At 37.0% G+C, this 144179-nt stretch overlaps 1 protein-coding gene and 3 long non-coding RNA genes across 12 annotated transcripts; 1 reads left to right on the top strand and 3 right to left on the bottom strand.

The window, feature by feature from the left end:
- Window positions 1–30388: 30388 nt before the first annotated feature.
- Window positions 30389–140837, top strand: FUT9 (fucosyltransferase 9). 3 transcript variants are annotated; one of them, XM_010707604.4, is made up of 3 exons: window positions 103865–103999; window positions 127713–127790; window positions 131172–140837. In XM_010707604.4, the coding sequence occupies exon 3, from the start codon at window positions 131180–131182 to the stop codon at window positions 132257–132259; it is 1080 nt and encodes a 359-aa protein (XP_010705906.1). In that variant the 5' UTR covers window positions 103865–103999; window positions 127713–127790; window positions 131172–131179; the 3' UTR covers window positions 132260–140837. The 3 variants fall into 3 exon arrangements, with proteins under 3 accessions (XP_085073747.1, XP_003204387.1, XP_010705906.1); XM_085217621.1 differs by lacking the exons at window positions 103865–103999; window positions 127713–127790 and adding an exon at window positions 30389–30563; XM_003204339.5 differs by lacking the exon at window positions 127713–127790 and having other exon boundaries at window positions 103861–103999.
- Window positions 31950–64712, bottom strand: LOC104909888 (uncharacterized). 6 transcript variants are annotated; one of them, XR_014881480.1, is made up of 6 exons: window positions 64418–64712; window positions 63204–63275; window positions 58152–60337; window positions 35668–35780; window positions 33179–33258; window positions 32003–32413 (listed from the first exon to the last, which is right to left on the bottom strand). It is a non-coding gene; the product is annotated as an uncharacterized LOC104909888 (long non-coding RNA). The 6 variants fall into 6 exon arrangements; XR_014881478.1 differs by having other exon boundaries at window positions 31950–32413; window positions 33179–35780; XR_014881479.1 differs by lacking the exons at window positions 32003–32413; window positions 33179–33258; window positions 35668–35780 and adding an exon at window positions 35796–37947.
- LOC146545024 (uncharacterized) lies at window positions 84848–94642 on the bottom strand. 2 transcript variants are annotated; one of them, XR_014881474.1, is made up of 4 exons: window positions 94505–94642; window positions 88997–89044; window positions 88205–88393; window positions 84848–84976 (listed from the first exon to the last, which is right to left on the bottom strand). It is a non-coding gene; the product is annotated as an uncharacterized LOC146545024 (long non-coding RNA). The 2 variants fall into 2 exon arrangements; XR_014881475.1 differs by lacking the exon at window positions 88997–89044 and having other exon boundaries at window positions 94505–94637.
- On the bottom strand, window positions 95963–102082 carry LOC146545023 (uncharacterized). The gene is made up of 3 exons (XR_014881476.1): window positions 101563–102082; window positions 97113–98219; window positions 95963–96155 (listed from the first exon to the last, which is right to left on the bottom strand). It is a non-coding gene; the product is annotated as an uncharacterized LOC146545023 (long non-coding RNA).
- Window positions 140838–144179: the final 3342 nt, after the last annotated feature.

Raw genomic sequence — 144179 nt, 5'->3', positions numbered from 1 at the left:
GTGGTGGAGTTGCTCGTTATGTGAGAGAGCAACTGGACTGCATTGAGTACTGCCCAGGAGTGGATGAGGAGGGGGTTGAGAGACTGTGGGTGGGAATTAAGGGGCAGGCTGGCATGGGTGGCACTGTTGTGGTGCAGTCTATTCCAGGCCACTGGATCAGAACTAGGAAGCCAATGAGGCCTTCTACAGGCAGCTGATATCAGCCTCACAATTACAGGCCCTGGTTATCATGGGAGATTTTAACTACCCTGATATTTGCCGGAAGGTCTGCTCAGTCAGCCGTCCACAAGCCATCCAAGAGGTTCCTCCAGTGCATTGATGATAACTGCCTGATGCAAATGGTGGATGAGCCAACTAGGAGAGGAGCGCTGCTGGATCTTGTTCTCACTAACAAGGAGGGTCCGGTTGAAGTGGTGGAGGGCAGCGTTGTTGAAGTGACCAGGTTTTGTAAGTCACCAGACCTGTTGGTTAAACTTCTTTGAGTTTAACCTGGCAAGAGGAGTCAGGGACAACAGAAAGGGCTTCTTAAATGCACTGCAGACAAAAGTAACACTAGAGGAAATGTAGGCCCACCAGTGAATTATGTGGGTGTCGTGGTGACAGAAGGTACGGAGAAGGCGGAGTTACTAAATGCCTTCTTTTTCTCTGCCTTCTTTGTCTCTGTCTATAGTGCTGGTGTGTCTCCTGATGAGCCCCATTCCCCTGACGTCCCAGAAGAATTCAGGATAAATGAGGGATTTAGTTCAGTTAATGAGGACTGTGTTAAGGACCAATTAAGCTATCTGGACAGAACGGAAGCTGGAGCATGATAGGGGATATGATAAATCAACTCAATGTCATGATCTTTCACCCAAGTATTTACAAGAGAATTTTTGAAATGAGTCCCATTATCTAACTCAATTCTTTCTGCCGTTCCATGTCACCGTGGGACTTGTTTCTGGAGACCTACTATAGTGTTTTGAGCAGTAGCACAGGGAACAGAATATGTTTCAAGGTAGCCAGTGGTTGCTTCCACCACGGTAAACACATAAAGCTTACCATCACGGTAACCATCGTGGCAAGGTGATATAATCATCCTGCCATACCTCCCCATATTTATACTTTTGCCATTGCTCTTCCCCCCGGAGAGGTTTCATCCTCTGAGCTTGTTTAATTCAGCACATTTCACAGTCATGTATAGCCTGTGCAATAGCAGTCATAGTTAAATTCACCCCTCAGTCTCTATCCCACTTTTATGTTGTATCTCTTCCTTGATGGCCAAAGGTCTCACAGCCCATCAAGAAAGAAATAAATCATCCTGTGTTGCCAATCCAAATCTGCCACCTTAATTTTGGCCACTCAATCTACCCAATGGTTATTTTGTTGTTCTTTAGTAGCCCGACACTTGAGCACGTGAGCATCTACATGACGCACCTTTACAATCATTCTCTTTATTTGGGCAGCAATATCTTTCCACAGTTCAGCAGCCGAAATAGGTTTACCCATTTGTTGCCAGTTGTTTTATTCCCACAGCTGTAACCACCCCCTTAAGGCATTTGCCACCATCCATGAGTCATTATAAAGTTTATAAAGTATTGGCTATCTCTCTCATTCAGCAACATCTAGGGCCAGTTTGAGTGCCTTCACCTCTGCAAATTGGCTTGATTCTCTTTTACCTTTGATGGCCTCTGCAACTTGTCGTGTGGGACTCCACACAGCAGATTTCCATCTGGGATGCTTCCTTACAGTACAACATGATCCATCAGTGAACAGGGCATGTTTCTTTTCATTTTCTGGTAATTCATTGTGTGGTGGGGCTTCTTTAGCAAATGATACCTCTTTTCTTGGTGGCATTTTGAAGCCAAGAAAACTTACAAAGTAACTTGACACACCAATGAGGTATGTCAAGCAGGTATTCCCCTTATTACAGTGCTGGGTGCATGGGGGATGACTCCCACCAAACATGCACACTGAGAGAAGCAGCAACTACATATTTAAAGGCATAGCATATATGTATTCATTATATTCCAAGGACATGGACAGAATTTCCAAGAAATAACTAACATCTCTGGTGGTTGTAGGATGCATTCTCACTGTAAATTTCCAACCTTTTAAGGGGAGGTAGTCCAAACTGGTTCCTACTGATCTTATGTTGAGCTGAGGCACCTGTCTTGCCATTTTCAACAACAGGACATCTATTCTACTTTCTTATCTTCACATGACAACAAGCTTCATGGCCTCCTCCGCATTCTGTTCTTAAACTAACATTTATGCAAGCCTCCATCCTTCAGTTTGTGTCTGCTCAAGTTATTCAAAACTCTGTTCTCACAGTATAGAAAAGCTGTTCTCATGATTCAGTTTCAAACTTTTTACCTTTGACCAGTCCACAATCATCTCTAGGATTCCTGGGCGACTGAGGTTCACCATCTGAGCTCACTGAGTAATCAATGCATTCTACTTACTCTAGTAGCATCAGTGGAATGATGGGTAGAGGGAACCTCTTCTTTAACATCCAGTTCAGCACTGAATGTCAAGGTGCTAAAAGGAGCTGCGTTTCAGTACCAATTACTTCGGACATAGACTGAACCCCCTCATACGCAACTAAGAACTAATTTTCAGTTGGAGAGTAGAACTCTTCAGACCCTCTGTATGCTCAACTCTAGAGTCCAAGGGGTGCGCTTCAGTTGTTCCTCTCGGCAGTATTAAAAGTTGAATTTCTTGACAAATATGAAGTCCTTGCAGGAGCTGATATTAAAGGTAGTCAAGTGAAACCCTTACTGCATTCTCCCTGTGCACAGACAGGGCAAATGATCGTCTTTGCATTTCTTGAAATGACTTTAATTGAATTTTGAGCCAACTCAGGTCTCCTGAATTTAGACTCAGAAGATCCAGTGGAGGAGAAAATAGCAAGCAGCATTTGTAGACTGAATCAATTAGCATCAAAGAGCCTGATTCTGTAAAATGTTTCGTGACTTTGATTTCCATTTAATTCACTATAAGCTGTGATTTTTCAGTGTAATTGGCCCTGTATGTTTGAAGCACAATATTGCCTTTTAGTACGAAATTTTCCCATTCTTGTTAGCACTAATGCAATGCTGGAAAGCTGTGCAACGCCATGATACTTAAAAGCTTTCTTTTATTCACTACTGGGAAAGCTGAATCTTAGAAATTTATAGAGATTCAAGAACCATGGAAAAGAGAACATTTCATATGTATAATATATTTTAGGAAGTATCTATTTTCTGTCTTCTTTCTTCAGGTCAATCTACCAGTACAAATTGCTGTGTCACTAGGTTCAGCCAGTTTAAATGCTGGTCATCAAGAAAAATGCAGGAACAATTGTCCTCACTGACCTCAAAACTGTGATCAAGCAGGAGACATCAAACCTCTGCTTGTACTGACTTGCTCCAAAATATTGTTCAGATTCTGAAATGCCTTATGTAACACTGAAGTATTCTCATGTAGGAACCTGTAAACATAAATATTTCATTTAGCATTCCAAGCGTAAAAATGCTATGATTTCCTCTGGTCAAGTAATGTTTATTTGAAAGTCTGAAGGTCAGTTATTAATGGACAGAGTATCAAAGAACTTACTTGGAAAATTGGGTGTGATTATATGCAGATTTCCTCGAATAATAGGAATAGCAACTTAACCAAAACACAGAAAAAAACCTTTTTCAGATATGTTATAAATCTTGCTGGGCACAAAAGATCACCATAAAGAAAAAAATGTCGTCTTCTATGAGCAAAGCCACTCCTCACTTATTACCTGAGTTCAGATATGAACAGTAAAATGAACAGTCTTTTCTAAGGACAAGTGATGTACTGAAGTCAGTAACAGAACAGGGTGGTATGACAATGGTATGCTTGTTAGGTATTTGTATCCATCACACCTGAGATTTAATTTCTTCAGTTTCAAGATAAAGGAATCTCGCTATCATTGCGAATGAAAAATAGAATAATCCCTATCTGGTGGCAGATCCTCAGCAGATATCTGCTATCATAGCACTCCAGCACTCACTGGGCACATACTCAACTAGAAAATTCTTCTCTTTGTTGCTTTCAGTCTTTCTAGTGGTTGGCGACCCTGCACCTGCAGGGGGGTTGAAACTAATGATCATTGTGGCCCTTTTCAACCCAGGCCATTCTATGATTCTATGATTCTTTTTCTGATTATGCTCTCCCTAGAACTGTATTTTAGTGTAAAGCAAGTACTAAAAGTAATAGAGGTGCACTAGAATGTGTGTAGCTGAGTGTTCAGTATTGCTAACATGATTATGTATGTCCGGTCTCTAAGGCAGCTTGTTTTGTAATCAATTACCCAATACACTGGACATCACTTTGCTTTAGTGCTTCCCATCACAGCTGGGATATGATGACTAGGAATGGAGATATAAGATATGTTTTTTGGCTGCAGTTTTGGATAGAGGTAAGTTAATATGATCTACAAGAAAGGCGGGAAGAAGGATCTGGGGAACTACAAGAATATCAATTTGACCTCTCTACAAGGGTGGTTTATAGAGTAGGTCAGAGGTTATCATGTGATACGCTTCAGGACATTTTTTGTCTCTTTTCTCAGGTGACAAGTGAGGAGACAGTCCCAAGTTTTGCCAGAAGAGATTTAGATTGAATACTTGGAGGGATTTCTTCACAGAGACAGTGGTGAAGCTTTGGAAGAGGCTGCTTGGGCCAATGATAGAATATCCATCTCTGGAGGTATTTAAGAGATGTGTGGTCGTGGCACAAGTGGATGTGGTTTAGTGATGGGACTCAGTAGATCAGGTTGATAGTAGAACTAGATGATCTTCAAGGCCTTTTTCATGATTCTATGACTACAATTCTATGAAAATGCTTCTTTCCAAATTAATACGATACTTCTAACTCTTCAAACAGTATGAACAGCTGCAGCTTTTTCTGGGTTCCTGACATTTCTGTTGTATCCTCCTTTCTTTAAGTACCAGGAGATCTACTAACAGAATATGCTGAAGTTTAGATTAATTTAGATGAAGATTAACACTTAGAAAAACAAAATTATAAAAATACTCGAGAGTGTAGAGCAAACTATTAACATGGCAGTAATTACCTACCTGAACACATTATTGCCTATTCAATGATCTTTATTCTTTTGAAATTCATACTGGTTCATTATCACATCTCTGTTACCATAACAAAACAGTATCATAAGCAATATAATTTTAACATGAGTGTAATTCTGTGTCACAAGGAAAAGAAATCAAATTTGAAAAATATCCTTGTGCCATTTGTCAACTTTCTCTTTGTTCTTTGACAGTAGATTCTCTATTTTTCTACCGCATCATAAATTAACATTTCCACAGGATGCCATCTATGCAAAAATGATTTCTCCTTACGGTGTGGTATATTATAATAGTTAGTTACACTGTAGCATTCAGGGACTATTAGAAAAGACATATGTCCCCCTTATGTCTAATTCAGTGTTCTACTCTTCAAAAGGTGCCAAAAACCTACTTACTTTACATAGTGAAATTATATGAGCTATGCAGAACTGAAACAAAGAAAAGAAATGAAGAAATTTGGACAAAACAGAAAACCAAGTGAACCATAAAAAGGAAATTCTGCATCAGGTTTTCCACACAGTCTAAGCAAGCAGAATATGCCTCATTAAAAGCATCTTATAACAATGACACGTATCAAACAAAGCAAGAATAATGAATACAAACATCTCTAAAAAAGTAACTTAGTATTTGGATCAGAAGATTACATAGTCTATTTTATCAAACATAAAGAATTAATCTGAAAGAAATTGGATGCCAACAAGCTTTCGGTCCAGAAAACAAACAAACAAACAAACAAACAAAAATCAACTACTATCATGAGCAGGGTGGCACTGCATTAAATACTAGATAACTATTTAGTGTGAATCAACAAAAACAGAGTAATAAAAATAACTGTTTCCCAGAAGGTGACAGTGGACTTAATGTAGTGCTCTCTAAGTCAACTCACCATCTTTCTGCAATCTTCATAAAGATTGAAAGATTTTCATGCAGGAAGGCTGATTCCAACTCAATCTAGATGTCAAGATATTAAGGGATTATAGAATTAAATAGGTGCCAACTGAAAAATATCAAGTATCACAAAATGCTGCTTCCTCACTCTGGCAACAGAAGGAGGAGTCTTTTCTCATAAACACTGGGAAAAGAGGTTACCTAATATTATAGAAACTTGGCTAAATTCTCATTGCTCCAGAAGACATACTTCTTGTTTGGCTGCTTAATGGTGCTGAGAGCTTGTTTTTTTTTTTCCTTAGTTAGTCTCTTTAAAATAGTTTCTTAAGAAGCTTTGTGATTCAGAGTTATATTCACATTTTTTTATTTTCAAAATCATAGGTGAAATATTTTTAAAACTGTCAAAGCCTGTTTAATATGGTTAGTGTAGGATATGTGGTGCAGTTCTGAGAAAGCATAGCATGATGGATGGGTCCTACACAGCCTTCCCAGCCATCCTGATTTGTATGCAATGATTCTGTCTTCATTCTGAAACTCTTGCATTATGCCAAGGCTTATGATTGTTCTGAGACTCCTGATCCCTAGGAGAGGCATGCAGAAAAATATCTGAAACTGTTACAGTGAGGCAAAGTTGTAAAGAAACAGCTGGAGGGACCAGACATCAACAACAAAACAAGGATAAGACAGTCCCATAGGCCTTAGGCAGATAATTGAATGACATCCTCTGTCCTCAGCATTCTCAAGATCCTACCATTCCATTCTTTCCTCGTCTATCACTATGTCACTGAAGATAATAACTCTCTTTAATAATACAGAAGAGATGTGTACTTGACTATTACAATGTTTTCTAAATAACTCTACTTTCAATGTTAGTCTACTGCAGCCTTCAAATTACACTGGAAACTGAAATGTTAGTTGACATGCTCTGTTGAAAAGAAAGAAATCTAGTGGGGCTTTTTGTTTGATTATTAGCTTTTCGGGAGGCTTTTTTTGGGGAGGGGGAGTTATTTTTGTTTGGTTTTGGTGTCTTTCTTCTCCATTTTACAGTGTTTGTTTCAGAAAGTGATCTGTATAGCTGCCCAATAAATGAAATTGTTTAAATTTTAAAAGCAATTATCAAATTACTGTTCTGCATTGTATGTATTAGTTCATTAATAATAGATTTCCATGTGATACTTCTTTATTGCTTTTTTGATGAAAGAAATTTAGCCAGTTGCTTTTCTAATTGTGACTTGATTGTATTCCAGTTTTTACAATAGACTTTCATAAGGTGAAATTAAACACAATTTTCTCTCTTCAGTGTCACATGCCCTGAAAATGTGCATCTAACCGGTTCAGCAAGCCTGCTGCTTGTGCATTCAATCAAGAAGCTGAAAGCAGCACAGTAGAAAAATTATGATTTTGGGAGGCTATGTTTATTAGAACTGTATGCTTTAGAAAATAACCAAGCATATAGGCAAAGAATAATGGTTCAATCATAAAATAAGCCAGTAAAAATCCTCTCTTTTCAAGGTGAGAAAAAAGAAAAAAAAAAAAAAGCAAAAAAAAAAAAAAAAGCAAAACAAAAGACACTGTTAGCTTGTCTTCCAGATGAGTCTAAAATTCAGCTGTTAGGAAAAAAGCAAAGGTTAGCTTCAAAGAGATTTCAGATAGTTGCATAGATACATGTATATTCTGACCAAAATTCTCTGGTAACAATATTGAAATTGCAAAGCAGATTATCTCAGAAATTAAACAATGATATAAATAAGGTTTCTTGTAGAAGCCTGTGTATGTATTATTCAAAAGGTTTTCCTGTAGGACCCTTCCTCATGAGCCTTCTCTTCACAGGATAAAGCAGGGATTCAGATAGGGAACACAGTGCCCTCAAACACTTAAAAGAAAAGATTAGCAAGTAACTGCAAAAGGTTGTTATCTTCTGTGTGGGTCACCATGCTGAGAGGGATAGAAAAATGCATTTGGTAGTATGGCAGCAATATCCAGTTGCGTGATCAAAGAGCTGCTCAGCCTCCAAAGGAGAGTGCTTTTGAGCTATTCTTGTCTTGTTTTTTAGCTTCTCCTTGTTCCTCTCCCTTGGCTCTTCTGTTTTTTTTTTTTTCCCATTCTGCTGCTGCTTCTCCTTTCCCTTACAATTTTCTCACCTATCCCATCCCATTCTCTCTGCATCCATTCAATTAAAATTGTTTTCTTCATTTCTTCCTGGCTACTTAGAGCCAGACTTTACACATGAAGTCAGTTACAGACATAAGAACCACAGCAATGCCCAAAAGGCATGAGCAACGGTGGACGGAGGAATATGCTCCGAAACAGGCTGCAACATGCCCAAACATTCAGGACAGAGCCATAACTCAGGAAGCAATTAGGATCAGGCTGAATCCATGGCATGTTCAGCGAACAGAAATTGTGTATTCAAACAATTCATGCATAATTAAATTCATAGTATTTAAAAATCTTACAGCTTGTTCAAATTGGGAAAAGTTTTTATAAGACTGGCAAAAAATTAATATTCTTACTACCTCAGAAATTGTCCTGTCAAATATCAGATTCTTGCTCCATAGCACAGTGACCTAATGAAATACATTTAAGATGATATTTAATGGGAAAAATAGTATTAGTGTTGTCCTCTGAAAATATCTGAACTATTTTAGCTGAAAACCCTAAAAGGCTCTTTAGTAGAGGGCAGTGGTCATGGCCCTAAGCTGCCAGTGTTTAAGGAGCATCTGGACAATGCTCTCAGACGTCTGGTCTGATTTTGGGGTTCCTATGCAGACCCAGGAGTTGGACTCAATGATCCTTATGGGTCCCTTCTCAGCCAGGATACCCTACGATTCTATGAAAATAAAACATATATAAACCAGCCTACCCATAAGGCAAACATAGATATTTAGTTTTACCATATTTTAAGCAGCCAGGAGTACTGAGAAACTTTAATCGTCAGTAAGCTTATAACATTGTCAACAATGTTGCAGATGAAAGTGGGCCCTTTACTGACAAATCCAAAAATTACAGCAGCTCTATCTACAGTATACGTCTGTCCTGCAGATTACGCAAGACAATGCCTACCCTGCACTCTCACCAATAGAAAATATCATTCTATGTTACCTAAGCTGTTTTTAAATATTAATCGATTACAATCCTTCCTGCTGTTGATGGTAACTCGTCAATTAAACTCTGACATTTCCCAGTCTCTAGCATAAAAAGTTGTGGTTGGGCTTTGTATGCTCAAAATGAAAAAACACTGCAAATGGTAAAATATTGCCATATCTTTAAATTGTGTGCTATATTTGCAGACAACACTCATTTTGTGATAAGCATCAAAAAGATGTTACATTTTTCCCACAGAGTTGCCTCATTAACAAGAAAGATATGAATATTACTCAAGAACATGAAAAATATGCTTTGGTTCCTACAAGCAGCTGGGATATCCAAGCAGAGGTCAGTAACACATGTGTTATGGTTTTGATTAGCTATGGACTCATAGCTCTGATCAATACACTAATTGAGCTATGTTAAATTGGTCCTCTGGGCTTTTACTTCGATTAGAAACAATTCAGGCTCAAATTTGGAATAAACGTGTTGAGGAAACAGGAAAGATGATGTCTTCTCTGTGAGTAGCCCAGATATAATAAACAGCTTCTCTCATCTCCCCTCACAGCTCATTCTAGAAGGATAAAGACAGTTTCTTTTCAGAGTTTCAACTGTCCTTATGTTCCTCAAGATCTTACATTGTGGCAGAACACCTCTCTTTCTACCCAGCAACCAGCAGTTTTACATGCTGCTCTAGTCTTATTACTGTTAGTCAACTGCTTTTCCCTGTTCAATCTTTCAATGACTTCACAAAGTTTTTTTTCTCACAGTGTCACATATTTCACTTTCATTTAAGAGGCTTTAAAAAAATCTCAGTCCTCTGTTGCTTTCACTGTGCATTACTGTGTGTGTAAAATTTGAAGGTGAGGATGAATATTTCTTGCATTTTAATAGAAAGGACTACGGGAGACAATCATGTACATAAAATATATGCATGTACTTTTTTTTTCTTTTTCTTTTGCTGTTGGCTTTCGGTAACATTGAGCTATACCAGAACTGCATTTTGAAGATTTTGCATGAGTTTCTGCTCCAGGACTGAGGGGACCTTATCCCTTCTGCTTCTTTACTGTTGACTTAACAGTGTCTTGAGAGGTTTATTTCAAAACAAATTTCAGCAGGCATGCACAGATTGTAAACTTTCAATAACATTAGAAGTAAATGCAACAACTTTAAATGTGCCTCTCAGGGAAGGAGTTGCTATATGCAAGGTTGCACCTTCAGTTAGTTTAGCATCTGTCTAGGTCTTTTTTTCATTCCACATACAGATTCTGCTTACATTATCACTTCTCATAACTATGCAGAGAGAGTTTCTCTGGAGATACACAGTCCTGTGTACACCACTGAAGAGCTCCCTTGAGAACCCAACTAGGCAGAAGTGTTAGGATCTGGGTTTGCACTTTCTTCCTTTGGTTTCCACTCATTACTTTGTTTGGGGAAAGACTTCTGCAGTTTTGCATCTGTTATACGTACATTTTTATTCCAACAAGCTTTGTGCCATAGCACAACAAAGAGATAGGGTCAGATCCTTCTTAAATGATCAAAAATTGATCAGGATTAAAATTACAGTTTAGGAAGTGCTCCATTATGATTTACTCTATTAACATCAGGAGGTTTTCTTCTTATCATTAGCAACACTTTTAAAATATGCTAATTTTAATGATTATTAAGCTACACTACAATTTTTATGCTTTATATACATCATAATGAAGGGAGACATATGTTGTACTGCTGCAAATTGCGCAAACCCATGCGTATGATAAAGTCATTAATGTTTAGAGATATTGGCTTAGGGACAGCAAGTTTCTTTGTGTTTTCAAGGGTTGCTAACATTTGCTGATAAAAATAAACTAATAAAATAAATAACATAAAATAGAATGCTTACATTCCCTTGTAGTAAGAACAGTTCTTCAAATTGTAAATTTGTTTTTGAAAAGGTGTCAGATCTTCTGCACTTTGTACACTTAAGTCATGAATGTACTAGAAATTCCTTTTATGGTCACAGCTGGGAGGTAAAACTATTTTAATGACCACATTTTTCCTCCCAGTTGTGTTTTTCAGGTGAGATATATGCACTATTTAGTAATTGCACCATAGCATTTATTGTCCTGCTCACACTCAGTGTTTCTTTCACTAAAGAGTTAATCAGAGTTTTTATCAAACAGTATTACCACATTTCCCAACGACAAATAGTAGTCTTTAATATACTTTTAGAAGTGATTTAAATCTACCCTAGCTGAAACTCGGACTAGTTCAAGGGCCGATATTGGAAGGCCTTGAGTTATGCTCTAGCAAAAGCACATTCACCATGAATTGAGGGCACAGGAAAAAAATAAAAAAATCAATTAGCTACCATTACTTTTCCAGAAACAATCCATAATTCTTGCAAAGAACAGATGATCTGTCCTGTAATTGACCCAATTGACGGGAAGGGGCTCACAGGATATTTAACAGGAGGGAAGAAAAAAAAAAAAAAAAAAAGCATTGGAATTGACTATCGAGACACGTGAGAGGAAGCAGAAGCAATGAGAAGATGGAAAAAAATTGCTAGGGAAATATTTAAACTTGCGGTAAACCAAAGTGGGTGTGTGCCACTCACAATATTGTGACTGGATTTTTCAGCTACGCTTTTGGTATGCAAGCATTTAGCAAGTATTTGCCAACACTTAGACTTTTTGAGCATCTGGCAGCAGCTGATTAAAATGACTAAAGACCAGCATCTTAAAGTCAAAGTAGCAGGTAACTGCCAAGTAGGACACAAGATTTAGGAATGTATTAACACAACAAAGAAACACGATGCGTCTTTGCCTACACGAACTCAGACAGCCTGCCCATTGCTCTAGTGTGGTCTAGCCTGCTTCTTCCCCTGGGCTGAGAGAGCAAGGATGCTGGCTGGAGATAGCAGCCAGGGAGGATTCAGCTGTGTTTTTGCCATCTTCGTACTAAGGCCAGAAAGTTGTGGCTTAAATGCTGACCACTTATGCCGTCAGCAATCGAAAGAGCAAATGTAATCAACTTTGATGGTCTTCTCTGGATAACTGCATTTCACCTTTCCTGCCACTTCATTTCTTTTTAATTTTAGTTTTAATAATTTCCTAGGCTTCAGGAAAGTTATTACCAAACAGATAACAACTCAGACAGATGATATTTACAAAAAAAATAACACACAACTCCTTCCATTTTCACATTTAGATAAATCATCAGACACTTCCTCGAGCAGAACAGTTGATCATGTAAAGCAAACTGATGTCTTATGCAATACCTACACTAGCTCTACCTAGACAAATCAAGTTCATCTGTCAGTACACATACTACAACGACTTGTAAGTCATCAGATTTACTGTACTACCCTTAGAGCAGTAACGTAAGATCTTGAGCATGTTAAAAAATATATTTTCTTTTTAGCCATAGATCTCACTAGATCTCATTTCAATATTGTAAAATTGAAGCATCATACACTTTCAATTATTTATTAAACACAGAAATCAACTGATAACTACTGTATCAAGGAATTTCTTAGTAGAATGGATATAGAATAATTATTAGAATGGATATAGAATAATTATTAGGGGAATGCAAATATGTTGGACAACTTGAATAACAATATGGTGAAGACATTGTGATTGTTTAATGTCTTTTACTTAAAAAAATCATGCTACATTTTCCTAAGGAACATGATATCTCAGCTTTGATAATAGGGGGTAATTTCTTCCATAAATTTAGGATTAGGATCAATCTCCATTCTTACGTTTAGTAAATCTGTAATCAAAACCTTTGTACCACTCTGCTTGTTAGTCAAGCCATATTCGTACTCTTGTACATATGTTCTTTATTAATGCATCTAAACATTTCCCCTAAAAGACCAGTAATGAACAAACCATTCAAATAAATCAAGCAGCAGAACTCTATGCTAACAATAATAATCAGTACCTGAATTTCCCTCAGGAAGAAATTCAGTCTATAAAGTTATTTGATTTGGGAAGCATTTGGGCAATGGGCATTCTTGTTTCTTCAAACCAATGGCAGGGAATCTGAAGCATACTGTTAACACCCTTTTGAGTATATGTGACTACAGTTTCAATCTATCGAAATACCTGCTGTGTTGCTTTGTGTTTAATCACAATCTTTATTGGTATTTATTCATTATAACCGTACTTTATTCATTTATTCACTTAAATATTTATACCAAACAGAATATATATAACTGTGGCAACATCTTTTATGAGCAACAAATAAAAATTAAGCCTGCTTGCATTGCATGTGCATATCAATTCACCAGATGCCCTGTTATTGTTTGATAGATGTCTGTGCCAGAAATGAGCTAGAAGCATGTTCTGTTTTCCTGAGAAATAATTGGTCCTTAAAAGATTTTCAGTTTTCTGTTTATCAGATACACACACACATCTGCATGTATAAACCCATTTTGGAGTTAAACATGTCATTTTTATTTGCCACATTCAGGATCCTGATTAAAAGGAAGCATGATGGTCAGACTGTTTGACTAGAAGTCAGACTATTTTCACTGCTGTCAGTCATATCAACACAGTAGTGCCAGTGTGTGCTGACTGAGAGTACAGATGGCGTTTCTAGTATTTCTGTCAAAAACTCTAAGTTCTTAATTCTAACTTATTTTTATTTTTTTCTTTGCCAGTCTAGGATTTAGGTTTCCATTTTATGCCAGGGAAGAGAAGGAGAAAAGTTTGAGTCAGCACTTGTATTTATTCTGCATTTGAATTCCTAGGCTTAAGCCTGCGACATTAAAATAAGCCACTGAATGCTACCTCATGGGTCAGTTTCCCAAGTGTGTTCTCTCAAGGAATCAGAGGTCACAGATATATTGTCTCATTTTGAAAATACATGTACACAAGCTGTTAAAACGATGCTTGTTCTCAAGTGAAAGGGGTTTGGCAAAGTATTACTAATATTACTAAACACTCCAAAAAGCCACGACTGGTTTCATTAACAGCAGGACACCTTTTGTTGTTCTAGTCTGTGCTTCAAACTAGCCACTGGAGAGAGAATACACTACATGTCCAGTAATGAGTACCATGAATCACTTCTCTGAACTCATCTCCAGAGCCTTTTCTCTTGCCTTCTCTGCTGGAAGGAAATCTGGGGATTGCTTCTGGTGCAATGCCTATGTGCACCTGCAGCAATCTGGCCCCTCATCAGAACAGAGGTGGAAGAGGTGCAGCCTTTATCTCAAGTTTTAAATACTGAATTTAAAAGAGGATTTTTGACCAAAAGAAAAAATTTAAAAATCAAGAATCAGGACCAGGCTTTTTTGGTCAACAGCTGCCTCTTCAGGCACTTAATTGCAAAAGTCTCATGGGAGTCACTTAAAGACCTTCTTTTCTGTCAGCAAAATCACTCTGGCACTCTGTTACTTAATTCTTATTAGCAATGAACAGTTCAGTTCTCTGTCTGTTTACTTTGTAAAATGCAGTGGAACACACAAACACCTTTACTCTTCCTTAGCTGTGGGGTTCTGATCTAGGGCATATGCTCTAATCAAATGGTATAAACCCACAGGAAGAGATAACTCTGACCATCTGAGAATCAACACATTCACTTTGCATTGACCTTGGGCTAGAGACCGTACGCATGAATTAGTATACAGTAAATTTGAGCACTGGCCTGGAATAAATATTTAAAGGATTTATATGAGTAAGAGTGACATACTCACCATAGACTAATAATTGTACGTCACATCATATTCTATGGTCTGATAGCAAAGTTGGGACAGCAAATGGAGAAAGAAATACCAAAATTCGATATGCCCTATGGGTTTTTTAATCCTTTACAAATTTAAAAAAAAAAAAAAAAAAAAAAAAAAAAAAAAAGGACTGAAGTGACCTGATTTAAATACCTTCAATATCTAGACCCGAAAATAATTTATGAGTGGACAAAGGTGTGGATAACCAGCTTGGACATAGGCATCTATCCCACAAGGAAAAGGGCCTTAAGCCAATTTCTTTCTTTCTACAACTTCTTCTAATTGCCCTTGCAGTTCTGTATCCTGTGTTTGTGAATCCTGGGAGTTCTGGGCCACTCTCCTAGTCATTAAACTATTTCTTTGATCATTGTGGGGAAAATGTACTGACTTTATCCATGGCTGGGGATGCTGGTAAGTAGAGCTGAAAAGGTGGTTTGGCACACTGCTTCACAGAGCCAAAATTCCCAATGTGTGTCTCAATTCTCTGAGATTTTGGTGAAGAGGGAAAAACAGCTCTTCAAAATAGTATTTCATGCAGTAATTTCAGACTTACAGAACTGTTAGAATTATAAACTACTCAAAGTAATGGTGTTAAGAACTTAAGTGGCAACTAACAGAACAAGTTACAGACTCGTATTTTAGGGCCACTAGGGACCATTCATCTCATCTAGTATGATTTGCTGCCTAGGACAGGCCAAATAAATTCATCTAATAATTCCTGTAGTAAAAAGAAATCTTATTACCTACACTGCAAATTAGCACTACTGAGTCCTCTACTTTCTAACTGAGGTAGAATCTAGCAGTTATGAAGACATCCAGTTTTCGACTAAAGACTTTAAGTTTGTATAAACCTTTCTCCAAATACAAAGAAAACCCAACCAGCATTCAAGAAAAATGCAAAGAAAACCATTTCTTCATATTGCTTCTCATTGGAAGTCAAAGAAACAGTAAACAAGCGCTTTTTTGAGTTACAAAACAGTTGCACAAGAAGCTATGAGTCCAGTGTCAACAAAAGATGTACTTCCTTGTTTATTTCCTTAATTCCTCTATATATCACTGAGGTTTTAAGTAGGCTAGTTCTGGAGGCTAAGAGGGTTTTCCTACTGATTTCAGTCAATATAGCATTGGAAATGTTCCAAAACCACTGAAACTAATAGAAATCTTTCATTGTCTTAAACATACTTTGGAGCCAATTCAATGTCTACAACATTCTCTAAAATATTGACCTACACAATAGTCTGTAGAGATGTAGCCTTTGTGACTGATTTCATACTTAGCAATAATTAAGTATCAACCTTAAGCTGCATCTTGGAACTCAATTTAAATCTTACAAAAATAAAGAGAGAAAAAATAAATTTTAGTACATGCTACATAACTGCAAAAAGATCTCTCTTTCTGGTGTTGTTAACGCAGAAGAAAATTATCAAAAGAAAACTCTACAACAATCTAGTACTGATCTGACAATTGATCAAAATCATTTTGTAAATACATATATGCAACACATATATTATCTATATATATTATCTGAATCTGAACTAATAATGGAGCACCTTTTACATTAGCACTTCAGTATCAGTAGATACACTGGATGTGTCTGTCACAAAGAGGCAGTTCCAGGAATGCTTTGGAGGAGAATTTGGTCTATCAAAATGATATTATGTGAGCTTTTATGTCCAAAAGATCAAAAAAGCTGTCAGAGAAAATTGCTGAGGTCATTTAAATCCCTCCTAAAATTCATTCTAACAACAAGGTAAGAATAAATGGAATATCAGAAGATTGGAGATAACCTAGCAAAGTCTGAGTACATGCAATAAACTGTTGATCCATTAGTTATCAAAGCTTAAAGCTCAAATCTCAATTAACATATTGCACCTGTGTGCAGCCTTCCTCATCAATGGTTTGTAGTAGGATAGAGAGAAAATTCTATTGAGTGACTCTTTTCTATCACCAGTCCAGCATAAATAACTCAATATAGAAAGAAAAATAATTGGTATTAGGCACAGGGCCATCTATCACTGATTATTTGTTGTAGGTGGTTTAGGAACCAAGTTACAAATACACGAATCTCATTTTTGGTCTCACTAATCAGTGAAAATTTCACCCATTCCAACACCTTCTCTATCAATAGCTTTGGATATGTCATAATTAGTAACGGTAGCTCAAAGGCTGTCATGTAGTATATTTACAGTAACTTCAAATCAAGCAAAAATATATTTACATGTCTATATCCCTGGTTTGGAGACACCCAAACAGTAGACCCAAAGGGGAGAGCATAACATCTTAGACGAGCTTGAAAATATTTAAGCCTGAAGATATTTTGTATCAGAATGCTTTATGGTTTCTCAGTTTAATAGAATATGGCAGATCTAATTGTTTCACTATGGAGTTGGAAGTAAGATGAACCTTCATTTAATGTTACTGTTCTGTAATAAAATTATGGTTTTCTTTTGAGATAAGGAATTTGATTGGTAACTGAAAACAATACAATGAGCAAAAATATCCAGAGGAGAGCTCATAAAGAATAAATAATGTTAGATGACTTTATATAGCAGCCTACTTCCACACAAACACCTTGGCATGTTTTAATGATGCCACTATCATCAGCCAGGAATCTAGCCTATATTCTTGAGGGTTTCATTTATGGAATGAATATTTTTTGCTAAAATGTGGTAAATTAAGAGAAGAAAATGTTATCTTCAATCTTTAAAAAAAAAAATCAAAGAAAAACCTCAAGCAACAACAACAACAGCAAACAGCAAAAAATACCAGTTTTCTCTGACCCCTTCTAGGTACAGGTTAAAAAGAGGTTTATGAAATAGTCATCTCAGACTTTCAAATCTTTTGTACTCAGTTTTGCAACGTATTCCTAAGTACTGAAATATCAAAACATCACTTTACAGTTACACATCTAATATATGTTATGCATAAATAAAGTACTTTTAAACATTTCTGTACAGCATCTGCAATATCTGTTCAGTACGCAAGAGCTGCACTTATTATATCAATTGTATGCTATTGCAGTTTAAGATGGTTTGCAGCCAATGCCTTGAGCTAGAAACTGTTTGATCCCAGCTCATTGGTTTGCTAGAGATTGTGTGATTCAAAGACTTGCAAGATTTTGAATATGTAGACATTTTACAAAGTGCTTTGTGTGGCCTGCTGAGTGGTTTCCCACTGGTTGCATCAATTCACCATGCTAATCAGATGACAGCAATAAGCAAGAATAATTTAATTACTTTTAAAGACTGCTTTCTGCCTCTGGATATAGATAGGTGACTCCCTGTGTCTTTAAAAGAAGGCACTGATGTGAGCATAGGCCTGGAATCTCATTCTGTGCTACGTAGTTTTACTCTCTTGCTTGAATATTTGGATGGAATTCCAAAGACCTATGTGGTATTTTCAGCATCTTTCTTTGTCTGCAGAAAAACTGCTTTGTCAAAATGCTCCATCAGCATCCTTCTGACCTCATCTCCCAAATACAAACATTTTCCAGAACAGGAGTATGCTCAGCATATTGGAGGTGAACATCAAAAGACAAAATTGTGCCATCCCACATGCAGATAAGACAAAACTACACCAGGAGATTTTGATCCTGAAGATCTTTCAAATCAGAGTATTTGTGATAGAGACACCTCAGGACCCTGCACACGTTGCATAATTTTCACCTTCTAAAATTTCACAGTGCTGACAGAGGTGCATGCCACACTGTTACTATGGTCCATATGGAAACGTGGAGCTAGAATCTGCCCACACCATGTCGAACAGACAACCACATAAAGATACAGGCATGGCTTATACTTCCCACTGTAAATTGTCTAGCAAAGCCTTTCCTCCTCTCAGCCTTGTGGTACAACCTGGAATTATTTATTAATTGTAAGGCTCTGAAGACTTTGACCATCACAAGCCAAGAAATTAGGTCATGTCTTTGAGTAGTGACTTGCAATTGAAAACTTGGGGGAGAAAAGATATCATTGTCTGGTTGGCGAGATATCAATTTTACGCTGCAACTTCTACGGTAGGGATGTAATTCTTGACCATTCACAGACAATTATTCAATATTAAAAATGAAAATGGAATGGAAATCACATTGTTCTTTCAGGATTTCCAGACTAATTGTATTTGATGACTGCTAGAAGCATTCCTGAGATATATACTGCCTATCTTAAAATGTTTACCGTAACTTGGACATACTGAAAACCACACCTTGTTCCTCACCACTAGTAATAGCATGTTTACTACAGCTTAAACCCATATCTTCTAATTTTAGATTTCAAATGAGGTAAAAGGTGTATACTTGTAGCCAAGTAAATACAGTATTACCATGGCTTTTTTTTTTTTTTTTTTTTTTTTTTTACAGTATCACCCAAGCTTTTTAGTAACTGCAAGGCTCAGAACTGGGGCTTGTCAGACTCTTAGACAAGTCTTGTCAGACTTGCCTTTTTTAGTTAAAGGTTTTGCTTAACTTGTTTAGTCAAAACCAGAATTTCCTAATGACTAGATATGTATTTTAGCCCTGCTTAACTTTGTGCTGCTACACCTGCTTCTTCAGTAACATTGATATATTTCCTGTAAGTAACAGATACTGGCTATGGCTATTATTCCGGCAGTTATTCTGTGTAGAAAGGACTACAGGTGATTCCAGAATAACACTGTGGTGCAGTGCAATGCAGATGCTAGCAAAAACCATGGAAATGTGAACAAAGCCCAGAGGCTTCAGAGTTATACACAACTTGCCCATTATCCATTACTGATGTTTAAAGAAGTACATCTTCTGGAATTAGGTGAAATTTGTTTTATGAGTCACAAAAAGAACAAGGAAACAAGTGCCTGGTGTACATAGTACATAACATTTAAAGTAAATTCAGAAGTTAACACTGGAGAACAAAGAAGAAAGAACTAGTTGTTAGGAAAAAAAAACTAGCCCCAGACTTACCCTTGGATGTGGAGGAAGAAACTATGAGTATTACATTCCTCCTATCAAAGGACTTGAGATGTTGAATATGGAAGTAATCCACACACACACGCCCATGTGCACACCCTGACTGAAACCAATGACTTCTGAAGGTGAAGAGAGAGTGGAAATCAGAATATTCTTTGTATTGAATAGATAATTTGGACTATGAATGACATATCACTGTAATTGATCTAATCATAATAACTGCAGGATTTTTACAAGATGATTAAAATTGAAATTAAACAATAGTTTTGTTGTTGTTGTTGTTTAGCACTTAAAATACATTATTTTTTACCCATTTTAAGGTTTTTATAATAATCAACTGCAAGATTGCAGTCAACCTAATTTCTCTCTCTATATATGAGTAATAAGAAATTTTGCCTCCTAAAAGTCCCTTTCTATCATTACTGCTTGCAGATGAATCCTATGTTGATCAGATCCCTATACTATAGGACTTCGTTTAGTGCCTAAATTAGTTGGAATGAATCTTTTCTCCTTCTAATTTCCCATAAGCTTATAATACATCCTGACAGTCTGAGAAAGAGATTGCTTTATCATGTATTCATAGAATCATACAATTATAAAATCACCAGGATTGGAAAAGACCTCTAAGATCATCTAGCCCAACTGTCCTCCTAGCCCCAAAATTGTGCACTAAACCATCTTCCTTATTACAGTATCCACATGTTTCTTGAACACCTCCAGGAATAGTGATTCAACCACCTCCCTGGGCAGCCCATTCCAGTGCCTGCCACTCTTTTGGAGGAGAAGTTTTTCCCAATACCCAGTCCAAACTTCCCCTGGTACAGTTTGAGACCATTCCCTCCAGTGTTAGCTCATGTTACCCTAGAGAAAAGGCCAACACTTATCTTGCCACAACCTCCTTTCAGGTAGTTGTACAGGGCAATAAGGTCTCCTGTAAGTCTCCTCCAGACTAAACCATCCCAGTTTCCTCAGCCTCTCCTTATAAGGCTTGTGCTCCAGATTCCTCACCAGCTTCATTGTCGTTCTCTGGACATGCACTCCAATGCCTTGATGCCTTTCTCATGTGAGGGGCCTAAAACTGAAGTACTTGAAGTACAACCTCACCAGAGCTGAATACAGAGGGACAATCACTTCCCTGCTCCTGCTGGCAACATTATTTCTGATACAGGCCAGATATCCTTGGCCTTTTTAGCCACCTGGGCACACACTGCTGGCTCATGCCACTACTCCTCCTTCCTTGCCTATCCCTTCTAAAGAGTTCATAGCCATCTATTGCAGCACTCCACTTGTGGGCATTATCCTGCCGTGTTTCAATAATGGCAACTAAGTCATAGCTTGCCTGCCGAGTGATGGCTTCTGTTTGTAATCCATGTTGCATGCACTGGAGTACACAGACTTCAGCTGAGCTATTTGCCTCACCCCCAAAATTGTTCACCCAGGTTTGTCTCCAGTGAGCCTGCTTTTATGCCCTACCCCATTAGTTTAAAGCCCTCTCAAAAAGTCCTGCCAACTCCTGGGCTAGGATTCATTTCCCCCTTTGAGACAGGTGAGATACATCTGCAGCCATCAGGCCAGGTGCCAAGTAAACTGCTCCATGGTAAAAATAAAAAAAATTAATAATCTTGCAAGGACAGCAGCTCCTTAGCCACATATTTATGAGATGAATTTTCTTGGTCCTCCCATTTGATAGCCCTCAAGCTTCTCTCAGTGACTTCATTGCCACCACTTTGAACTATTAGAAAAGAGTAATAATCACAGGGTCAAACCAGATCAGGAAGTTTTTTAATAATGGCTCTGACCTGGGTTACAAGGAGGCAGCACATTTCCCTTGGGTAGGATCTGGCTGATATATCAAACCCTCTATTCCTTTCAGAATGGAGTCACCTACAGTGTTTACCCTTCTTTCCTTCCTGGTGGAGGCAGTCTTGAGGTGTGAAGTCAACCACCTTGCCCTAGACAACCTCCTGGGTGGATCTTAGACCACATCCTCACCTGTCCCTTGAGATAAGTCTCAGACCTATTATATAGAACACTTGGGGAATCAAGATAGATAGAGGACTTTTTCCTGCATCACTCATGAGGGAACTTTTCTCATTCCTCCCTATCTCTTAGGGCCCCTCTTTCTGACTAATGGCGACAGGGTAGGGGGTCCACCACTACTTGGGGTGTATCAGCCTAGTGTCTTTCACACAGGTATTGTAAGGAGTTACTCCACCAGTCTATCTCCTGCTCACACTCCCTGACATTTCTTAATCTCTCCATCTCCTCCCTGAGCTCTGCCACCGTGCTCAGCAAATCGTACACCTGCTCACAGCTCACACAAGTGGAATCCTTCTGTCCTTCACAAGAAGCAACAGGCTCATGCACTCTCTACAGCCAGATATCTGAACAGCTGCATTCTTGGGCAGGCACTACATCTGAGCCACCGCATTCTTTTTGGAAGGAAGTTTCTGCCTAGTTGAGACCAGGACTGGATTTGTATTCTGGTAGGCAGTCGATAGATGTGCCAGTCTCTCCACTGGGAAGGGATGGTCTGCCCCCCCTGCTAGGCCCTCCCTGCTCAAATACTCTGCACAAACTCAATTCCTGACTATCTAAATTGCAAGAAGACCTTAGCCCCAATGCATGATGTAGTACACCTGATCATTTATTTTCCAGATAGCTGACCACACTGAGGTGACCTATTGGTTCAAAGCAAAAGTGTGGATAAATGTCGACTAAAGCAAGATCATTCACTTACTTCCAAAATGATGTGTCTTCATTGTGCTGTAAGATAACATAGATTTTGCAGATTACAGAATGAATTTGAAGCTAAAGAGAAAAGAGTGGATAGGGATGAGTGCAAGAGATGCAGGTATGAGAGTTCCTGACCACATTAAGTGGGTGACGGGGGGAATAATGAATGATATAAAGTGTCTGGGGAAATACAACAACAACAGAGGTTAATGAGTGAAAGTAAAGTAAGAAGAAAGAAATTTTGGAAATATTCAACACAAGATATGGGAAAATTTATAAAAGTGCTGAATATTCGCATCTGCAAGCAAAGTATACTTGAATTGTATACTGGATATAGAGCTATAGCAATCACAGTATTCTGAAAACAAAGCCACCAAGGGCCATGTTTTTAAACATTTTAGGCACCAAAAAATTCAAAAATCATTCCTATGAGGATTTGCAAAAGGACCAGAAGATAATACTATTTTATGTCACGGGGCTATCAGGAAGATACACTGAGCTAAACGCTTTGAAACATTACAAAAGAAAGGTGAGAAATATATTCAAACATCTGAAGTGTTGATTATATGTACATTTATCCCACACTGCAGTGTCTGGATAATGTAGACAAAATACCATTCAAGCTACAGCTAGTCAGAAGAATCAGGTATGTGAAGATAATTTTGAGGGGAAAGAGCTGTTCTTTTCTATCATTTTTAGGAACGTGTGGTTGCGATCAATCAATTAAATAAATAAATAAATAAATATAAAGACATCCTTAAGAAGTTTTTCGAAGTATCTGAGCCAAAAATTGACTTTAGTACCACCACAAGACAGAACCATCATGAGACCTACTGTCCTGATCCACAATTTATTTAGTAACTCAAAAAGAAGTTTAAAAGGCAACTTGATTATGATCTCTAAGGACCTGGAAGATTTGTGATATGTGGGACACTTAGTCTGACAGACGATAGCATAACAAGATTCAGTTCTGGATAAGGTGGATATAGAAGAATATGAAATAGGTGGAAGAAAAAAAAAATAGCAATGGAGGTAGTTTATCATTGTTGCAGCTTAGCAAGAGAAGTGGCAAATTTATCGCAAACATAAGTCTTTAATACTTCATTGGCTGCCTTTCCAAAAGGTAGGATACAAACAACAGCTAGATAGCAAAAGCAAAGAATTCTTTCCCACAGAGCAGGCATCAGACTAATTCAATGTTGTCTCATCCGGGCTAAGAACAAATTTTTTACATGGCTGCCTTTCATGATTGGCACATGCCATAAGGTATACAGCATGCATTTACTGAAAATGCAGCAAATATCTTTGGGTTATTATAGTGTGCCTTTTTTCCCCAGGAAAATTAATGATAAGTGATTATTATGTATCATTTTTATAATACTGTATATCTGCATTGCTGCCTAATGAAAATAAATTAAAACACTGGCCTGGATTTCTACTCTATCATAAATCAAATAATAAACAGATCAAAGAAGTAGAAAAGAGCAAACTGCAATTACAGACTGAAAATTGTTTACATTCTGGAATATGCAATGGCATTTCTGTTTTTTGCTTTTTTTGTCATTTGCTTGCATTTGTTTTCAGTGTCATCATTTCAAAACGAATGAAGGTTTCAGATGTTTCAGAGACTATATTCCTCATCAAGAGTAATACGGAGGATAAGATTATATTTTCTAACTTTCTTCCAGCATTAAACAAAAAGAAAAGAATATTTAAATAAATGTCATTAATTTTGAAGAAGTTGTATTCCTTTATATCAATCATGAATTCATATCCTGACTTGCATATTTCTACAACTCAGCACAGCTAAAAAGTCTTGACAGAGAACAAGACACGTTACCTTAGACATGCAGTCTGAGAAATTTGAGCCAATCACGAGTCATTATAGCTGAGACTATAGTAACTTTAAAAGGGGGAAGATACATTTATTGTGCTAGCCACCTAGAAACTTGTGTTCCTAAATAAATAAATATAAATAAATAAATAAATAAATAAATAAATAAATAAACAAAATCACATATTCACAGATTTTCCCTGGAGAAAATTTCAGGGAGGAATTTAGAATTTATATGAATTCAGACAGTAGTATCTAGATCCCGATTTATTTGCAATAGTATATTTAATTAGGCATTTAGAAGGAATATGGTAGGACCTGATCTTGTCATTTGTTATTCATGCTGCAAATAGTCCTGCCACAGTCACATGATTCAAATTAATTAGAGACAGTATGTGCATATACAGTATTATTCAAGTATAGGGGAGCCAACAAACTGCTGTACTACTGTCAGTGCAGGGTTTGGAGCTGACACATTAGCCATTCAGGTGGACCGTGACTTTGTTCTCCTACATACTGTACAGTGTAAGAACAAAAAGATGGTCTACGAGTTCAAAAAACTTATAATTCTTCCAGACAAAAGAATGAAGTCAGGAATGTTACAGAGGAGGTCAGAACAAAGATATAGGTCTATGATTAATCATTCGCAGCTGTAATGTGGTTAGTGAATAAAAACACTCAGAGAGAATAGGATTAACTCTCACTAGGGTAAAAAGACTGTCAAAGCTTAGTATGTCCCTTAAAAGATACTGTATAAAAGGTTACCATGGAGTTGAATGCTTTGCTTGTCTCCATTAGTTCATGATACCATGTTTCAAATAGAAAACTTTCATTTTTTTCAATGCCTAAACTTTGCGCTCACACACTGGACTCTAACACAAAATGGGAACAAGTCGATTCCCCTCAGTGTCAACAGTGAAAACTACCAGACACTTTGAGTTCCCAGGTATTTTCTTCTAAGTATGCACTTAGCATTTCTAGTATTCTGCTGTCTGTGTCAATCTGAAATTAATCTGTGCCTACACTGCAGACTTCTGCTGGCATAGCTTTGTGAGCAGCTGTTATGGCAATGTCTTGGTTCCTGTTACAAACTCACATGCATTAAAAACAAAAACAAACAAACAAACAAAAACTTGTCTATTTGTTTACTTGTTTAGCTTCCTTGACTTGGAGATAATCAGCTTTCACAAGAAAGTATCCTTACAGCTTACACAAGCTGTATCCTTACTAGGAAAGAATTGCTGCTATGGCACAGCAGTACAGGAATACTTCTAAATCACTTCTACTAAAGACATGGTTCTTGGAAAACAACTCTGTTGATACATGAAATAGACTGAAGTCTGCAAAGTAGTTGTATTGATTTGATAGAACTAGCCAATATTAAAAGAAATTGGTGCATTCTTTGTTTCCAAAATCACCAGATTTAATATTGAAAGAAACAAATCTGTTGGTGTTCTTTCTGCATTAAGCTTCATAGTAGTAACCACTGCTGGAATATATATGAAATATCAACAGTATAATACTGGCACACAAGACAGGAGGCAAGGCAGGAGAAATCCATAATTAGATTTTTCTCAGTACATCCATCTTCATTTATCCAGGAGGCTAAAGTCATTATTATTTACTCAAAAATCTCCTTGGAGAGTAGAATTGTAAAGATTTACTGCATATTATGAGAATCTGTAAGTATGAGTTCCCTAGTTCAATTATTTGTCTCATCTACATTGAATTAAAATATGAAGAAAGTTATACCAGCGCTTATATGTTTGGTTTCTGATAATATTTTAAATCTGTCCTTTAATTCAGAAGGTGTAAATAAGTTTCATTTCTCCTTCTTATTTTGTATCTTTTTTCACCAACTGACATAAAGTTACATGTGATGTTCTTTGTTTTTGGTACGAGAATACATTCAAATCTGTTAAAAAAAAAAAAAAGAAAAAAAGTGATGGTATAGAAAATCGTAATTAGAGAAGCTGTATATTTCAAAGCCATCCTTTAACTTCAGTGGAGATCAGGGCCTGGGTGCAACAAAGCAAATCTCTCTTGTAGAAAGTGGTAGCCAAGAACAGTTTGGGTTCCTGAGTTAACCCTTGCAGTGTCCTTGGCCTGTAAAATCAATAAACTTTTTAGAATCAATCCTATAAGCCATAGTGCAAAGGCTTCTAATCCTAAATTGTAAATCTGAATGTCCTGTATTATATCAAACTGCTGTTAAACTGCTGTTAAACAAAGTGTCTTAATAAAAATGGCACTATGCGCACCACTCTCCAGTTTACAATAGATTACTTAATCTCAATTAAACTTCTTTTATTTCTTAATAAACCATACTAAACAAAGAAAATATTCTATCAATAAATCAAAGTTTTAATAAAGCCCACTAGCTAAACTTCCATATAGAAGGTATTTTTTAAAAGTACTTCATTTTGTTCTTTCCACTCTCAGTACCTGCTGTAAGTGTGGCTCAGGCTGGAAACTTATATTACAACTAAATGCATTAAACTTTCCACAGGGAAAAAAAAAAAACAACAACAACCCACAAACAAACAAAAAAAAAACTAAGACCACACAGTTCTTTCTGAGATTCAACTATTGGTAGAATTTCATGTCATTTTTTATCTTAATCATACCTAAAACCTCAGCTTGGTTTAAGGTATGGTGCCTCACTGCACAATGCAGTCCCGTGTCTAGATCCAAGATCCTACTCCTCATCCCACAGCCACACAGTGGGCCACTGCACTCACTGAGGTTAGTAAGGTTCATTGCACAGCTCTGGGTGCTGGCATCAGTCAAAACAGTTGTAGAATCGGGGCCAAGTTTAAGGCAAACCATAACTAATGATCATCATGAGCAGTAAAGCAAAGGATGATTGATTTTTGAATGATGCAGTTAACCCCAATGCCAACAATCAATTACAAATAGGAAAATGCACTCAGGACTCTCATGGGTGTGGGTTCTGGGCCATACAAAGTGAAATTTAGACAGAAAAGGCAACCCTGCCCCGAAGAGTGGTAGGATCAACTTGGTATGGGTACATACAGTACATGTTCTTGTACTGCATATGTGTTCTTAGTAGGACATTGGATGTTTGTTGATGGATGTTCTTTAAAAACATGTCTCAAATAATTATTCAGATCATATTAAGTGAAAAATAAACTCTTTTTCTTTTTTGCCCTCATAATTTTGATAAATATCTACATTTGAGCTTAGGGAGCTGTCTGGGAAAGGGATTGTTTGGGTTTGTTTTATTTTTGAGCATTTTCTGCTTCTTTGAACCCTTAAATATTGAACCCTTAAAATATTCTGCTTAAAACGTTACGTCTGTATCTGCTTTTTTAAATTTTATTTTAAAATTTCTCTTAATATCCACATTTTTGTCCCTTATAGTGAACGAAACCTTTTCTCAAACTGTGCTCTCTGAAAATAATTTTGAATCTTAAGAAAACACAATAGATGTATTTCCAGATGAAAGTAGCAAGCTCAGCAGCCATGTTTTGCAAAGGCAAGTTACAACCTTGTATCTAGGAATAAACCAGCTAACAACAGTGACATTGAAAAGTAAGGGTTAATGTTTGTGTTCTGCTTAGACAAAATGCTGATATAATATGAAACAAACAAAAATCTTACCAAAATCCTTGTTTGGAAAACAGCAGGAATATATGAAGTATATACGAAAAGAACATGCAAGTATCTGCAAGAATCTGAACACAGCTCTGGAACTTTTTGAAAAACTGACAGCTTTCAAAAAAAATTCACATTGGTGAAAAAGAAAAAAAAATCTGTGTGTATATATATCCTCACACTGATGCAGGTTAAATTTGGAGTCAAAGCTAGGGAAGATCTGGAGTTATTCACCCGAGACCTCCATGGTTCATTTCCTATTCTGAATCTCAGAGAAAAAGTCTCCATCCTGTCTCCCATTTCTCAAGAACTGCCCTAACCACCAGTCTCCCGTTACACTACTGCAGCCATTCATCTCTAGCTACACAGCAAAAAGGGACAAAAAAACACAATAAAACCCAGCTATCCTAAAGATTGCATTAAGTATACTTAAAGCCTGTATTAGCTATACTAAAAATATTAACCCAATATCTGTGAGATTACCACTAGATAAGCTTTTATTCAAAAGCGTCATTACATATACAGAGCCCAAATGTTACTCTTTTTCCAGTTTCCCTCCCCTCTTCTGACTCTTTCATTGCTGTCACTTCCTAGAGACCTTACCAGAGAAGGCACAAAGGTGAAGGGGAGAAAATCAGTAGAAGGGAAATAAGAGAAACCTGCAAGCCAAAGGTGCTCAAATCTAATCCCAAGACTGAGACCAAAGAAGAGAAAAACTCTGAAAGATTAATTTGTTGATAACTTACTTCTGAGCAGCAATAAAGCACTGAGTCCTACACTTATGGGCTTTGCAAACATCCAAATTTGGATCTAAGACTTTCACAGTACCCCTTTTCCCCTCTCCTTGCCCACTGTGCCTGATGATTGCAGGGTTGGTCTGAGCCTATGGAGAACAGATATTGTCCAGTTGGGGGATGAGATCTGCTTCCCATTACATATTTCTGTCAGCTAGAGGAGAGCAAAAATGTGTCTCCATGTTTCTCTCAACAGTTTTGCGAGGAAGATGCACATTTTGGTAAATAATCTTTTCCCTGAGATTTCTTACTAGCTCTAAAGAACAGCAGCATTCAGAAATACCTTCATGCTGACAGTGAGTTCACAGTGTTTTGAAGCAACTCCCACCATGGCTACAGATGTAATTGCACTGTCTTCAGAGCACCCTGGGCCAGGCCTTTCCTCAGAATCCACCTGTTAAGAGGCACAGACCGCTTCTCTCAGTGACTGAAGCCCGTACAGCAAATCAGCACTTTGAAATGTGGAGCTGCGTGGAAATCCACCCAATCTTTCTCTTCCCTGGTCTCACAAGCGGGAGCTGCCGATAACTGCACAGTACAGGGCAGGGTGGGAGAGCACTATAAGTTAATAACCTACAAGCAATTCGGAGACGTCTCAGACAGAGGCTGACACTGGAGAATTGGATGTCTGCACTGAACGTCCATTGAATTGTGTTGGAGGGCTGATGAGAGGAGCACTCTGAAAGCACTGCCTGGCAGGTAAGGCTACAATGCACTCTGATGGGGAGTGCCATGTCTTCACCGCTGCTTTGTCTTTTCCCTGGACATCCTCACAGCAGTGTATCAACATTATATAATGCAGGGAGAGTTCAGCGTGGGGATAAGGAGTTGATAGCCAGCTCTCGGTGTGTCTGTTTATGTGACAGACGTGATTTACCATTCTCCCGTTCACACGATGCACTCGGAGCTGTTGTTTCAATTCATTTTTTATTTCACAATAATTATACTTGAACCTAAATAAACATCTGGAAAGTCCTCTAGTTGCAGGAGCAGCCTTGAAAGCCTGCTTTTAAAAACTCCTCCAGCGTGGGGTTTGTTTCCCACACAGTCAGTGATTACTGCTCTGTGTTCTCCTCCTATTTACCGCCTTTTTCTCCTAACACAGCACGGTTCTGCTTTCTCCTGCCGGGTGGGAAAAAGGAAAGGAGGACGAGCGCGACGAGCGCTGGGATCGCTTTTCCCATCGGGACCGAGGGGAGCCGGGCACCCTCTACCCTTCACAGGGGCCGCTTGCCCTTCCCGGGGGGCGCCGCGGGGGCGCGCCGGAGGGGCAGCAGCGCGCCCGCGGCCCCTGGGGTCTCCGGAGCCATCCTGCGGCGGAGAGGGGGTATCCGGAGAGAGGGGGTCTCCGGAGAGACGGCAGCTGCCGGCCGGGGACAGAGGGACGGAGGGGAAAGGAATGTGGGATCGGAGAAGAAAGAGACGGGGGAAAGAGGGATAACGGACGGAAGGATGGAGAGGCGAGAGAGGGAGGGATGGAAAGATGGAGGGAGGGAGGGATTCGGGATGGAGGCACGAGGGACGGAGGGATGAGAAAATGAGGGCTGAGGGCCGAAGGTCTGAGCGAAGGCTGCGGGAGCGTGCGCCCGCCTCCCCAAGCTGCTCCCCCTCCGCTGCGCGCCCCCGCGCCGCTCCACGCCTCCCCCCGCTCCGCCGACGCGCGTGCCCGAGCCCGGGGCTGCCTCTCCGTCGCATCCTCCTCCTCCTCCGGCGGCGGCGGCGGCAGCGCCGGGGATGGGCAGCGAGAGCGCGCCCAGGAGCAGCCCGGGCCCCGCCGCTCCCCGCTGCTCCCGCGCCCGCTGCTGCTCCTGCCCCGCCGCCCCCCGCGCCCCGGGGGCAGCGCCGCCGCCGCGCTACCCGCAGCCCCCGCCTCGGACGGGTGAGTCACGGGGCCCTGTGCCCCCCCGCCCCCAAAAACACCTGCCGTGCCTCCTCCATTGCCGCTTCGTCTCCCATCCCGGAGCGGCCCCGGGAACGCTGAGGGGGACGCGGTGAGGGGGGAGATACTATTCTTCGCCTGCTCCAACCCCCGGGGAATGGAGGGTCCTGGCCCGGGTTTGAGCCCTCCCCGCGGGGGCAGGAGGTACGCGGGGCAGCGAGTGTGGCCCCGGGGCTGCGCGGGGGCGGCGGGGGAGGGGACTGCCCCACGGTGCCCTTCCCGGCCCCCGCTGCCCAGTCCCACGGGGCTGTCTCGCACGCACAGACAACCCGACATCCCCCAGTGCCCGGGTCTGGAGCCCCCCCGTAGCCCGAACCCCCGTGCCCGGGTGGCTCGGGGTAGCGTGCAGCGTCTTAACTTTACCAAAGGACCGTTTTAAGGTGGTCTGAGGGGAGATGGGCCAACCCTGCGCAGCTGGATGCTGCTCCGCAGCCGCAGCCCGTGATCGGGGAATGGTCCCGGACTCCCCCCGGGGTTGTGCGGGGGCAGCGGAGCACGGGGCGGCTGCGGCTCTGTGCAGCCCGGAGCGGCCCCGGGAAGCACGAGGCAGAACTCGGCGCCCGGGTGGACTTCTCTCCCTCTTCTCCAACAAACAAATATAAGAAGGCAGAGAGATTGTGGGGTGGGAGGGGGCAGAAGTCTGTGCCTGTTTTCCTTTCGCTGCCCAGAGCAGAGAGTGCGAATGTTGAGGATGCTGTGACTGAAAAGTGGTTTCTGGTTTTCTGTGTCATGATGCACAAGGCTGGTTGTAGGGAGTGTAGCTACTATCTGTATCCCAATAGTTCCCTGCCGAAAGGGTTGTTATGGCAGCAGAGCTTTCCCATTCTTTTATTTAGCATCTCTGGCTCAGAGTAATGTTAAAGACCGGGAAACTGCCTTGAAGAAAAAAAAGAAAAAAGACCAACCTCTCACCTCTTTGCCAAATAGCCAACAAGTATGAATACAAGATTTGCAGTAAATCTTCACTCCTTTCTCCAGAAGCTGGTGCTGTGATAGCACTTCAGGCTGAAGGAGTCCCTGGGGGGAAAATGTCTTTTAAAAAAAATTATTTTTATGTAGGGGGAAGGGAGGGGAACGGAGGGGCACAATTCCTGTGTTCTGTTACATTTTGTTGAAGTTTTCGAACGGTTTTTCAGGTTATTTTTTTCAACTGTTTCAATTATGGTTTGTGGGATTTTTTTTTTTTTTTGTCATAGCATTCTTTCTCAGTTACAGAGGACTCCTTAGTCCTGCACTGCTCTGAGTAAAGTAATTCTGCATACAAGAAGCAGAGGAAGACTTGTATTTCAATAGATGCAGCTTTTTTTCTATAGTTTACAGGATGGTGCATTTTTGTTTCACAAAACAGAAAGGAATCTGTGTGAGACTCATCAGAAAGCTTTCATCACACCTTAACTGCCGCGGCTGGTGGCAGTCTGAAACAACAAGACTTAGAGGTTATTATGGAAATAAGTTCTTCTGACACTGGTCATGATCTGCCCATTCCCTGTCAGACCACAGAGAGTTGTAAGGGAAATGGTTTGGTTTTGATTTCTGCTTAATTCAGTATATTCCAGAAACAGTGGTTAAACAGTGATCGAGATTAGGACTGATCTAAAAGCATATGAAATTTTCAGAGGGCTGTATTATCTTGCAGTTCTTCATTCTGCAGCTGTATTGGTGTCATTTGGTGTCTTCAGCTGGAGTTTGGATGTGTAGAGGTTGAACAGTGACGAAGGGCAGCAGGACTTCAACCTGGAAGCTCTTGCATCTTTATTTCCAGCTGAATTTTTTGCAGGCTGATATTGATGCTGCAGAATAAAATGTAATCAAATGGTGGTATCCTGTTTCCAGTTGTACATTTTTGCTTGTAGTGAGAAAGCAACACGAATCTGGAACTGCTCATTTAAGAGTAAATAAATGCTTTTCTATAAGATTAATTGTGTTCAGTGCTGAACTCAGTGTTGAAACAGACAAGGTGCAGGTTAAATAAGTGAACTAAAACAACAGAGTGTATGTGATTTGTAACAAATTTTCATTGCTTGTAGTGAATATAGGCAATCTTGTAATATTCATATTATAATAGAGACACTATACAAGGGAAATGAAGCACATCAATGTGCATTTTTAATAACAAACTGAACTCTTGAATAAACCTTAGAAATTCCCGAGGGACTGCAACTATATTTCTTGTTAGAACTGTGGTCATGATTCTGATCTCAGTCAGATCAGTATGAGATTCTCCTCAGACATTGCTGTGAGCTGAATCAAAGACATTTTTGCTAACCATTTTGAAGGAACCAGGATGTGAAAAGATCATTTGTACTTTCCCCCATTGCCATAGCTGGAAGCATTTATTTTATGTCTGGTATGGAATATTCCAAGCTCTACCTGCACTCAAGCCCATATTTCATACCTGTTCAGACAGCTCAGCTGAAATAATTATTGAGAAAAACAATAATGTATGTATAGCTATGAGCTCTTTTACTGGGACCTACTAGTTAAATAATAGTCGTGTTTCCTGTCAAAAGGGCTCAACTTTGATATTTCCATATCTGATACCAGTAAAATTTTACCTTAGGTTGTGTTGGGGATCCATGATCCTTGAGGTCTCTTCCAATCCAGACCATTCTGGATTCGTGATTCCGCGATTCTGCTAAATAGAATGTTTCTTAAAATGGCATTATTTGTTTCATGGTTCTGATTTTAAGAGGGACTAGCTGATTTTAATCAAGATGAAGAGCAGATGTTTCCAACTTTAGTGATTAAAAAATACCTTCAGTGATTTAAAAATAAACTTAGATTGTAATGGAGAAAAAACAAATTTGGTCACTCTAGAAAGGTTACACCTGAAATTGTTTGATACAAATGAACCAACAGCTTGCACTTGTTTAACATTGAACAGAGGTAAAGTGGAGCAAAACCAAAAGCTGGCAGTACCATCATATGAAAATACATAATGTAAACCCTGGAAAACTGTTGCAAATATTGCCCCAGAAGTTTCTACTTTTGACTTGAGGACTGGAAGTCCAATGGAGAAGGTCCCACTGACTTCAGTAAGCACACATACCTGCAGCGTGTTGTTGAAGAAGGGGTGGGAAAAGGTAATCTGATGTGGTAAATACAAGGGTGCTGACAGATAGCTACTAAAAAAATAGCTACTAAAACATATGGAGAATGTATGGTTTTCTTCATTTAGGAGCAAGTTCTGGCTCCACAGAAGCTGATTTGGAATCTTGCCATTGATCTCACTGGGGCCAAAATGTCATCCAGAGAATTATGTTTCAAATGACTTTTGAAATACGTTGTGTGTTATATTTAATCTGGTTTTAATTTGTGCGATATTCTATTAAAATGAGGTTACCTTTGCCAAGCTTGAGTTATTAATTAGTTATTAGTGATCATTTTCCCTTTCCTTTTCAATTTTTTAAATGTCAGTTTTTCAGAAATGGCAAGAAATACAAAATAGTCTTCTTGTAAGAGTGCACTCATAAGCTGAATAATTCAAAACCTGTGCTGTCATTGTGCAATCAAATTTTTAATATGATGCTGTCAGAGTCATAAAATAAGAAAATCAAATGTGACATCATAGAACACAATGTATATAGCTGACATGACATCTGGATGTTTTAATTTCCCCACTTTAAATTTAGTGGTTAATGAAGACAGACCTTTCTTTCCTCTGAGGAAGTCCCTAATACAACATGTTAAATGTTCAGAAAAATGATGTGTATATTTTCTTAAAAAGAAAAATCCCTCACGTAAAGGAGACGAATTAACAGAAGAGACAGTTTTAAAGCCTTCCATGGGAAACAGAACTGAGATAATTTATAGCTGGACAGGAAAACTATTGTCGTTTATGTTTTCTACAATATAGTAGGTATGCTCTTCACAAAGGACAACTTATTAACTGTTTCTGACTAGGTGTGTACCTCTGCATAAAAGTGAGATTGATACACTCAAGGTGCTCAAAAAAACATCAATTTCTGTGGTGGTGGTGTGTATTTGTTTGTTTGTTGTTTTTTCTTTATACTGGCTTTCCCCTAAATCAAGAACATTTCTTGCTAATAAAAAGGTGCCAGATAGGCAGAAATGGAAAATGAAGCTCTGTGGAACAGAAAGAGCAGCAATGCCACCGTCCCCACACTGTGGTGCTGCATCAGCCCTACTTTGCTGGATGGGGACCAATGCTTGATATTGCTCTAAGCAGTCAGTCTCTTAAGGAAACTTGCTTGGAAATGGATCACAAGAGGGATTTTATTTGTTAGTCTTGGCCTCTGCCATCCTCAAAGAAACCAGCTCTGATTGTGAACCTGCTTTAGCAGAGGGTTTGGACTAGATCACCTCCAGAGGTCCCTTCCAAACTTTACGATTCTGTAATTATGTGCCTCTATGTGTCCTGGACAGATCTTTTGAGGAGCTCAGCTCCTCACTGCTGCTGCTTTGAAAGCTGATTGCATTCCAAGATCCTCTAAGAAATGGAGTGAAATAACCAATTCATCTTACACAGCCACAAACCAGCTTTCAAATCGCAATGATTTTCCATCACAACTGCATGTTGTCTGTGTTTGAAACAGTGAACTTGAGGTGAAAGGCTGCAAAAATGTGATTACCACTCTCCGAGACATTTAGTCCTTCAGGAATATCTTACGGAAAGTACATGTTTCTATTGCACAAACTGGAGCAGAGACAAATGAATCAAATAATACACAAATATTTTTCTTTTTTTTTTTTTTTCCCCCCACACTATTTGTTCTAATTATGTACAGAGACTGTTAATGTTGTCAGATGTTTGGTTCTGGAACACATATCTAATCCATGAACAAACAGCCTCATAATTGTTCGTATTTCTTTACCACATAATGCTACATTTTGATCTGTCAGTAGACAGTGATTTAACCTGACCAAATTAGCACATTCCAATACTAATGCTTTTCTTCCTTCTTGATTTCTACCACTTAAAAGCTAAAAAACCTAAACCAATAACAAAGAAAAAAACTATTGTTGCAATACTACAGTGTAAACCTACTGTGTAAGTAAAGCTACAGAACTTAAAAGAACTCACCAATTGAACACTGAAAATATACTTTTGTATATCTAAGTGATAATCCAGTTGGTCAAGGCTCTATTGTCTTTTCTTCAGATGTCTTCTTCCTTCTAGTTTATCCTGGACAGCAGCTACAGCAGTTTCAAACTGAGAAAATTAGAACTGAACGCGCAGGAAAGCCTGCTTTCCTATTTCAATGTTAGAAGAGAAGTAAAAGGCAGAGATATATACATTTAAACTTTGAAGGGCACAGCAATGTAAAACATATACTTCAAAGCTGTTTTTTTTTCCATTATCAAATGAGTGTTGATTTTTATTTAAATGCAGAATATATTTTAAAATTTTGTATTTATCTAGGATCTTCATTATTCTTTCGTTTACCTAATAAAAAAATCCAGAAAATATTTTCTGCATTGTATTTGTATATTGACTTCCAACTCAAAGCATCTAAATAATATTTAAACATTATGCATCATTTGTCATACTAAAGTGCACGAATTGAGAACTGGAACAAATAACAGACATAGACTTCTTTTTGATTGGCAAAACATGACATCAGATTTTCTACAGAGCTTATAGAAATTGCTGGCTGATGTTCTTTAATGGTTAGGTGGGTGATGCTCAAATATTCTTCAAGAAAATAACTAAAAATCATAATGTAGTCCAAGATTAATTGCAATTGTTTAATACATGGTGTTGAACTATGATTAAAGTTGATGATTGAAATCTATCTATCCTTAGGATAAAGTAATCACTAAGTACTGTTTACATTTTTGTCTTTGCATTTCCACACAGTTCCTCTTGCAGCTTTTTTTACTCATTTTTTTCACCCCAGATGGAGCCACAGGGTAGGACTTCAAGATATTTTAAAATAGCTTATAAATAATTAAGCAATCTTATTTCTCTGTATTTTCAAAGGCTTTCTTATGAGTCACCACAGCTTAGGAAGTCAGGTACCAACTGCATACTCAGAGCAGACTTCTAACCAAGGACAGATGGATGCAGGTGGCACGTAGACCTTGCCAGACATCATAGGGTGAAGAAAGTTTATAAGGTGTCAAAGCCAGTTCTCTCTGCTTATCAGGGTGATACTTCAGAGTTTTTTGAAATTACAAAATTTGTGTCCTTTTGAAATGAATTAGAACTCCTCAAAAAAGTCTTTTCCCCAAGTTGTTTCAGATAGGCTGAAATGTTCAAGTTGGACTTTTAAAATATTGTAATATACATCCCAAAAAACTATAAATGATTTGAATACTTCCTTTATTTGATTTTCCTTCAAAGCAAGACTAGCAAAATTAGTTCAATTTCATGGAGCACTGTGATATCAGTGAAACTGTATATTCCAATGTAATAGGATTTCAGACAATTTTCTTCAGTGGCTTTAATTACAGAGTAAGAAAGACTTTCTTTAAAATTAAAGCTAAGCCAAATGAAGGAATCAATCCTGAAATGATTTGTGTGTATGACAAGTTCCGTGAATGTGTATATTCCCATAAATTGGCTGATTGTGTACGTCATATTACTCTTGCGATAAGCACTTGAACTTTGTAAGAATTAAGTCCTCACTACTCTTTGGCAAAGCAGTGGAAGTGTTGGCTTAGAGGAAAAGAGTTATGGAAAATCATAAAGTTTTGAAACTGAAGATTTGAAATAGGAAATACTTTATGGTTACTAGCACCAAATTTTGCATTTAAATGGAATGGGAGAACATCCAACTACACTTAGAAAGCATTTAAGTTATTATCATTGCTTGTATCGTTATGTTTGGAATAAAATTTATCAGCTAAATAGCCAAGGCCATCAACCTAGGCTATGCTGATTTTACAATCTATTTAAACTGGCAATACAAGATTTTCACAACTAACTGTTTAAGACTATTATTCAGCAGTTCTAAATACCCATAGTTTAAAGGCCAACATTTAAGTTAACAAAGTAAACTTGCTCTGACACAAATGCTAATTGATTTCTTGCAAACTACCAGAGTTTTTATACAACGCTATTTAGCTGAATATAGAAAGAAAATGTGATAATATCCCACAAATGCCATTTTGGAGCATAAGAAACATGCTAATTCTAGAAGTTGAAATAATTAGGAGAGTTTTATTGACTGCCCCAAACATTGCCTCTACCACCTACACTAAGAGACAACTGATGTCCTACATGAGATATGAGCACTTAGATTAGGGTTGCAAGCAAGGAGCTCAGGCAAGGAACCAAGCTTCACTTCCTGGAGATCTCCAAGTCTCCCCTGCAGTTGCTCACTGGCCACCATAGCTGCACAGTGTTCAGCGAAGATTTCTAGGAGACACAAAATAGCATTTAAAATATTTTGGCAGTTGGAGTCTTATAACTAGATAAAGCATATTTTCTTCAGGCCTTACTGAATCAGAAATAGCATAGCCACCAGGAGCAGGGAAATGATCATCCCTCTGTACTCAGCACTGGTGAGGCTGCACTTCAAGTACTGTGTTCAGTTTTGGGCCCCTCACTACAAGACATCGAGGCCCTGGCGTGTGTCCAGTGAAGAGCAATGAAGGTGTGAGGGGTCTGGTGCACAGGTCTTAGGCGAAGCAGCTGAGTGAGTTGGGATTGTTTAGTCTGGAGAAGAGAAGGCTCAGGGGAGACCTTATCACTCTCTACAACTGCATGAGAGAAGGTAGTAACAAGGTGGATTCAGTTTCTTCTTCCAGATAACAATTATAGGATGAGAAATGGTGGCTTTAAGTTGCATCAGGAGAGGTTCAGGTTAGGTGTTAGGAAATATTTCTTCCCAGGAAGAGTGATGAGGCATTGGCACAGGCTGCCCAGGGAGGTGGAAGAGTCACTGTCCCTGGAGGTTTACTAGAAACATGTGGATGTGGCAATGGGGGACATGGTAAGTGGGCATGGTGGGAGTGGATCAACAGTTGTACTAGAAGATCTTTCCCAACCTATAGGATTCTATGATTTAAGAGTTTTCTCTCCAAAGATATCCTGTGGTAGGGTAGGCAAGTGCAAGCAGCTGACAGCATTCATATTGCTAAACCACTTACAGCAAACTAAAATACTGACAACGATAACTGCGTTTGGCTTTTAGTTCTATCCACCCAAAAGCAATTTAGGCCTTGCATAACAAGTGATGCTAATGGTCGGTGGGAAGGCATTCCAAACTGATTGCACATCGGAGCTAAGAACAGCAGCTCTGCTATGAAATTCAAGGCTGGGAGTTTTTGTGCAATTGATAATACTCACCGTAAGACTGGGAGTAATTTAATTTTATGCAGTCGATGAAACAAATAAGAAAATGGTTTGCATATGTGTGTATAAACTACAGTATAAATAATTCATGTTCGAATCAGTAAAGAGAACAAAGTAATTGACTGAAACCTGTGAATTACATCAGTGGATAAGCAAATAAAATACCAGCAGTCACAGTTTTTTCATACTAAAATGTATGATAGCAAAACACTGCTGTCTTAGAATAGCAACCTGCAAGTGGGAGACTACTTGTTATTAAAGTAAGTTGCTTTACCTCACAACATCTTGATACTTTCAAATAGGCCTAAATTTTATTTTTTAAGCGTATATATATATATATGCTTATAAAGAAATATATACATATATATTCACATACACATACATACCTTCACGCATACGTGCATACATACATTCATATATACATGAATGCTCCTATTTCAACTAGTCCACAGTGGCAGCTGATGATTCCAGGCATCCTACTTTTAAAAATCCTCTTCTGTAAAAATGAGCTTTTTAATTTTTCTTAATAATTTCCTGTGTTAATTTATTGATTTATTCATTTTTTTAACTTTCTTGGAATGGCCTATTTGTAATTCTTTTCACTCTCACCACTATGCAGATAATTTTTGTTCCTTTCACTGCATTGTTACAGAATAAGTCATTTTGATGTTTGTGCCCTATTTTTGTAAGTGGCTAATGCAGTGTAATGGTTATGGATTATCTGTAGTTTTCAGGTAAGTAGAAGAAATTGCCCTAGAATTTTGCTTCTGTGAAGGTCAGAAATGCAAAGATAGAAGTGCAAGCCACTACATTCTCAGTCCCCAGCTCCAACCATGCCTCTTTCTACCATACAAAATTGTTTTAGCACAGATTTTCCCAAAAAACTAGAGGATACTTCTGATGCCATGAAGGGAAAATAATAAGTGATAATTACAGGCTATTTCAGCAGCAATAGGAAATGGCAGTATACACTTGAGAGAATAGTCAATGATCAGTCTAGATGATAAACTACTCTACCTATTGATGTGTATATATTTTTTAAACTTTCTACAGATTATTGTTCCAAAGTAGTATTTTCTCCTGCTTCACTGCCATCTTCCAGTTTTCCCTCCCATTCTGTTCCCTTTTCTTCCTACCTCTGTATCCTTTACACCTCAAATTCATTTTATTCAGCTGAGCATTTCCATCTTTTCCTTTGCATGGTTTCTCAAATTGTCACTTCTTAATACAAAATCCATTTTATTTGCTCCAGGGCAAAATAAAAAAAGAGGGAATCTGAACTTTTGTATAATAATTATGTGTGATGATTGAGGGCAAAATCAACGCAGAAAGTTATAACTAAATACGTTAAATGTTTTTGGCAGCGAAAACATGACTTGGATGCATTTGTCTGTATTAGCAATTCAACACAGCAGGATCAGACCAGTAGATCAAAGCAGTTAGTACTGAGGTCTCTATATTTAAATATATGTGATCAATGTGTTTTGCCATGGACTAGATTTAGTTTGGTGTCTTGGACCAAATGGTATTACCTTGCATCTAGTCTGAGGCTTCTCAAAGGACTAAATTAGCTCAGGTCTTTTTGTTCCCCCTACAGGACAGAGTACATTTGGTACAGACTGTAAGCAGAGCTTCCTATTTAATTTCCTTCAAAAAACATGTAGTTTGTGCACACCAAAACTGCTTTGAAACCAAACCAATGTATGGTAATTAGGATGCACTACAAAACCACATTACTTCTCCCAGTGAAATGGCAGTGTAGGCTCCTATTCTCTGAATAGCACTCTCCACCACCACTATGCCCTGGGGTTACCTATTCCTACTTCAGTTTTTATTCTTAGAACTCTATTTACCTAGGTCCCAAGAAGCACCTTAAGTCTTCTGAAGACTGAACAAGTTCAAGGATTTGTGTTAATCTTTCATCGTGCCATCATATGGTCTACGTGCTACAACCAGGAAGCCATTCCTTGGGCAATTGCTTCAGATGCTAGGCTAATAAGTCATTCACTCTTTTGTGTGGGCAAATAAATATTTAACTTTTAAACATTCTAATCATGTGGAGGCATGGTTCCTACAGGTGTGGCAAATGTTTTATCTCAGAATGGGAAGTGCAGGTTGCAGTGTCACAGCCAGAATAGGCAGTTGGCAGAAATGAACCCAGGCTGCTGACATTTTGGATAAGAAATCGGATCATAGTGTTATTGGAGGGGTGAACGACCAATGCATCTTCACTCTTTCTATTTTAAAAGAAAAGTATTGTTCCACTTATTTTTGTCTTCCATTCAATTTCTAAAATGAAAAATAAAAATAAAAGAGTTATTTTATTTTTACTTTGCTAGCAGGATTTGAATCTTAATTTGATGGATGCACATTCTTAAAACCCTAAGCAGAATGCTTGACTCCTGACTTGGTGGAATTTAAAACAAGCTTTGTGATGTGTATTCCTTTCTGTATCAAACTGCCTGCTCAATGTCCTGACTTCAACATAGCTCTCTACTCTGTGTGCAGGGTGCCTACAACCTAGTCTGTTCCACCTGACCTCCTGGGGAATCATGTACCATTTAAATAGGGAATGCTTTATGTGATATGGCAATAGGATACAAAAAGTGTAGTAATTAATTACTCTGCCTTTTAGTACCCAATTATTTTTTCTTGGATGCTGCCACCAAACATTGCAATGTCTAACTGTCAGATGCTGTATTTGTAAAGACTCATTTCTCTTACCTGAAATGGATTTCCCATGCAAAGCATAGCAGATGTAAGTGGAATTTAGAAAGGTTGAGAAGCTGAACAAGGGAATGACTAGAAGGAAATACAGTGGCCAATAGTACACATACAACCTACACCTTAAAAGCATCTACTTTCAGCACAAGGCAAACACCTGCCGTTTCTTGAAAGTGAGCCCATAAGCTAGACCTATATTTTTTTCAAAATAATTAGAACATGATGCTAATTGATATCTAAATATCCAGTAATTGCAGGACTTACCATTTGGGTAGATGACATTTAACAAGCTCCCCACACTTTTGAAGTGGAAAAAAACAACAACCTCAGAAGCACTTTCAGGTAAAAAATGTGCCTTAACTACTGACTGAATGATTATTTCTGTATGAAGCAAGTGATTTTCTCCTTTTGAAATGTTGCCAATTTGTATAATTGATTAAAGAGCTAATGGAGGAGGAATTTAAACCTGACCCCCTTTTTTCATAGAAGAGGGGGCTGTGGAGTTAATTGCTTGCTATTTGGCCAAATAAATATTTAAAAGCACACTGAACAGTTCCAAGAGGGGAAAATGAAAAAGTTGTCTTGCCAGATAACAAGTACTTTCTGCTTACCAGGATCCTCTAGAGAGGTGAACTGTTTCAAATCTAATAGTTTTTATAGATTGAGTGATGTAGGGTTGTTGTTTCCCAAGTGAGAATTTCATTTACTTTGGTTTCAGAAAGTCTTGTTTCCTGCTTTTTCTTTTTTCCATGCATGTGAAATCTGATCTGGCATGCTTGTACTCAGAAAACACACTGGTATTCTCTGCCAGGTGAGGCTGCTGCTCTTGTGAATGAATTTGAACTCAGAACTTGACAGGGTCAGGACTTGAGAATCCAGTGCATGAGTATCACACTGCTTGAAGATGCTGGGCCGCAGCTGCTTGAGAGCTGAAAAGCATTAGTGATGCCCAAAGACTGCAGCTACACTCCTTGGTAGGTTTTATCTTTATAACTCATAAAAAAAGCCAGAGCGTTAAAAGACAACACTTAAGAGGAACCTTTAGAATGACAGAAAGGTATTAATAGGAAACATTCAGAAAATTTAATATTTTATAAAAATAGCTTTGTTGCCATCTTGGAAAATGAAAATCTCTCTTCTTTCACGTAATAGATATAGTGCAGTGAGCAGTAATATAGCTTTCCCATAATCCTTCATCACTTTGCCTCCATTTGTTTTTAGAAGATATTTGAGCTTATAGCCAAAGCACAAAATTAGCTGATGTCCATAGAACAGGTTCAAGGAATTATGCTTTGTAGGAAAGTAAATATATATAATTTTCCTAGAGATATTCATTTTTGACAGTCTATTTACTTGAAAAGATCTTTACTTTGCCAGCACTTTGTCTCTCTTCTCATTTAAAATATCAAGGTCTTCACAGTAGAGACTTTTATCATATTTATTCCTGTGGACTTAAAAGCCACTGTATACTAACATGATAACTCAACATAATCTAATCTAGCTTTTGCACTTTATTTCACAAAGCAAACCTTTACATAGATTTCTATAACACTAAAAAGCCTTGCTGAAGTCCTTAAAAATCTGATTTATTCAGGCTGAATTGGGCCTTCATACTTCCTAACGCTCCTTGAGCCATTATCAAATCATAGATATGTTTCCAGTGAAAGCTGTAATATCTGGTCTTCTCTGATATCTATCCTGGAAGAGAACAAGCTATCAAAATGTATTCTTTTCTGTTTAGATTGAAATCTTTCCGAAGCAGGAGTAAGTTGACAAGACCATTAGAAGATCCCAGATAATTATGCTGTCAGTGGCAACAAATCTGTTTCAGGTGATGGTCTGTCTTTCTGTGTTAAGGTTTTATGACTTCCTCTAGCTCCAGAAGTGTGTTTTCATGGAATATTTTTATCTAAATTGTAATGAGTTCAACATGTTTTTTTTTTCAAATGATAATATGGAGTTTTGTTGTTGTAGATAGAATTTCTTTCAGATGATTAGCCTGCAGTTGTTAGACAAATTTCGACCTGGAATCTCCCTAGATTTACAGTGCAGTGATTAGAATATATCTATTCCACATTCTTTTAGTCTTACAAATCATTTTTGGGTTTATGTTTCTTTCTGAGTTCTGGAAAGGCTAAATTTTCCTTCTGATACGTAGATATGCTGGAACTGTCCTTACTTTCCTCATCTTAAATCCTCAGCTACTGATCTGTTATACACTAACACACATAGGAAAGACCACTTTAAATGTTTGCATTTTGAAATTTCCAGATTTTCTTTAAAGACAGTAAGTGAAGCTAGAGATGTATCTCTGACTGTGAAGTGTTAAATCTGTAACTCAGCCTAGAGTTCTGTGTGAAGCCTCCTTAACTTTTTACAGATAGGACCATGTATTTTAATTTCTGTATTTATCGTCTTTACAGTCACTAATAATTTTTACCTTTGACTTTCATTTTCTTGTGATTTTTCCATCCATTTTAGCAGGATGTTATCTCTCAGAATCCTCATTCTGCTTGTAAAACTATAATAAACCCAAAATTGTGAGCCTGGAGAGCTCACAATTATGTATTCATGGATAACTGTAATCTCACCTCAATTTAGCCACACACAAAAAAAAAAAAAAAAAAAAAAAAAAGTACACTAGCCTTCATGACTTCCTCTGTAGTTAGGAAAGAGCGAAAGATGACTCCAGAGAGCAATTGCAATTCATTGTGTTTCTGGACCTCTCTCTTAGAATGGGAGGAATTATCCTGTGAAAATACTTCTTTGCTCTACTGACTGTAAGGGAGCTTCTATGAGTATCATGGAGAGTATATCTACCATTTTTTAAAAAGTGACTTCATTATTTAAGACCTTCAATTATTTTTACATAGGGCTTTACAGTTTCCCAGTTCAAGACCTGTGGCTGACTTGGACTATATCGGGAGCGCAGGAATGGAGCCAAAAGAGCGTGCTGTGCTCCCCCTGTATTTGGGAAAGCTGAGAAGTATGGTACAGAGAGATTTCAGCTGGCAGCACAGAAGCCGTTGTGGGGATAGAAGCAGCACAGCTGTGTTCCTGCAACACTGCACACTGAACTAAGAAACACTGCTGAAACCAGCTTAATTCACTGGCACAGTATCTCAGTTTCAATGAAACTTGTTTATAACAAATAGACTAGTAGAATATCATAGATATATAGATAGATAAGTTTCTTCCATTTTACTTGCTTTGGAAGAAAACTGCAAAAATGCAACAAGAGACATCCTGTACAAGACAATTTCTGTTACAGAATATGTGTTCCATGAGAAGTAGTACAGTTGTTCATTTTGTTCTGTCATTTCTTCGTGTGTTCATCTGTTTTAAGGAATATGCCAATTAGAGAAAGTATGTAAACATCCTGATAATCAGTTCTGGACTAGGGCACATAGTGATGCAACTTAATTTAATTATGGAAAAGTTCTTTCATTCATTTCTGGGCATTAATACAAAATGAATGCTAATTGATGAGTGCATACCATTAATTAGCGCTAACACTAATAATGCACTAATAATGCACAACCTAAATTCATCAATAAATGCTCATAGAGGTATTTCAAAGAAGATTTTTGTAAAGATGTTCATGATATAACAGTACTTCCTTTTAGAACTGCAAGACTACAGAAGGTAAAATTGCAGTCTTCTCAGGAAGCCTGCAAAGCAAGACTGACTTTCTGTTATTATTGTCTTTTCAGATGAACGGATGTCACGTTAATTAGACTTTGAAATACTAGTGCTACATACCATTTTGTAAGAGGAAAAGAATTGACTGGATAGAGTTAAATTTCTTCATTTGTTTGTTTTTGCAAAAGGATGGCTATGTGGGGATGGAGACTGTTCCCCATTTTGGTTTACTACTGTTTTGCACAGGGATTGCTGTCTGCTGTCTCGCCTGCAACTCCTTCTAGCCTGGGAAGTTACTAAAATCTGTATGAAAGAAAGTTCTAAAGCAATTAAATATTGGGCTGAACTAACTTTATCACTATTATCTGCTTGGAGGGAACTGCTAGTGATCCTTCCTATGAATTGTCAGAACACCATCTACTCTCCTAAATTTTCTCGTTGCTCCAAAATAAGAGTATGGAGACAACAGGTCCTGCTCTTTCTCTTTGGACTCATATATACATGAATTCCTTACTGATCTTTTGGGGTAAATGTAGCAAGACATACAAAAAGGGGAACTAAAATCAGTTTTATAGTAGTTACAGCTTTACATTTGCTATACTTTAACAGAGTCAGAGTGTAATTGCCACTGTGCTTGTGGGCACAGGAAAGGGCTGGTGATGCCTAATTGCCTAATATCATTATTTTATAATATGTACTGTGTTGTTGTTTTTTTTTTTTAATTTTATTTTAATGCTCCAACTTAGAAAATTACAGTTATGCATGAAAATCTCAAACGCAATTAGATAGATCAAAAAAAAAAAAAAAAAAAAAAGAAGAAGAGAGAGGGAGAGAGAGAGAGAGAAAGCTGGGAAGATACAAATTACACTTCCTATGCAAAATTCTTGTAAGCCTACTAAATATTATTGTCGCCAATTATTTTAGCAAACAGATACTACTTAAAGTATTTGAGTGAGATTAGATAGCTCAAAACAATTTATGAGCAAATTACGAGCAATTTATCCGAGCGTATAGTAATGTGAACAGTTTAAGTGCTGGATCACAGAAGTTATCATTTCCAGCTGCTAGTGGGGGTGATGAGGGTGGGTGGAACTTAATCATATCTGCAACCAGAGCTGTAGGATGAAGTGTTTCCAAATCTTATGTTTCCAGATATCATGACTGTATAAGACAGTGTCAAAGTACATCTCATAACAAAAAAAAAAAAAAAAAAACAAAAAACGAAGAAATCATATATTTTTTTTAATTTCTTTTTTAAATGTTATTTTTTAGCCTATCTTACAGCCTCATGTGGGTTGAGTTACCACTTTTGAGCCTTTTTGGAAGTTCTACAAGACTACAGAATCTTTATTAAAGGGTTAGTTGAGATGGAAGTTGGAGAGTGAATGATTTTGAGTGAGTCCACTGAAATCTATTCTATTTTATACATATTCTTATAGAATTTGACAAATCCTCAGTTATATTTTTAACATTCCTTTTGAGAATTATGAAGCTATTTAGAAAGGTATTTTCTGTATGGAACTTATATTTCTTGAGATGAAACAAAATAAGGCCAGTAGGAATAAAACTGTACCACTTCCACACAGAATGATTTTCTGAGTTAGCTGTTAAGAAATTATCTTTTTTAGATATAAATTAAACCATCTTAAACCTTGGCAAGTCTTAACCCCAACTTCCCTCCTACTTTGATGAACACATACTCAGGCAGGTAGTACTATCAACAGCAACATGTATAATCCAGTTCATCAGTAAGATTATAAATCACTGTGAATAAAGAGTGCAAAATTGTGCCCTGAGTCATAAACAGCATGCAAACTTCTGATGCTGTAATTATCATCTTTTGCAAAGTAGTGCTCCCCTCAACTGCTCATCTTGCTTCATATCTGAAGTTAAGCCTTACACTTGGATCCTTGGTGAGTCTATGTGTCTTTCTGTTGTGGGATTGTGTGTGGGGAATTGGTCATGCTGACTCATTACAATTTGATGCTGTGAGATGCAGCTTTCCCAGAGCAGCTGCTTTTTCTGACAAACATAATGCTCTACTCTGCGTCTTTGATTTTCTGCATATTTTTCTTGCTCATTAGGTCTTGCTCTTTGTATGTTGCCGCTTCATTCAGAGTACTTACTCTACTGTATGTTCCCAGATGGCCAAGTATTTTCATCTGTCTTTTCTATTTTGCTTTTGCAGAAGTTGCTGGAAGTTTTGATAAGCACCAGTGGAGGCAGGTTTAAATTATAACTTGAGAAAATAACAGGAGAGAGGGGTATGAATCACTGAGTGCTCAACTGTAACAAAAATAGCTGGGGAGGGGGTTGCAGAGTAGTAGGGATGTGTATTTTTCTACTGCATTTTTGAAAGCTAAATGAATATTGAAGAACTAAAGGCTTGCATGTAAGCACACGCCATTTACTGGAAATTATCCCACTGACTATCACTTTCAGTTGGAAAATACTCAAGTCCCTCACTGTGTACTGCCAACATTCATTCTGAGCCCTCCATATGGACAGAGAAGGTATTGTTTAATATCTTGTCTATCTGATGATTTCTCGCTTTCAGAGGAGAGGTTCTTGTTTGAGTTTTGCTTTGGAAAAAAAGGAGTCATAGTATTTCTGTCGTTTACACTTCATGTTTATTAAGTCACATTCTTTTATCACTCATCACAGTGGATTTTATCTTGAGTTTTAGCTTTATGTGCTTTTTAGTGTTTTTGGAACCTGTCACTCCATAAGTATCCGCACTTTGTTAAATTATTACCAACACTGTGTCAGCACTGTGCTGTAATAATTTAAATATATTAACTACTTGATATTTTTAGAAATCAATGACATTTTCATATTTTTCTGGGAACAATATCCTCAAGCAGTAATCATTCCCATTTTTATATATTTTTTTCATATTACACTTCAGACCATAATATTCTGAAGATTTATGAATTAGTGAATCCATGGCAGTATGAAATACACTAATTTGTTTCTGAAATTTTCAGAAAAGTTTTCATGTATTTTTTAAAATTTATTTAGATTATCAGATTTTATGTCATGTTATTATATTTTATTTTATTTTCGTACAGTCTTATTAAAATGGGCTCTAGTTCACAGATTTTTGGGGGGTAAAATGGATCTTCAAAATAGAAGATCTCAGTTCTCTTAATGGGATATCTGACCAGTTTGTAGCCCAATTGCATAACCTCTACCTGATTCAAAGAGCACTGTGGTCTTATTCTATTTCTATTGATGGATCGATTGACATTATGCAGATAAATATAGATTTTAGATAGCTCTCACCTTCGTATTTTCGATATAAGACCTAGAAAGTCCTTGAACAATCTTGAGTTACAGTTCTTTTGTAATCCAGTCTTTACAAGATGCCAGAAAGCTTGTGGTGGACTTCAGACTTCAGAGTAACTGATAAAAAATTCAGCTTCAATATGTTTTTTGAAATATATTATTTTTCTGAATGTTAGCTTTTTTATGCAGTTAACTTAATTTTGTTCCAGACTTTGGTAAACAGTATAAAAGAAAGCATATTTTGCTTTGCATTCTTCCCATTATTTCTGTTTAGGGATCCTTGCAAGCATCAATGCCAGATCTCTAGGAAATTTCTTCACAGGGTCATCCCCATTGCTCTGTGTAGCTCAGCTGCCTTGTGGAATGTCAAAGCATCATAGATGTGTTTGAGCATCCTGATAAAGATCCAATCCTTGATGCCCTGACGTTTTGCTACTCCCTGCTGATTTGGAGCTGGTAATGTTGGGTCACACAACAGCAGCAGCTCTCACAGCTCTTCTGGATGCTCTCCAGGACCTTACCTGTAGACACACATCAGGTGGGGAGCTGTCATGAAGAACTCACCACGAAGAATTGAAGCAAGAAGGTTTAACATCACAGTCCTTCTCACACACCCTGCCGGGCTGCCAAAATAGTCCAGGAAGGTGAAAGACAAGAGAACTGCTTATTCATAGGGGCTGCAGAGCCAATCCTTGTAAATATGCTTATTTTCAAAGAGAAAAGTTCTCTGTGACACCTGCCCTCCAAGCTTTCTGCACAAAAATTACTTTCTAATCTACTTTCTAGTGATGAGAACACATTTTTTTCCCCAAAGCAAAAAAAATCCTCTTCCCTAAATTTCTACTCAAAGTATTCCACAGTTAGTGTTTATCATGTTTGTTGTGTATTGTTTAAAGAGTTTTAAATGTTGTGCTCCATGTGATTTGTTTTCTACATATTATAGCTGTGGTACTGTTATCAGACCATTTTTCAGAAGTTGCCAAGTCTTGGTAAAAATGATAAATTTCAGTCCTTGTAAAATATGATTATTTTCATGACTACCTAAGGATGTGTTCTTTGGATTAAAATGTAGTTTTTCTTCATATAGATGTGTAGTGAGTGCATAATGAAACTGAATTATGCTAAATTTAGATATATTTAGTTTAAATAATATGAAACTTAGCATGCATAGAAATAGATCTCAATACTAAGTTTAGAAAATTGCTGGGGTATGGTCAGCATAATCTATTTTCTGTCAGCACTTTAAATTTATTCTGGTTCTGATTCTCACAGTCTCTACAGCAGCAATTATTTCTATTTATGTAATAAAGTATTTAAGCTCAGTTCAGTACATATTTTTGTAGGTAGTATAAAAAGCTCTGCTGTGATACTAAATGTAAGTTGTCTGTTTTCTCAGTGAAATTAGTGCACTAATAATTAGGAATCCATTTTTGAACTCTAACTTTAGAACTTTTTTATATAGGTAGACAATTAAAAAAACAATCAAACAAAAAACCCAAAACTGTCCAGTTTCTTACTGAGTTCATTTTGAATGGAGATAGTTTATGTTGCTGTTCACACTGATTGTTTTCCTGTTTTCCAAGACCTTTACACTCTACCATAGAGGAAAAGCAAGTAGATCTACATTGTTAGAAAGGAGTTTTCTGACCCCTCATCTATCCAAAACAATTTTATGAGGGAGTTAACCTTTCCCCATGAAGTAGCCTATTGGGAGTTTGGAATGGGTTGGGCTTTTTTCATCTTTTTCTAAGAGTATTGAGGGAAACTGAGTGAATGACAACCTTTTGTCCAAGAATATTTGTCTCTTTATGATGAAAGATTATTATTAGTAAGAAATTACAGTGAGCTCATCATTCAAGTGGATAATTTAATGATCTTTCAATGTTGTGATGTTATGTAGAGTTAAAAAGGTTTTGGGTTTTGTTGTTTTTCTTTGTTTTTGTTTTTACTGACTGCAAATAATGACAGTACGTAACAAATAAAGAATGTTCATTCAGATAAAGGACTTAAAGGAAACAATTAAAGACAGAATAAATGAAACAAAACACTTTTCTACTTAGCAAGGAGAGAGAAGAAATGAGAAATATTGAAGACTGTAGCAGGCACTGCAGATGGAATTTTTGATGACACAATGACTGAATTACTAAAATCACTTCCAAATGTGTTTTCAGTTAGAGAAATAGAAATTGCCTGCAAAATTACTATGAAAGGAAAGTAGATCTATAAAAAAATCAGTCTGGGAGCATAAATTCTAAGGGACAAATGATTTATGAAAATATAGGCACTATGTAGCAAGCTTATACAGCCCTATTTCTGAGGCACACAAAAAGAGAAAAAAACTCCTTCTGAGGGCAGCCATACTAAGCAATTGGAAAAGCTGAACTGGACTTTACTTACAAAAAAGAAATCCAGTGGCTGGCAGAAGAAGTAATCGTGTCCAAGTCTTCTGTGAAAAATTCATCTAAGCCAACTTATTGTATGAAGGAAATCCACTTTCCTTCACCCTTCTTGCTTCTTGAAGGGGACCATAAACTACAGAGTGCTCTCATTTGTTCCTTCCCCTTAACTGTCTTCCAGTGAGATATTGTGCAGCAAAAATACATATAATAAAGAATAAGTAAAAAGTGGTTTTAATCTCTATTTAAGATAGGATTGTCAGATAAAAAGGAAACCTTGGCTCTGCTCAAGAGCATACTTAATCATTTTATATTAAGAAGTCATTAGGCAAGACAGTAGAAATAGATGATTATCTGATATATAAGTGAAGACATAGAAACAATAATATGCAGTGCACTGTAGATGTAGTATACATCTAAATACTGTGGAAAAGACACTACACTCAAAAAGAAATCCAGAGGTAAATCTTTCCTTTCTTCCAACATTTGGCTCTTACTCCATTTGTTAGAAGCATACTCAATAACACTGTGAGATGTGCATGAGATGTTGCTAATGCATGCAGGGAGGAAGTTAGGAGGGCAAAAGCCCAACTTGAATTCAGATTGGCCACTGCAGTAAAAGAGAATAACAAATCCTTTTATATATATATATATGTGTCAACGGTAAGAGAAGAACCAGGTAGAATTTCCATCCTTTACTTGATGCAGTGGGGAATGTGACCACTGAGGATAAGGAGAAGGCTGACGTCCTCAATGTCTTCTTTACATCTGCTTTTAATAGACAGATCAGTTATCCTCAGGACATTTTACACCCTGATCTGGAAGTCTGGGATGCCACGTAGAATACACCCCGGTGATTCAGGTGGAGACTGTTAGAGAGCTCCTCCTCCATCTGGACTGCCACAAGTCCATGGGACTGAGCACACTCCATCTCCATCCTAGGGTGCTGAGGGAGCTGGCAAGGGTGATTGCCAAGCTGCTATCGGCCATCTACCAGTCTCCTGATTATCTGGAGAGGTCCCAGAAGATTGGCAGCTTGCCAGTTTGACTCCCATCTACAAGAAGGGCTGTAAGGAGGATCTGGGGAACTACAGGCCTGTCAGTCTGATCTCGATACCAGGGAAAGTAATGGAGCAAATCATCTTGGGTGAGATCACACGGCATGTGCGTGGTGCCCAGGGGATCCGGCCCAGCCAGCACGGGTTCATGAAAGGCAGGTTGTGCCTGACCAACCTCATCTCCTTCTATGACTGAGTGACCTGTCTGGTAGATGAGAGAAGGGCTGTTGATGTAGCCTACCTAGACTTCAGCAAAGCCTTTGACACGGTCTCTCACAGTATTCTTCTGGGGAAACTGGCTGCCTGTGCCTTGGACAGGAATACTCTTCTTTGGGTAAGGAACTGACTAGAGGGCTGTGCCAAATGGGTAGTGGTTAATGGAGTTAAGTCCAGCTGGCAACCCATTACAAGAGGTGTCCCCCAGGGGTCAATACTGGGGCCTATCTTGTTTAATATCTTTATTGATGACCTATTTGAAGGGATTGAGTATACTCTCAGTAAGTTTGCAGATGACACCAAGTTGGGAGGTGGTATTGATCCTCCTGAGGGTAGGGAGGCCCTTCAGAGGGATCTATATAAGCTGGATCGCTGGGCTGAGATGAATGGGATGAGGTTCAACAAGGCCAAGTGCCAGATCCTGCACTTTGGCCACAATAACCCCATGCAGCGCTATAGGCTTGGGGCTGAGTGTCTGGATGACTGTGAAGAGGAAAGGGACCTGGGAGTGTTGGTTGATGCTCGGCTGAACATGAGCTGACAGTGTGCCCAGGTGGCCAAGAGGGCCAATGGCATGCTGGCCTGCATTAGAAATAACGTGGTCAGCAGGAGCAGAGAGGTAATCATCCCCCTGTACTCAGCACTGGTGAGGCCACACTTTGAGGACTGTGTTCAGTTTTGGGCCCCTCACTACAAGAAAGACATTGAGGCCCTGGAACGTGTCCAGAGAAGGGCAACGAAACTGGTGAGGGGCCTGGAACATGTCTTATGAAGAGCGGCTGAGGGAGCTGGGATTGTTTAATCTGGAGAAGAGGAGGCTCAGAGGAGAACTTATTGTCCTCTACACCTTCCTGAAGGGAGGTTATGATAAGGAGGGGTTTGGCCTCTTCTCCCAAGCAACAAACAGGATCTAAGGAAATGGCCATAGGTTGTACATGAGGAGGCTTAGATTAGGCATAAGGAAGTACAATTCTCTCAGAAAGTGGTCATACAGTGGAATAGCCTGCCCAGGGAGCTGATGGAGTTGCTGTCCCTGGCAGTGTTCAAGAGGCATCTGGATGAGGAGCTATGAGATGGTTTAGTTTGTGGTAGCAATGGTAATGGGAGGATGGTTGCACTAGATGATCTTGCAGATCGATTCCAACCTTGTGATTCATGATTCTATTGTGACATTAGCAGTGAACAGACCAAAACTACAGATAAAGTCAGATGAGAAGAGATGGTCCTCTCTGGATGAAAACTGTTCTTGCTTACATTTAGAAGTCATCATTGTCAGATAGGAGGTAGATTATAACAAGAATTGTAATTCTTGTTACCTGGCTAAAGAAGTGATCATAGGAAGGAAATCTCCACACAAAGATATTATGATTGAGCCTGGCAAATTTTATCGTTCAGCTCCTTGCAATAGCTTTTAATTGTACAGTACTAATGCTGGCCAAACAAATTAACAAATAATAAAAATAATTTCTTCTAGTTCTATGTAATGCCAAATATAACAGATTGAGAATTGTTTCTTTTCAATCTTAAACGAACAGCCAAATTAGCTCAAGGTGGAAGTTGTTTTTGAGACTGAACTAGGCAACGTAGTAATTCTTAACATCTGACTTAACTATCAGAGACAAATTTCTTCTCATCCTAGTGAGGGTCTTGATCTTCTTACTACAATTTGTGTAATGACCTTTCTGCAATTATGGCATTTTCAGTCTTCTTTTTACTGTACTCTTTTTATTTATTTAATGAAGGTAACATTAAAAGTGAAGAAGAGCAAATATCATATCATCTACCCTGTCCTATCTTATTTTTTATTGTTTGATACTCATTTTCATTATCTTCTACCTGTAAAAGATCAGTGCTAGTGCTGTTAACTGATCACTCTTGCTTTCAGCTTGGGAAATCTGAGGCGCTGTTACTGCATTCAGTTTTGTTCTGTTTTGCAGCCCCTAGTTGTCAATAGGTAAAGCTTTTCCCATTCCCAAGGAACCAACTACCTCCTGTGAATAGCTCCCTTGTATGTGCTTCCTTTGTCTGATGTCCTCTCACTCAGCAGAATCAGCACTATAGTGAAAATGTCAGTTTAATTTTTAGTATGAAATGCTTGACTTTTTTAACAAGAGAAGAACACTCAATGTTGAAACTGTCGTGAAAGAAAATCCCTTTTCATGACCAGTGGAATAAGTCGACAGGGACAGTGAGGGAGAGAGCAAAGAGTGGGAATCTGGCTTTCCTCCAAAACAAGAAAGAACTTCATTTAAGGACATAATTGAATGATTTGGTATTCCTTTGAAAAATTAACACATCATACTCTTTTCAAATGAACAAAAGATTAAATGTATAACAATTCAATGTAAATATGTTTGTATATAAATGAATGTTTGAAGTATTAATGGATGAATTTACAGATATTTTAGATGTGGAAAACAAGTGGCAACACAATTGTTGTCTAGGCTTAAAATTGCAAACACATACACACAAACTCAATTATCTACAATGAAGTGGCATGGGAAAAAAAAAGGAAATTAAAAAGCTTAAAAAAAATTAACATCTTGTCAGCATACTGACTTTGCTGCTTGCTTTATAGCAAATTGTGTCATCAGTTTTATTTCCTTTGAGGGTATGGAAGAATTTATTATAGTGTAGAATCCTTTGTGCCTATATGAACAGAGCTGAAAATACATTGAAAAATATGTGGGAAAAGCAGGCATAATAAAAACTAGTTACTCTACATAAACACTTCATTTTTTAATATCCCAGCTAATGATACATTTTACACACATTTCTGTTTACCTAAAGAAGCTGCTAATAGTATTTTATGTAAGCACATAGGAAACTGAATTACAAGTTTGCCGAGAACTCAATAATTGCTGCATAAAGCACGTTTAAGGAAAGATATTCAAACTCAATAAAAAGGGACATTCCTATAAATATAAACAGTGTCTAATTAAGAGAATCATAGTGGAATATGTGACATACACTGAAGGTTAAGTATTGTTTTATGTGCCTGGAAACAGGCGTGGGAGGCAAAAAATGAGATCTACTCATCACTGAGGCACAGTAAAACTTGTCAGTAACAACTAACTTCACAAAGGCCACAACTTTTATCATTTTTATTACCAATGGCTGCATAACATAGGGTGATTAAAACAAGTGTATCTCCTGAGGATGGAAATTTGTGCTTAGGAGAGGTGGATGAGGCTACCAAGTGACTTGCAATATTTATTTAATTCTACAAAATGACCTTTCCTTTTCATGAGCACAACCATACATACCTGCACATTAGAAGCCCATGTATTTCTCAGACTAGAGAAAGTCAAGGTCAAAACACAATTTGAGGTGATAGGCACCAAAGTGGAAATTTGGCTCTAAGTCATTAGGAAGGCAGACATTCCTCTGATGGTGCTTTGATTTTTTTTACAGCTAGAGTAAGACTGGAGTACTGAAGAGGTATTTGGAAGGGAATTATAAGAGGGAGGATTTAGGGGAGGAGGAAATAATGGAAAGGAGCATATACAGACAAAGCCAAACTCACTGTTCCCAAGTAAGTCTTCTCATTCTGACATGCTTTTCTACATGATCACAGAATCTCAGAATGGGTGAAGATGGAAGGGTCCTCTGTGTCCATCTGGAACAACCCCTGCTTCAACATGGACACCCAGAACAGGATGCCCATTGCCACTCTTTTTGGCTCTGGGCACCACTGAAAAGAGCTTGGCTCCATTCTCTTTGCACCCTCCTTTCAGGTATTTATAGGCATTATAAGATCATCCCTGAACCTCCTCTTCTCCAGACTAGGAAGTCCCAGCTCCTCATAGGAGAGGTGCTCCAGGCATTTCAACATCTTGGTGGCCCCATGCAGGATGGGATTTGATGACGTGAATCAGAAGTACTGGCTTTATCTTGATTTGTCATGCTATTGCATAGGCTGCTTCCTTTGGCTGCTTTCTCTTTCTCTTGTAATGCATGAGGGCTGCTCCAAAAATAATGACTCCTGTTTCATTATGTTCGCCCACAATATCAGGGGTGGGTGTTGGTAGTATGGCAGTAGAGGCTGAACTTTCCCACAAATGTTTCATTGTATTTGTTGCCATGTGACAGATGGCAGCAAAGGGGCAGTCTAACAGAATGGCATCTGACATGACAGTGCATATGAAGAAAAATGCATTGCATATGAGCAATTGAATTACTCCATGTGAAAAAAATTGCACCTACCAACATTCATCAACACTTGCTTAATGTTTATTGTGACCAAGCAGGAATGTGAGCACTGTAAGGCAATGGGTGGTGTTTTTCAGCAACAAGGCTGTTGTAGTAGCTTTGAAACAGTGGGTCACCTACACTGGTACAGATTTTTATGGATGTGACATGCAGGCTCCTGTTCATTACTGGCAAAAAGTGCAGAGCTAATGGTGGTGGCTGTAGTATTTTGTAGCTGAGAATTTGCTCTATTGAATAGTGTTATTGTACTCTTTGTTATCTGCTATAGTTTCCATGGAAATAAATAGGAGGCATTACTTTCAGTGACCTATGTATTTTCAGTCCTAGTTTACTTGCTCTTTCCCATGAACAACGCATAAAACTATCACAAATGAATTAAACGAGATTCAGGATATCTATGATTTCTCCAATTTTTAAATGTGTTTTGAATTTGGAAACATATTTTTAGATGCTATTGGGTAGAATTGTTCCCCAGAGACACAGAACGCTTGATTTGTTACACCTGATCAAAGTATTGACTGTGCTGATGCAAAATTTAACTTTTCCTGCATCTCACCTTGTGAACATTTCAAATTGCATCAGCCCTGGTTTCTACTTTTCAACATTTATTATTGCTAAGTTCTCATTATATTTTGTGTCTGTTTTTCAACATAATATATAGTGGGTTTTGCTTTAGCCTGTTGCAGTAATATTGACAGCACATTTCTCCTTGCTAGCAAGTACCATATAAGCTGAATACACCATCTTTGACCCACATTACAATTGCTTTGGTTTTCTGAACAGATGGAAGCTCTGTTGTATGTCATCTTTTTTGTCAAGAGAAGCTCTTCCACTGAACCACTGTAATTGCAATGTGAATCTAATAAATATAAAAAAAATCAGATAAATTGGAGAGCTGCCATACTCTCTAAAATACTCTTTTTTTTTTTTTTTTTTTTTTTCCATAATTGTAGCAGGCTCCTCAAATTTTTTGGAAATTAAAGTAATAGCATCTAACATAAAATATTATAAGATGTACCATGTTGCCAAACTTTTGCTGATTAGCATATATTTTTATCATTATAAATGGCAGAACAGAACTAGAATAGAATGGTTCAGTTGGAAAGGATCTACAAAGGTTATCAAGCATCAAGTCCAACTGCTTGACAAATTCAGGGCTAACTGAAAACTAAAGCATGTTATTGAAGATATTATCCAAATCCCTCTTGAATACTGACAGGCATAGAGCATCAACCACCTCTACAGGGAGCCTGCTTCAGTGCTTGACCACCCTCCCAGTAGAGAAATTTTTCATCATATCCAGTCTGAACCTCCCATGGGGCAATTTCTTGCCTTTCCTGTGCATCCTATCATCGCTTACCAGAGTGCACAGACTAGTACCTCCACTCCACCTCCTCAGGAATTTGTAAAAAGTAATGAGGTCTCCTCTCAGCTTTCTGTTCTCCAGACTAGAAAATTGTGTTTTCTCCGGACCTCAGCCTCTTGTCACAGCACATGCCCTCCAGCCCTTTTACTAGCTTTGTTGCACTCCTCTAGATCATTTCAAGGACCTTAACATCCTTTTTATAGTATGTACCCCAGAACTGCACACAGTATTCAAGGAGAGATTTCACCTAAGCAATGCACTCTAAAATGCAGTTTACCCTCCTGGATCCCAAAGCATACTGCAGGTTCATGCTGAGCCCTTTCTGCTGAACTGCTCTCCAGCTACTCATCTCCTAGATTGTACCTGTGAATGGCTTTGCTCCATCTGAGAATCCAGCATTTTACTTTTGTTGAACTTCATGCCATTGGTGATTTTCCAGTATTCCAGTCTGTCTAGATTCCTCTTCAAGCCCCCTCATCCCTCAAGGAGTCAGCAGCACCTTCCTGTTTAGTGGCACAAGAAAACTTGCTGAGAATGCACTCCACTCCTGCATCAAGATCACTGATAAAAATATTGAATGGGACTGGCCCTAGAAATAAGCCCCGGGGGAGAACCACTAGTCACCAGCCACCAGCCACCAGTCCCATTCACCACAGCCCTTTGAGTTCTGCTAGTTCATCACTCGGTGTATTGTCGACCTGTTTATCTCACAGCTGGATGATTGGTCTGGAAGGATGCTGTGAGAGATAGTATCAAAGGCTTAAATAAAATCTAGAAAGGTTACATCCACCATCTTCCCTTCTTTCACCAAGTGGGTGACCTTATCATAGAAGTTTTAATTACTAAGGTTGGAATTCCCCTTCATGAACCGATATTGACTATGCTTGACTATAGCTTTGTTCTTTAACTGACTTTCAGTAGCACCCAGGATAACCCTCTTCATAACTTTTTCAGGGGTGGAGAGTAGACTATCAGTATTTTCCCTCTTGTCCTTTTGGTAGCTGGGTATAACGTTGGCTACCTCTCAGTCAGCAAGGACATCTCCTGACTCCCAAGAACTTTGGTAAATTGTTGAGAGAGGTACAGCTCTAACAGCCACTAACTCCTTTAGTATTCTGAGGTGAATCACAGCAAGCCTCAGGGACTTATTATAGCATAAAGATCAACAAAAGCTAACACAAAAAAACCTGACACATTTATTACACAGAGTCTTGTCTAGCAAAATGTTGTTGAAGGTCCTGCTTTGCTGCTGGAGAGTCAGGGAGCAAGCTGTGAAGTTCCTATGAGTTTCAATGGAGTAAGATATCTTTTTTTTTTTTTTTCCTAATTGAAATAAATGAAACAAATTTCACAACAAACATATGAAATAGAAGAGGATATTTACTCTACCAAACCTTCAGATGCTCTTTTTTTGAGATTGGAGGTGAAAAGTCTACTGCTTCTCAACAGTTCTTCTGTCTTCTAAGTTTGACACAATTTTTTTAACTGATACATTTTTACTGCTTCCTAATAATAGCAATTGTCTGTGTAATTGGAAGCATAAAAAAAGGTGGGTAAGCCTTTGAGGAAAGACAACTAAGCATGTAAACACGGCTTGTAATTGGCACATAAATTTAGGTGATCTAGTTGCATATGTATTTCCTGCTTAATGGCAATATTTAACAGCATAATACTTATTTGCTTCACATTTTGCCAAGCTGAAAGTAGTGATCCTTCAAGACGTTTGACTTTATATAGCTTCTACTAGGCCATGCATCCAAAATCAACTTCTGTAAACAAAATATGTTATTTCATCCATCTGCATGTTTCCATAAATAAAAATAATCGAAAAGCAGAATAGCATGAAACAATAGCTTGCAGATAATTCACACTGTTTTCTCATGAGCTGTTTCAAATTGAAACATGAGTTTCACAGTTCAAGCTTTGTATGAGCCATCTTCTGCATTGTTACGTTTGAGGGTAGACTTAAGATGACCCCTCAAGTGGGCCAGTTTTCCTCTTCAAAATCCTAGTTCATTTTCTTCCCAACTTCCCCTTCATCTCAACCACAAACCAAATTTGGACAGTTCAAATACTCGAATTTGAAGTTTGAGGAGGAGGACTCTTTTTTCATCAATTAAATGTGTTCCATCAGTCTTCACTAAATTCACCAGCTTATTTTCTTCTAATGCTAATTTTACTTAGTTCTTACTTCCTCTCCCATTTTTTCAAGAAAGTAATTAATCAATTCTAGTCTATCCTCTTTTTCTGTCAGTTCTTCCCCTTTCATCTTAAAAACATATAGCTTCTATGTTTCACGTTTCTTCTTTTCCCTTGGATCATGGCTGTATTCACTTATTTCCATTTGATGTTGTTGTTTTCAGCTTATCCAGGACATTGAATTCTGGAAAATGATAGGGAGCTCTCGTCCACCAATGACTGGTCACATCTCCACATGGATTAATGATGGTAAGATGTTCCAAGGCAGTGACTAGGCTCCACTTCTGAGTTGCAGGGCTAAATCCCATTTATAGCACTTTGAAGAACATGCAAGGAGCATCAGTGCTCTGCTACCTCAAAAAAGAGATGGTTGGCTGTTAGTCAGTAATCTCAAACTGTATTCACACCCATTCTTATTGAAAGTGAAGCCCATGCATACCATAGGAGATTTTCAGAGCAAATACTAAATTAGGATCTGACAATTAAAGGGAGCTTCCAGTACTTAAAGGGAACTTATAAACAGAAGGAATACAGACTTTTTACATAAACAGATAGTGATAGGACAAGAGGGAACAGTTTTAAACTCAGAGAGGGGAGATTTAGATTAGATATTAGAAGGTAACTTATTTTGCAGGGAATGATAAGGCACTGGCACAGGCTGCCCAGGGAAGCTGTGGATGCCCCATCCCTGGAGGTGTTGGGGCCAGGATGGAGCCCTGGGCATACAGACCTAATTGGTGGCAACCATACCCGTGGCAGGGGGTTGGTACTGTATGGGCTTTAAGGTCCCTCCTAACCCATGCCATTCTATGATTCTATGATTCTGTAATTCTATAAGCATGCACAGTGACAGTGTTAATGACTGTTTTTTATTACTTACAAACTTTATTAGTATATACTTATATTTTTTACAGATAACAGATTTGGTCTGCGTTGTTACAACTCTTGACAGTAGCTACTCTATTTAGTTTGCGTGCAGGTTTTAAATTGAGATATCATTAGTGGATTAATAAATGTTCTACTAGCATCTCAGTACTATCAATCATCACAGCATGCAATCATTAATATAATAATCTTATATGCACGAATAGTTGCATTGCCATTAAAATATGTGAAATCTGGATAAGTTACAGAAATAACAGGATGCCTGTTGTTTTATTTTACTATTTGTCACAGCTAACACAATTCTACGTGTTTATACTCTTCAAGGATTCACAGGAGTTTGTTTTTGGAATATCATTCTTTTATGGTTGCATTTCAGTTGAAAAATACATTTGTAATACCTGATTATGGCATACATTTACAAGGGAACAATATATCCATTGCCTCTTTTAGGAAGACGAATATTCAATTTAGTGCTGAGTAATGTGCAGGATAAAAGAATAATCCACATGTGCCAGAGTGATTAAAAAACTTCATAAACTTGGTAACAGAATAAATATAACAAAAATATGTTAAAATCATTAGTGTTGACCGACTCTTCAAGAGATCATTGTTTTCCAGCTGAATGCAGAACAAGCTTGGAATTTTAATAAAAAAATAATAATAATAAAAAAAGCAAAAAAAAAAGCAGTATTCAGGCAATAAATTATCAATTTTTCTATCATTTTTAATGTACTTTTCATTCCCATATTTACTCTGATATATCTGTAAAAAGTAATAACAAGCCCTCTCATTCTCTTCTTTATTAGGCCCCTTAACTTTTCCTAAACAACTAACCCTCTTCTGATCACAATAGTATGACTTTTCTGATCATTTTCCTGACTGAATAAATTTTACCTAAATGGAATGGATTGAAATCTATATTAGATTTTTCAAAGAGTGTGATGAGGGGTTTTAGCAGGAGGGTAATGAAGGAGACTTCAGTTCCTAAGATACAAAATATAGCCTGATGAATATAGGAAAAATAATCATTAGTTGTTTTTCAAAATCAGATAAATATGGCATGTTTCCTTTGAGAAAGGTCAATCACAAAGATGGATGAAAAATAAATACAAGAGATTTAGGTTATCTTCAATTCTAGTTCTTCTGGTCCCTCTAAAGGGAAGATAAAATTCTGTCAGATGTTATACAGATGTTACAATGGCTGCTGTTAAAAGGAATCTTTCGAAGGCACGTATTATAAAGTAGACTCCAGTACAGACAGAATTTTTGTTATTAGTCCTCCAAGAAAGATGTTGTTATGACTGATATGAATCGTTTAGAAAATAGGGTAGACCTGAAAGGAACTGGTAGGGCATGTTAAAGTACAAAGGAGCATCAAAGATGAGGATAGTCAGGTAAGAAAAAGAACAGCAGTAGATCTCAAAAGTAACTTAGATTTCTTTTTCAAAGGTAGAGTATGGCATATTTTTACTTTTCCCCATGCATTTCTTTCTGAATTACAATTTGCTTTTCTGAAGCAAATTCTTTATCACTGAAGTTATAGTACACTCCTTTCAGTACTTCTGTTCAATCCTATTTCCACTTGCGACATTAATTGAACCATGTGAGTTCAATTGAGTGATAGGTTATTCACAGTCATTAATGGAATCAGGGTCAGATTCCTGATACTTATAAATAATTTGTGAGATCACAAAAGTTGCCTTCTTAGAGGCAACATCAAATTATACTTCATAGTGTAAGAGAATGTGAAAAGGAATCTGCCTCCATATATCCCATTGATGTTATGTTTTTAAACAAAGGACAAAAAAAGGAGAATGCTTTTTGTTTTCTTCTTTTTTTTTCCTGTAGTAGACTGTAGTACACAAAAGGTCTACTTTTATACTCTTCTTGAACAGATAATTCAGAGATACAATTTTGACAAACTATAATTAATATTCAAGAAGATATGAAGGGAAACATAAAGGAAAAATTATTAGATACTACAGTAGTCATTTCCTTTTTCCCTGTAAAATCCTTCTAAAAATATTTTTTATCTATTACTCTCTTTTGCATTTTAAACATTACTGCAAATTGCAAAGGAAAAAAACATAAAAAGCTATTTACTAAATGCAAATGAAGACAAATAAGAGGGATATGTATATTATCAAACCAGGAAACACTGATCTAGTCATTGCTGTAAGCAGATAGCCCATTTCTCTGAGTTTCCTAACATCTGTTCAAATCCTTTGAATTTCTTCAACATGCAAATCCTGAGCCATTCCAAATGTTCTGGACTAGGCACATGAAATATAGAAATTATAATATAAAATTAATATAGAAATTATGCCATACCTTCAGGGGATCTTATGATGCTTCCTGGTACAGGGAAAGACATTGCTGTTGCTCTCCAATGCACTATATTCTCTAAAATGTAAAATATACAGTAATGACAGTAATGCAACTTAGGCATAAAAATACCATAAAGCATGAAGTAACAATTTTATGACAAAATTCTACTATTTATAGAGTAGATATAAATGTGGATAAAGCTGAAATCACTATCTCTTTTATAGTTTCCTATTACAAGATTACTTGCAGTTCACTACAAACTTAGAAGAGCAAAGGTTTAATTTCCGAATCTACTGGCTTAGACTAAGTAATCAATCAGTTATCACAGTAATTAATTAGTTATTAAGTAGTTCTACATTTTATTGAAAACTTAGTAAAAAGGAGCAGTGGTATAATATCTTTCAAAAGTTGGTTTGGACCATAAATCCCTTAACACGGACCACATATCCCTTCTTTTTACTTCCTAGCTATTATTTTCTCCAGGTTTTGCTATGGAGATCTAGATGCCATCAGTTTTTACATTTTTCAGATTCAGAAGCTTCCTGCATAAGCAAGCATTTATCTCAAAGCATATCAGAAACCCAGCTTTGATATGATTCCTGGTTTCAGTGCCTTTGCTGGTGCCAGCAATGTTGTATGCAAGAGGAACAGACTTTTTGGTAAGAAAATCTCAAGCTGTAAAGAATTTTGAACTTTTCTAGCTACTGAGGTTTATGGAGCACCATTTCCATTCTCATCAGCTACTGAATCACATTCAAAGTTTTAATGTTCTTAATGAGTCTCTTTGAGTCTAGAGCTCAAGGTATCTAAACTGAAGTCCCCTAATTAAAACAGTGATTGACAATTTTGTTCAATTGGAAAACAGAAATCTTTGCAAGGAGGATAAGTCTTAGTAACTGTTACAGAGCACTTTTGCTAAGACAGAAATCAGCTCCTTCAGGAAGTACAAGTTCACCTGCCACCTTCCTTTTCACGCACAAACTGGATTTTCTTAACCTTTCCTTCTGTAATGTAAACGTTTAGACTAACAGTCAGACAAGCATTATATGTTGTAAAACAAAACATTGCACAGTATACACATCTTCCCCTGGGGAAAGGAATGAAAGAATAAACATGTAACAAGCATTAGTCACATTGCTTTATGCATTGGAAGGCACTCAAATTTTCAATGTGAATATACTATAAAGAGATACATAAAATATAATAAATATACATACTTGCCAAATAATTTGCTGCATTCTGCATCAGTCTGAGTTAGAATATATTTTAAGAGTAGTTCCAGGTGCAGAGCATTTCAGTTGAGTTGAGGAAGGTTTCAAAATCTTTTCAGAAAGGCAGTGTTGCATTTACCTTGCTAAGCACAGATATAAAAAGCAATCGTTATATTTTTAAATATTATTTCTTAGCAACACCTGGATCGAACTGGCAAATCATCAGTGGTGATCTTGACCAACAAGGAGCAGAGAAACACCCTGTTCTCCTCCTTGCTGTCAGCTGGCTGCTTCCTAGTAACCATTCAGTATCATCTCAGTTTTACTTTCATTTCCATAGGGTCCGAAAGCAGGATCAGTTAACAACTGAAGTGTGTAGACACAATCAGCCTAGGAAGGAAGAATAGCCATTAGAATCTGAGCAGAGTTATTTCAGAGATGTTCAGAAGAAAGATTTTGGAAATGTTTGCCACAACAAAGGTATATATTCCACTTCTGGTTTAAAGATAATATCTACAGTAATTCAATCCATAATTTACAAGCACCACGTGCTCCTGGTACTCATTTTTCTCTAGACATACCACTTTTCAAAAGTAACAGAATATTGGTTGGGAGGTTAAACTTCTACTGCCATACCGCCAACATCCACCTCCGATGTTATAGGCCACAATAATAAAATAAGAGACATTACTTTCAGAGCAGTATTTCCTCTTTTGTCATCTCTCCTTATCATCTGGCAGATATTCAAGCTGCACTAGACAGAATTCAGTTATCTCAAATTGCTTCTTTAGACCAGTCAGGTCAGTGGTGAAAGGTGAAGCATATCATATCTTGCCAAGACTGAATCTAATTTGTCACACTTTTCTACCTTTTCTACCACTTGCCTGCATGGTGTCATCTTTAATAGAATTTAACTTCTGATGTGAGTTCCACTACAGTCACTGGAAGTTGTTCAGAATCTTGATGTCATAATGCATAGATACAGAGACAATGAGCTGTCCCCTGAACTGGACTCAAGGCCTGGGCAGACAATTTTGTTAGCATTCAGCCAAGCACTCTTCCTTAAGTATGCTGTACTGCAGACTGGTGATACAGACCTAATTATTTGATTGCACATCTTAGGGGTTCACCTGTGTTTCTCAGATCATAAATGCAGAATTTTATGCAGGATCTTCTATCTGATTCTGTGCACTTTGACTTTGTTGAATGATTGAGGAGTTTCTGCAGATTTGTTACCATAGCTTGAGGCAGAATCCAGATGTATGGTACAGCTGTGTCTTCATTTCAGTGCTGAAGTTGTATACACTGTGTTATCTTCAGTAAATTATTCAGTACTGTGGTGTTAATCATGTGCTATAATGGTGTCACGGGATTCTGTACAGAGTAGGACAGAGCTTCTCTAAGACTACAGAAAAGTTTGAGCTCGTCAGCAAGCGTACTCTGCCAGGAAAGATGCACGTGAGTAAAAACAACTTGAAAAGAGAGAAGAATGGAAGAAATCAATTCATTCAGAAGTATACAGGTGCATTACAGGTACTCCAACATATTTGTGTAATGTCTCTCACTGGAGAATAAATGATGATCAGTACAGAGTGAAACTCTTTCTTCTTCTTAAGCCCATAACAGACTTTCCACAGACTTTGGTGGTTCAAGGATTTAATCAATTGATCTCAAGCACCACGTGATTAATAATTCTTTTTAAAAAATCCTTTGGTTATAGCTTCCTTAGGTAAAATGTTATGCCTCTCACTTTTAATGCATGAAGTGAGGAATCACATATGCTGGCAACACTGTTTCTGATGCAAGCCAAGATGCCATTGGCCTTCTTGGCCACCTGGGCTTACTTCTGCCTCATGTTCACCTGAGCATCAGCCAGCACCCCCAGGTCCATTTCCTCTACACAGAGGAAATGATAGAACAGGCTGCCCAGGGAGATTGTGGATGCTCTGTCCCTGAAGGTGTTTTAGATCAGATTCGATGGAGCCCTGGCCAACATCATCTAGTACAAGATCTGGAGGTTGGCCTGTTGCAGAGAGTTGAAACTTGATGATCCTTGAGGTATCTTCCAGACCAAGCCATTGTGTGATTCTATTATTCGAATGTCATTCTTGTTACTACATATGCACATTGGCATGCTACTGCACACCACATTGTTGGAAAGTGCTATGCAGGTCAAAGCCCTTTGCTCACTTGATGTGTGCATTTTTGGTGGTCAGCTTTCATATTCTGTGCTGCACTCAGGCATGTATACTCTTCCCCGATGCTGATGAGGATAGGAAGACAGTACTCTCTATTGGTTATCTCAGTGAAGGCTATTTACACAACTGAAAATCACTACTGAAAACAAAAGCCATCCTCCAGACTTCTTTGTTTCTGAAAGTTCATCTTCCCTTACCATAACTGTCATTTTCTACACTCTTCTGAGTCTAAAACACATCACCTCCTCTGAGCCTTCTTCCACTGTAAGAATTTATAGGTCTTTCTCAAGCACCATTATTGTCTATAAAGCAAGTGACTCAGTTATCCTTGCTCCTGAGCAACGTGGAAGTGGCAACAGGCACTGTGACAGGATGATGAGAGTCAGCTAAAAGCAAGCTAACAAACTAGGTCAAAGTTTAAGCAAGGAAATCCGAACAACTGCTCATGAATGAGGCTGGGGGTCTGCACTTCTGTAGCATTGTTGGGACAGAAGTATGATCCTGGGCCAGGGTGATGAGGCTGAATGGGGCTGCGTAAGGACAGTCAGTCCCACCAATGGTATTATAGCCCACACAAGAAGTCTCTATGGCACACAGCTTACTTGGGGATGCACTGTAAACAAATAAATAAAGATAACCGGCTGTGCAGTGTAGAAGAGTATTCATTTGACTTGGGGAAAACTGTGGACAATACCATTCCATTTCCATTAATCAAAAATAAAATATGAGTAAAAATAAAAGATAAGTGAATGAGTGAGTGATGTCAATGTAACTGCAAGGTGGTCTCATTATCATCGTAATTTTTTACCACTCTGCACAATATTTGTTATCGGACTTCCCATATAATCTGGAAAATTCAAACATCCCTCTCTTAAAGTATACTGGATTTTGGCTTAATAGTTTATTCCCTAGGGAGATGAATTATTTATTGATTTAATAAGGAGTACAATGATCTAAATGCAAGAACTGGAGTGCATGTAATTGAGATCAAATTGGCAGGACATTAACCTACTCACTAAATTTAAGTAGAGACACTTAAATTGGCCCCAAGATTAAAAGAAAATCTTTTTTCTGTTGAATTCTTTCACTGCCAAAAAGTACATTTTAAGAATGAAAGGGAGTAACTTGTTTTTTTTTTTGTTTTTTTTTCTTTTTATAATTCACAGTTTTTACACCTCATTCTAAACTGGACAAAAGTGGCAGAGTGACAGGATGTATTTTTAAATGACCCAGCACTTACTTATTCAAGACTGTAAACCTAGACAGCAATTGCGTGCTGCAATAGCTAACAAGATTCACTAACATTACTTTACCCACATGTCACATTAGAATTAGAGGTCTAGGAAAGTAAAGTGTTGAAGGAATTTCAAGACCTAGGGAAAAAATAGTGAATCAGTGTGGATTTTAGTCAGAGTATTGGGAGAGCTCACCACATTTTGTTTCAGCCAAAGAAAGAAATTTATTGTGAATGGCACATAATTAACCTTTAAAAGTAACTTTTCTTTAGCAGGAGTGGTGTTCTACCAGCAGCATCTTATGCTATCAGTTCCTCTGAGTAATAGAGGCTGTTATGCTATCTCTTAATTAATTTCTCAAACTAATGATAATGGGAGCATCACTTGTACCCAAAAGAAAAAACTATACTTGAATAATTGAGGCCTGGAAATACTGCCTTTTTCCAGGGCTGTACTTGGTGAGTTAGTATTTAAGCTTTTCAAAAGTAATTTATTTGTTTGTCTGCAAGACATTGTTTGATTTGCAAAAGATGTAATTAACTGAATTTGAAATTGAATAGTTTTAAGTTTTTCTCTCCTTGAAATAAATATTCTCAGTAACTTAGTATCCTTCTAAATAGTTTGTGAGCTTTGTGATGATGCTTGCTTTGATGGTGCTTCTCAAACTAGTAGGATGCATCCAAAGCACTATCGCGTGTGATTAATTAGGCTTTAGATGTTCAGTATAGTCATTTATCTGGACATAAACCTATGATTACTTATTCACTAATAGTCTACAAATGTGAGAGTAAATATATGATGGATGTGGCTTGCTGACTGGAACTGTATAGGAATTGGACTCAGTGCTCCCTCCATATGGACCCCTTGCAATTTTGGATATTCTATATGACTTTCAGTTGGTGATACTTATTATTTGAATGTCTTCAGCCTGCACTGAAAGCAGTGTTACTCCATGGAATGTTAACCATGGGCTTAGATATGCTGTGCTAAGCTTAATTATTTTCTGCATTTCTGCCTGTAATTCCATACACACTCGAGATAGAATCTGATATAAAATTGTTTTATATATTTATTGGATTGCACAAATAACAACAAAGTTATAAATCTTCCTTGAAAAATTCCTTGAAAAAAGAAGTGATTCTTCTTTATTTGAGAGGTCATAGTTAATAACCCTTAGGAACAAAAGGCATGAATAAACTCAAACACAGGGAACACTGTTCTTAAAAGCTTTCCTGTCTCTAATACATATTCATTCACTTTCCATTTCTCTCCTTTCTCACCGTTCCTCTCCAATTCTCCTTTTTTTAATTCCTTTGTACTTTCACATTAACTTCTTTTTTCTTCGTGGTAGTTTTTTGTTTTGCTTTGTTTTGCTTTTTTTTTTTTTTTTTTTTTTCCTGTCTTTTGCCTTTGTTTATTTTCTTTGTGTCTTACCCAGGCTATCTGGTGAGGAAATTCATTATTTTTGTAATTTGGATCTACTCAGAAAATTTTGCTAACTTTACTGCAAAGTTGCCAGAGGCACATACAAATGCTATTAAGAATGATCATAGAAATGTTCATACTCTTCTGTTGTGGTTCTAGATGTGGTTTTTGTTGTTGTTGTTGCTGTTGTTGTTGTTGTTTTTAATATTGATCTCCTGTTTGTTTGAGTCAGACAAAATGAGAGTTAATTAGAAGCTTAGCACTCTCACATTCTGGACCTAAATTTAAAGCACTGCTGTATGTGATGTGATGCAGTTAACAGAAATTTATTCCTGTTATGTGGTTTGTTTTTTTTTTTCCTGGTGAATTGACTGCATGTTGTAAGGCCTCTTGTCTTTAGTAAAGAACAAACCCGTTTTATATTCCACAAGTTGCAGCTTTTCTTTACTAGTCAAAAACTGTAAATGCAAACACATCTGTGTTCTTAAATCTTATAAGACAGATTTTTAGTTAATGTTGGGGTGGACACTTTGACCAGCATTCTTTGGGATGGATATTTCTTTGACTGAATAGTTTAATGTTTGCTTTGATTCCCAAAACAAGATACCATGCAGAATTTCAGCAAACTTTTTTTTCAAGTAAATAGAAAATAAAATCTGAAGCAATGTATCTGCAGATGTTTTAAGAGGTCTACCTATGTGCTAATTGCTTTATTTTGTTTTACATTACTTTTGACTCTTTAGCACAGTATTCTCAAACTGAGTTTTAAACTCCCAGGTTATGAAGCAGTGACTGTAGTCCTGTGTTTGATAATGACATTAATTTTAAAACTAGGTGGCTAAAGGCTACTGAAAGCACAAATATCTTGATGTGAATTTTCAAATATACAGGATACTTTTTTGATCTTGGATAAGCAAGGAATTCAGCCTTAGGAACTGCCCTAAAATTGTTTACTATCTGCTGCATTTTGACCTTAGAAACATCTACACCAACCTTAATGATGTTATCAAAGCTTGGGGCTGGAATTGCGATTGTTGTATTCATAGCTGGAAGATGTGTTTTCTTTCAAACACTATAGCAGTGCTGCAGGTGGGTAATAAACTTTCAAAAAGTGCCCTCTCTCCCTGCTCCTACTTCTCTTCATTATCTGCACCCCTTCTGCACAGTTTTAGCATGATAACAGAAAAAAAAATATTGACTCTTCTGTGGGACAGCTCAAATATGTTTACTATCATACTTATTTTCATAAGAGCAACAAGAAAACATTGTGATTTTTGCTCTTTAAAATTATAAAGTGAAGAATATAACATTGCAAAGCACATAAGTGAACTGAGATTTTTTAATCTTTATATTTTTCTATTATATTACTTAGTAATAACTTACTAGCAGTAACAACCAGCAGAAGGTCAGTACGTAGAGAAAAATGGCAACATCTGAAAAAACAAAACAAAACACTGCAAATTAGTTAAAGCCTTGAATTTACAGTGATTTAATGAAATGAAATTTAGGTTCAGGCCCCTATTACAGGAGTCAGTGATTAATACAGAGAATGTAGCATGAGCAGGAGAGCCATAAAAGGCATGTCCCTAGAATAGTATCTTCATTAAGCAGAAGATTTTGAGCACCTCGTAGCAAATAGCCTGCAGAAGGAGAAATGGTGGATTTCTCAAATGCACAAAGCCAATACAAGAGAAAACTTGAGAAGGATGAGAATAATTTTCCAGTCCATCCAGAAGTGTGGCAGGTCATAAACCATGTTATATATCAAGAGTCTCATAGGGTAAGACTGAGAGAGAGATGTGCAGAGAGAAGCAGCTTTTAGACAGTTATTGTCTGTCATCAGTGGATACCCTGAAATCCTCAAGCATCTCAGCTAAATTGCTACTTTAGAGAGCACCATTGCCAACTTCTTCTATTAACTATTATGGCACAAATGTATATAAATTGCCAAAGGTGTCAAATAAATTTTTCTGCATCTTGGCTTTCTTATAGACAGCAGTCTACAAAGAATGTTTTCACTTTTTTCAGGCTACTACAGTTCAAGTGAAATAATATACTGGGTTTGTGCCACTGATTTACGCCCTGTGCTTTCTACTTATGTCAAAAGATTTATGCGTTATTGATAGTAGGAAGAGACAATAATCATATATTTCTTCCTTTCATTTTAATGCAGTAAAATGAATATGTCTGATTAAAGTATTTTCCCAGAATTACAGGGACAGTAGTATAAATACAAGAGAGGATCTTCTTGCGTTTGAAAATTACTGAGGGACTTCAGATGGTCTTTTAATTAATTTACAATAACTTCTGAGTATAAGTGACAATAGATTGAGACAAATTATATTTAGTAATTTGACAGTCCTACCAGAACTGGGATTGCCTCAGTATAGGACAAAGATTCAAGAATTTTCCAACATAGAACACTTAGATTATGTTTTACAGTTATACTACTTGAGACTTCAATCTATTGGAACATATATTACAACAGGCCTAATTTTAAAGAATGCATATTTGCTGTTGTTTCGTCATTACCTGTGCATTTGAAAGATGATGCTAAAATTACCTTTGTGAATGAAGTTACAGGTTGATCTTTCTATCCATCTTTGAACATATAGAGAGTGCCTACACAGTGGTGCAACTAAAATTATACAAGCAAAGCAAATAGCAAAAATGTTGCATGTGAAAGTTTATTATAAAATTAGATTCTGGCAATTGCATTAAAAAGAATTGAGAGTGTGTTAGAATATCTGAAAATAATTGCTACTAAATTCAGTCACTTGCGTGGAATGTGAATAAGTCAACCCAAGGTCAGCTTAAAAAGGAAAATGAATGATTTATGCAGTTATTGCACAGGACCAGACAGCATTACTGGAAGGTGAAAAAGATGAAAGGACAGTTCTTCAAATCGTGTTAATTTGTTAATGCATGTATACTAGAATCATGTAATTGAAAGGTTCACTAATTATTTGTTAATTAAATGTATTAATTTAGTAATTGCTGAAGTGAAAGACTGAAAAAAAAATGAGGAAAAGAAGCCTGAGAAACATTTACCATTTTTCTACTCCTATAAACAGGAAATCCATATTCTTTCTTCAAAGATTCTCACATTGTTTATAGACATCTCCAGCTCATATAAAGGAGAGCAGGCAGGCTATGTTAATGCTTCTGCCACTTTCTGCTACTCTTTCTACAGAGGTCTTGAAGGATGTTTCTCTCTTATGTCTATTTATCCTACATTTTAATAGCTACAGGAGAATACTCACATAAGAATAAGCACATATATTTGTTACTTGTCTATCAGTGAAAAAAAAAACCTCCAAGAATGAAGACTCTACAGTTTCTGCAGGCAGCCTGTTCCACTATCCACTGTTCTCAATGGAAAACAATTATCCCTACATCTATCCTGATATTTTCTTGTTTCAGCCTGTATCTATTTTCTATCATCCTTTCAGTTTTTACCGTTGTGAGGAGACTGGCACCTTCTCAGTGACCATCCCATAGTTAAGAGGGGGCTGCTGCTAGGTCTCTCCAAAGCTGCTACTTCTACAGGAGAAATAAGCAAGCCAAACTCCATCAGTTTATTCTTAGAGGGCAAGAACTCCAGCCCACTGAGCATCTTGATGGCTTCTGCTGGGCTCTCTCCAGATTGCTAATGCTCTTGATGAGCTAGGGAGGAAAGGGGTTGAAGAGGCAAAAAGGAGGAACATTTAAGTTGGACATCATTTCTCGATATTGTCTGTCAGGTAGAGGATAATCACTTTCTTTGATCTTCTGGCTGTGCTCCTCCATTAATGTAGATCCTGACACTCAGCCATTCCTCCTAGGGCATAATGGAGCTCATGTTCAGCTTGCTGTCTGCCAAAATCACTTCCATATCTGTGTCATTTTCCACTAAATTGCTCCCAAGCCAGTAACTCTTCAGGATGCATCATCACAAAGGGTTCTTCTTCCTAGGTTCAGGACTTGATTTTGTCGAATTTCAAAGGTTTCTGCTGACCCACTCCTCAAACTGACTTAGTACCCTCTAGGCAACAGCCCTGATTTCAAGTGAACACACTGGTGTCCCCTGTTTGTTATCATCTGCAAACACGTGAGTGCACACCATTGCCTCTTCCAGCTCATAGGTAAAGGTGTTAAAGAGGACATATCCCTGTTTAGACCCTTGTGATACTCACTAGTTACTGGTCTTCAAATAAAGTATCACCTATTTATTAACTGGCATTCAAATCAAAGGCATTACTAAAACTCATATTTATTACATCCACACTGCTCTCTTCTTGCCAGAGACCAGTATAACTCAGTTTGGCAGAGCTAGCATATGCACAAAAGCCGATTAGAGTTTTTCCATTTGAGATTCCATTAAAGCAAATGGTAAAACTTTCATTGTTTCATGGAAACTATGTTATGACATTAGAATAATTCAGAAAATGTAGAACATCTCATTTGGTTTTGAGGAGTTTGAAAGCAGGAAGTCAAACTGGAAATTGAGTTGTTCTGGAAGGAAAGGAAAAGTTTCACACAGAAAATTTGATTACTTTTCAAAATTTAAAACTACTTTCAAAAACTACTTTCCCTAGTGACATAGGTCCTTACAATACACTTGATGTTAGTATTAAAACAGAAATTTAGCTAGTACATTCACCTGAGTTTCTAAGAGCATTTCAAACACTAAACCTAATTTCTTGCACTTCGTAATGTAAAAGCAGTTTTAAAGTACATAAAAAATGAGAAGATATATTTCTCATTTATAACAACACATACATATGAAGCTAAGCTGTAATCAGAATGGTGTTCCCAGTACCAGGGCACTATGTGTTATGGTACAGAAAATATTACATAATTTCAATACTCTCTAACCTTTTCTATCCTCTGAATCTCTGTTTCAACAGTCTGTTGAGCAGGTTGGACTGATGATGAAATTTTCTTCGATTGAGTAAATTTCTGCTTAATCATGGTTTGCTTTGCTTATACTCAGTTAGTGGTAAATCCTATCAACTTGGTTAGTGTGAAAGTGCTGTTTCCCATTAAGAGAAGCACTTGCAAAATCCATGATTGTCTTCATAAGATTATTGGAAAAGATATTTGGGTTAATTTATTTGTGTATATATAGCTACTTAGCAAACAGGCTCAAAGGTGTACATTGCCCTATACTGAGAAGATTTCTATGTTGGTTACAGTTAAAAAATGTAGGCTGAAAACATAATTTCTGGCTCTATTACTCAAAAGAATGAATCATGAGGCTCAAAGCCTCATCAGAGGGAAGATAAAGAGACTGACCTGTAATAGTCCCATAGGAATATGCATTAGAATAGGGTTAATGGATACCATGTTATTTATAACTACAACAAAAACTAGTGCCTACATTTTGTAGATGGGCACATTAAGAATGAATATGAGACACAGTTCTAGTAGTGGAAGGAAAATAGCCAGTGGGTCAGTTTATGAAGGAAAGTAGTAGATTTTCTGTCCATCATGTAACATTTTAAAATAAATAATGGTTTCTTTCTAAAAGGTGTGCTATATTCAACCATGAATTATTTGACTTCTGTAGAAATTATTGGGTGAGTTCTTACCGCCTGTGTCACATAGCAAGTCAGATAAAATGACTGTGGTGCTCTCTTCTGGCTTTAAAATCCATGAAGTGATCAATGATCACTTTACAGGACTGCAGCCATGGAAAAAAGTAATGATTGCTTATGGTCAAATGGATACTACCCTATGGAGGCTCCAACACGGATAAGGCAAGAGGTGACCATATCTATCCATCCTGTGCTTTCTGCTTTTAGATCCAGACTTAGTGCTTCATTATTTTCACCCACCTGCATAGAATCGAACAGATTCAGTAAAAATGTCATAGATGTCATTTCATTTCATGGAAATACAAAATAAGTACTTGAATAGGACCAGCAGTCTAATACGTATAAATACATGTGGATTTCTTTCCTGTTGTTCTGGATGATTGTTGTATTTTCCCAGTTTTCTGATCTATCCCTTTCTCTCTGAATACTAATTTTCTCAACTTTTTTTTTCCTTCCTTGTGGACTAATGAATCATTAGTAACTTTGCACTTACTCATTATTTAGGGAGGGAAAGGCTGAAATATAACAAGAACAACAAGAACAACAAAGATTTATGATTTAATGACAGCATGCAACACTCAGTATGGTTTCCTTTGCATTCCACATGATAACAATATTTCTTCTAACAAATGAGCGGTCTGGGGGTTTGGTCTGGTTTTTTTTTAGATTATTTATTTATTTATTTATTTATTTATTTATTTGCGGTTGGAACTAATCTTCTTTACAAGATTCATTATTATTTGCTTTCCTAAATCTTTTTTTAAATTATTTATTTATTTATTTATTTATTTATTTATTTATTTATTGTTTGTATGTTATTATGTCTTGGAACACAGAGCAGTATTATTTCTCTGAAGAATAAAATCAAGAACGAGCTTCTGATTGAGAAAAACTCCGGAAAGTCCACAGTCTGACCTTGTATATTACGTGTTATCTCAATTAATTTAGCTGTAAATTCCCTTTGGTATTCTCACATAGTGTGGGTATAATTGGTCACTCGGACACTAAAACAGTAGACTGTTTAGTGAGTGCTACTTATGAGATATTTCCTCCAAAACAATTCTTCCTATCAGATCCATTGCATGGAGTTATGTGTATGCTTGAAGCTATAAATAAGTTCTGGATACTACTTGTGTGGAACCTGTATTTTCATTTGTGTTGAGTATCAGTTTCTCCTCTTGAAGTGTAGAGTACTGTGACAAGATAGTAGTGGAAAATGGATCTTTTATACATAATTTCGGGGGAAGGCATGTTGGAGCATCATCCACTGTGACAACATGTGGTTGGATAAGGAAGACTGTTCTTGGCCCAATATCAGGTAAAAACTTTGTTTCAAAAAGTAACAGAAATATTTGGGCGACCTACTGAGTTTATAACTTCTTAGGTTTTGTGCTTCCCCCAAAAAATTTCTTAAGTGGCTGTGTAAAGGGACACTGTACATGCATGGGAGTTACTTTAAATTACACTTTTGTAATGATGTACATTTGTAGCACCATATTGAAATTATGTCAATCTTATAAGAGCTGACAATTCAGACAGATGATTTATATAGATGCAGTGAACACATTGTAATCTTTTCCATGACATTATACCAGTGATATGTGAATTAAACATTGCTTAACAATATGTTTTGCTACAGAGAAGGTGACAGCTATAATGATAACAAAATATTGTATGAATCTATGTTGTACTTTCTACACTAGATTGACTTGCTGTTATACTACCAAAGTAAGCTGTAGCTCATCTGCTTGATCTTACATCAAAAGAATTCATAAAAATCTATGAAAAGATGAACAGAGTTATTTTCACTTCATTTAATCTTAAAACTATTTTATTTCCATAACATGTGGGCAGAAAAACAGGCATGCTAAAGCAATATATAAATGTTACTTTTGTTGTGGTCATTTCTGAACTTATATAATTCAAATTCTGAAGGACTACATACAAAGAATGCAACATAATGCATTACTTGATGATTATCCAGTATTTACTGTAAGTTTTGTTGGTAACTGTAGCTTTACATAACACCTATAGTAGTGATTTGAAAAAAGATAAATTCATAGCTGTTGCTATAAAAGGTGTCCAGAGAAAAATTCAAAACCAGGCCTGATGAAATCTGATAATGTATATAAAAGGTCAACATAAATTCAATTCTATCACTCATGGAAGAAAGTCTCTCAAAATCATCAAAGAAAACATAATCTCAGATGAGATTATTTAGTAGAAAGGAAATACTTACAAAGTTGTGCTACCAAATACTGTGCTCAATAATGTGATTATGGCATAGTATGATATATCTTTTTTAAAAACATAGTGTTTAGATGAGGGAGGGCACATTGCCTTGCTATGAGAGGCGTGAGCAGTAATATCAGTGTAAAGTACCATAATGCTTTCATTCCTGAGTGTTTGGCTATAAAAAGACTGTAACTCAAAGGAGAAGGCAACATGTGCAGTATTGTAGACCATATAGCAGTGTAGGGCAGTCATCTATGTCACAGTGCTGTTTCAGCCAGTACTATGAAGGACGAGCTGCAGCTCACACTACTGAATCATGTAGAAGTTCTCAGATTCAATAAGATTCTCCAGAACAAGAAACATTATGGTAGCATCAGTTTAGCCAAGTGCCTGAGTAACTAGCACTGCTAATCAGAACAGTAAAAACACCTAGAGATATTTTCTGCTATTGAAAGCATCATACAAGGGCTACTAAATAAAGGAAAGGGGTGAGTGACACAGATGTTTGATGTTTTTCTATTTTTTTTTTTTATTACAGCTGTCAAAAACAAAACAAAACAGAAAACAGAAACTGGGCTGTGGCTTTTCTGACTCTATTTTGCTCAAAATGAGCGACATCACTCTTCTCTCCTGCTTCATAAGCTTTTCTTTCAGTGCTTTGCACTGAGGCATTCAGAAGTGATTGTACTAATGTGTCTTAAGCAGATCTTATTTTTCCCCTTTCTATTGAGAGTAAATATAAATGTTCTGCCACCATTCTAAAAATAACCCAAATAATGAAGGGAAGACTGGAATGCAGGACATGAAGGCTATACCAGAACTATACCAGGTAAAATAAGCAAGGCTCTAGTATCACCAGCATTCTTCAGCTTTTAGCCCATTCACTGATTTGATTTGCTCTAGTGCAAAAAAATGCCAAAGCCATGGTTCACAAGTTAGCAAAACACGAAATCAACTCAGCTAGCCAACTGAGTAAATCTTTCCATTCTAGGAGAAAAAAAAAAGAAAAAAGAAAAAAATGCTTACTGTTTAGTCATATGGACATGAACTAGCCTTAGGCTCTTGACAGCTTTTTCTTACAGACATATTATCTTATATTCACTGTTGTCAGCTGTCTTTCTTGAATGTGATAATCCAGTATATGACCTAAATCCTCCCATCTAGGGTTAAAGAGCATTTAGACGGGAGGATATGGTCCTGGTCATGGTTTTTATGAGATATTTTATTCTGGACATTTTCCTAAAAATACATTTCATTGAAAATGTTGCTTACCCAAGCAATTTTCATTCTGAAAAATCAGTTTTCTAACAGAAAAATATTGACTCCTGCTTCAAAATGTTTCCTTTTCATTCTAAGAGCAAAATATTACTTATCTTTAAGTTCCAGGCTCTGCTTTCTCTCTGCCTCTACTTACTAATTTCATAATGTGTAAGAAACAAGAAGATATTTTACACTACATATGTATTTTTGAATTATAAACTACATATTATTCGTAAATACAAGGGCTGCTCCAAAAGTAATTCTTCCTGTTTTATTTTGTTCTTATCAAGTTATTTTATTATGTTTATATAACATCCACTATTGTGTCTCCACAAATGTTCAGCAAGTGTTGGTGAATGTCAGTGGATGCAATTCAGTGACACACATTTGCTTCATATGCACTTCCATATCAGATGTCATTTTGTCAGATTGCCCCTCTGCTGCTGTCTGTTGCACAGCAAAAACATGTAGCAGAATACTGGTAGGAAGATTTAACTTCTACTGCCATACCACCAACATCGACCTCTGACCTCATAGGCAAACATAATAAAATAGGAGGTAATACTTTCAGAGCATCCCTCCTAAAATGTACAGGTGGCTCAAGGCCTTACAAAGTCCCCAGAAAATAGATAACTACAAATGCATCCTAATACTTCAGATTTGAATTCCAAACCTATCTTCATATTCAAATAATACACTTACTAGTACACCTGTTTCCTATGTATGTCTTTTACCAGTACACATATTGACAGAAAATGTATCTTAATCATAAAAGAAATCAGTTCTGAAATTGATGTGGTTAAACAAATTTATTAGTTTAAAACTACTAGAATTTGCCCTGCACTACTGAGGTAAATGAAGTTTTGCCTTAGAATCTCCTGGGAACAATTCTGTAGACTAATTTTATTTTCTATATCAGTTAGTAATTGGGAGAAAATGAGTAGAATTTGAGTTACGTATCAGAACAGGCCAAAGATTTCAGTGAGACTGGGATGAAATAATAAATAATGCTTTTTAGCACTTCAGTCATGGCAATAACTTAATTCACAACATATTCATGAAAATAGACTACTCCACAGCCTCAGAAATATTGATCTCACAATTTTACAGAAATAGAGTTGTGAATTAAATTTATTTTCTAGGCAGCTAGATTGTTTGAAATTTACTGATAATATTCCAAGAGAAAGCTATGATTGATAATTATGTGCTGGTAAGGCTGATTTGAATAGAAACTTAGTTGTAAAAATATATGCAATAAAATATGGTGTAAATTAATTCTGAGCAGCTATATTAATAGTTGTTGTCTCTGGATTGGAAAGGAGCTTCAAGAACAGTGAAAAGGATAGCCTTGGCTATACACAGGCTGCTCCAAAAGTAACACCTCCTATTTTATTGTATTGGCCCACAACATCACATGCAGATGTTGGTGATATGGCAGTAGGGATCGAGTCTTCCTGCCAGTATTCCATTATGTTTTGTTGCTGTGCAACAGATGGCAGCAGAGGGGCAGTCTGACAAAATGATGCTTGAAATGAAAAAGCATATGAAGCAAATGTGTGTCATTGAATTGCACCTACTGACATGCATCGATATTTGCTGAACATTTACAGAGATCAAGCAGTGGATGTGAGCACAGTGAGGAGGTAGGTGGTGCATTTCAGCAGAAGTGACTGCTGCAGGAAAAACATGCCACATTCCAGTTGTCCTTGCAGATTTTCAAGGGTACAACATGTTCACCACTGGCAAAAATGCATAGGTTATGTAGTGACTATACTGAAAAATAATGTTTTTTAGGAGAGAGTTTGATGTATTAAATAGCGTTATTTTTCTCCTTGTATTTGTTGTCACTTTCATAGAAATAGGAAGCATTACTTTCAGAGTAACCTACATAGAACACAGTAGAACACACCCAGCAACATTTAATTTTAAAGGGTGAGTGGTTTCTTTCTCTTTTGGTTACCCTTTGGCACGCTTAACTAATGTGCTTTACTCCCCTCATGCCTCTTTCACTGTTGAAGACTTTTTCTCTTAATGCAGACTGAAAATTACTAGGCTCTTCAAATAGAATTGTGAGTCTACTTGACAAAAAGTCTAAAATTATTTTCAGTAGTCCACATTATAAAGAAATCTTATTTTTACCAGGTTAGAAAGATGTATTTTTCTTTGTTCTGAAGTTTTATGCAAGAAACACTTTATTAGGCATTGTGCGAGTTACAGGAATTCATTAATAATCACAAATTAAACCCCATCTAAACTGTGGAGGTCTGCTTCTCTGTCTTATTCCCTCTCTCTTTTATCAGAATATCTTTACCAATGCAATTCCAGAATGGTAACAGACAGGCACAGTTCAAATCTTGTGGGTTTTTACACCACTTTGATGGTTTTGTGAGCTGTTCCACAAGGTGTAATACAATGAGAGCAATCATATGATAACTGTGTTTGTGTTATACTATGTCTCATTCAATAAAAAGAAAATAAAGAGCATGATATGTTATAATTTTGATCTTTATTACTTAAAAAAGTCCTAGTGGCTTCATGTTTTGAGGCTTAAACCAGTTTCTTACTGAGATATGGATAAAAGTCCAAATTGAAGGAAGCACAAATTTAGAAAAAGTATGAGTTTCTAAATGCTGTAGCATGAGTTACGAAAGGAGGCAAAATACTGTAGTAGAGAGATGAGAAATCTGCTGTAGAACAGTAATTCCTGTTTTAGTTGAAAGTGCTTGAAGAGTGGCAAAGGTCATTTTTACAGATTGTTACTTTTATGAACGGATAGCCCAGATAAGTAAAGAATGTACATGTGAATTGAAGAATACACATGTGAATGAAAGATGAAAGCTCATCCCCTTTTTCAATATGCACAGAGTTAAATGAAGCCATGAAAGAACATATCAGTTTGGAGTTAAAATGTAGCATCATATCAATAGCACATAGATAATAAGACTGATATACAAGAAAACTGTAAGGTTTAAAGGTGATAAAGGAAGCATAATTTTTCCAGTTGGAATTAAAAAAGCAATCTAAACAGGTGTTACATATATGTAAATTGGCTAAGGCATTGGCATTAATTTCTTAAAACTCAGCTTGTGCTGAATCTCTTTCTGGTTATTTCTTTTCTTGTTTTTGCTAAACTCATTAGCAAGGCACTTGAGAAAATTTGCACTCAATAATTAAGTGCTCAGTAAATTGCTCAGTCCCTGTGATGTTTTATGGCCCAAAACCAGAGTTGAAAAGGAAATAGGATTTTGCTGGTTTTTAACAAATGCAAATATGCTTTTCAGTTCTTTAATAATATTCTATCAATCTTAGAACTTGTTGGAACCAAAGTTTTCAGTGGAGTGCACGTTAGTCTTACCCCTTATACCTCATAACTCAGAAGGGACCAGGCCTTAGGAATCAGCACTTAGCAATCTCCAACATGTGAGTAACTTCATCCCTACTGGCATCCACAGCAAAGCAGAATCCAGGTGGATAAAAATGTGAACGTTAGAATTCTCAAGATCTGTCTCTTGACCTGAATAAACAAACAAGTCCTTTTGCTATTTATTTCTACAGCAACCAACACAGCCCTAGGTAATGTTCCTTCTTTGGATACTTCTTAGGTTTCTTCTCTCCATTAAGTTAACATAAGAAAACAAAATTATTTGAAATTAAATATTGCATAGGAGACTCTACAGTCTTTCTTGCACAAAAATGCTATTGAAACTACTTGTATGTGAAAGAATTATTTCATTACAGGATACATATTCTTGTCATGATTTACATTTGAATAACATTATTTAAATCAAACATTACCTAAAAAACTATAACCACTTTATTCTATATGCGGTCACTTGTCCTTGTTCTTAGAGGACTACATTTTTATTCTGGTAAATGTTTCCTTGGAAAAAAAAAAATTGATGTGCACCATTCGGGCCACCATATATGCCTGAAACGCTATATCTGTATAACAGCACACTTTTACTTAGGGATCAATGCATTTAGAAATAAATTCCTTGATATTTTTCTAGGAGCTGATAAAATTTGTATAATTTTATTCCTAAAACCTGAATACCAAATCATGTTGTCTTTCTGTGCTCTATTCGTGTTTCTAGTTTTTGTTGTACAGGAGTTGGACTCAATGATCCTTGTGGGTCTCTTCCAAATCAGGGTGGGAATGCTCAAAAGAACAGACTTATACTGAATGATTTTCTACTACTGTTTTTCACTCTTATTATTAGTTCCTTCTGTAATAATTGCTCTTTGTCAGTCCCAAGTTTTACATTTTTTCTCCACCGTTAGGTTCATTCACTACTGTACACTCTTTCCATTTTGTTAGCTAGTTCTTCAGGTGCAGAACTTAGTGGACATTTTGTTAGCACGTAATATTGGTACCTCAGCTGCTTCAGCGTGGTTATTTCAGTTTCAATTTCTTGTTTCTTTTTTCTCCTATTGCTCTTTCTTTCCTCTGGGTTTTGCCCGTACATCTATCTAAAAATAGCCATAGATCTCCTGGCCTTTCCTTTACATTCCTTCTAAATAACCTATTTGTCTGTGATGGCTACAAGAAATTATTTATCTACTTAGATATGTTTTTGTCCATCTAACTAGAGGACATCAAAGTAAATAATCCTGAGTTGAGTCTATTCTGCCCCACATTATCTAGGATGCAATAAGAGTTTGATTCTGTTATGAAGGGAAATTCTTTAGTTCTATTTTTCCGTCCTTCCACTCACATTTCTTATTCTCATATATATTATGTTACATGCAGAAGGATGTTGCATGTTTACTTCAGATAAGGATCATTGTCTCAGTACAAATATTTAGTGTTTATTAAGCATACTCGTAATTAAATTACAATAACAATTAGATTTTATCAGCTTGCAAAGGTAAAAAAGTGTATTTTCCCTACATTTTTTCTAATATAATTTGAAATAATTTGTTAAATATATATTTAAAATATTTTTTTACACATTAAATTGTTTAATAATATTTTCAAGGCATCATATTTGATACTTAGAGAAAGTAGCATCCACTGTTTTCAGTCTAGAGAATACATAAAACAGAAATACAACAAATGTTACTCACTCTTCAAACCATATGAAAAGAGTTAGGAATTATTATATTAATAGATTACAGATCTAAAAAAATATGTATTTTCTATTAATGATGTAACTAATGTGCACAGAAGCAATTAATAAAATAAATGAATAGAAAGGGATGATCACATAAAGATGTAATCAATGTAAATGATAAAAAATATTGTTCAGTAGAAAAATTTGCTTAGAATTATTAGCACTATCCTAAAAACTGGGGGAAAAAAAAACTAACTTAAGAAAGATAAAAGGCATAATTACAAGATAATCAGTGTGGGGTTGGTGATATAATAGCTTTTTATCTGAAAAATGCCAAGCAGTGTAACAAATGAAGGCACCTATCGCAGCACTTCAGAGAGCACAGCAGGAAGGTTAGCTTCTAACTCCAAGAATGTGATTCAAAATTTAAAAGTGCTTTCCAAGCACTGCTTCATCTCACAGAATTATTTCCCTTTTGGGATAATGAAATTCTAATTAAAAATTTTCTCCCTTCATATACTCCAAAATGCATCAGGTTTGCAATTTTAAGAGATGATTTTCTTTTTAATTAAGTGTGTTTTGAATCACACACAACTGTGTATGCTCTTCCTATCTGCCAGATGTTTGTTAGTAGTGACTGCCAGTAGCATGGCCCTTGGAGAATCCCTCTCAATCAGTAGAACAAGACCTGTCTTTTCTCCTTTGCAGTGTTAAAAGTACTACATCTACTCTGTCATCTCTAGTGACTATGAGAGAAGAAATACATGGAAATAAAGGGCAAATGAGGGGCTTTAGAACTGAAAAACAAGAGCAATCTATTTGATTAAGGTTTCATATTGTGTAATTAGAACTTCTTTTAACATCTTTCACAGATAATTTTATTTGTACAGTGATCATTATTTTAGGATAGTTCATGACAGTCTCATAATTATGCTGCTTATGGTGAAAGTATGTAGTTGATGACCAAAAGGGTGTCTAAAAAGAGATCAATCCTGATATCAAAAAATACAGAAAGGATTAGAGATTTTCTAGTTCTGAACACAGAAACACAAAAAGAAAGGAAATATAATTGCAGTAATGACATATATATCAGGAACACAAATAGAGGAAACATAATAGCAGTGATATATAAATATATACTCTTTTTCTTTTATTATTTTTATGGTATTACCTTTTCCCTATATGTCTAGAAGACCGAGACCATCACAAATGCCACTCTGCTGATGTTTCATCACACACAATTCTGTACAATATCAGTCCTACACTATGAGTCACTTGGTGTCTAAGGAACAGTGAAGGCTCTCTCTGAATATTCTCTTCTCAGCTCAGCCATTCTTCTCTACTGAATTCTTCTCCATTCCTCTTTTCAGTATCTTGCATCTTCTTCTTTTCCATGCTGTTATCTCCCTTGAGACATTACAGAGTGGCATCCACACTTGAGAGTAGTAGATACCAAGCCATGCATAGGAATAAAAGCAAGATCAGTCTATACCAAAGAAGAAGGGAAAGGAGGGAAGGAGGTAGTTAGAACATAAATGGAAAAGAAGTGTCAAGTTCCAAGACAGGGATAATTGGATAACTTCCAGAATGTAAGGAGAAAGAGAAAGCAAAAAATAAAGGAAGAATGAGAGACGTAAAAAGTAAAAGAATACACAAAAGGATAATTTTAAAATGCATTTTTAAAAAGTAAAAAGATTATCAACATAGCAAACATAAATGAAAATCTGAGTCCACCATTATTCTGATTAGTTAACAAATTTTTTTCTGGTGCCACTTTGTTTTAATAACATTATATGTTAGCATGTGCAGACTTTTAAGTGTAGATTTCCAGTTACGCTGTGAGTATCATTCATTTCAAATGTCTGTGGCAATGGAGAAAATTAATTTTGTTGTCAGAATACCTAAATATAAAACCAGCAACTTTGACAAAGGCAATTACAGCATAAATAAGATCTTTCTGTATTTAAAATATTTTTTGGTTAGCAGATAAAGCAAAAAAAGTGAACTTTTTTTTGTTTCTGAAATATATGCAGTTTCTCACATACAGATTAATCTTAAACTAGAAAAGAGTACCTTGTGTGCTGTGCTGTATTGTTATGTTTGTTAGAGTAAATAAATTAGATTAAAAATGAAGCCTGGGGAAAGTGCTGCTGTATTGTAAGTCACTTGAGCATCACTAACTTGCCTTTCAAAATGGCTTGGTAACATAATGAGAGTTTTGTATTTCTTGTTTAAGTAATACATAGAATGGGAAGAATCTTGTTCTGGGCTATAATCTTTTTGTTTTCTCTTGTATATACTGAATCATTATTTGTTATTTGGAACTGTTGTAGGTATTAGTAAGCCTACACCTCATTGTATATGCCAAAATATAGAAAAGCAACCACTTAAGTCAGTGTAACTGTAAGCAGAAATTAACTTACTTCTATTATGAATAAAATGGAACTGAAGTCCTGCTGAGATTATTCATAAACTCTGTGATACACTTCAGTAGATTTGGCTTTAAATCAAGTTCTCTAGTGAAATAAGTAAAATCCTCTCTGATTTCACTTCAGTGTACACTCATTTAAATGCTTCTGGGCATCCCAGTTTCCTATATTCAATTATTTCCTTTGAATCTTCATATATATATATTTTTAATCTCTTTCCTGATATGCTAACTTCCAGCCATCGATTTTTCCTGGAGTCAGACTTGTTACTAACAGACAGGTCCACTCATACATATGTTCTGTTTTTCCCCCAGTAGGAAATCCAAGGATTTTCACCTCTTCCAAAAGAGAAAGAAGTGAATCTTTTCCCACTGGCTTTTTTTTTTTTTTTGTCCTACAGATGTTCCTGCCAAGCTCTTAAATTCAAGAATGCTCTTTCTGTGATTGGTATCATATTTCCATCAACTCACATACCATATAATTTCTTCAGTATTTCAATTTAGGTCAACAAAATATATTTTTTTCCAAGTGGATCGTGTTAGATTTGTAGTCACTAGACTGAGAAGTTATTCATCTGTCCTCTTATGAATGACTGATTATGGCTAATGAATTCAGATAGTCAGGCACTAATTAAAAAATACAGTTCTTTCCACAATCCTATGCACTGAATTCTGAAAGAATGAAGGTTTTGCATCCTTCATGTCTCACAAGCATCTTAGCATCATAGTTATACAATATTCTTGTGCTTCCTTGCCCAGTATGACAAAGATGATAGCCAAAAAAAGGCAAATGTTGCAAGCTGAGGCCAGCTACTATTGAAGCCAGCATCACTTTCTCCAGCTGTATTCTAACAAGTTTGAAATTAAAAATCTAGTTGTGTTCTCTCTGTCATCTGCCTACAATGACTAATATTTTTTCTCACATTGTTTTCTAAGATGTTAGTCAGCTTACTTTCCTCCTCTACATGCTCCTTTTGGAATTAGTTCACAGGACTATCATTCCTTAAAACACTGGTGTTACTCCAATATCATTTTCCTGCGTGGCCATAAAGCATACTGACTTCTACTGCTCTCTCTTATCGTTAGTCAATGCTTAGCTATAGATTTGTTTTACCTTTTTGATCTTTCTCATAAATCAGTTCCTTCAGAACTCTTTATCACTTTGCTTCTGTTTCCCAATCTCATTCTGTTTTCATCAATACTCTCTAAGTCCTTGATATTTAGGACCACATCCTCCCCTGAGTGATACAAAGAGATATGGCCTTTTTATTTATTTCTTATGATGCATCTTCAAAGCAGCTTTGTTACATATTATTTTATTTGATTTTATTTTTTTGAATCTTCACATGAAAAAGTATTGTAACTAAAAAACAGCTAAATATATCCTGAACTGGTGTTTTCTTAGTTTTCTGGTAACATGAAAATTCTAGTAGCTTGTATTCTCTTCATCGTGTACATAACCTTGTTCTTTTCTTTTCAAAATAAACACTGTGTTTGCTTCTTGGCCGGTCAAAACATGCTTAAAGCAACTGAGGAGAATGTTTCCAGAGCAAGTATAGTTATAATGATAGAAAAGTGAGACAGCAGTGCTGACTATGCTTGACGATTTTAACTTGGATCTTGCACAAGATGTCTATTTCAGAATATAAAAGCATTAACCAAATGTCTAATGCCAGCTCACAAAACTCAACAGCAAATGAATGGGAAAAGGAAACATTTTTTTTTTTTCCATTCAGGTTTTGAGGAGTAGCTGTTGTGGTTTTTGGGGGGTTTATTTATTTATTTATTTATTTATTTAATTCATTTGGCATTTCATAGGATTCCAACTAAAATTTTGAGGAAATCAGAGAATAAAAAAAGTGCATTAAAAATCCAAATGAAAAAGACTCCAGCTGGCTGTGTCATCCTTAGATGTTCAATTTCTGCCAGACCTTCCAGGCTCCTATATGCCTTCTCCATAATCAGAGACAATGGCTGTTCCAAAGCTCTGAATAGAAATCAGAAACACTGGCTCTCCATTTTGTTCAAAACACCATTCCTCCTCATCTGTATCTACTGATCAGAACGTTTTTTCAAGTCTACTTGTACTTTATTTTTTATTTCTGGAAGCTACTATATTGGAAAGTCTGAAGCTGTTCCTGCTGCATCTTTGAACAGATTATAAGTAATAGTGCTGGATAACTTCAGACACTCCAGTGAATGCAACAAAGCTGAAAATCATGCAGTGTTTCACCAAACGAGACAAAACTAATGCTGAGCGCTAAACTGTTGTGAATTCTTCCATATCTACTGTTGTTAAAATAATTTCATTCCAATGTTGAGTTTTACCCAAATATTCCGCCTGTTTGCTGCCATCCATTTAACACTTGACACTGTTACCTTGGATTCCTTGTCACAAGTTGGCTGTGCTCTGCTCAGGTTGTGCAGATTCTCTTAAAACAACGAGAGATCTGTCCCCAGTTGGTCAAGAGTTCATCAACGGCATATTTTCCGGCTTTAAATTTTTGAAATTGCAGCCTTTATCATTCCCTTTTTCTATGCATAGAGCTTCATTACTTTTCAGTGGAACTGGAAAAAAAATATGTCAAATACCATTTATATCCAATAACATTTATTTTCTTCTGCTTGGTGCTCTATTTTGTGTTCCTTCTTGTTTCCCTGCTGCTTCATGCTTTATAGCACATCACACACAATAATTGTCGTATGCTTTGCACCTGATTATGCTCAAATTTCCTGGAACATTTGCTGGAAAATTTCCAGTATTACAAAGGCAACAAATAATCTTCATAGAATAGAACAGATGGCAGGCACCTTTGACTTTATTATGGCATTGTTGCTTTAGAAATCTGCAGGTCCAGATGCTAAGGAAAAAAATGGAGCTTTGTTCACTGAACCCAATATCTGCTGCTTGTTTCACACTGAGTTAAAAATTACGGTAAATATATCATGTTTTTATGACCCAGTAGCTTAGGCTTATATCTGCAATTGCCTATGTGCTTTTATTTCCCCACTTAGTTTAATAAGAAAATTGCAGACTCAAAGTATTTCAAAATGGTGACAGTGAGAAAATCCCATCCTGCTGGTATATGACCACAAGTAATAAACTCAAATTCATTTAGTATCCATCAAGCTGCTGGGATGAGTGATGAGAACTGAAGAAGTCTTTCTTACCAGAGAAGGTCTCAATGTTTGCAAGACTGAATTGACCCAATAGTACAGCTTAGAGAGAAATGGGAGAGACAAACAGTTCTTAGGATCGAGCTTTCATGTATACTTCTGTATTATTATTATTTTTTTTAATTCAGAAATTCAGCAAATTGCACCAAACAGTTTCTCATCTACAAAAATTATCATAGCTGAGTAGCAACATGTAAAAATTCCTCAAAAATTTTTACTTTGTTTTTGAATTGTAAAGTTCAAACACTAATCTACAGTTGACTAACTTGTAAATTCAGACCAGTCCCTCTTTAACCTGCAACATGAATATATGTAGCCATAAAATAAACAACTCCCTGCTATGAGGAGTTGCCTGAGAGGCTCAAAAAAAGTGTATAAAGTAATATCATGACGTTGTGCTAAGGTATTCTGAGAAACAAGTAGGAAATGTTAATCAATGTGATGCACAATGGAATAACTTTCTTTAGGAAATTGTGCAACATTCAAATACAACCCAGACAATTCCTTTATTGATTTGAATCACACTTTTTACAAACTTTATCCCACAGAAATTAGTTAATCACTCACAATAAATAGATAGATAGATAGATAGATAGATAGATAGATAGATAGATAGATAGATAAAAAAGAAGAATTTCACTTGAGTTGAAAAGCCAAAACACCATGCTTCTGAATCGAGGCTGTTTGTCAATCTTCGGTCTACCCTCGTTTGAACGTGCATGTTAACTTTTTAATTGCATGATTATATGCTACTTTTTCCAAAAGACATCAGAAACAATCAGCACAAAACTTGGAAAGTACTCAGTGAATGAGCAAAGCAAAGAAATAACTGGTGAAAAGGCATTATTATCCTGAAAGAAAGCTAAAGATTTTTTGTCCATTAGTACCAAACTGATACGAGAGAAACTGATTTTCTCATGACAGAAGTGAAGTGGATGAATACTTATGAGTAATGTCAAGGTATCTAAGGATATGTACTTGACATGGAATTCACTTTGATTGGAAGAATCCTGTTTTCCTAAACAATTGATTTTTTTATTTTATTTTTCAGTACTTAAATTCCAGTAAGCTTTAAAAAAAAGCAAGCTGAGTGATTTCTATTAATTTCTGTTGTATTTGCTTAACCAAATTTTTCTGCATAATCACAAATTTTACTTCACATTGTGTTTGATAATAAAGATTATCATGCATTGTTTGTAACAAATAACGGTAAAACAACCTAGTTATATACACAAATTATAAACTAACTAATTGTAGATATATTTAATTGCTAGGCAGCAGAGCAGCTGGAGAAACAAAAGTGCTGCTAATCTTAGTGCTAAGCAATAGTAGGAGAAATACATCATGCGTGAAGATGTAGTTCCAAAGTATGGAGCACAGCTAGAAGAACATTAGACATAGGAAAACACACTGCTCCCATTTAGCCTCAGAATGAAGTACTTTGCTCTAATTATGATTTATCATTTTATGAAGAGAATTCACCATCTGGAATAGTAGATAGATCACCTAAGAACAGGATACAGAAGGCTGGATCTGAAAAAGATTGTTATCCACCTAAGTATTTAGATTTCTAGAAGAAATATTGGATAAACGAAATGTAATCAGTGTTACGTCTCATGAATTTTGACAATGTTTTTTGAAGGAAAAAAAAATGACATGAAGCAATGGTTTAGAAATCCACTTCCAAACTCGTATGGCCGTATCATATACGACGATAATAGGATATATTCAGGTAAAAGATCCTTTTTTTCAGATTCTTTGACACTTAGTAAAATTTTAATCAATTGACTCAGATTTTTCTGTATTAGGATTTTGATTTACGATTACTTTGAGACCAAATCTGGTTAGTTTTTTCCAAGAATGGAAATAGAAGAAACCAAATGGGACCAGTGTTATTTAACATCTTTGTAGGCAACATATACAGTAGGATAGCGTGCACCCACAGCAAGTTTGCAAATGACACCAAGCTGAGTGGTGCAGCTGACATGCTAGAGGGAAGGGATTCCATCCAGAGGGACCTGGACAGGCTTGAGAAGTGGGCCCATGCCAACCTAATGAAGTTCAGTAAGGCCAAGTGAAGATCCTCCATATGGGTCAAGGCAATCCCAAACACAGATACAGGTTGGGCAGAGAATGGCTTGAGAGCAGCCCAAAGAGAAGAGTTTGGGAGTGTTGGTTGATGAAAGATTCAAAATGAGCCAGCAATGTGCATTTGCAGCCCAAAAGACCAACTGTATCCTGGCTTGCATCAAGAGAAGAGTGACCATGAGACCAAGGGAGGTGATTGTGCCCCTCTACTCTGCTCTGATGAGACTCCACCTGGAGTACTGCATCCAATTCTGGAGCCCCCAAAACAAGCAGGACATGGAGTTGTTGGAGCAGGTCCAGAGGAGCACCACAAAGATGATTAGAGGACTGGAGCACCTCCCCTATGAGGACGGGCTGAGAGAGCTGGGACTCTTCAGCCTGAGAAGAGAAGATTCCGAAGAGATCTTATAGTGGCCTTCTAGTACCTGAAGGGGTTCTATAGGAAAGCTGAGGGGAGACTTTTTATAAGGGCGGATAGTGACAGGATGAGGGGAAATGGCTTTAAACTGGAGGAGGGTAAATTTAAACTAGATACTAAGAAGAAATTATTTTCTGTGAGGGTGGTGAGACACTGGAACAGGTTGCCCAGTGAGGTTGTGTATTTCCACTCTCTGGAGGCATTCAAAGCCAGCTGGATGGGGCTTTGAGCAACCTGGTCTAGAGGGAGACATTCCAGCCTATAGCAGGGGAGTTGAAACTAGGTGATCTTAAAAGTCCCTTCCAACCCAAAGCATTCTATGATTCTATGACTCTAAATGAAAGGAATAAACAGTGAGAAATCCATGTAGTAGAGTATCTCCAAATGATTCAAAAACCAGGGCATGTAAATCTCATTGGGTTGACTGCACTTTGGAATCTGTTAGAGGGAACTAAGGAAACATTCTCACTTTGCATTAGTCTATTACTTATGTCCAGTTATAGAGCTATTCCAGGCATTAAAAAATAGCTATGTTAGCCTTCTAAATTGAAACAGCCAGGTAATCCTTGCATTATGCAATTTGTAAGCACTCAATTTTGAGGGGGAAAAAAAAATTCTATATTTATAGTTTCATTCTATGATTTCTTATGCACATCTTATGTTTCAGGTTTTCTGCATTGCTCCCTAACAGGATTTCCTTTTATTTTGCCTGCAAAGCTTTTTATTTGTTTTACTCATTCGTTGTTTTTCTTTCAAAACCAGTTACACAGCATAGTCAGCTTCAGTTTTCTTTTAAGAAATCTCTTAATAATCATGAGATTGAGCTACAAGTTTTAATTATTGGAGGAAGGATAAAAAATAGGGTACTTAACAAAAACAACCACAGAAACAGATTGTTGAAGCAACAGAGAAGGTAGAACTATGCATGTCATGTAATTATTGTCTGAAATTTGAAGCAGCTAAGCTTTGATCCTGCAAAGGCACACATACTCAAAGGCTTAGCTTAACTCACTAAAATCAATGGAGCTTTTGCAATGCAAACTTGCAAGCAAATGTGCATGTTTTAAAGGTGTCTATAATCACATTTTCATATGAAAGGCCACAGTGTCACTGTTTAAGAGTTTTTAGGGGATGCCTTGCAAATCACATTAATCTGAACTGCATTTCAGCTTTTTTAATTCATTAAAATGTAAAAAGTGTCTACTTTGAAGGGAAAAAAAAAGGGGGGGAGGATATTGAAGAGGTCATCACCTTTTACAATGTACTTCCATATGACAAGGCTATGGGGATACCTAACTGCAGCCTTCCAGTACTTAAAGGGGATCGACAGGAAAGACTGGGAGGGACTCTTTATCAGGGGGTGTACTGATAGAACAAGAAACAATAGTTTTAAACTAAAAGAAGATAGACTTCAGTTAGGAAGATTGTTCACTATTAGAATGGTCAGGCACTGGAACAGGTTGCCCCATTTGGAAGTGTTGTATGGGGCTTTGAGCAACTGGATCTGGTTAGATGTGCCCCTGCCCAGGGCAGGGAGGTTGGAACTAGATGATCCTTAAGGTCCCTTCCAATCAAAACTGTTCTATGGTTTTATAATTTTCTCAGACAAATCTATAGGAAAACACATTCAAGTGCTAGTAAGACTAAGCTGGTTTTGGTTTTACTTCTTCTGCCTTACTTCTACAGAAATGTTATGTGATAATTTTTGGTTTATGAAGGTAATGAGACATGAACAGTATGACTGCAAAGAGATCCAAAACAGCATTTCATAAAACCGCCAAACACTTTAGATTATCCATATGCAGGTTATTAATGTATCAGGAGCACTGACAAGTTTGTCAGGAAGTGATCTAAAAGGCAACACAACTTTTTTTGTTTCATTATTTTATTTCTAACTAAGCATCTCCTCTCCAAAGGAACTCACAGATATAGAAGAGTGCTGCTTATAGGTGGAACTGTAAAGTTGAATCACCAAGATCTTTACTATGTAACCGATATCTTTGTAATTTCAAAATATAATTGTATTTTTTAATGGTATATTTTTACTTAAATGTTAAGTGTTTTATTTACTTATTTATTCTCTCTCGCCACTCCTCTTTCCTCTTTCGTATCTTTCACTGCCAGACTATAATGAAAATTCTTCCCCAGAAGGTCACAAAAGACTGACTTTTTTATTATGGATAAGTTCCCTTACTCATTCCATTCTTGGATTTGACTCTGGATTCTTATAAATGGCCTACACAAAGTACTTTAACAGTTTTTATAGTGGTGGAATACTCTAATTCCTGTGTACACACAAAGAAAAAAATATATTTTGTCAATGCAAATGTTTTATCTGGGTTGGTGTTCCAGATTGCACTAGCTATATCATTCTTTGGTAGCATAAGTGACATCTGTGTGAAGGACACACTAACAAAAGGACAGATACCTGTTGGTTGGCACTGTGCATTTGCAATGTTAAGAGCATTCCACTTCAGAGAAAAGTTTCATCCAACCGGATTTAAGCATTTTAGTATTCTCTGCAATAAATGTCTTCCGCATATGAAATCTATGCTACATCAATTAATCTTCTTAGGTAGATAAGAGAGAAACACAGCAAGACATCACTAATCTTGCCAGGTCTAATGCTGGCAACTCACTTGTGTCTTATTTTACTTTTTAAGGAGTAGTAAGAGCTCCAGTGAACAGGCAAAAGCTTTGAGGTAAACAGTTCATCCTTAATCATAAAGATGAAAATTCTAGCAGCAGCACAGATCAGGCTTGTAGTGCATAGCACCTGAAGAAATGTAGCAGAAATACAGTGTTGTATATCCTTCAGACAACAGTTCTCTAATAATAATAATTTTAATTCTAAATTCTAACAAGCTCACTGTTTGCACAGAATACAGTTTTCCATATAAAGTCCTGTGGCCTTAGTTCCCAGCCTGTTAGTAAATAGCCTGATCATGCATTCCTTATTCAAACAAATCTGTAGTTGATCTTTTTAATTTACTTACCTTGACATATCTGCAATTTCTTCGAAGGTTATAAGCATTTATGCTGGGATCTATATTCTTTTAAAAGTTGACATGAGACTTGATCGTGTATTGTTTATTCAAGCAGAAATTCCAGAAGGAAACCACTTTTTTTTTTTTTCACCAAATCACGGAATATTTTATGTTGGAAGGGACCTCTGAAGGTAATCTGGTCCAATCCTCCTTCTTAACTACTGAATTGCAATAATTCATTGCCCTTTTTTTAAAAGCTGTAACATGACAAAGGAAAAGTAAGTAAAAATAGTCGTATTTAGCTTAGCTATTCGAATTGAAAATCACATAGTTAAAATTTAAAAATGTTACATTGCAAAATAAGGAGGGTATGTTCTTATATTTTTATACTAAATGTCTATTTTTCTTTTCAGTGACTTTTTTTATTTATGTGAAGTCCATCAGATATTCAGCTCTTTTAGATCATTTTTTGATCCATTATATATTTAAAAACACATAATAAATGCATATAATTACGTGTTATGTATAGATATAATATACACAAATCTATTTATAATTTTATATTTTATATAAAGAACAAAGAAAAAACACATTACAGACTAAAAGAAGTAGAAAAAAATTTGAAAAGAAAATGGAAAAAGAAAATCTGAGATATGGTGAGTTCTATTTCAGATAGAAGGGTGGAAGTAATTATTTGATATTTTAAAAGTAACAGAGAAGAATCTGCAGTGGAAACAGATCCTTCAGCTTTCCTGATGAGTAATGTGTATTTGCTGTCAATCAGCCTCTTAAGGATGCTGAAAAATAAACTACCTGAATTTAAGGCAGTAGATTTATTTTAAAAAATAATACTAGAAGTTCACTTCAGTAATACATCTCTTAAAAACAACAACAACAAAAAAGACATCATTTGATGTGCTAGCTAATAGAACATTTGTAAGTCTTGAATAATTTTTCAGTGATATTCAGACCTCTCACATAGAATTTTCACCAATATTTTTGTCCCTATGTAAAAACATACATAGCTTCACCTTGCAAAGATATTTCCAAAAGAGAAGGGTTTTTTTCCAGCAGACCAGCAGCAGCTAGGGAGCTTGTCATTTGGAGCCAAATTAGCCACGCCAGTTACATGCATGTTTTATGGGAGATAAGTCTATACTAACCTAGATAGGTGTTCTTGAAAATCTTGTCTCCAGTACTAAGCATTTAGATGACTTCATGTATCTGATATTGGTGCCATGGTCCTCCAAACAATTTGTGTGTGCCCACTGCTAAGTTCATAAGTAGTTCTGCTGATGTTAGTGGTAAAACTCAGAAGATTCAAACGAAAGACAAAAAACCCAGAATGAACATTTCCAGGTCTAAATTCAAGGAAGCATCCAAGCTTCAAGGAATGTTCCTTCTGCTTTGAAGGCGAGTGTCTTAAGGAAACATAAATAGGCTGGCTGGAGAAATCACTTCTTTGCAATTAATCTCCAGGTCAAATAATATATTTACTGAGTACCTAAAATAAAGCACATTGACAGGAGACCTCTAATACATGTTTTCCAGGTGCCTGTTGTAAACACAGATTTCTGAGCTCACAAGATATGCAAAGTAAGAACCTTTGGGAGTTTGGTCTTGCACATATTCTGTGCCTTATTTTTTCTTTACTGACAATCTGCAAAAGAGAAAAAAGAGAAACATGAAATTATAGAATCACAGAATATCTCAAGTTGAAAGGAACCCACAAGTAAAACTACTGGTTCCATACAGGACCACTCCAAATTCAAACCCTATGTCAAAAAGTGCTCTCTAAATGCTCCTTGAACTCTGGCAGCTTAGGGTCATGACCACTGCCCTGGGGATATTGTTCCATACCCACCATACTGCTGACTTGGATTCAACTTGCCGTCAGCTGAAACCTCCAGATTCTTTTTTGCAGGGTAGCTCTCCAGCCACTCATCCCGCAGTCTGTACATATATCCAGTGTTGCCATGTCCCAGGTAAAAAATCTGGCACTTGCTCTTGCTAAAATTTACGTATCTGTTGGTTATCCATCCCTCTAATTTGTCAACATGTCTCTGCAAGTCCTCTATCCCTGAGGGATTCAACAGTTCCTACCAATTTAGTGTTATCTGTAAACTTACTTCAAGTCCTGTACTCAAGTTACTCAAGTCATTTATGAAAACATTAAAGAGAATGGCTTAAAGGCCCTACAATGGAGTCCTGTGGAACTCCACTAGTGATTGGTCACCTGCTTGATATAATCCCATTTACTACCATCCTTTGAGCCCAATCTGTCAGCCAAATGTTCATCCACTGAATTATGTATTTGTCTAGCTGGACATTTTGTCCACAAAGATACTTTGAGAAATAGTATTGAAAGTTTTGCTGAAATCCAAAAATATTACATCAACTGGCTTCTTCTAGTCAAATAGAGGGGTAACTTTGCTGTAAAAGTAAATTGAATGCACTTCCCCTCACAAACCCATGTCAGCTGTACCCAGTGACTGCATTGTTTTTTACATGTTTTTCAATAACTCCCAGAATAATTTTCTCCATAATTTTGCCAGGCACAAAATTGAGACTTATAGGCTGGGATAAATCCCTTCAGGCTCCAAGCTAGATGACTTACTTTTTATTGGCTTGGACACTTTTCTGAGACCACTCTCTCCAGCTGAGTGCTGTAAAACAGCCATGCTTTCTTCCCATCACAGGAAGCAAACATGCAGTTTGTTCAGGAGCTGGGCTTCAGGGTCTATAGTCGAGTTTAAAGGAGATGACTAACTACCACCTAGCAGTTTGTAACAGAAACAGTGCTGTAGATTCACCCTTCTCTGGAGTGGTTTAAGCATCAAATTATTTACTTGCTGACAGAATCTAAATGCTCTTGTAGGCTTCCAGGCATCTCGTTTATTCAAGAGAACATGGATTTCATATTGCAAGCTCTTACTTTTCAGTGCAAATATTATACTCTGTTTAGAGTGTGTAGGATCTAGTCACCATAGTGTTAAACTGCAGTTGCCTTAACCCTTTTCTAGCTTTAAAAACAGGTAACACTGAGCACTGTATTCTTATTCTCCCATTGTCCATTTTTTCCTTCCACTAGAAAACAACAATAAAAAAAAAACAAAAAATACCCCTGAGAGTTGCATTAAAATCAATCTGCTACTGAAAGAAAAAGCATAATTCTACTGAGAAAAGCCAGAAAAAAGTGGCCACTTTGCTGCCTGCAGAAATGGACAGAAGATGTATATGAGTTCTGAGGAGAGGAAATTGCCATTAACTCCTGTGCAGGATTTATTTCAAAAAGTATTTAAGATGATTTCATCTCAGAGATTAATGCTTGAAGTGAAGAGAAGTGAGAAGCTGCAGCATGGAAAGCTGATTTGTGAAATGTAATCTGGGATGGAAACTTTCAGTTTGGGAAAGGATTGTAGTATGCTAGGGTAATTTTAGAGCTATTTTACATTTAGATAATGCATCTGTGATTTGATGGAGAAAACTGATGGAAAATGCTAAGAAAATCATTTAACTCAGGAGCAATGCAATTATTGAGAAATAATTCATACAAGCAGCATGCCTGGGATTGACAAAATGTGCCTTTTAACTTCTGCCTATTGAGCATAAATATATTTTATGAAGCTCCCTCCTAACTTGAGCTCAAAGGGGACAAACTCTGTAGAGAAAATCCCTTCATTCAGAGGTGCAAGGCTAGAACGCTTTTATTGTGGTGTCCAATCTGCAGGAGAGAAAAAAGAAGATAATGCAGTGGCAGCCAGTAAAATATCCTCACAAGTTTTTATATCTCAAAGGCAATATGAAAAGTTAGTTGTGGAAAAACAAAACAAAACAAAACCCAACCTAAGCTAATAAATAATGCATTTAGATTTAAAGTATTTGGATTATTTAGGGGATTCAGCAAACACTAAGCTAAGAGATATCAGCATGGGAAACTTGGACCATGCTGGGAAATGTTTGTTAAATAGAAAAATTTCAGTCTACACAGGAAAAGGAATAAACTGATGAAAAGCAGTGAATGATTTAATACATGTGTACAGGGATGCTCTGTATTTCACTCACCCACATGACCACCTCTTCCCATCTTCAGACTGAATTGCCATTAGACAGTACTTGCAGAATGCACAGGCAACTCAAGCAGAAAAAGAGTGTGACCTCTTAACAAAAGACAGTTTTCATTTCTTTCTTCTACTTTGCTTTTGTTGCCATGATAAGGCTATCTCTTGCCATTTGTTCCTAGTAAGTGGTTTACACTCTGTTTTCCTGCCACTGGTGTTAAAGCTGTCATCTGTGTTTCATTATCTACTCTGATGGGTTTTTAGCCACTCTTCAGCTTATGAAAAACACAGCTGCCAAAATAATCAAGTCAGCTATTATGAGATGCCTGCCTCTATTTTGAAGCTCTACTTTCTTGCACTATTTCCTGCCAAATTGGGGTCAACTGTTACAGTTTTGACACAGCATATCACTTTCAAACATGTCCTCCAATGAGGTTCAATAAGGCCAAGTGCGGGGTGTTGCACTCAGGTAGGGGCAATCCCAGGTATTTATACAAACTGGGGGAAGATCTCCTTGAGAGCAGCCCTGCGGAGAAGGACTTCGGGATCCTGGTAGATGGGAAGCTGGACATGAGCCAGCAGTGTGCGCTCGCAGCTCAGGAGGCCAACTGTGTTATGGGCTGCATTAAAAAAGGGGCAGCCAGCAGGGAGAGGGAGATGATTGTCCCCCTCTGCTTGACTCTTGTGAGGCCCCATCTGGAATACTGCATCCAGGCCTGGGGCCCCCAGCACAGGAAGGATGTGGAGCTCTGGGAATGGGTCCAGAGGAGGGCTGCTAAGATGATCAGAGGGTTGGAGCACCTGTCCTAAGAGGAAAGGTTGAGGGAACTGGGCTTGTTTAGCATGGAGAAGAGAAGGCTCCGGGGAGACTTCATTGCGGCCTTCCAGTACTTGAAGGGAGCATATAAACAGGAGGGGGAACGGCTGTTTATGAGGGTGGATTGTGATAAGAGAAGAGGGAATGGTTTTAAACTGAGACAGGGGAGGTTTAGATTAGATATTAGGAGGAAGTTTTTCACCCAGAGGGTGGTGACACACTGGAACAGGTTGCCTAAGGAGGTTGTGGATGCCCCATCCCTGGAGGCATTCAAGGCCAGGCTGGATGTGGCTCTGGGCAGCCTGGTCTTTTGGTTGGCAACCCTGCACATAGCAGGGGGGGTTGAAAGTAGATGATCATTGTGGTCCTTTTCAACCCAGGCCATTCTATGATTCTATGATCTCTATTCACTCTTTTGTTTATGGGAGCAAACATCTTAGAAGTTCTTCCTAGGTAGCCTCTTAATTCTACAATACATTTCTACAATACAGTTGATCTATAAATTGATCCTAGTGTCTTTCCATTAAGACCTAAGGATATAATGTTTGGAAAGAAGTACTCTAATCTGATAGGAATTCAAGAGCAACCCAGATGCTGATATAAATTTATTTTGAGCATTCTAAAGCAGTTTGGACGTGCATACTTAAACACATGATCTTAGTTCTGCCATCTCTGTTTTTCTTTTTGTCTTTCTTCTTATCTTTTGCTGCAATCATTTGTTGTGTCTTGGCTCAGACAAAATATTCCTTATGGAAAACTTTCCATGTGCATGTGAATGCTCATACAGCAAATATGAACTTCTGTTCTGATGGAGTATTTCAGGAACCTACCAAAATATATGTTATTTCAGTACTGTTATAACTATAACTAGGTGGTGCATCAGTTAGCCAAAAATATATGCCTCTGTAAAAGAAATGTTGAGGTTTTCTTCAAAATTCTAAGAGATGTTAAAGCCATTCTTGTCACTCACAACTCCAGTTATGAAGCAGACTCAGTCTATCATGTAAGCAAGTCATCACTCTTAACATGTAAAAGTAAGACAAATTTCATCGAAATAGCAGAATTCATATTCTGGATATGCAAAATCATTTAAATTTTCTGTATGGCCTAAATTTTCTGTGCATGGTATTTGCATGACAATTTTTCTGGAGGTATGTAATAGTATAGGTTATGATGACGATTATTATTAGGACTCATTAGGAACTCACAAGTTCCATTTTTACTCTTACTCTACATATGTCTTATAGTATAGACATCATTTACATATATTTTAGTATATCTCAGATAATGCAACACCCTTTAACATTGCTTTTTCTCTACATAATAGCTATCATTTTCTGAATAAAGTTAAACTTAAGTCTTTAAAACTACAAAAGAACATAGAATCATAGAATCACCAATACTGTAAAAGAAATCTAAGATCATCCAGTCTAATCATCCACCTATCACGAATATTTCCCACTAAACCATGTCTCTCGGTACATTTAAACGTTTCTTGAACACCTCCAAGGATGATGATTCAACCATCTCCCTGGGCAGCCTGTTCCAGAGACCAACCAGTCTATAGGAGAAGTATTTCCTAATATCCAAACTGAATCTCCCCTGGTGCAACTTGAGGCCATTCCCTCTAGTCCTATTGCTAGTTATGTGGGAGAATAGGCCAACCCCCATCTCGCCACAAGAGAGTTTTAGAGAGCAATAAGATCACCCCTGAACATCCTCTTCTCCAAACTAAATTATCCCAGCTCACCCATCTGCTCCTCACAAAACTTGTGCTCCACACTCCTCACCAGTTTCATTGCCCTTCTCTCTTCACTGAGGCTCCAGGGCCTCAGTGTCTTTCTTGTAGTCAGGGGCCCAAAAATGAACACAATACTTGAGGTGCAGCCTCACTAGTATTGAGTACAGAGGGACGATCACTTCTCTGCTCCTGCTGGTAATACAATTTCTGATACAAGCCAGGATGCCTTTGGCCCTCTTGGAAACCTGGTCACACTGCTGGCTCATGTTCAGCCGAGCACCAGTCAGTACCCCCAGGTCCATTTCCTCTACATAGTCTCCTGCCACTCTGCCCCAAACCTTTAACATTGCCTGGGGTCGTTGTGGCCAAAGTGGAGGACCCGGCATATTATCTTGATAAAAATCCAGCCTGAGAACACAGTTTCATGGATACAGAAGAAGAAACTTACCTTTAATTATTTCATTTATGATCTCTGAGAGCATCCAGCTTGCTAGGCCAGCCCACAAGCTCACTTTTACGGGAAAAGAAAAAAAAAACAACAAAAACCCCTGGGCAAACAAACACATATGTTAAGCAGCCTAACCTTGGCTGCGTACTATATGCATTATTTTAGTGATATCATTATGAAATGCTGTTTAAGCTAAGTTAATGATTCCTAGACGAGATCAGACTGAGAGCTTGTGAAAATGTGTGTGATTGAGTGCTGACGTGATATGAGGTGGAGCAAAAGTACATACTCTCTTTTGATTTCCCTGATGAGGTAAACAGAGGCACAGTGAGAAAAAGTCTGTTGGAGGAGAGTGGGTGGAAATGCATGCCCTCGGTAAGAACAGAGAGTTGACAGGTTTTGTGTTGCTATCTATTTTCAATATTTTATGTCAGAAATTGCCGAGGGTATTCGTGGGAGCCCCTAACTGTGAAATTTCACTGTAGCAGCAAGTAGCTGTACAGCTTTATCCTTATTTGAATGTATTTAACAAATACTCTAAATTACAGGTTCTTTGACTGCTAGAAGGTAGCGCATCATCACTACCAGTAGGAGTTATGCTCCAAAGCCTCCTGCGTGTTTTGGGCAGGAATAACTACATCTTCAGCAGACCAAACAATTTTAATGCAAGCAACAAAGGTCACTTGAAATGCTTGCCTTACACAGCCGAGAGCTGGAAACATTCAGAACACGTTGACTTTGACCTCAATGTTGCTGGGGAATTAGGCATAATCCAGAGAAAACCGCTAACCAAGAGCAACACTGAGGCATTTCCTGATAAAGCCGGTGACAGTCTATCACTTAGCATGTATGAAGCATATAAAAATCAATTTTTTTTTAACATTTTTAAACTTTACGAAACAAGAACTTCTGCCTAAGTTTGGAAAAATCTATGCAACAATTGAAATATCTAAAGGATCCATAATTTCTAGGAAATGAGAGAAAGACTATAAGCCTGTAAGATATCTTATGTTGTGTGTATTTGGTTGTTTCCCTCAAGTCCACAGCAGAGGTGTGACAAACATGTAGTGAAGTTGGATAGAACAGAAGGCAGAAAAGAGCTAAACATATTGTACCTTTTTGATATTCTAACTGCATTGCCTCCTTCTGTTGCTTCAAATCACATCTGACACTTATTTAGTTACATTAATCTGATAGATTGCAAATGTGTATTCAAGGCTTTAAATGTAATCGACACATGTTAAGAATATAAACATAAAAATCTGAAGTATCTGAGTCTCATCCTCCTAAGGGCATTCCTAATATTTTTACCTGTGTCAGAAATAATGTTGTCTTTTTTATATTCCTAGTTTACTCAACTCATTTGGATTTTTAGTTATTTATTATACTGTTCAGATTTGGCAGTTTCACTTGCCAGGATCAGTGGCTGTGATGTCCATAGCTGTCATTCAATAATATGACAATAATATGAAATTGTACTTTTTTTCTTCGCTATACCGTGTTATTCTCAATTTAAGAATGTTCACGAAAAGTATACAATTGTTCTTGAGCTTGATAAAAAAGATTATGATTCTGTTCCAAAAATCACTCTTTTTCTCCATTACTATAAATTTTATGTATAATTTTTCATGTTACTAGTGTCACTCTATATTGCAAAGATAAATTTTTGATTTTAACCAAAAAAGTAAACTGTCATACTTGTGTCCTGCCTTCTTAAGTATTTTAATCACGTTTTCTTTGCAGTAAGATTTTTATAACTTTTGCTTCTGGATATTTTTTTGTTTATTTGGTGTTGACTTTTTTTTTCATTTCATGTTTGAAATGGCTTATATCCTTGACAGAAGTTAAGTCCTGAGTTCATGTTGGCAGTTGACTGACAATGACCTTGTCATAGCCTTTAAAATACTAGTTAGTGACACTGTCCTTTAGATGGTGATACTAAAAGAATGTAGACACGTAGAGACAAGATGTGCATATCTACCACCCTACACTCTGTTTTTACCAGTTCAAATTATACAGTTCAGCCTAGTCTGTTGATGGGGTGTAGAATATTTCTGATTTAATCATGTTGCATACTTAATTACCATGACAATATATCTATGCAAAGTCCACTGAGCAGGTTAAACACAGACAGGTGTGACAGTGTACTTCCTCAACATGTCCATTTCGCAGACTCCTTGTTCAAGCAGTAGGCAGTGGCAGTTGTGATGGCTGCATTTGGTTACACAATAACCAATGGTTAACAGAGCATGCGCGAACCAAACACAGCTGGTATGCAATGTGAGTCAATATCTTACACCATAAATAGCAGAGCCGAGAACTAGTTGAACTCTCCTGCATGGCAGTGGGCTGCATGCAAGGACCTTCCCTTGAATAGGGACGCCTCTCAAGATTACTTCTCAAGGCTGAGAGATTCCTTACCCACGACGGATTCTCAGTAAGTCACTAATAGCTTTGCAAATTTTGCATTTTTCATTGATTCTGTACATCATCCTTTAGGCATAAACTGTTGATCAAGTCTGGAACTTGGACCCCACTGCACCCATGTTCCTCTGAGGAGGAGTTTAGATAGCAAACCTACTGATTTGATGGAAGGGTCTCCATGACCGTTTTGTCTGACATTGTCCTCTATGCAGTAAATACCCATGTATACTCTTCCACTGAACCTAGTCAAACTACAGTCTTATTTATTCAATGTTGTTTAATCACTGTGTTATATCAATAACATACTGCTGCTTTACACTTGCAAGTGTATCTCTGTTCTGTGACAACAGGGAGCTGTCTTAATCTCCTACTTTCATTTACTATTAGATATTTTGCATGATAGCATTAGATTTTGCTCCGTGCTAAAGATTTTTTTTATTAGTATTATTAGTATATTATTAGAGTTTTATTCATGCTAAAGCATGAACATGTAATTTTTTCTTTTATTTTTCCTTTTCTTTTTTTCTCTTTACTGGCCAAAAAGACCTTAGCCTTAGCATTAATGAATCTCATTGAGGAATCACCATTTCTGGGTTCTTGTTCTTAGGAATTTACCTAAAAGTTTTTGATTATTGGACTTACTTCTCTGCCCTTCGTATATACTGTCAGGTCGCAGTAAGGTTTTTTAAACTGATTAAACAGGACTAACAGCCTTATCAGAAAACTTGGTTGTGCCCTTTAAAAATTTCTGACATAGTTCTGTTGATTATATAGGGTTCAATGGTCTTATTAATTCAAACACTTCCTTGACATTACTGGCTATACTGTGTGGATTATTACTTTGAACTGGACAAAGGTCTTTATCTTCTTTAAATATCTGATGCAGCTATCAAGTTGAACTTCCTACATGTTTGATTTATCAACACAAGCTAGAAGAAGGTGCCGTGTATCATTCTTAGAATTAAAAGAAATAGAGGCATTGAGTGGATGACTGCTACCCCTGTGACTGTATCCTAAGACAAATCTTGCACAGAAGTGTCTGCCCCTTATCATAGGTAGGGCAAATAGCAAACCCCAGGTTTGGTCACAGCTTAGTGTATATGCAAAGAAAAGATGTTTTAACTGTAGCACTTAGGGGTGAGGGGAAAAAAGAAAAAAAAGAGAAAGCCAATGTCATCCTTTCTTAGCAAAGTCACACAAGAGATTTAGAATAAATGACGGAGAAGTGCTATGATTTTAACTATGCTACTCTTCCATCTGAGGATGATGACACTAAAAGAAGGCCACAACAAGCCTTTAGCTTAATATGAAATGTTTACAATGCACTTGATCCATTAAAAAAAAACAAGAAGTCTCTGGTGAAAGAAAGATTAGTTGTGTGAGCTATGGGAGACCAGCCACCGTTTCTTTTTACATTGGAGTAAAAGGCATGAATTGCCTGTGATCTTGCAGTGTTGCTACATGGAAAGCATACTCCGTATGAAGGAACTCTGTGAAGATTCTTGCTGCTTGATGCAAAAAAAAAATCCTAATAAAATATACTGTCAGAATGACCTTTCTTATTTACTCAATTTCTGTGTACTCTGTGGCACAGCTCATTTTAAATAGCCCAACTTACATAAATGCAACATAGAGGAAAGATTTTACAACTTTGGCTCGAATCTCTCCTGATAACTCTCTTATCTATATCGCTCTTAGACCTGGAAATAGTATTTCTGAATAACTCTATATCCTACCTTGTCATAAACAAGCGTAAACACCCCTATTTGATTGGTGAAGCTTGTATTCCATAGACTTGATGAGCAAATGCGAGCCCCACTCATTCTACAACGTAAAAAAAGTAAAACCAGAAGGACCTCTGAAACACATTGTTTCTTGTGTGACTGCTGCTCAAAGACAGAATCATATGTTAGGCAGCCAGAAAAATTCACACAAAATTTCACTGTGTTATTCACATAAAATAAAAATGAATGGTTTGAGGGCAGCTTAATCCTCCACAGAGCCTGATTCTGAATTATAAGATTAGGAAAAACTTGGTCTATCAATTTCAAAGAAACTACAAATCTCCCCAAAAAAACTGTTTTAAAGAAATTGGATGGTAATTACTTGTTGATTCAAAATGGCAGTACTTATACATCATGAATATTACTGTGCAATTTCTTGGAAGGGCATGCAGCTTTTTCTTTTAACTGTTCCCTGAGAGGTTTGTATAACTTACTATCAATCTGCACTACTCAAATTCAGCAGCTCTATGGTCCAGATCTGTATTTCAGAAGCCCATCAGCTTCGAAACAATAGTTGTCTGTGCTTGTAAGTATACTTGTCTACTTTGGCCTGAAGAAGAAAATATTTTATTATTTTTTTTTTAGTCCCCTGCATTCCATATACTGTGTATTGTTTTGTTTTATTTTGTTTTTTTTTCCCCAGTTTCTGTTTGTTTGCTTGGCTGTTGTTAAAGCATTAGATGGTGGTACATATATATTATCTGGAAGATACCCTTTAATTCATTTTTCTGTGGAACTAGCAGGTAGGAACAACAAAAGTAGACTCTTACAGTATGGCTGTTCTTTTTTTCTCGAAGTAATTTGAGCATTAATTAGATTTAAGAGTCAACAGAAGGACTTTGTATTTGCTTCTTTTTTTAGATGCAAGACTATATGTGACAAGTGAATGTTTTTGTACAATAAAAAAGCCAGGTTACATTTTTAGATTTTGGTAATAGCAAAACGACTCTACTCATTCACCATACATAATTCTATCTGTAGTCTATCTGAAGATATAAAGTAATTAAACCTCACAACCTCTTAGCAAGTTCACTGTCATTATTTCAGTGTTACAAACAATCTATGGAGAAGAATAATTAAATACTTTGGTTAAGATCACACAGGAAATTTGCTGAAGATGTGTAAACTGAATCAAATTCTGCTGATTCTGAGTTTGGTACTTTAGCCACTGAACAGTCTTTTCCTGCAAAATCTCTCTCACTCATGATGCATCTCATGCATAGTCTAAATTAGAAGCATCATTAAAAAGGGAAGTTAATTACCTTCTCCGCTTTAAAAACTATTTGCTGATTTTAATATTGAATACATTCAAGCAGTTTTCTCATGCAACTATAGAGTGAAGAAATCTAAACATAAATCTGAAAATAATCATGATGTTTCTCCATGTTTTCATGGTATAAATAGCAGAAAACACCCAGGGCAACTTTATTAAGACAAAGATTGAAAATACATGGGTTTAGTTGGATTCGGTTTTCAAACATAACAATGCACTAAGAAATTATCATTTACATTCTCCTTATTCTTTATTTATTCTACAATACGCTTTTAGTAAACCTGTTGTTACAAAAAGTAAAAGAACTCTTTGAAGCACCAGAAACTGCATTTTTTTTTTTTAGAAAAACAGGAGCGTATTTAAAACAAACAAACAAACAAACAACACATGAATGTTAATCAACGAATTGTACCTAGAAACCTTAGGAACTTTCCCCAGCACATTAACTGACTGTCATAAAACCTTTGATCTATAGGCATTTCCGGAAAGAGGCAGGGAGATCACTGGCCAGTTACCATCACAGGCAAAACAGGCTCAGTATAAGGAAATTAGTGCTAACCAATAATAGATTAGAGCAGTGAGAGCTAAAAGCAAACTACAAGCACCTGCCACCCCCCCACACACACACACTCTCTCCACACCCTGCCTGTGGGCGGTGGGGGGAAGGCTCTCTCCTCTGTGGGTCTCTCCTTGGCTGCAGGGAGTTGCTGCTGCGTGCCTGGAGCTCTGCCTGCACTGACCTTGGTGCCTCCAGGCCTGTTCTCTCACATTTCTCGCTCTTCTCTCTCAGCTGTTGCTATGTAGCAGTTTTTCTTAAATCTGCTCTCCCAGAGCACACCAAACATCCCTCACGTCTCAGCTCTGGCAGCAGCAGGTCCCATTGGAGCAGCTGGAGCTGGCTTTGCCCTGATGTGGTGGGGCTCCTCTGATAGGGGCCACCTCTGATTGGATTTTGAAATCCAAATGGTCTCTGCCTTTGTTGCCTGCATATTTAGACCCCATCAGAAATTTTGCCTGACCTTCTTGAGTCGGCATGGGCAGAGAGGAAGGATAGCAATTTGACAAGTATCTAAAAGCATTTATTTACAATGCCACAGGATATAGTAAAAATGTGCTTGATTTGAAAATCCAAAGCAGAGATTTACACCTTCTCCTGGCCCCACTTGAAGCTGCTTTGTTCTGGGATGCATCATAGAAGGAGGATGTTTGCCTTCACAACCACAGTGGTAGTTTCAAGTTCTGCTGTAGTAGACAAGTATTTAAGTTTCACTCTGGGTCACAGAGATCTTCATTTCTGAGTGCCATGTTACAACTTAGTTGCTAGGTGTCTTATCTAGAAGATAGAAAACCAAATTAAATGCAGACAGGATTAGGATTTGATTCTCCTTATTTCAACCTAGGAAAGACTGACTTATCTTCAAAAGAAGGTTAATGAAAATACATCCAGTGAAATACATACAATAAAAAAAGAAAGTTCTCTCAGAGAAGTAAGGATCTATCCTCCAGCACAATTATCTTATGGTGAGCTGAATGACTTACTGAGATGTCTATCTCACTCCTTAAATATAAGTAGATTATACTACCAGCTTAGAATGGATACCTAACTTTTAGGATAGCAAAGTCCCAATTGAAATGCCTTAGTTTTTAAAAATGTGATAGATTTCTAAAGCATATAGTCATATAACACCTCTGCAAGTAGGTGCATTTCATTCAGCATACTTTTTTTTAACTTGGAGCTTTGTAGAACTGTGCAACACATTCTGCAAGCTAAATTTACTATTTCCATTTTTCATGGAAGGATTTTGTGAGAAAGCCAAGATTTATAACAATAGTTTAAATAATACTTGGTTTCAAAACCATTAGATGTATTAATCAAGAAACTTAGTTAGCTATCATTACGAGATGCAAATTGTAAGATTAATAAAAAATTATGCATACCATTGACATTTGCGATATTTATATGGTACATATATATATACACACATATATATACATACAGTAATCATGGGCTTCACTCCTCCTTTGGATTTTGTGTTGAGGGACATGGATTAGTGAGTACTAGTGGTGATAGGTGGATGGTTGGACTGGATGATCTTGAAGGTCTTTTCCAACCTTGGTGATTCTGTGATTCCTCCTTAATGCCAGTATAGCTAAGTTATAAAACAATACTATGAGTTTACAAAGGGAATGTTCTTACGATTTGCAATGGACAATTTTGAAGCTACTATCCAGAGTGTCACCTGTGATCACAACTGTAATTCATATCTGATTACAAAATACTTCTGAATTGGAAATGATGATTTGCAGAAATAATCTGGAAATCTGAGAAAAAAGAACTCAGGCAAGGGTAACTTCCACCTTGGGGAGAGCACAGTCCATCACCACCAGCAACTTTATAATCCCTTCCAATATAATGATTTGTTATTCTGTTTAAGTTGATTATGTACCTAAATAGTAATATGCAGGAAGGGGGCAATATAGGACAGATCTCCATAAATGCATATTTATTAACTAATGCATAACTGTGTCACAGTCTACATTTTATTTGTTTATTTGTTTTTAGAGCCATGCCAGCTAAAAAGCACTTGAATTGTTTGTGAAAGTAATGAATAGATTAGCAGAGACTGCTAATAATATCTACTCCGATATCACAGAAAGCAGAATGAAAGTTTGGATCATATCCCTGTAACAAATTTATCTTCACCTAATATTGCTTTTTTACAGAATATTTATTGATCTAATGATACATTATACAAAGAGAGGAACTGTGAAAGTAATAGCTGTACTACATATCAGCTCCGAGTGCATTTACCTACTCCTCTCTTCCTCTGTTTGCCTCAATTACATCTGTCCCTTCTTCATCTCATCTTAGGACTATCTGCTTCTTCCAGATATTCAAGTCATACAAGAACAGAACAAAAAATCTTGATGCCCACCAGAAAAAGTGCATGGCAGTCTTTCAGATGCCAAATGCTGTGCAATATGTGATCATCTTATGTGAACAAAATTCTAACCTCATTGTCCTTTTGCACAAATTAATAGAAAACGTAATGAACTATTATTTATAAGGACTATCACAATGTCTGTGCTGATAAGATCTCTTCTGTATAACTGCTCTGGCTGTACTTGATAAATGAGCCAGCCTGCTGTGGGCTGTCTTTAGTATCATCAGCACAGCATACCTTGCTGATACTTTGCTAGAGGTTGAATAGGTCATCTTAGCTAGATAATGTCTGTGATGATGTGCTCAGATCATCTTTGAAATAAAGTGACTTTGTGCTTTTTTGGAGGTCAGGAGCCCTCGATATCAGAAGATATAGACCTACTGGTCTATCAGTAAAGCAGGTCAGAGTTCCTTCTGCCATCAGTAAAAGCTACTTCTTGCAGATGATGTAAAACTGATATTAAGATGTAATTTGATAGATCATACATTGGTTTTAATTTTTCCAATCTCTTAGATCTTATCTGTGCTGGTTTGCAAAGGCAAAGCAGCCACAGATCCCAAAAACTCACTCAACAGAGGACTCAGTCAATACAAGGGAACTAATCTTAGTTACATGGTAATTTTCGAACACTCTTTCAGAACACTTTACAAAGAAGGCACATATCTTTAATATCATTTTACATTTGAGGAAACTAAATTAGGATGGAAATCCAAATTCTCAGTGTCACCATTGCCTGTCCCACCTCTCAAACAAAGCAAATATAGATGTCATCCAGCACTGAAACTGCAAATATCCTCCTATTTGGTTCCTCTCACGTCTAGTCTTTGCCAAAACTATGATCGTAGTTTCTCTTTAATGGTAGCCTAAAGAGTGTTTTTCTATGTAAAGGGATTAAATGATATTTTAAACGCGTAAATTAATTTGTACTGAGATAAAACTCTTCCTGTTGGTCTGGAGGGAGGATTTTATTTAAGTAAGATAAAACATTTTTTCATTGCAAAATTAAATACCAGCCCAGTCATTATGCTTTCCACAGTTATTTTGAAAAAGAAGCTTGTTGGCAGTTTGGCCAGGCAAGAACTCCATCTACCTGCACCCTAGAGATACTGTCATTTCCAAACCTGTGTTGTAACAGCCAGCAATTCCTTAGAAGCAATGATAAAAATGTTACCTTAATTAAGTGTTAAGTTTGAGAATCTCAGGAAGTTCTGTGGAAGAGAGTAGAATGTGAACGGGAGGGATGTGTGCATTCTGGAAGACTTGCTGCTGGTCAGCATCTTGATCAGTACAGACAGTTCTCAGAGTTTTGCCCAAAAGCAGATTCCAGAAGTAAAAGCTCTGTAAGAGTCTTGATTTATTTTTCAAATAAAATAAGAATTGAGACACTTTAAACTATTTATAAGTATCTCTGAAACAAGATGTTTTCCTTCTGACTTTTGCATATCATTCTCCCAGAAGTTTTGTAATTTTTTCCACTATCACAGAATAAAAGTGTTCTTTACCTTTCTTCACGTTGGAACAGTGGGGCAGTGATTTTAGAGCTGCAGGCAAACCACAGGCATTGCTTATTCTATCAAATGGCAATCTTGCAAAGACAGCAGTGGTATACTGTTCTCAGGGAAGAGACGAGCCTAAAGAGTTGACCTAGTCTTCCCTGTGTCCCAGTCCTGGGGCACTGTAGAGAGGATGCAACTCCCCTACTAATATTCATGGATCAGTTTGGGAGAGAAAAAGAATAACAAAAAAAATATGCAAAAAAATACCTCATAGCACATACTGTCTAGCTTACACCTAGAATGCAGCAAAGTAGCACAGGAATACTGAATCAGTGAAAAAGTTTCTGTGAATTATAGCAGTCATTCTGTGACAGTAATACAGCAGTTCAAACCATACGCATTCTTCATCTCTGATGAGTTCCAGAAAGCAGAGGACATCGCCCAAACATTTTTGTACTTTGGACATAATCAGTTGCTATACCAGTTCTTCATAAAGCATTGCAGACATGCGTGTTTGGCATAATTTTACTCCAGACACAGAGTAGTCTGCAGTCATGCTGTGGCATCAAAAGTGGAAGGAAAAAAAAAAAAAAGAAAAAAGCATTTGTTTGAGAATATTTAAAACTTCTCATATTAATAGTCTTTTGCCTTGAACAAACAAGAATTGATTTCTGTAGGCCATATTAGAAACAACAAACCTTTCAGGAACAGCTTTCTCATAATCTCATAATAGGACCTCCTGTAATCAGTACTGTTTTGGGGATATACCAAGTTGCTTTTCTAAGCTTTGCTCTACAGCTGCAATTCCTAGAAATATATTTCCTTGGGAAAACAGGAGTACTAGTTCTTGTGCATTCACTATGCTGTGGTGCCCAAGAACCTAAGCAAGTTCAGGCTTCCAATGCACTTGAATAAAAATTAAGAAAAAACTAACAAAACACTGAGAATATTTCCCATAAATCTCTCTATATATTGTTTATGTGATTCCATGCATGTATGCAAGGATACAGGAAGGTTACCAATAGGCATACAGTACATTTTTTCATCTTTTCTTCATGATCACTAGCTATTATGGGGTTCACCAAATGAGATGTATTGAACTCTGGCGATTCTCAGCCATATTTAATGTTTTCTGAACATCAGTTTCGGCCAGAGCACTTCACAGGGTGATGTGTACTTTCCTGACATATTTAGCTGTTCAGATCACCTTCCTACAGTGTAGCTGGATGCTGAACAAGCTGGGATTATTTAGAGATGTTGTTCTGCTGCTTGATTGCCGTAATGCTGCTTCCCTCATCAGAGACATTTTGATTGGAAATCTGCAGTATGAGTCACAAAGGACAATGTTGATGTAATTAGGATGTTGAAATGACAGTGACAGTATTAGTCGCGCTGTGGGAATGACATTCAAATACAGGGTTTTATACTCTTTGTTAACAATGGATATATACCTTCAGACTTATGACACACAGTAGCAAGCATCTATTACATTATTACAGAGAAAGTGGGACTTACTATGCAGGGAGTGACAACAGCTTTCGAAGATGAAAAGCAAGAGGGAGTGTGCTGATGACCGATGACCAGGAAAACCCAACTTTGCAGGATATCCTTTTGCACTTACAAGAAAGTACTTCAATTGTCTTTTCTCAACCCTCCATTTGGAATCACTCTGCTTAGCAGGCTTTTCCATTAACATCAGTAGAAAGAGAGCAAAGAATTGCCTTCATGATAGCATTTATTTATTAAGCCTCCCTTGCTTTACTGTATCTATGTGATTTTCTCATCTGCAGCTAAAGCAAGAATGACTTCAGTCTCCTATGTCCAATTTTGTATTAGCTTTCTTTATCATTCTTTATCATTTGTTTATTATGCTGCTTTATGTGGCATTATGGCATGATCAGTTTGGAGCATATAGATCTTGATGGCTTACTGGTCATATCTGGACCATGGCCAAACAGTAATTCCCAACTGATAAGGTAAAAACATGTTAGATGTGAGGCATGGTATGCAGTTTCAGTAAACAAGAGTACAGACCCTTGCTGGCTGGATGTTGGGACAGTACAGGGCTCTGGAACTGGCATATGGAGAACATGGGAAATAGTGAGTTGGTGGCTCAGAGTGGTATCAGTTGCTATCAGTGCTGTCACCTGCATTCAAAATCTTCCAGAAGGCTTTCGGAGCAGAGTGGGGAGGGAAGTGGGGCTGGAAGCAGACAGAGACGAACACAGTTGGAAAAACATAAGGCCTCTCATTTCAAATGAGGCATTTACATAGCCATCTACACAAAGCCTGAAGTCATAGGTCCAGAAGATGTATGCAAAACACCACTATTATAACCAAATTCATGGGATTTTAACTTATGCTGATTAATTGGACTGAGGTTTCACCTGAAAGCATCAGTGGTTTGGGTTCTGCAGATATTTTTAATTTGGAGTGTCTGCTGCTGGGGGAACAAGGAGTAACTCTGGTAATGAGTAATAAGCAGAGGGAGGCTGGTATGGAATGCATGTAAGATTAAGTAAGAAGTCTGCAGGAAGTGTCAGGGAAGTAATACATGCTGTATCATGTCTCCTTGAAAGTCACAGTAGCTCTTTATTTAGGTACACACTTGTATGTGTGAAATTCATTCTGCACAGAAAGCTCATGGTTCTTCATGTCCGTATGTAATACAAAATATCCTTAGCAAACAAATACTGCTATCAACAGTCTCTATTATGCAAGCATGGAGGTCCTGTCTTTCCTGATCAGAGTCCTAAAGCTTCCAATTTCTTATCTAGGAAGATAAGAAATAATATTTTCTCTCTCATTGGAGTATGCTACCAGAAAGAAAAGCTTTCCTCCTGATCTTATCATGGGTCTTTATTCCAGCACTTTCCATTTATGTAGTAATTATTGTTCGATTAGCACATTATACCCTACCAAGAACACTCAAAATTTTGTTGATTAACCTTAAAATACACTGAAAAAGCACAGAAAATATTAAAAGCTAAGTGAACAATAAATCTCAGCTACAGTTGCTGGACTGCCTCCTGATAGAAGCTAGTTCTCCCTCAAGCTATATCTGCATCAAGGTGAGATGCACTTCTACCCCTGCTTTTCTTTAGGTGTCTCAGTTGTACAGATCAGGAGGTAATGCTGTTGTCATGTCCCATCCTGACATCATGCAACAATGTGTACATATCACAAAGGATGAGATATCCTCCAGTGATTAAAGGTATTGTGGATTGATAGTTAGAACAATTTCTTGTTCTCTGTAAATTCTAATGATGCTGAAAATGTTCTCACTTTTATCAGGGAAAAATTGAAATCTTTCAAATCATTCCCGCCCTAATAAGCTCCATTGAAGTTAAAGAATTTATGGGCTTTCCTGAAATTTTTTTTCATATGTTGCCAAAAAGTATCCTTGAGAGGGTGTTAACAAAATTAATGTTCTCAGGAAGAGTTTTGTATTTACTCAGTGATAGAGCTCAAAAAACCTCACAATTTATTTAATATTTTGTGATCGTGTATCCTTGAACCTACATAGCAAAAAGCATAGTTTATTCCCAATACATCAGAATCCAAAAACATTTCTGAAGTAATGCATGGAGAGAAAGTAAGAAACAGAGAATTTAATTCTCCTTGTCCAATGAAAATAGGAAAGTCATTTTATGAGTAGGAAGTCAATTTTTTTGTTTACAGTAAACTGTCCACTAAATCTCAGTTTGCCCTACACTAATAGAGAACAACAGCTTACACAGTGGAGGAATTTGTAAAAGAAATAAAACTTACTTCTGTATTTTAAGCAGTTTTAACAGTGGAAACATCTCTATTGTTTTTACGTTTTGTAAATCAAGATATTCCAAATCTAAATTCTGTGCTACATTTGCCTCAACACTATCTCTTTTATGTAATTTCTCTTATATATTGCAGTTAAATAAAGTAGTGATGTAAAATCCCAATGGAAAAATAAATCTAGCTAGAGCAATCATACTATCAACGCTTCAGCTCTGTAGAACTCCGTCTTGCTTCCTTGCACAAAATGACAATTTAAAGTATCTTTCCAGAAGTCTCCTGGGAGATTATCATATTTTATTCTCCATTCGAAAAAAAAAAAAAAAATTCTTTGCAAACCTATTAGAACTTCCTGGTGAAATGATTACAGTTCACTTCAGCACAATAGGGCAGTTTCAGAGTGGCTGAAAAGTAATTTGTTTCATTTTACTTTTATCAGCAAGTAAAGGTCATTTATCCGAAACCAGTTTTTTTTCTCTATGCACACATTTCATTTGTTATCATCTTAAATAACACAGAAACAAATCAAATTCCAATATTTGTCAATCATACATGAGTTCTATTAAGTGATCTTTTACCTTCTGTTTAAATACTTACACATGGACAATGAATGAATGCTTGCTTGACATTCAAAATGGAGCTCAAAACAGGAAGACTTCCTCTAAGCTGTACATACATTTCTAAATTTTCATGAGTTCCTATTATGTTGAAAATACGTTTTAAGAATATATTATTTTAATCTGGAAAATGTCTTTTCTACATGGATATACCCTCTGAAAATCCAAAGTAGCTCAATTTTTAAAAGCACTTTTTCTCTGATGTGTAAATATAGTGTTTCTCCTGTTGTATTTAGTGTTAGTAACAGATGTCATTGAGAGCCCACCAGGAGCTATAAAGTTACAGTCATAGAAAGAGCGCACAGATACGCTAAATCTGCTACCATATCTCTAGGCATATAGTTATGAGAGGTTATTTCTGACTCTTTGGCAAACATACCAGGTCTTGGCACATTTTACTGCTGAGACCGAAAAAAATAAAAAAATAAAAAATCAACCACAGTTACTTATTCTTGTGACTTTGTTGTTGTGCTGGTTGCCTGCATTAGATTTGCTTGGGAGCCATTCTGCAATTTTGAAACACAGAGGGATCCCGGTCTGTCTCTCCTTACTTGTGTTGGTTCAGTTCTTAGAGAGATTTTGGTGTGCACAAACTAATTTCTTTTCAAAAGAAAAGTATTCAGAGGCTTTGTTTCAAAATTACTCCAGAGCTTTGTGAGTGTATTCAGATCCAAACCAATGTGAAGGAGTCATGTAGGTGCTCCAATATGAATCCTACCTGCTCTCAGCAACAGGGCTCACAAAACAGCCAGAGCTCCCACCAGAGCCTGAAATGGTTTTCAAGCTTTGTAAAGGGTCTTCCTTTTTATAACGGGCTGTGTATGTTTTCCTGACAGCTGCTAGCAGCAACTACAGCTTCAGTATCTGCTGCTCCTTCACCATTCAAGAAATAAAATAATGAATTCACTTTAAATGCAAGCTAAAAAGGATTGACATAAAGTAAAAATGACACATAGATAGAGGCATATACCTCTGGTTTCTAATGCATGTTTCTAGCTTCTAATAATTTGAAACTAGTCTTTTGTTTGTTTGTTTTGTTCTAGCTGTTCTAATTTAAAGGAAGCAAAATTAATTCATGAAGTATATTACATATGGTGTATTTATTTACTATGTAGCACACATTAGCTGCCAACTGCTGATTATTCCATAATGAAAACCAAAGCAGGAGTTAAAAAATCTCCTCTTGTCTTCACAAATTTTCCTACAACATCCTCCTTGTTCCATCTTGGCCATATTTTCTCTAGTGGTAGATCTGCAGAAGCTCTGCAAAAGAAATCCTCTCTATTGCTGAACATTCTATGATAGAAGCTTGTCGATAAGAGACTGAAGATGCACAAAAGTTGAACTCTCCTAAAGGTACGTTTTCCCAGCCAGGCATCTAGACTTGGAAGTGTTGAGGAAATACAGCAGCTGCATGCACTCAGGTCATCCTTCTCTCATTCTCATATAGAACAAAAGAACCTCTACGAGTACAGAAAGTTGAAGCAGAATAAATTCAAATATATCCTTTAACCTTCCCTTTTTGCATTGCAGAGCACAATTCTATAACAATAAGTAGCAAAGCCAGGTGCTAAGGTGTCAGACATGAGGTAAGAACTTGAACAGAATAACTCATAAAATGAACAGAAGATACGTGGGAAATGAATAAATAAACAAATAAGTAAAATATATATATATATTTATTTTTTTTTTGCTGAAACATTTGAAAAGCTTATTCTAAAATGTCCTTAGAAATATTTTTCATTTGCTTCATTTAAAAAATACGCAGCTAAAATCAATCCACTAGAAATAGCTGGTTGTAAACAGTTGTCATATTTATCATATTTATTCAAAACCTGAAAGAGCAGTAAATTTGAAAGATATTCACTGGTAATTAAAATGAAGCTGATAATCACTGCTGACATGGAAAATGCAAAAATGGGCAGAGTAGAAATGAAAAATAAAATGGATTTTAAGAATTCCGTATCTTTAAGGTTTTCTATTCATATTAGCTACCAAGTAGATACCCATGTTTGCATATAAGGAACAATTCTTGAGTAAATCTATCCTACTGGCATGTCACAGACACATATATCAGCATCCTTGTATGAGCAACTGCTTTCTCTTCCTTGCTGTTTTTCCAAAATCCTAAAAGAAACTTCAGATCTCCAGATACATTACAGAAGTCTCATGCTCCAAATGATTTTCAGGATTGCAGGATTCAGCCTTCTGTTGTGCATCTTTCTAAGTGGACTGTTTGAGATCAGTGCTCTCTTTCACGTCCTTGTTGATAAAAGGATTAAGGCATAAGAAAGAAAAAGATTTTATTTCTTATACACAATAACCCCATCTTCATTTTTACTCTCCTCTATCTACCTATCCCTCCCTCCCTGCTTGGTGCCTCACTAAATTCAATGCTCTGTTTCTCTCCCAGTAGGTGTCCATACGGCAGTAGTAGCTGCTCCATTGCCATCCACACATGCTCAATGTCCACTGCTTCTGCCTACATCCAACAGTTTGGGCAGTAGTTTCATAAGCAGACACACGTGTGTATATACTTACACACATATAAAGATATGGACACAGACTAAAAAGCAGAATTGATATGACACATTTCAGTGAATCTAAAAAACGTGTTTCAAATATCACATAAATTTTGTATATATGTGTATATATTTATATTTATAATGCATTGCAAGTGTGAAAACTGAGACACCTTGAATAAATGATTAAATTTCTCTAGGTTACAGATCACGGATGCATGTGTGTCTGTGTAGGGGAGCATTCATTATTTATAACTTGCTCCAGAGTTTAGGTTCCCCGAGCATGACTTACATCTGCCTTGCTGTTTCTTGAGTTGCCATAGGTTTTTTATTTCTAAGTTGACTTTATTCACAAAAGAATAGCTTTTGTTCTCTTGTTCTCACCCCTCACATGTTGCTGCATTCAGCTGAAGGAACAAAACACTAACCATTCTGAAATTAACAGAAGGCTTGCCATTGTTCACGTGAGCAAGATTTCATCTCTGATATCTGTTGTCTTTCAAGAAATCTAACTTTGCTGACAGATTTTATACTTTAGTTCTGAAAAGAGTTCCGCATTTTTTTACTACATAGATCAAGAAGTCATTGGCTTAAACCTGATTATACCTTCCATTTTCCGCCACTCATGTAGAGCTGTAGAGCTCTGAAACAATGATCTATGCCAATGGTATCTGAATTAATGTGCTATGACTAGTTTCATGTGACATTTGTTTGAAGGAAAATATTCTATCCCACGGATGCAACTGTTTTGATGTAAATTAAAATCATCTTTGTCACATATCATAAAAACTTTATGGCATTATGTTAATCACTTTGTCTTACTTGGACTTCATTTTCACCCCTCCTTTACTCCCACTAAAGCAGTTTCAGTAATAGTTTTCTAACTGTGGTGTGACTAGAATGGTTTATTAGAATGTCTAATGTTAATAAAAGCCCTTAAGAATATTTAAGGTATTTCAGAAGTATTGCTGCATCCAAGGCAGTGCTGTTTTTGCTTTTAATCTGCAGATTGTAAAGTACTTTATTGAAGGAGGAGAAGTATCACATTTCATGCTATAGAAGATGAGATAGAAAGCAATTAATTTGTAGGTTAACCCAAATTTAATTTCACTTAATTGAACTAAAGTTAAAGTGATGGATGAGTCAGGAAGTTCTTCTTGTCCTCTGTCCTATGGGAGATGCTTGTTAGGGCACCAGCAGAGTCTAATTGTCATGGCAAAACTGTACTGTCCTTCATCCTATTCGTATGCTGGGCAGTAATACCAATATTTCCTAATACCATTTTTATTGCTTTTGATTTCACTCCCTCATGAAAGATTACAGTATAAGAATCCTATTTACTTCCATTTAATTTAGCTGGGAGGGACACTTCTTGGTAATTTAATCTTTGTTTTGTTTCATGTCTAGCCTGCATCTGACCTGGCAGACCAAAGCCTGTACTGCACCCAAAATCAGCATTTGCATGTCTGGCTGTTAACTGTCAGCCTTGAGATAGGAACCCAAAGGTTTCCTTAGAGTGTCTAGGATGTCCACTAACTGAAAGAATTTACCTAGTCTTCTAAGTATGGAGACACACAGGACAAGAAATGGAAGCGGCTGCCCAGAACAGGACTCAGATGAGCCTTCCTCCATCTCTCACTAAGGCACATCTAGTGCTCTTCAGGAGTGGGTTCTCCTCCTTGGGTTTTATAGCTGGGAATCTTCCCTTGTTATCAGAGTGATAACTCCTTTCCTTTATGAAGAAATTAGGGTATTACACCTTTTAAGCCTAGCCAGAGAATGGCAAAAACAATTATTCAGAATACAGTCTTTCTTTTTTTGTGGTATGTCCAAGAGAGGAGATTCAAATCATCTCTGCCACCCCCTCCCACAGCGTTCCCCATTATAAAATTGCAACTGCACAGGGAAGGAGCAGGCAGACTCCACGCTCTACTGCTGCAGATGTGCCCTGGGCATAAATCATTAGGGAGTCAATAGACAAGAGACAGAAAGAGGCCAGGGGAAAAGAGTAGTGTCTGGATTAGCAGCTAGGGCACCAATAGGGAGGAAAGGATTCTTTCCACCTAATCGTAAAGCTTTTCACACGTTTTAAAATCAACTACCACTGCCATTGAGGAGCTAGGAAATTTTTAAGGCAAGTGAAATATCTAGGTCCAAATCACTTCAGACTTAAGTAGGATTTGTATCCCTCATCCAAGATTGTAGCTCCAAATGCTGCATAAAGGGACTTCACCCTGTTCCTTTACAAACAGAGAAGCAAAAGCAGATGCTACCACTGCATTTGAGATGGAGTCTGCTGCTGTAGATGCAGCCATGAAGTCCTTCGCAGGGCTGAGAGCTAGGAAAATTGCTGGTTTATAGATGTGAGTGTCCACATCCCTATGAAGAATGAGCCCCTCCTGGGCATGTGCTAGCAACATTCTGCTGAGTGCACAGGAGGCTGAAAGGCAGAGAGCCAGGAGGAGTTAAAGCATGACTAGCATTGAGAAAAAAAAATGAGCAGAGGCATTCAGAGTTGCAGTATCAAAGTCAGACACCAGTGTTTCTCCTGAGCCCTATTAGTGCCTGTTTCTGGTTTGGGGCTTCTTAGCACTGGAAGTAGACTAACCAAGCATGGGGTTAGGTCCCTCTTATCATCCTTGTCATCAAATTAGTCTTACTCAACCTTGCTAAGCTTTGCTAACTGCAGGAATCCACACATTGTTTGTAAAGGCAACTGCTTGCCATCATTTTTCTTTACACCAGCATTCTCAAAGCAGAGGAATACAGAATTAAGCAGAGCGCTGCTGTCCTCATACCTAGCTCCTTTTTTTTTCTTTTTTCATTTTTTCCATTACTTCTTTCTTTCTCCTTGCATATCCTCTAAGGTATCGCAGTTAAATTTCTTTAAAAAGCTGCTTTCTGAGCAAGATGGCTATATAAAGGTTTCCTCATGTATCAGAAACAAATGAGAATTTTTTCTTTCTCCTGCTTAAATGCTTCTTTCTAATATGTACATCAGGGTTGTAGCAGAGAAAAAGTATGGGCTACAAACCTTAAGATGGTAAAAAGATTGCCTAGCAAATTCTATTTTCAAGGTGTAGTAAATAATTTTATATTAAGTCACTACTACTGTAGCGGTAAAAAGGATGTGAATTCATTATGGAATTTTTGCTCTATTAACAATAGAATATTGTATAACAGTAAAATTCAGTAACTGAACATCAAAATGGACTGCTTTAACTTATGCTGCAGATACTTGTTTTTTTTTGACAGCATAGAAAGAAGATAATAAGCAAGGAAATGTTGCAAGTTTCTTGAGTCATTCCAAATTAAACACGAGCTCTGTACAAACTATTAGTCTGTTTTGTAACAATTTACTGCCAACAGACAGTGCAGAATATTCTTCCTTCCTATATTCTAAGCTTCAGAGTTACTCTCAGAGGCATCAGTCCATCTGTTCACCTGGACAATAAGTAGTAACAAGAAAACATCTTAGAACATGTAGGTACTGGTTATTGCTGAAGGATTTTTTCCAGACTGTAAGTCCTTCAACTCATTCATCTTATGTATTTGTTGTTTCTTTACTGGAGGATTACTTATTTTTCCTATATAAAACGTCTTTTCAGTGACTTTTTGTTAAGCTTTGTATTTCTCAGCTTGTTAGACTAGTAGTTCCAGCTTGCTGCTCTTCCTTTTGTTGTGCACACAAAGGCATACTCCAAGAAATTAACCACTGGTTTCTCTCAACTGAGGCTTTGTTTTCTCAGAGCACTGTGCAGTTTGAGAGGTTTAGTGTTGTCATTTTTGCTGATTTTGCAGTATATACTCTATCAATCATTTTCCAATACATACTATCTAAAATAATTCTATTTAAAATATGTTTTCATTCTTGCTGTTTAGTGTTTTGCTGTTTAGATTCTGTGAGATTACATTTTTATTTCTGTTTATGTGTGCGTGCACACTTATGAATGATCTTTAAATACTTATAAACTTATTATGAACAACTTTTTATTTAATTTGTGGATCTTCCTCTTTCTTTCTGTCTATGAGTAGAAAGTCACTTGGATTCTTTTTTTTTTTTTTAATTTCCTTTTTTAATTTTTTTAATTACCAAACCTGGCTAATGTTCATAGCAACTTAGTAACTTGTTTGCTACCACAAACTACTTTATTTAATAGTCCTATTTTTATAATTACCTTCCATCTTACATCTACCAGACTCTTTCTTTAAAATAGTTAATACTTAACCAATACAAGTCACCTTGAAAACATAGTTCTTGGTGTGCAAGGGACAATGATTTTTGCTATTCTGGTTTTCCAATTGTCCATCAATTTTCTGCTAAGGTACTTGCACTTACAAGTTCTCACTTAGCTGAAGTGCATTTTTCCCAGACGGAAAATAAGCAGTGATTGTTTTTGGCACTCATAATCTTAAGATATGAAGGATTTGTATTTTATATACACAGACTTTCACCAGAAGCTTTAAATAATGCATTCTCTTTTAAGAAAACAAGAGCAGTGTGGGACTGAGCTCAAGGTGCAGAACTTCAATAAGGACTCTTGGCCACTGTGAGTCCTGTTGACCAACACTTGGTTTCTTCTTTGTTCAGGATAGTCACTTCGGTTGGATGGATTTCTAAAAGAATAGCTGTCCTTTCACCCTTTGAAGGGCAAAAAGAAGTCTTACTTGCAAAGAATATGGCCATATTAAAAAGGAGGAAAATAAAAGGCCTAGAAATCAAAAGCTCTCTGCTCCATTTTCCTTTTGACTGTCCAAGTAAACGCCATTCTCCCTTTCAGTCACAGAGCTGTTTGCAGTGAATGTGAGCACTTCAGTTTCTCACTTTACACTTTAGGGTAGTCTCTGTCAGTCTGGCAAGTAGCATCTGTAGCAATTTAGGCTTTGTAAATTAAAGCAAGACTGTTGACTTACATCCCCCCCCCAAAAAAAAACAAAAAGCAGGGACATCAGTACAGATCCCAAACCCAGAGGTATGATGAGGTTCTGAAGAAAAAAGTGTGCTAGGCAGACAGAGAACTGAATCGTTGAGAAGAGACGAAATTATGAGGATTTTATGCGATGCTTTAGAGAGTTTTCAGGCTTTCTTTCTAGACTCAGAACTGTCTCAAGAGTTCTGCCACTGGCAGAATCCTCCAGATCAACGCAGTTGTATCTACAAAAAGAGCAGCATTAAATCCCAATTAAAATATTCAAGCTTTCCTATGCAGCAAGATTCAACAGTGTCAGTGCTGCACACAGCCTCTAAATGTATCTACACAAACTGCTGTTGCTTAGAGCTCCATAAGCCTCTCTTTGCCACAGAAGTATTGCCCCCTAATAAGTGTTCACTATTTTAAGCAGCTGTCTCCCACCCTTTACTGACTTATCTGCTTTGCCAACAAAAATATTTATTTTTTTTTTCCATTGTACTAGGGAAATATATACTAGGAAATCAACTAGAAGTAATTGTGAAGCTAGGATGTGGAGTTTAGCATACACGCATAGCAAAGCCTAAGATTCTTTTTTTGCTATTTTATGCCCCATCTCTGGTTTAACTCATACCATTTTCATAGCTACTGGGAGTTAACTAGGGCTTCCTGGCGGGCTGATGGCCATCAGAAATGCATAGCCTGTTTAGATATGTTCTATGTATTTCAGTTGGGTGCAGTTTTACAAGCCAGCCACAAAGCTACTGAACAGCTCTTTCCTCAGTTCTGACATAGTTGGAGAGAACAGCAGTTTGCTGTCCCCAGAGAAAATGGAAAGAAACCACCTTTTGCAATTCAGGATCTGCTTTTCTTTGTATAGCTTCATTTGATCCAGAGCATTTTCAGTGCTTTTGAAAGAAGATTGGATTGTGCTGTATAGCTAGGATGAGTCTATGTTCAGGAAGACTAGGTGCTTTCCTGGGAAGGTAGATAAAGCTGGTGAAGAACATTCTTTTCTGTGATCAGCACAGTATAGAAAGCCACCACTCCCTTCAGAGAACATTATAAGTTGTAAACTAGCTTTGATGTGGACGTGTCAATGTGGACCTATCTCTGCATGTTATCAAGTCTGACGATGCTGCTGAATTTTAATAAAACTTTGCATGAGCAAATTTTCCAGTTGTGCCAGTGACGGAACCAACGTAGTCAGACCTTAGGGTTCGTGAGTAGAAAATGATACAGTGTGAAGCGGAGTTCTGATGCTAATATTGTATTTGGCTGGAAAATATTTCCTGCCTTTCATGTAATTCTTTTTTTTTTTTTTTTTTTTTTTTTTTGAGGCAGAAGGGGATTGAAGGAAAGTCACTCCAGTATGCCAGTATGGACAGCAGTGCTATATCCACTCTTCTCTGTTATTAAGAAACCGTGCACAGCTGGCTGATGCCTTCTGCTGTGCAATCAGATTGCAGAAAGGAACCACTGAACTAGTGCTTCAGCAGCTGGGGATTGACAGCACACAAGTGCTGCCGGGAGGAGGAGAAGATGAATGACAATCAGGGGAAGGCTGGAGGCTGCAGAACCATTGCAGCACACTGTGCACTGCACAGCAACTTGGAGAGTGGAGCTGAGAGTTGGCTATTTCTCACCAAGGCCAAAGGGGATGAGATATAGAGATTCAGAGATTTGCAAAATAGCAGCAGTACCCCAGCCAGAAACTGACAGGAATCTTTATGTTTTACCTCTGAAGACAGGGAATAATTTTTTGTTGTCCACACAATTTTTCAGTTTCTCCTACTTTTTCACTGTGTGAAGTACTACTCTTCCATAGCCTTCAAGAAAATCTTCAAGATGGAAGATTTTTTTACTCAATTTATTCAGCAATTTTCTGCAGTTGTAGGTTACCAAGTTGTGTTTTCATTAGGTACATTTTACAACAATCTATGTTTAATATCATCACTGAGCTGGAAGGAATCAAGGGAGGACATCTAACTCAGCCCGAGAACCTAAGGGCGGAGTCTAATCTCATTGCTGAAGGAGGATACATGTCTAACCTGTTCTTAACATTTTACAGTGGCACCTTCAGCACCATCCCTAAACTAGTCCATCTTAATTAAGCTCTTAGATCATTTTTTTAAGCTGTTCATAACAAAAAATGCCAGTGTTGTACAGAACCATTCTACATTGTTCTCAAAGTGCAAACGCAGAACTGGAATCTAAGGAACTGAACAAATAATTGTATTTGTTCAAACAACAAAGTAGGTGGAGAGGGGAAGAAAAAGAATGCTGCAGACAATCGGATAAAAATACACAGCCTGAGATTAGTAGTTCATTCAACTCTCAGCCTAAAAGTGTTTAACTGTATGCAGCTCAGCTGTGTCTTTTCATATTAGGTAGTTTTCAAAAATCTGCAGAACAGGCATGGAAAGGCATGGTAGCAAGGCCATGTTTAGATAGTAGGGAAAAATATCTATTATTTCAGCTACTAAAAAGGAAGTATAACTGGGAACAGTAAGAGTTAATTCCATCAAAAAGAAGCATTCTTCAGTCTTAGAGAACTGAACTGAAGAAGCTTGGGGCACCTGGAGATAAGAAATTACACTCACGCTATCCTAAGGCATTAAGTTTTCATTTTATACTGCAGGTGAAAAATTCCAGCTATCTGGAAGTGTGGTCTAAGAGGACACTGCTTCTTGCATAAATGTAGATATGCAGTGGCTAGGACTGGTACAATATGCCAGAGGACAGGTACAGCAATTTCAAAGAAGTGTCCTTTCCAACAACATTTGTTTGCATGTGATCCTTATCAGTTCATACTGCATTCAATGTCCTTTTAATATTTCCAGAGTATCTCCGTAGATACAATCTCCTGCTAGAAGGGCCTCTGTCACCTCTCTTTGCCCCAGTGTCCTTCTGCTCCTCACTTTCAATAAATCTCCTGTGCCACAGATGCTCAGTCTGATCCCCAGAGTGATCCTCCAAGGATATCTTGAGATTTTAAAGTATTTATTCTTGAGCTCTCCTGGGACAGGGTGCTGATAAGAATTAGCCCTGAATATTTCAGAATTCTAAGTAAGGCAAGAGAAGTAACAAGTTATCTTTGTTCATTAATCAGTGCCCATGATTTCAGAAATAACACTTTCCCTTTTTTCCAGCTTAATTTTAAAATACTGTCCTTAGTATCTCTGTGCACTCTCAGAAATAATTCATTCCTGCACACCTCCAAATCCTCCAGAAAGTCATTTTAGCTCATCTAGGAGATTTGCAGTGGCTGCCTATGCTGACAGTCAGTGGTTTTTTTCATGGACACAGCGGCCAGCTTTTTTGGATTGAAAAATCATAGGACTGCGCCAGTAAGACTTTGGAATATCTCAGTACTAGACTAGTAATGACAGTTATACCTCTGCAAGTAGTCACATATTTTGGGCTACTGGCAAAACTTTGAGGGTATACCAGTGAGGATGATGTAAAGATATGCCAGGAAAACAGGCACTGGCATAATTGACCAGAAATGCTACCTTTCTTCTCCCTGCTATAGTAAGCATAATCAGAAAAAAAAAAAAAATTATGTCTATCCTTACCTGGAATAATTAAGAAGTCATAATTGTAAAGGAGCCATGATAAAATAGGTCCTATAAAATTGCATTTTATTTCTTTGTGAACATGATGCATTCATACAATATTCTGCAAGCCTTGGCTTGTGTACTTAGAGTTAATGCTGCTAGGACCCTGCCCACTACCCCTGTGGTTTTGTTGCTACATGGAGTTGCTTGGTGATGGAATGCCAAAGTCTGCACTTAAAAGGAAGCCTTGCTAAGTTTTCTGCTGAGGAAAATAGTCTTGCACTACTATGCTTTCAAATAGGAAAAAGGCACCTAGAAAATTCTTGCTATACCACAACACTTGGAAATGTAGTTTATAATGAAATGATCAAAGATACTGCATTCTTTCATTTGGCAGTAGTCTCAGTAAACACATTTCTTTGACAAGTTTTCTTTTCAGAGGCTGCCATGACAGAAATTGATGGGGGAAGGGATCTGGAAAAAGGAAGTGTGTGCTTCTGTGGTGGAAAGAAAGCCATGAAAGAGGAAGGGTGAGCTAAGGTTACTTGGCTGGATGTACTGCAATGAATGTCTCCACATATTGTCTGTCACCTTTATAGTGAGAAAGAAGCACAGCAAGAGATCAGCAGCTACTTTGTGCACAAAAGGGAAGAAGAAAATGTTAAATTGAAAGATGCATTTTGAAGAACATTGTGAAAAAATATCTTCCACAAATTTTAGTGAGCAAATTAAACAAAGAATCAGTCTATATATCCTAGCATTACAGACAAGCTACTTCTCAAGAAAATGCAATTTGTTAACAAGTGTTTGCCACATGCCTTCACTGTGCTGCTGTCTGTGTTTAGGACAAAGAGTCCCAAAAGCCATGAAGGCACTCTGTTCCTCAGTCTGCTTTACAGAGGACAAAAGCTACTGCTTCTGAGGTTAGTACTTCACTCTGAAAAATGGCTGCTATTCCGTGTGTACATCTCAAAAGTCATTGCTGGAGTCACAACAAAATCTTGTCAGCTCCTTTAGGTATAGGCAAATAATATTGCTAGAAGTATTCTCTCTTCTGCTTCCTTGCCAGTCTCTCATTCCAGGTTGTAATGTGTCTTACTTTCACACTTTTCCAGTATCCGAATAGAAGTAGCTTCAAAGTGAAGCATGCCAATAACACCTATGTACCTCCTAATGGATGTGTGAGTCTGCATTTTCTGAACCCAAAAGATGAAAAATTAACAGTAGTATCCTGGCCATGGGCTACTGTTTTGGTGAAAGGTAAAAACTAAGGACTATGATCTCAGATCAGTAGGGGACGTTTGAGTACAGAGGGCACCAATGCAATGTGAGGAAACAGATTTAGAAAAGACAGAATAAGTAAACTTGTTTAATGTTGCAAGATGCTAATATCAGCCTTCTGGATACAGAAGTAGTTTATTCTCATATTGTCACTACAATTCAAAGACACAAATACCACACAGTGGACACCTAATTTCATGCAGAGAACAGAATAAATAATATTTGACTATTTCCTACAAAGCAGGAACTGTCATGTGTTTATACAGGGTTTTTCATTAGTTAGCAGATGAGCTTAGTTTAAAATAATCCCTGCCAGAGAGCATCAAAGAGCTTCTACTTGGAAGGTGACTACAGAATAAGACAGAAGATTAAGGTACTTTTCTGATTTCCCAGCAATTTTAGTATTCAGAAAATAATCAGTTTCTGTGAATAGACCTTCCTCAACCTATTCTTGAACTCAACTCACACTAGCTCTAAAGTGGAAAGATATACCTATTTCACATGCTAGTTTCAATAGAAGGGAAATTAAGAATGGCCTTATGAAGATTGGTTCAGCCCCTTGTTTTTAACTCAAATTTCATCTCTTTGAGCTGTTTGACCCAAATCCCTTACTCCTTAGAGAACATGCTCCGATTTTATTCATAGAAAAGCAGGAAAACAATCTTCTGTTCTCATCGGTCAGGTCATAAACTTCTCTCTAGACGTATTTCCAGCAAAAATCAACATCAGCTGAAGAAAAGCCTATGTGAAAAAGACACACAGAAAGTGTGAGGAGGAAAGAGTGACACAAGAGCTGTTATGAACTGAACACAACCCCCATTACCCAGCTCTCCTGCACTGCTTAGAGGGAAGGCAGAAGAAGTGGGAATGAAAGAGTGAAGATGAGCCTGAGAGAAGGGGCCAAGGGATAGAAGTGTTTGAATTTTTGTATGTTTCTTATTATCCACATCTATTTTAATTGGCAATAAATTACATTCATTTTCCCCGAAGTGAGTCTGTCCATGACAGTAATTGGTAAGTGATCTTCCTGCCCTTATCTCAATGAGTCTTTCTATCTTAATTCCTGCCACCACCCTCCCCTGGCCCTGTCCTGCTGAGGAGAGAGAGTGAGAGAGCATCTGGGGGCCAGGAGCAAGTGGCAGTCAGCCAAGGTTAACCCAACACAATATGTACAACCAGAATTAAGACTATCTGACTTTCTAAAATAATGAAGAAAGTGTGGCAAATTATTTTTTCCTCAAGACATAATACTAGTGTAGAACTCAGTAGGACATCCCCTTTTTGTCCCTTTCCTCAATAGTAAATGTGAAAATGCATTTTGTTGTACTGTGTTGCTACACTCACACATCAGCTATTACACTCACAAAGCAGTACATGGATGTTGCATTAATGGACTTCTGAATCACATTCTATTGTGTCTTTGTGCTAAATGCAATTATTTATCTCACGTGTTAAATGAGATGAGTTGACTTAAAAGAAATTCTGCTTTCTGACAGTGATTTCTTTTTTTTTTTTTTTTTTTAGAGTATATATTTTATGTATATTTTTAGGAGTGGAACTTTTAAATATACTTATTATTTATTTAATTATTTAATTTTTGTGCAGCTAACTAGGAAAGATAACAAAAACTGAAAGCACTGAGAAATATGCAGGAAAAGAAAGCCAGGCAAATTGAAATGCACAATTATCTTTTTACAGTATGCCAACAAATACAGTACACTTCTTTTTGGTAACTAACTTCTATTCCTTTTTTCTTTTTAAGTCACAGCACTTTTCACATGGGTAGCTGTTTTATTTTTAGAACATTTTTGTGTTCTAGGGCTACATTCAGGAGTAGAGGTTAGCCATAAGCAATCTCTAACTCTGTCAGTTTCACAAGAACCATATGGAAGACAAGCGTTGTAAAGAGATTTATCAGTTCTCTCAGGAAGAAACAATCAGAGAAAGGACAAAGGAATCTGTATGAACTTCTCACTCTTTTTTCCCTATAGAAAAAGAAAAGGTGCCTCACGAAGAAGCAGTGTATCTGTACTTTTCTTAAATTTTAACAAAGGACTGTGGCATAAAAACATAATTAAATGTTTTAAGGATACTTTATTGTTCATTTTTCTTTATATGGGGATCATATAAGGCTGACTACAGAACAAGAGAGCTGAGAACCTGTATTACTGCTTTCCTTCCCAATCTGTTTTAGGACTCCCAAGGAAAAAGTAAGAATGTTCATCTCCATATACTCATCAGTCACAAGCTAGTTTTTTAACAGTCTTATTAATCCCAGAAATAAAGTTCCAGTACCATCTTATGTCATTCCTCTAAAGCTAGATCCTCTATGTACACACAAATTTGTATGGACCAAACCTGCAGCATAGTAGCCCTTACCATTCATACACAAGGAAAGAATCAAAGTGTAATTTTGTGCATCTGAAACTCTTGGTCTAAGTTCTAGGTAAAAACACTTAAGATATGTGTTGATATATATCAAGCATGAGACACCTTAAAACTCTACTTTCAATTTATATGTTAGCTTCTCATGTGAAGAAGATAAATATGAATATGGCATTATCTAAAACTTTTCCATGAATGCTGCACAAGAACTCACACACTTATAGAATAATAAATTCAGAGAATCATAGAATGCTTTGAGTTGGAACCTTTAAAGATCATCTTCTTCCAAGTCCTCTGCTATGAACAGGGACACCTTCCACTAGACTAGATCACATTGTTCAAAGCCCTATCCAGCATGAGTATAAGCACTTAAAGGGATAGGGCTCCCTTTTTTACTGAAAAGTTTCTGAAGTTACAGATCAGAAATATTGATGTTTGTCCATTTTGATGTCTGATGTCTGGGTTGTTAGGGTAGTTTGGTTAGGTTGTGGTTGGACTCGATGATCTTTAAGGTCTTTTCCAATCTGAGCGATTCTATGATTCTATGATTTTAGTCTGGTTGCTTTAAGAGGAGATATATATGTATTTGGAAAACCTGATGTTATTTTCTCTCTTTGTCTTCCTCTCTTTTTCCTCAGAACAAATTATGACATCAACATCTAAAGGAATTTTCCGGCCATTTTTGATTGTCTTCATTGTTCTTGGTTGTTTCATGGCATTTATACTAATTTATATTAAACCAACAAGCAGCTGGATCTCTACTCCTGTGGAATCAGCCAGCTCAGTTTTGAAAATGAAGAGCTTCTTTTCTTCCAAAACTGATAATTTTAATGAAACTATTATTTTGGTTTGGCTTTGGCCATTTGGCCAGACATTCGATCTAACATCTTGCCAAACGATGTTCAACATCCACGGGTGCCATCTGACTATTGACCGCTCATTATATAACAAGTCCCATGCAGTTCTCATTCATCACAGGGACATTAACTGGGATCTGACTAATTTACCTCAACAAGCCAGGCCACCATTCCAGAAATGGATTTGGATGAACTTGGAATCTCCAACTCATACTCCACAAAAGAGTGGCATTGAACACCTCTTTAACCTAACCCTGACTTACCGGCGTGATTCAGATATTCAGGTGCCTTATGGCTCCATGATGGTCGGTACAGGCTCCTTTACATATGAAGTGCCAAGTAAAGAAAACTTGGTTTGTTGGGTTGTAAGTAACTGGAACCCTGAGCATGCTCGAGTCAAGTATTACAACGAACTTAGCAAATACATTGAAATCCATACCTACGGGCAAGCCTTTGGAGACTACGTCAATGATAAAAACTTAATTCCAACTATCTCCAGTTGCAAATTCTACCTTTCATTTGAAAATTCAATCCACAAAGATTACATTACTGAGAAACTTTACAATGCTCTTCTGGCTGGATCAGTACCAGTCGTACTGGGCCCTTCCAGAGAAAACTATGAGAATTACATTCCAGCAGACTCTTTTATCCATGTGGAAGATTTTCTATCCCCAAGAGATCTGGCAGAGTATCTTCTGATGCTTGACAAAAATAACAAGATGTACCTTAGTTACTTCAACTGGAAGAAGGATTTCTCAGTGCATCTTCCTAAATTCTGGGAATCGCACGCATGTCTTGCTTGTGATCATGTGAAAAGACACCAGGAATACAAGTCAATTGGAAATTTAGAAAAATGGTTTTGGAACTAATTTGTGTGTGTGTTTAGGTATGCACTTTTTTGAAGAAGCTAATGGATCTTTAGTCTAAGTGGAGAGTAAAGGAATAAGAAAAAAAGAAGGATGAACCTCACAGAACCTTACGTCAAGGTTTATCAGCCATCCTCTCTTGGCTGATCCTATTTATATTTTGTAAGAGATTTTAAGAATTATGAGCAGCAGTCATCAATACTCAGTTTTAAATTATAATGTACATACTAATTATGTGCACTGAAGAACATATGATTGTTTACTATAATTTTTAAACAAGATTTTTCACATTTTTTGTGGAGAATGTCTCAGTCTTACACATAAATTGACATTTTAAACAATTTTTTTCTTTTTTCTTTTTTCTTTTTTTTTTTAACATTTTATTCTATCTGTTTAATCTATTTGCAAAATGAGAACATAACTCCTAAATGCCATAGAGAATTTTAAAAGGATAATTTGCTCTACTGGTCTGAAATATGTGTAATATTTAATTAAAAAAAAAAAAAGAAAGAAACAGAAACAGTATCTACAATTATTTCAGTGTGATAAACTGCACCCCTTTTTAAGGGTGCAGAATCTAGAAATACAGTTTTTAAAAAAGAATCACAGTAGCAGACAGTCTTTGTTTAAAAAAAAAAAAAAAGTTTCCCAATAAACAACTCCTAGAGTTACTTTAGCAATATGTCAGTTCTTAATTTCTGAAGAATAGAGAAGCAAGATGTTGAGAAAATAAACAATCTTAGTGACCAAATCCCTGATTCATCCAACTTTTCAGTGAATTTAATTGTAGCTCATTCTTAAGTTTCCTTGTGTCTCAAGTACAGTTTATGTGAACCAGGGCTGTAATTGGTATTATACTGATGCAGAAGTAAACAGATTTTAATTTAGGTATTTGATTGAATCAGCCTCATGCACTGAAATTCAGCTGGTAATAGTGATTGTTTAGAAATATAGCTTGTTGAGAAATTCTAGAAATTTCTCTCATAATGCTTTTTATAATTGTGGTGTTTCTCTCCACTGCTACAAAGGTCTGTTGAACTTTATTGGTAGATGGATGACTTGCTGACTGGCAAGTTTCTTTTCTGAAAGCTATATGCTGAAAATCAGTAAATAAGTTATCATGCTAAAGTATTCAACCATTCAACTCATTAAGCTAACGAGTTTTGGTTTTTGAAACTATTTTATGTGACAGGTATAAACAAAAGCAATCTCAAGAACAGCAGATGCTTTCAAAGGGAAATTCTTACGTGTTGAATTGCAAATACAAAAATGTGATGATTGTCATGATTGTTTAAAATATGTCTGTTTCTAATGTCTGTTATTTGATCTTAGCACTTTTTTTTTTCATCAGCTAAGACTTAAATACTAGATTGCTATGTATTGTCATATGTACAAGGTTTGTTTAATGACATGGATTTACAGATATATTTTCGTAGCAACTGAAAGCCAATCAGCTTGGTTTTTTACATGCCAAAATATTACAGATTGCTCTTACTAATGAGTTGCAGTCAGCTGCAGAATAATATGTCTGCTTTTTTGATATGTTTAAAACCATACTAGATATGTTCACTCTTTTCTTTAAACCACAGAAAGGGGGTTGTAAAAGAAATTGAAATAAATGTTAAAAGTTACAAATTCACTAGTAAACATCACACAGTAAACTAGTACATTATTCCAATAGTTAACAAGTAAATATTGACTTTAAACTTTTAAGACTATCCGTAAGTAAAATGAAATGAGGTGTAAAAATGTTGAAGGATAAAAGTGCATTTTCATTTACTGTGAACAAATATACATTCTGCTACAAAAATAAGGCCTGGTAAAACAAACAATTTAAAAAAAATATGTATCAAAAGATGAAAAGATTATAAAAGTTAGTGAAAAACTTCAGCTTATGTGATGTAGAAGACCTTATTCAAGCAACATAATTGATCAAACATGTAAGACAACAACTCTGATGAAGGGATTAAGAGATATGCAATGATAAAATTTAGCAAAAAATAATGTGATCTGTGAGATACTTCTTTTAACTCAGGCTGGAATGCAAATGTGGAAGGCTGTAAGAGAAATAAAGTTAAACTTCTAAACTGAGAAACTCCTTTGGAAATGTTACGGAAAAACTTGTGTTCCTCCCGGTGGCTTCAAAAGCTGTTTTCTGATCCATGTATTTAATTATTTTGTTTATTGCTGTCTTTAAAAGCTTATTTACAAGATATGTGAGCCTTGCAGATTCACCAGCATTCCAGAAGGAAACAAGATGATTTTACCTTACAAATTAATGCAATAGAAGGAAACACAGTTTTCTGCAAACAAACTGCTGACATATATGTAATGTGAATTGCATTCATGTCATTTTGAAGGCAAGTAGCTACACGAACAAAACCTTTCTGTTTCTTCATACCTTTTGTTTTCAGGAGGATTGTGAAGTTCTCAGCTGATGAAAATGTCATTGATACGGCTTGGTAACCTGATCTCCTTGATGATGGAATTCAGATTTTTTTTTTTTTTTTTTTTTTTTTTTGCATTGACCTCACTATAAGTATATTCACCCTTTTGTGAACATCCACAGTTCCTTACTTCAATCCTCACACCAGAAGCAGGAGTTGTACTGGGTGTTACAAAGCCTTATTCAGATGAGACCAATTCCTTAGCTTGAAGATTCAGCATATCAGCTCTTACTTAATTAAATAGTGAGCACAGTAATGAAATGACTAAAAGTGTTACTTGTTACTATGAAAATCTATTGGTATTGTGGTTTGACTTAGCAGACAAATAACCACCACACAGTTGTTCCCTCATTCCCCACTGAGATGGGAGACACAATCAGAATAAAAGGGTTGAGATACATACAGTTTAACATGACAGAAAAGGAAGATAAAATAATAACAATAAAAGAATATACAAAACAAGTGATGCACAATGCAATTGCTCACCACTTGCCAGCCAACACCCAAGCAATCCCTAAGGCCAGTGCCACTCTCAGCCAACTCCCCCAGTTTTATTGTTCATCACAGTGTCATACAGTATGGAATACTCCTTTGTACAGTTTGGATAAGCTGTCCTGATTTTGTCCCATCCCAGCTTCTTGTGACACCTGTTTACTCACTCTCAGGGCACCACAAGCAGTTGAAAAGTTCTTGACTTATTGTAAGAATTACTCATCATCAACTAAAGAATTGGAATTTCAGAATCATCAGAATTCATTCTTCATTAGTCTGGGTGATTCTTATTATATCACCATTAATATAGCAATCAGAAGCATGAGAAGTTGAAATGTCCTTCATTCAGTGCAAGAAATGCTCAGCTACAAACTAAGACATTATTCTCATCCTAAATCCAAACCACAGCACTGTACTAACTGTTAGAAAGAAAATGTCCTTTTTTTAAAAAGGACATGTAGCAACAGGATGAGGGGAAATGGCTCTAAACTGGAAGAGGGTAGGTTTAGACTAGGTATTAGGAAGAAGTTCTTTACTGTGAGGGTAGTGAGACACTGGAACAGGTTGCTCAGGGAGGCTGTGGATACCCCCTTCTTGGAGGTGCTCAAGGCCAGGCTGGATGGGGCTGTGAGCAACCTGATCTAGAGGGAGGTGTCCCTGCCTATAGCAGGGGGTTGGAACTAGATGATCTTAAAGGTTCTGTCTATTCTATGAAAACAAGGTATTATTTATGCCTTGATACTGCTGGCAAAAGAAGGTTATTGTACAATTAAAGAGAAATGAAAGATGAGAAATTGAACCAATTCTTACTGTTTTCTCTACAATTTTTCTTCAGTTAGTGTATTTGCCAGCCCACAGTAATCCAGTGGCACAATTACTTGTTTCCTTGTCACAAGTTACCTCATTAAAGACAGAGAGTATTTTAGAATGCTTTCTTTTGGATGTTTTTACATACTCTGTCATACAATGAGCTATGAACATTACTGTCCTTGTCAGTGTGAAAAATAAGACCCAAAACAGACAAAATACTAATAGCAAATACATTGATATCCCACTGAATGTAAACAGATGTCAGATGAACTGGCAGCAGATCTTTCTAAAATAGACATTTCTTTTAATTTCACCAACACTCAATGACCACAGAAGCTCCTGCTCAACAGGAGATCTCCCTTCCTTAGAAAATCCTGGTTGTGAGTTTCTTTGAATGCCTTTTGATATCCGAGTTTGCCCACAGATTGTCCAAGAAATAACCGGCAACATATTTGTCTTTTAGGAAACATATCAAATAAAATGAAAGATGGACAAAGAGAGCAGCAAAATATGGAATTGCAAAGTTCGTGCAGACTGAATGCTGCCTGTGAGCATTGCTGAGCATGGAAAACAACTATTTACTGGTTCTAGCTACTCATGTTTGTTTATCAACCTGAATATAAAAAGCAATACCATACAATTTTCTCCAATTTCTAACCAGACAAGCATCAGTTAAATAACCAATAACTGTTGCTGATTATTCAATAATGTCACTCCTGTTGGTATTGTATTCTGTCTCATATTATATAAAAGATAACATTTGGGGTGGAAGGATGAAGTCTGTCAATAAGCTAGTCATATTTCAAGTCCAACATGAAGAATTTCATTCCTATCATCTTTTCTTTTTTGATTTTGAAATGAATCTTTTTTTTAATGCAACAATGCTTTTTTGGATCTATTTCAGGAAGGACTTCAAGCACATGCATATGTCTTGGAGACCTAAGCACATGCTTAAATTTAAGAGCATCTTAACTTTTTTAATGCACCGGAGCTTTTAACATTATGTTATTACTGGGTTTGGGAGCTGTGCGAAAAAGCTCAGTGTATAGCAGAGGCCAACTTCTATGCTCATTATTGAATCCATGTGTCTACTCCGTGATTAATCTTGCTACTCCAAGCTGAAAACTCTTTGGACTAATTTTGGCTTAGTGTTAATTCATTCAACTTAGCCCCCACTCTTCTGATTCAGAACACAGCATGTGCCACCACTGCTTCATGTAATCTACTCAGCAGAGCACCCCTCCTTCTGCTGTGAGTGCACTTGGGTGTGAAAAACAGAGCTGAGAGGAGATGAGATAGCATTTAGACAATTGTCCTAGGAAGAAAGCAAAAAAATCTGGTCACGTCTACATACAGTTAACTCAGACTGAGAGTGTCCTAGAGGGATCAGTATAAGCCATACACGATTTTCCTCTTGGAGGAAAACATTTTGTTTGGACTAGATGGGACTCTGCGAGTGAACAGCCATGTGTGCAAATTGGTAACGAGGTGTCTAGGATAGACAGAGGGCATCAGTGTGTCCGTGCAGGCTGAGAGGGAAGCTTCTGATCTATTTAAATCAAACAGTTAATTTTCAGTTAGTCAAAGTCAGTTAGTCAAATTTTCAGGTGCTTCCTTAGAGAAAACCAGTATGCTACAAAAAAAGAAAATCTTGGTGATTATCTGACTGTTGATGGGCTTTCTAATTAATACTGGCTAACAATTCCATTATGGTTTCAGTTTTTTTTGTTTGTTTGTTTGTTTTTCTTAACATATACAATTTTTAAGTGTTAGACTTCAATCAATATAATTCATACAGAATAGATGTTTCAGCTTTAACTTTCACTCCTTGCTTAAGGAAACCTCCCTCTGGAGTCAGCAGCTGCTTTGGAAGATTCCCATATGGTAATACAGGATTGAGTATAGAGTGGAATGGCTGGAGTAAAAACTTCTTATTCATGAATGGTTCCCTTTTAATATTTGAATAATTACTTCTAGTGCTGTAGACTACCTTCAGAGCAACAATCATACTGGTTAGATATGTTCATTAATGTTACAGAAGTGCCAATAAGTTGATGTAATAAACCATGCAATAATAATAATTTTAATTCATGCCACAAATACTATCAAGTGATACAGATAATAAAACCATAAACTCATGAGAAATAATGAAGCCTAGAGACATCATCCTGTGGTTTCCATACTGGAAAAAGTCCATTAATTACTCTATCAGAAAGGTAATTAATTGAGAATCTTTTATGTCATCATATTCTCCATACAAAACCAAGAGTTTCTGTGCAGTGAATAGTTCAGAGATTTGGTCATGTAGCAGACAGTCTTTCACCTCCAGGTTAATAGCCTAAATTATGAGTAGGTTGATGCAGGCAGTTACTTGGAAAACTCTAACAGATGATACTGTTATCTCAGTAGGGTTTCTCATTCCTACTTTCAGTCAAGGAGCCAAAGAACTAAAGTGATACTTATTTGACATCTTTGTGCATTTCTCAGCACACAGTCAGGATGGCCCAGGATGCTCTTAGTCCTGCAGCCAGCACCATGCCTGCTTATGATTGCACAGAAGTCTCTGCTGTCCTCAAGAACATTGGCTTTTCTTGAAGCATTGTGCATGTCTGGACAAATGAAGTATTCATACCTGGAAGAACTCTTCATTAACATTCCTAAATAAATACTTAATAAGAAAATTATCTAATCATTGCAAATTGGCAGAAAAAGCAATTGTTGCTTAGTCTTTATATGAATTACTCCAATGGAAAATAGGCTTTGAAGAAATCTTATCCCCTTGACTTGATACCAGTTTGGACTGATATATAGGGACATGCATGATTGCAAAATTTGAAAAGATACCATATATCAATGCTTACATATACGAAATTGAGATAAATTTGCTATATATAACTAACCACTTCAGTACTCACCAGATGAAAATGCTCCAATCAATTCTTTTCTTTATGGTGTGGTATAAAAAGTCAGTCTCATAAATGCTGTTTGGCAAATAATTTAACCCTAACCTCTAAATTTTCCTTTTCTATTTTCTTTTGTAATGCATATGTTAGACAAGATTTAAAAGTATGGAAAGTTAACTTCCTTGCTGCAAGTTAATGTTTTAAAGATACAAAGAAGAAATTGAAGACAATAAAGTGAGAAGATTTTCCATCTACACAAAATCCTAATGTGCCAACCGTTTCCAGTGAATGAAAAAAGCAGTTAAATATAATGACTTTTTATTAGGATTTGCAAATCTTCTACTACCGCACTGTAATTTTGCACTATTTTGTAAGAAAAGAAAAAAGAAAAAAAGAAAAAAGGAACTGAAAAAGAAACAGAGAAAAAAAATCTAAAAATAGATGCCAAATGTATAGTTTGTAAAATACTATTTTTCTTATATAAGGTGTCATCACATAGTGAATCTAACTGTATTATTGTAAACTGTGAAAAATGTGATGTACTGTTGTGACACAGCCTACCAAGGGTCATTTCTAATACACAGATTAGTCATCTGGATTTGTTTATATATGATACATATTCATAAATCTGGTGTCACTTTTATACTTATTTTTTGTAGACTATTTTTCCACATTTACAAAACAACTGTTATTTTATATCAAACATTAATTTTGCTTCAAAATATTATTTAAATAGGTGAGTGGGTGTCTAAAATGTGCCAGAGGTTCAAAACTGTAACAAGGGTAATTCAGAAACTATTATTTGCCAAATTGTAATGCTGCTGAAATCTAAAATGTTTTATTGAAGAAGCAAGCACACTGTCAATAAACAATGGTCACAATAATGTTGATAATGTTACATTCGCTGAGATAAATGCCTGAGAGTTATGAGCTTCTGTCTTTCTGTACACTGGCGAAATGATACAGGGTGCCATAGTTGAACACTTTGATAATGTGGCATGAACTTGAACACCGAAATATATTGATAAGAATTAGGAGAAAACCCTTCAAGCTGCCTGTCCTGATTCAAATCCACTTTGGGAATCACGGGATTATTGATTGTTGTACTAAGGACTGTGTCTTAAGAAAGATAGTAAGTTCTGTATGTAGAAACATGGGACCACGTTTGTTGTTTTAGTGCAAGATCAGGACCAAAGTCCCTTTCTTGTATATTGGAGCGTACACATGTAGCATTGTGTGGGATGTGATATGAATCCTTTCTTCATGTTTTCAACTAATGATGTTCCTTGTACAGAAAACTTAATATTTTATGTGTTTTATATACTATATATAATGCATAAATTCATGTGTAAGAAATAATAACCATGGAAAACTGGATTTTAATAAAATTATGAAAACCATTCTTACCTTCAGGCACATTTTAAGATGCCATGTAAAAAGCTGTATTTTTTATTTATTAGTGATTGTATATTTTGGCCCATGATATTTATAACAGAGATTCTACCAAACTATTTCTTTGTTCCTTTTGAATAATCTCATCACCCTGAGGTGCATCTGAAAAACATAGAGGTTTAACCACTGACGCTTTTCAGTATATTTTTAATTTGATGTTGCTGTTAAACTTTCTTCTCATTACCTATAACTATGCTCAGAATCTTAAACACAATTTAACAGCAGTCAGGAGACACCTACTGTATGAAGCTTCAGGTAACTGTAACCATTTCAAGGACATTCATTCATCATTTATGTGAAATTAATCTCTCTGAACTCTGACATGGTAAACAAGCAGCTCACTGACTCTTATCTATTGAGCACTGGAATTCTCCCCAAAGCATAAACACTGATTTATGTAAATAATAGTGCTCTAAATAAGCCTAATAAATTACTGTATTCGGTATATTTAAAATAAAATAAAATCTTCTAAGTGTACTACAGTCTTTGATCATTATTTTATAGGTCTGATACCATTACTTTTCCTTGTTGTAGTTCTCATCACGGGCTGGATCTACAGATTGTTGCTTGTCATTCTTATTACTTCTGTTTCACAAACGGAATTTTGCTTTTTTTAAGCTGTTACACTAGAAATCCTTGCAAGTGCACAAACTGAATTCATATGGACTACTGCATGATTTTGCGAGTACAGCAAGCAACACAGCTGAATCGGTATGGTGCTACAACTGAGGTTATTTTGCCTTGCTTTTGCAACATAGTTAAACAGCACTATTAGAGCAATCATTTGATTTTCCTGAAAGTATAAGATGTTTGCTACTTGAATATGGGCTTTACTATGTCTATTTAATCTTACAAAACAAATTGTCTTTAAAAGTTTTTTAGAGTGTGATCAGTAAAGTAATCATTTGCGTGTTCATATTTCATTGCTTCACTGTAAAAATAACCTAAATTTGCAGAGCTTAACTGTATCTCTACAACAGCAAGTGGTTAACACAATGCTGTCAGTTTTATTTTCAAGTATGTATGCAAAATAAACAAATAAATAAACAAACAAACAAATAAATAAATAGCTACCACTGAAATAAATATCATAATTAATAAGGTTTTCCCAGTAATACAGAGCATTTGGTCCCACTGATCACAGAGCAAGTCAGAATATTATGTTAGGCTACAGAGCAGCTTGTAGTTAAGGTCTTTGAAAATCCTTCTCCCTTCCATTAGAGAGGTAATTTGCTTTCCACCTGAGCAAGTGGATTTGCTAATCTGGATACATTCTTTAAAAAATTCTTTCACTTGTGTAATTTGCTCATATCAAACTTACCATTATCTTGAACTTGCCCACCACAAGTGCAGGGATAAACCAGTTTTTAACACTACATAGGAAAGAAGTCTCCACCATATTTCATTTATTCTCTCCTAATTTCCCTTCCTTGCATTCAAATGCCACAGTGGAAAGTCAAGCTAGGACAGCAAATACAGCTTTCTATTTTTAAAACAGAACTTTATTTCCCTTTCACTTACAAACTCCCTGGATACACCAACTTATTGGACATAAAGCATTGTGTATTTAGAAAGCCAGATCTCTATCCCTGAATGTCAGAGGCAGCTGACTTAATGATCTGCTTCTGGAAGCACAGCACTGAAATGAAAGCTAAAAGAAATGGTCATGCACAGGAGATGCAGTAGGGGCTGTTCAGAAGTCAAATCCATGTCTGTGACCATAACGCTGTGGGCACCACTTTCTCATGCAGTGATACAAGCAATAACCCCATGCTAGCTTTACACAGGCTCGTACTTTGGCACAAGACAATGCACTGAATTGAAGATGAAGCTAGTGTGAGTCTAAGAACAGGCTAGCACTTCTCAGTGAAGCTGATATAGAAGGTGAAGACAAATAGTTACAGCACTTATGGGTCCATCAGCTGGTTACATTCTGACTGCATGTTGCAAAATACCCCCACATCAATTCTCACACTCACTAGATTGCAGCTTCTTTTCAGATGTAATACTGTCTCAATAGATATTTTAATTCCAATAAAATCTTTGGATAGAATAACAAGCCTTTAGGCAGAATACCTGGCTGTAGCTTAAGATATCTCAGAGCAGATGGCTGCATGTAGGTGTGTAGAGGTGCAGTGAATAAGTTCCCACTACATGAGAAAGAGTCACAAGTTAAAAAAAGTAGTCTGAGAAGCAGCTCAGTGGACCTAGTCTGTCTTTATCTTCAGTCCTACCTAAGATCACATTAAAAAGAACATTAACTAGCAGTTCAATTACAATTTTAATTGCAATTTATTTTTATGTACAGTAAATCAGAAAACAGAAAGAATACAAAGTTGCTTGTGTTGAAAGCTGAAAATTAGGTCTAATTTTTTCAATTAAAATATAGTTCTTGATGATGTTCTAACTGACAGATTTATGAAAGATCAACATTATTCCCAAAATTTTTGCATTTATCAAAAACTTAAAATAACGTCACTATTTCAGTAGTAGCTAAGATAATGTTAAGATAAATTTGAGAAACTCCATATTAATTTCAACGTTCTTTCCCAGTGGAGGCTATTTTTCAATGACAGGATTCTTGAATGAGGAAAATGTCATCAGCTGCATTTTCATTCTTCACTTGGCCAGCATCATCTGAATTCTGTCATGTGTGAAGAGCACACACACAGTGGGATGCAGTTAATCAAAATGGAAGAGTTGTTGAAAACAAGTCAAAATAATTTCTAGATAGTCACAGCCTCCCTGATATACCATAATCATGTTATTCCTGCAGTAGAAGCAATCATTTAATAGATCATTGTCATATTTGAGGCTCATTCCTTCAAATCACAGAGTTCACTTTGAACTCAGTCTTGTTTTTCAGCAGCATCACAGTTTCTGGCATTTGTTGACATTGTCTCCTCCTTATGTCAGCTTGGCATCCTCAGCCATATCATATTCTCTCCTTCTAAACCGAATTTATATTTTCACATTCTGTTTATTTTGACAGAAGAAATATACCCAGATAGAAAGATTCAATCCCCTGTACTCTTGAGTTAGTGAGCCCTATACTCTAACACCTCCGCCCTCTCAATGTCATTTAACTAGATTTAATTCACTGGTAAGCACACTTAGATTAAATGTAACAAGGCACATGGACTATCAGGTGCTTTTTAATTGGTTCTGTTTGTCAAGCAAATACATTGTAATGCAATCAATTGCATGTATCAGTCACATCCAGAATTGCAGTTTTACCCTGGAAACCTTTTATTCCAGTATTGCTCCAAACTGCCATATGGTTGTACTGTACTAAACTCAGCATTGAGCTCAAAACAGACCAATATCACAGGATAACCATGTAATAAGCTGTTATCCAAAATTTCATGATTAACAGAAAAACAAACATAAGCTGCAGTTGGACATGCCATAAAATTTACTACAGCGATGTCCACCTGCACAGCTCACATCATGCATCATCATCAGTTAAGTATGTAAATCCTGGAACTACCAGGACCACAGAGCTCTCCAGCTTACTGGAAAAGCTGCCAGTGTATTACACCATACTGACTCTCAGAGCTCTCCAGCACCCTGGACAACCAGCCCAGCAATAAAAAATCATAGATCTATTTCCCAGCAGTTCTGAGAAAAGGACATCACTGCCTTTAAGCAGGACTGAGCCAGAAGACCACTCATCAGCCATATAATATCTGGGTCAACAAGAGAGCATGTTCAAAAGTGCAGCTTCCTTTGTCTCCGTCTTTTTTTTCTGTCTTTCATGCTGGATGTCTGAAAAATTCTTTCATCTTCCATTTGTTTGATATTAAAAGGTACCTTCTT

The sequence above is a fragment of the Meleagris gallopavo genome, chromosome 2 (genome assembly GCF_905368555.1).
Source record: "Meleagris gallopavo chromosome 2, MGAL_WU_HG_1.1, whole genome shotgun sequence".
In the NCBI taxonomy this organism is placed as follows: domain Eukaryota; kingdom Metazoa; phylum Chordata; class Aves; order Galliformes; family Phasianidae; genus Meleagris; species Meleagris gallopavo.
The sequence above is the reverse complement of the archived record's forward strand: the minus strand, read 5'-3'. Positions and strand labels throughout refer to the sequence as shown.

Excerpts from the sequence above, each read along its gene's own strand:
- FUT9 (XM_085217621.1), top strand. The coding sequence starts at position 30,419 with ATGGGCAGCGAGAGCGCGCCCAGGAGCAGCCCGGGCCCCGCCGCTCCC. Across the intron at positions 30,564-131,171 it reads GCAGCCCCCGCCTCGGACGG|AACAAATTATGACATCAACA; the intron begins GTGAGTCACGGG and ends CTTTTTCCTCAG.